We start from the raw sequence: 127,398 nt of genomic DNA, 5'->3' as shown, positions 1-127,398 counted from the left end.
CTCTCCCATTTAAGCGCCGGAGAGGTGCTGTGTCGGAGCAGCGGGACATCAGGGTTTGCACACAGTGTCAATAGTCTTTCCCACTGTCTCAGTAATTGATGGATGACTGTGAGTCAGATATAAACTAAGTAGATTACACTCACTAGATCTGAGGGCTGATGCTAATGTGCATGACGGAGGGGTTTGGAGCTGAAGAGTGACTGTCCAGTTTTGGAAGTCAATGCGTCAGCTGGACCCAGAGGCTGAGAGACGGTGGCTGTGATTTTTTGGGAAGAACATGCATGCACACATATGCAGTGTGCCTGTTTAACCCATACTTTTTCTTGTTTCTCAGACAAACTGGATGCATCTGGTGTGAAGGGTCAATACCTGACAGCTGGGTGCTTTGTTACATGCAGCATCCCTCCAGAGCAGATATTGAGCTCCTGTCGTCAGCTCAGGCTCAGCAGTGTAAAAATACTTTTGATGTTTAACTGCAGCCCAGCGTGTTTGGTTTCATTTGCTGCAGTTTGCTTCCATTCATGTCGTTGTCCAAGTTTGTCCAGTTGGTTTGTTATTCAGTGTCAGGTTTTGTCATTTGTTGTTTATTTTTGTTTAAATAGTTAAAAAGGGGCCAAAATTGGCAAATGGGTCCAAAAAAAATGAGTTATATTTTGTTAGTCACTTCTTGTTTAAATCCTGGCTAATAGTTAGCTATTTAACTAGCTGATGAATCATAGACTACATTGATGTGGTTTATTAATATTGATGCCTCAATGGAAAATAAGTTGACAGCTATAATAGCCAGAGGCCGGGAAACTGATAAATTAGCCTTGATGCTGATGGAATAACCCACCTAAATGTCCCTTTATGAAGCCTCCAGCTGTTTTCACCATCTTGCTGCTTTGAAATAGGACTAATGATCAAAGGGTGGATCTGATAGTGAAACTGCACGGTCATTTCTGGTGAGCATACCTTCTAACTCTTAAATTGCCACAGTTTAGCTGAAAATGAACAACCAAAACAGTTTATGCAGAGAAAGAGCCTGGTGGTTGTGAAAAAGAAGGTATGTTTAGCTTCTGTGTTAGCTTCTGGGTGCTAACATTTGCTAATAAAAGCTTAAAAGTACAACTGAGAGCAATGGGGATAGCTTTGGAGATATATATGTGTGTATATGAAAATAATTCATTTTTTCTGGCCAAAAAAGAAACTCCTTTCAAATGAAGCACACTCAAATGCAATCGTTGGCCACTTTGTTAGGTACACCTTGCTAGTAAGAGGCTGGATCGCCTTTTGACTTTTTGACAAAAGTGCTAGAAACATTGCTCAGAGATTTTGGTCCACAGATAACATCACACAGTTGCTTCACATCCATGACAACCACTTCCAAGATTTGCTCTATTAGATTGGATTCTGATGACTGCCGATGTTATTTGAGTACAGTGAACTCATTTTCATGTTCAAGAAACCAGTTTAAGATGATATGAGCCGACATGACGCTGTGGTCATAAAAGGATGGACATGGTCATTAACAACACTCAGGTGGGTTATGGTGTCTAAACTACTGTTCTTATATGACAGGAGTGCCAACTGGTGTGGTCTTCTGCTTCCGCAGCCCATCCGCATCTATATTAAGTATGTTGTGCTTTCAGAGACGGTCTTCTGTATACCTCGGTTGTAATGAGTAATTATTTTGAGTTACTGTTGTCTTACTATCAGTTCAAACAGTGTGGCCATTCTCCTCTGACCTCTGAGAAGGGATTTTTTAAACCTAAAGACTTCTGCTCACTGGATATTTTCTTTCTTTCTTTTTTTTAAAGACCTTTTAAACTGTATAGATTGTTGTTTTGGGGAAAATCCCAGTAACTAATCAGTTTCTGAAATACTCAGGCTATGCCACATTCAAAGTCGTGTAAATGACCTTTCTTCTCCATCCTGATACTCAGTTTGAGCTTCAGCAGCTTGTCCTGACCATGTCTACAAAGCTAAATACATTGAGTTGCTTCCATGTGACTGACTGGTCAGATATTTGTGTTAGCAAGCAGTTGCACAGGTGTACTCAATAGACTGACCGGTGACTGTTTTAAATGGGTTGTATACTTGTGTAGTTTGTACAAATACTGGATAGAATAAGATTTTCAATTAGTTAAAAAAGTTAACGGTAAGTTTTTACAATTTACAGAGGAAAGGTCGGCTGCTTACATATTCTTTTACCTTAGAAATATGTAATACTTGCAGCCTGAATGAGAACTTACTTTAAACCTGTTTGATTGTAATTTTTCAGCCAACTGACTGAAGTTAATGAGTGCCACATCTTATCTGTCTAACTTAAAAACATCAACTGCAAAGTGAACAAACAGCACCTTTTCATACAGTGGCACAAAGTCATAAGGAAATTATCTGAACATTTCTCTTTCAAGTGGTTCAATTGACGCCGCTATGACTTGGCTCAGGCAAACCCTACTATTGTTGTTGAGTGTCTCGAGAATGCTCTGCTGTTGCCAAGGAAAATATTAACTGCTGATAAAATAATTAATCTGTTGTTTAATTTCAACCTGAACTTTTCATTCTTCTGCATTTATTATATGGGGAAAAAAATCTTGACCCTTTTTGAGCCAAACTAAACAGATAAAAATCGTTTTAATGTCAACTCTAAGTTTCCTAAATGGTTTATAGAAGATAATTTCTCAGCGTAAAAATGTTTTATCTCTTACATCAGCTTTAAGGAGATGTGACTCGTGATACTTGTCTGGGTTTTTGTGTTTTATGGTTGTGATAAAATTGTCTACGTTGGAAATCACACTCTTTATCCTTCACAGGTTTTCTTATGTACTTTCCCCTTTGTGTTTGCATGCGCTTGCATTGATATGTTTGTTTACACATATCTGTATGAGGCTGCTTTAATGCAGAGTGTGCTAGTGCTGGCTGGGTGTTTCATGTGGTGCATAATGAGATAAAGTCCCACTCCGTGCAGTCTGCTGTCTGGCCTTTTATCTGAGCTACAGATTAGCGCAGGTGATTTCATTCCTGTGGAAGTTTAGCAGGGGGTTGGCTCAGAGCACTAACACGACATCATGACGATCAGAGAAGACGAGATGGGCCAAGGGTTTGTGTTGTTTCTTCCTTTCAAACCTAAAGGTCAGATCAGCTGGTCTGGAAAAGTAAAATGCATGTTCAACACCTGTGTTGTGCATCGGTGGAAAACATTAAACTGCTGCATTGTTGCCACAGGAAACTTATTGTGTCCTATGTTAATTCAGATAGAACTGGAACCATGTGGTCACACGGTATAATACGCTACAATGTTAAAATGACATGTTTTGATTTGAACACCGATTACACTCTATCCTGACTGTGAGTAAACCTGTCTCTCGCAGCATAACCAAACACACTACATGGCAGATGTCTGCGTGTACACGTGTGCTCGTGTGTCTTCACATAGAGGGATTTTTGTTGACCCCTTCATGTGTGTTTTTGTCGTTAAAGTGGATTAGGATGTAGTTACCACGCGTTGCCTAAGACCCATCTAACCCTTGAGCTACTTAGAGTAGCTTCACTCTCTCAGGACGAATGGCAGGATTCATTAGAGGACTGACTGTTTTATTACTTTGATTATTGTATTGTGCAGAAACTTACAATATAAAGCAAAGTTGTGTTGGATTTCTGACATAGCATCATGCTACATCATGTACTTGTGGTGGGTAGTTTACACTCATCATGGGCATGAATGTCATGGTACTTTTTGGAATGATGGATGATGATTTATAAAAAGTATACAAACATATCTACTTAAATTTCCCTTAACAAATTACGGCTTGATCAGGTGCTTTTTGTAGCCACTACCCAACATTTGGCATAATTCTGGCTGGATATTTGATCAGTCGTCTTGGCAGGATTGGTAGAGTTCATTTAAATTGATTGGTTTTCTGGCACAAACCCAGCTTTCAAGCATAGTCCACAAATTTCTAACATGCCTTTCCAGAAGCTTAATGTTAGCCTGCTTTATCCATTGCAAAACAAGTTTTGATGTGTGTTTGGGGTCATTGTCCTGTTGGACTAAACTGTGTCCAGGTTTCTAGCTGTTGAATTGAGCTGAACTTTTGAATTTGCAGATAGTCGTCTTTCATTATTAAATCCATTTTGTGCAGTGTATCAGTACCACTGGCACCGAAACAACTGGCACCAGGGCGTGATACTACCACCAGCATGCTTGACAGCTGGTACAGTGTTCTTATGTTTGAAAGCCTCACCTCGCCTCACCAAGCATACCTCTTGTCATTGTAGTCAAATAGCTCAATCTTTTTCTTGTCTAACCATAAAACTTTTCTCCAGAAGCCATTTGGCTATGTGGGTACCTGCAAAGTTTCAGTTGAGCTTTAAGGTGTCAATTTTGGAGCGGTGGCTTCTTTCTCGGTCGGCATCCTCTCAGTCAATGGTAATGGCACTTCACTGTATACGGTGACACTGGGGTTCAAGGAGTTTCCAGTTCATGGGAGGCTTAAGCTTTGTTGGGTTGTTTCTGAACATCCTATCCAATTTCCTCTCATCTGAGGGTGACAGTTTGGGTCCTCTGACCTTGACAAAGTGTTGCCAAATAATTTGTACTTGCATAAAATTGTTTGCACTGATGATCTTGGAATTTGCAGTTAAGAAATCTTCCCACCTTGTGTAAATCTTCAAGTACTCAGTCTTAGATTTTCCCCGAGTTCCTTGGACTTTCCCATCGTTCTGGGTATAGGTCAATCCAATGAGTGCTGTCAAACAAATCCTCTTCGGCTGTAGTCAATCATGATCGCTAACAAGATGTTAACAAGGCCTTGTCAAGTTAAAAGAGATGTATACTTTTGACCCTCTGTGTATTATAGAAAATAAGTTAAAACTTGTTCACTAAATCCACCTGTTCCACCTGGGACAAAGAACAGTAAATTACCACGACATTCATGCCGATGATGAGTGTATGTACATTTCTGACCACAGCTTTACATGATCAGAGCACTGACATTAACATCGAGATACTTTGTTTTTTTGTTAAATCTCTTCTTGTATTTACTGTGCTGTGTTGCTTCTTTTGACCATATAATCCTTTAACTTTGCCATTTGCTGTGCTGGACAACTACTGTGTTTCCTTATCTTGTATGCACACGTGCTTAGCGAGCGAAAGCCATCACGTTAGGCTTCCAGGTATAGCTCATTAGAACAGCAGTAAGTCAGTTAAGGCCAAGGTAGAAATCGTGCAAATGTCTTTGTGTGAGTAGACATTTATATATTTGTTTATTGCGCCGCCTGTTTCGATTGATGGAGGGGAATGAAGACATTTTTCAGCTCAGCATTTATAAATTATTTTACATGGCTGGTACCACCTACTGTGTTATAGATTTTTTTTAAAGATAGAGTAATGCAGCATCTAAAAATCATTTTCAGTGTTGGTTTACTTCTTATTTCCTGAACCTAGAAATATTCAATATGTATATAAGGTTTTTGCTTAAAATATAAACCAACTAGTGATCATATTTCTTTGATTCTAACTTCAAACCAAATTAGACTAAATATCTCTGATAAGCTGCAGAAACTGGACACACACTATTGAATTGCAATTTAAATGTCCTGTAGTTGTCTGTAGTTGTTGTTGTTATGGTGCTTTGAGAGAAACATATAAAGATTATCCCATAAGATGTACACTAATATGCATATTAAGAGATTTGTGATATATTTAGTGTCTTTTTAATATAAAGTAGCAATACTACAGTAAATAATACCTGTTACATATTTGGATTTTTCTCATAACTAAAACATGTTAAAGTCATCCTCTCCATATATCCACCTGCCCCAGTAGCCATGTCTCTCATTGGCTAAGAGGGCAGCCAATCAGTTGCAAGCTCAACCTTCTGGGGGATGGCCATTCAAATTGTGTGGCTGGGTGTTCTTGAGGGCCGGCTTTTACTTGGAGACCCTTGTCACACACAGCTTCCAGTCACAACAGTCAGGACTTCAAAGGCAGCCAGAGGCTGTTGGTGAGAAGAGTGAGTGACAGGAATACAGACGCAGGGACAATGAGTGGAGCTGATAGAGTGATACAATAGAGGGAAGGGCAGTAGATGGAGACAAACTTTTGAGGCCGAATATAGAGAAAGTGAGAAACGGTGCAGTGATAGATAATAGCGCATAAAAGCTGTCGAGCAGAAGGACAGGACAGATCCAGGGAAGGAGGAGGAGGCAGGCAGAAGCAGACGTCCCTGGACAGAACATTTCCTCCTCTTCAGAGCATGGTGACAGAGTTCACATGGATTTAGTCGACCTCTACCTCCCGGAGTGTTTCACCTACCACTCTAACACAGAGTAAGTACTGTCTTATAGCAGAATGACTCCACAGAACCTGAAGGGTGTCCTCTCAAACAGTACAAAATGCAGATGAAGCCAAGAATGTGTTCACGCCATGCTTCATCACATCGACTGACTCACTGTTTCTCTGTATTTGCGATAGAACTCAAATCATTATTGCAAAACAGACGTGGCCTGTGACAATCTTTATTGCCGAGGGTGACAGGGGGAGGGGGTTAAAAAAGTGTTTTCTGTGGTGCAGCATCAACACTGTTTACTCCACCTTTAAAGAAAAAGAAGTTGCTCATCTTGTCTTGATCATTTACCTTGTTCTCATTGTTCTGTTCAGAAGAATACACATCAGCGCACACACACACAGTCTTATCTGTGTCATCTTGTCTTCTTTTGACATTATGTTGTGTAAATATTTGAGTTCACATTCATTTTAATTTAGGCCTGCAGTCCTTTCCAGCTTTTGCTCTTTGAACACTTTCATTAACGTTCTATGTGCCTTGGGTACGTTCAGATCAAACTTTTATGAGTGTGAAGGTTTGTTTGGATTGATCACAGTAGCCATTGCTCATTGTTTGTTTGTTGATAGTGAGGGTAAGCAGGCAAGGCCAGGTTAGAGGTAACTAGTGGTTGCTTGTGTCATCCAAGGCTGGTGAAAATCCTCCACAAGAACAATGCAAATGGGAAAAGAAAAATCAAGCAGCTGTTTGATTGTGAGTTTGCTGGGGTTTTTTTGTTGATTGCTTGTTTTGTCTGTAATCACAAACAGAAACACAAAAAATTGGTTCATTATCATCACGGCGGCGTAATCAATGTGATCGAATGTTTGGGGATTTAGAGTAAGATTCCTCGGGAGAGCGCGGGAACGAAGACAGAAATCTAGCAGACATGTGAGCGCGCTGTTTCCCTGATTGTTTGTGACACAAGCAACCGGATAAGGAACGTTAGAAAAGGTGATGGCGGCCACAGATGATCCCTGTGAATGGCACGCTATCCATGTTTCCCGCAGACCCAAGCCGGGTGCCGCATCTCTGTGCTTCATCCAAAGCCTGACTAAGGCTCTTACGGCCGCTCGGGGTGCCTCTGATCCCTGCTCATCTCTGGCTCATTAGTAATAAAAACACTGCTGAGACCCCGCTGACCTCAATCGCTCTTCCTAAGGTTTGGAGCTAAAAAGGTTAGTCAACAGGCCCTTGAAGTTTTTGGGGAGGTTTTATAGTATTAAACAAAGACTTCTCTTCCTTCGAGGCTTTTAAATAAATCTATTTTGCTCTATTTTCTTAGCGTATTGTGATCAGTTTTTGAGATTTTCTTCCCTCCCTATTTTCCCCTCAATCTCATTCCCTGCCTCCATGCAGCCGGGTCATTGTTGTCTGCATTATGACTTTGCTCCTTTTCAAAGAAAGTATCCCCCCTCCCTTACCCCTTCCTTTCCTTTCCTTTTGACACCCCCCAGGTTAATGAGCCTCAGGACTGCCCCTTTTCTCTCCGTCCCTCTCTGGTTTTTTCACGCTCCCTCTATCTGTCTGCCTCCCGTGTAATTTCCTCCCGCCTCTTGTCGGTCTCTCCGTCTTTTTGTCTTCTTGTTGCTGTTGCCAAGATGCAGTTAGAGTTGTTTTGGATACTGGTATGATAACTTTGAATACCCCACCCCAACCAAACACACACACACAATGATTTATCCCTGCTGCACTGAGCTGTACAAGCTGCACCAACCGTTTTTTGATGGGCTTTTATGTGGAGTTGTAGATTAGTAATCTGACAGAGTGAATACCACATCACATCTGATCACCCCACTCTAATGCAATTTCATTATGAAAGCAAAATGCCTACGACCCCCCCCCCCCCCCCCCCCCCCCCCCCCCGTGATGCATTATAATGGGAGAGCGCAAAGTATATCTCACTCTGTACCTGTCAGGGACTCGACACAGCAATATGGACACCTGTGATGGATAGCCATTGAGGCTACCAGTGAGTCATTTTAAAAGGAAACTGAAATCTATTCACTGTGCTGTTATTATAGTCTTTGAATTGGATTGGAGAGGGTGGAGATGCAGTGGCGGGGAGTGCGGGAGCAAAATGGCATCATAGGGATAAAATGAAACATTTAAGGCACCATAAGCAACAGTATTTTATTGTAAAAATAGCACTTTTTTTCTGAAAAGTAGTGCGGTGAAAATTCTTCCACTCTGCGGCACCGTGTGGGGTCATTTCCAGCTGCAGGTGGCTGTGGGAGAGCAAAGCAGCTTGGGCTCAGAGGAGAGTGTATCTAAGACTTTTTATCTGCTGGAAGACAACAGTAACAGGATCGCAAATGAACGGCGATGCTACTCTGATATGTAAATGGGCAAAGGTTGTAATTTGATTTAGAGAAGGCAACTTACTTAAAAGCTCAGCCACAGTTTTTGGTGCTCGAACGTTTTTGATTCTGCTGCTTTGGATTTATTCTACTGTACCAAAGCAGTTGAGCTTTGATTTCCAAGCTCTTTGAAGGCAGCAGTCGCTGTGATAACACTGGTACAGTTGTTTGGTTTTCCTATCAAGACCTTAGTTGTCTTGCTCAGTGCCTTACTGTGCGTGTCCGTGTATGTTTTTGTGGGCTTGTAGAGGGGTCAGTAGCGCGTGGCCATGGTTTACTCAGTGGGTGGTTAAAAGCAGCCAGTCTTTTTGCCTACCAAATAAGTTGTGATTGGAAGCTGCTGATTTACATGGCAGGAAACCGACTGAATTGGACCTCAACCTCAACAAGCCAAGAATAGAGTGGGAGAGATGTACGGATAGTGTGTGGGGTGTGTGTACAGCAGTTTTCTTTTTTGGGGTTTTTGTTTTGGAAGTTAGGCCTGGCGCCAAGGAGCTGCATGCAATGTAAGTGTTAGGGTGTTTATGAAGACACATGCTTTGACAATGTGTCCGTAAGAATGTGCGTGCCAGGAGGTGTAGTGTGTTCCCGATCGTAGGAATCTCAAGTGTATGCGGCGAAGACTACGTTCTTTATTTTTACATCCGCGCACAAAAGTCTGACGCCACAATGCGAGCGAGCGTGTGCGCAGGTGTGTGTGTGTGTGAGCGCAGATCACATGCCTGCAAGCCTACTGTACGCTTCAGCTGGTTTCAAATGCTTTTTCTCCTCGGCATGGTGACAGAGAGTCTGTTGTGGTCACATCCTAATCCAATAATAGAGCCATGATACACACTTTAACATGCAGGCCTAGGAGAAGATTTATTTCCAGCTTTTATTACATAACTAATAATGGAAAGATTTTTTTTAAATTCTTTCATTTACTTAAGGATTGACTTCTAACAAAAGCTGTACTTTCCACTTTATATTTCTTACAAAAAACACCTGCTCAGTTGTTGTATCTGGTTTAGGCTTCAGGCAGTTTATCAGGTCAAATATGGTAAATGAGAGAAACAAAGAGAAAATAGATTGAAGATAACAGGCAATAAAAGTGGAAGGAATGTGAGAATATTTGGATTGAACATGACGGTGTGGATGATTGCTGGTTTAGCTATTTTCCTAGGTTTGCTTAAGCAATCGCTTCTCTGAAAACAAAGCAGTGTAATGAACAGCAGCTTTGCATATGGGGGAAATCACAAACGGCTGGTTTCTGTAACACTCGGACGGATGTGGAGACTGGTATGTGGTGTTGTTGAAGCGTTGTGGATTTGTGAAATTAAAAAACTGATGTATTCAACAGAAATTACGGCCTTTTTCATTCTTTTTTTTAACCGTTTAGCCAACAAATACACACCTGTGTTTGTGAAGAGATGTGAATCCATTTATTAATTTCAAGTATATTCATTACACGATTGCTATCTGTGTAGATGATGCCAGAACTAATAAAACTAATATTAAACTAATCAAAGCCCACCGACCTGAAGGTCAGCTGCAAATATTAATAGCAATATCAGAGTGACTCATTGAATAAAGATGACTTAAAATTCTCCAACATAGATATATATTAAAATAAGATGCATACACACATCATGTGTATTAAATTCTTTTTTCTTTTTTCTTTTGTCTCCAGGCATCTGGACAGGATGTCAGTGAGGGGCTTGGACCCCACCTGTCCCTCTTCTATAAAGCGTGAGCCTTCCAGCCCCAGCCCCAGCTCTCAGGGTGATGTCAGCCCGGCCCAGCCCAGTCCTGGAAGCTCTTCCTCGGACACAAACTCCAGCTACGGTCCTCTTACCAAAGGCCACAATCACAATAATGGGCAGGACTCGCCAGGCCTCTTTAGTCACACAACGGGGTTGGCCAGTAATGGAGGAGCAAATAGGTTGGTGTATGTGTCATATTCTCCTTTATTTCATCTGTTTTACTCAATTTTGTATGTGAAATGATATTATTGCTATATCTATGTATTACCCTTATTTTTACTTTTCCTTTCTCTCTCCAGGAGGTTTGGTGAGGAAGAAGGCCAAGTCAAGTGCGAATTCATGCTGGGCTCTGTAGCCAAGCGCCTATGTCTAGTGTGTGGTGACGTGGCGTCTGGCTACCACTATGGTGTGGCCTCTTGTGAAGCTTGCAAGGCCTTCTTTAAGAGGACCATCCAGGGTGAGACTGGCACTGTATATAAAACACACATTCACAAACATGCTCAGTTTCAGTAACCGCATTTATTGTGATTAGCATGGCTGATAATGCCTTCCTGCATCATATAAACCTGTTTTAGGAGCAACAAGGTGTAGATGTTCCCTGATCATTTGTTTTGGGAAAAACAAGCCCTGATCAGTTAGCTCACAGCTTCCGCCTTCAAAACTGCAGAAAGGCTTTAAATAAAGATCTGCTCACAAGCAGCTGATATGCGGTTATACATAGACCACTGTGTGTATAGTCAACATCGCTGAGTTTAGGTTTAAAGCTTGACATGTGTGCGCAATCGCTTCAGCCCTGAAGGAAGTCAGCAAGGAGAGCCGGCAGCATGCAGTTTGTGTGTTTTAAATTGTTGGGATTGTCCCCTCTTGGCCCAGCTCAGGAGCCTGACAGGAAGCGTTTAGTTTAGGCCTCTAGAAGTTGGCTACTCTAGATGAGTTCACAGAGCAAGCTTCACTGGCTGTCGCGTCAGACAAAGCAGATCTGGCTCATCAGATACTTCCTATCGCTGATCAAGGGTGGCAGCTAAAAGCATCCCCAACTGGCAGAAAGCCATCAGACTTAACAAACACCTTGGGTTGCCAGTTAGTGTGGAGAACATGTATGTTTTTTTTTCTTTAAATGTGGACATTTACCACAACCTTATAGTGAAATTTACTTAATAGGGTAATCAGGATCGCTTATCAGGGTTATCAGGGTCGGTTACAAGTCGAGACCACAAATACATTAACCCTCTGGTATAATTTACCACAACTTTATAGTGAAATTAACTTGTTAGGGTAATCAGTCAGTTATGGGGTAAAACCACAAATACACAGCAGAAAACCTGAGATCCAACATGGTGCAAATAAGGAACAGTCTAAAGAACTACAACCTTAAAGTCAGCGTATCTACCCAATCTACCCAATTTCGCTGTGCAAGAAACTGCACAATGACAATAAAAAGCTCTAAGTCTAAGTCTAAGTATCTCAGCCTTGGTTTAAATGATAACATTTCCTTTTGAAAAAAAATGCTGTTTCTCAAAAGTACCTCAGTTTAGATCCTTTACAGATGCCAGTGAGGTTTGCTGTGTAATCTCAACATTTTCTCAGACATAACATTGAGATAGCAGTGACAATGAGTAACACTGAATTGCTGCTTCATTGTTTGCAAAGCAACTACTAAGTCGTGTGTCCCCCCCCCCCCCCCCCCCCCCCCCCCCCCCCTCTCACTTGTTATCCTCCAGGTAACATCGAATACAGCTGCCCAGCATCCAATGAATGTGAAATCACCAAGAGAAGACGGAAATCTTGCCAGGCTTGTCGATTTGTGAAATGTCTGGCAGTGGGCATGTTGAGAGAAGGTCAGCTATATCCTAAAAAAAAATCCTTTTCCCATCCTTGTCAAAACCTTACTCGAGCTGCCTTTTTTTTCTGAGATCGATCAGTCGGTGGCAGAATTTCAAATCTCCTCTTTCAGACAGTTGAGAAAGAGAGTGAAGCCTAATACAAGTCTGACTGCAATTACTTTGTAGTGCATTCCTCTAAACAATAACCCAGTAAACCATTGACAGTAGTTGTGTAAACTCAAATGAAACCTAAAACCTCTGACAGTTAAACTTCAAGCCCTCTGTTCCGGCTACGAGGTGCGTGTGTGTAGGTAATTTGTATGTGTGGTAAACACAAGTTTGAACAATGCAGAGCTGTGTCTTAGAGAGGGAGGAGAAAGCTAATAACTGCTCATCTGTGTCAGTCTTTGCTTCATGAGTCTTCCTCTGAAATAGCCTATGGACATGTGCCAACTTGTGTAGGTGTGTGAGCAGTGCTGCAGCAGCTATTAAGATAACAGAGCCCGCTGTGAGCTGCATCAAATGTAAAACAGAAGAGAGTTAAAGGGCAGATTAAACTAGAATGGGATAAGTTACCTATTAAAGCCTACTGAGCCTGCTGTTTTGCAGTAATCAATAACATTCTGCCACTTCTTACATCAGAATTATAGGATCTGTGCTAACAGATCCCAGTCACCTTACAGAGTATTTATACTTATTAAATACTACTACAATGCAATACATCAAATAATTTTAGCAATGAGCTTTCATGTTCCTGCGTTTTTTCTATAGCTAAGGTCCACCCTGCAAAATTTCATCATACATGCTTAAAAACATGAGATGACAGTGGTAAATATGTTCCACTGGTACTCTGTGAGTGTGGTCAGGTGCTCCTTTAGTGTCACTATGTGCCTGCGGTGTGACATATTATCCAGATTTAGAAGTGACTCAAAAAGGAAAACATTAGCGACCTCCTACAGTACCGGCCACTTGTTGCCTTCTGCGTATGTCCACGAGAAGATAAGGAAGAGAGAGGGGAGCTGATGAAACGCATGAGTGGGTGGGTGGGGGGTTGAAATCCAAGGCATAAGAGAGAGTAAATAGAATTATTAAGCATTGTTGTCAGCATCACACACCATGTAATTCACAAGAGCCATATTGAAATCAAAAACCTTTATTCAGTGTTTTCAAACTATGGATTAATTCAGCTGGGTACACAGTTGTGATAGCTTCATCCATTTTAATCTCCACCTATGAAAGCTAAAAAGATGGTGTTCTAATCTTCAAAGGCATGTGGGGCAAGTGGAAGACGCGAGGGAAGAGTCAGCTACCTTTCTGAACCTGTGCTTTTTCTCTTTATTTTCTCATTTATTATGTTTTGGTCGCAGGCAGAATACAAGAGGGATGTAGCTACCCATTGCATTATCTTCAATGATCCCCAGAAAACTTGTTCTATGGATCGGACCAATCCTGAGCATCAGAGGCACGTCAACCTCTGTGCATCATCCAGGGTCTAACAAAAAACTCACCATGCTGCTTTATTGCTATTAGCGTTTGTTTTTTCCTTAGTAAAGGTTCTGTTTCTTCTGGGTCAGCACTGTTCTGGTTTGATTTCATCTCTATATTGATTTTACCATTTGTTTTTTAATTAAAGACCTTTTTCTTCCTTAAGAGTTATGTCTTAAAAACATAGGCTCATAACACAACTATGGCTGCTGCAACAGATATACCGTTACCTCTTTGCATTTGCAGTCCTCCTCTGAGTGTTAAACGCAGTTTGCAGGTTGATGGGCTTCACAGAAATTTCTCATTAGATTCCATAAAAGTGGATCTAACTTTCTCTGTCTGCAAAATAAATGATTAGATCCCAAATTCAGTGAATATGAGCAGTCAGAGACGCTGTCGGTGGAATTTGATAGCTCATTGTGTTGTTCACTGACAAGTGAAATGTCCCAAGTTTGAGGCCTTGACGAAACACAAATGCCTTGGAGGGTTGGATCAGGAAGGGCATCCTGCGTAAAAATCTGTGCCAAATCAAATATGTGGATCCATCTGCTGGGAATAAGGGAGTAGTCCGACAAGTTTCTACTCTCCCGTGACGTACGCTGTCTCACAAATTTCAAGACTTAATGTCCATCATATAAAACCTAGAGAGCATATATTATGGCCTGTCTGCTGACAGCTTATCATAATTTCAGGCAGCCTCTCTTTGGTTTGGTTTGGTTTGTCAACTTCTCAGATGACTCCAGCTACTTTTTTTGGTCTAATGCTAAACCAATAGAAACAATGGGTAACAATTGCTAAAATGCGACCCAGGTTGCAATAAAGTGCAATGATAATTTAATACCACCTCCTTATTGCTAAGCATACAACAGCATCTGGTCATTGCAGCTGTGTATAAATGTGCCTGTAAGTTATTGATATACAGAATAATAGCATCTTTACATGTGTTTGTGTTTAAACATGTCAGTCAGCAGCCATATTTATGCTCATGCCACTGTGTTCTTGTGAGCAGGACTGTCTCTGCCCTTCTTCTAAATTAGCTGCTTTTAATGGGGTGGGTGCGTGGCGGGGGAGGGGTGGGGGCATCAGCAGCATCCCAGTCTACCTCTCAGCCCTCTCTTCTCTTTGCTTTCCCTCCTCCCTCATAAATTCCTCCAGATGCCTTGTGGGACTCCTGGACCTCCGTGAAATGCAAACTGCCCCTCGTAACTCTGGTTATAAGCGCCCTCGTAATGCGCTTCATCGTGTATCGTAATGCCGCTCTTCCCTGGGGAGGCCGTAGTAAAGCCAGAGACAGAGGAGCTGTGAGGTTTAATGGGGAGAGTCAGAGCCATATTAAAAACACAGCTAAAAGACACATAGGCCTCAGGCAGGATTTGATTAAGCTTTGTTTAGTCCCCATTTCTACAGTTGCTGGTGCTACTCAGAACAGTAAAAATTACTATTTTAAGAAATGTGAAAATTATTTTGAAAATAGACGTTATAAAGCAGAAACTATGTGATTCTGTGTTTTTATGGTTTAATGGTTTATGTTTCTAAGAAATATGGCCAATGGTGCAACAATTCCCTGACTAGCCCCCACCTTTCTGTTTTGTCTTACTGTCTAATCTCTACTTCCTCCCGGCTGGAGTTACCTTTTCTTAGGGGTGTTAATCATTCAGCATTAATCAGCATTCTGAGAAAAGCATCAGGACAGAGGAAAGATGACGCCACAGTGCTGTTAGTAGCACCATGTGTATATTTGTCGCAATATCCGAGGAGTGTGGGATTGTTTATACTAAACACTAAACCACGCTAACAACGATCAGTCTGGATCAGTGGCTGGATTTCTCTGTTTCTCAACCACCTGTATGTATGCAGGGTGCATTTTAGGAACCTGTAAAAGCGTCTCATGTGGAAGTCCATATCCCTTCAAAGGAAGATGGTCTGATGTAAGAGGCAAAAAATAAATAAGACTACTCCCTGTTTATCAAACTGAGATGGGCTGTTCAGAGGAACAGGAAGGAGGTGTGCGTGAATATCTGTTTTGTTATCCACGAAAGCTATTCTTGGCCCTCTGGTTGTCAGCACATTCCACTGTGAAAACTTACACTCAGCTCTGATGTGTGTTGTAACTCTCACATGTGAGTGGAAACAAATATACCTGCATGAAAGCTAATTTTTTTCTACTAATCAAACCACAAAAAAGTGTTTGACTTGTGTTTGCCAACAGTGTTAAATCTAATAACAACACATAGGAGGCACCCACATCCTCTTCCAGCTAATCCATACTTGCCCCTTATGACATTACCAGCAGGTCAGGGGGCATTAACTTTCTACAGCCAATCTCTCCTTTATTACCTTGCTCATCTTCTTCAGCTTTAACTTCTCAGTCTTCACAAATCTTAAAACTTAGTGAACACGTGATCTAAACTTATTTGTATGTCATTGTTGTTCTGCATCCATATTGATATTAAGTTTTCTTTCTTGCTCTTGTGAAGCACAGTATATTAAAAGTATGACCATAGACTGTATATAAAAGATGAAAATGAAGACGAACACGACCCCTGGTTATAAAGGGAAGTCAGAATATATAGAAGTGTATAGGAAAATAACTCTACTTTTCACTTGATTTATGACCTAAACTCATTAGGTTCATGCCCCAATCATAGGTTTCAGGGCTTACCTAATACAACATGATTTAAATTTTGTAAGAATTTGCAAAATTTTGTAAAATACATTCCCATTTTGAGTACAATAGATAATAAGGCATACAGTTTAGGACAAGCATTAACAATTTTTTTCTCCAAGGTGCCACATGAGAAATTGGGGCTGTTTTGGAGGGCTACACACCAATATTGTTGTGCCACAACAGTCCCAGTTTCACCAATATTAGTGTGTGACCCTCCACAACAGTCCCAGTTTCACCAATATTAGTGTGTGGCCCTCCACAACAGTCACAGTTTCACCAATATTAGTATGTGGCCCTCCGCAACAGTCACAATTTCACCAATATTGGCATATAGCTCTCCACAACAGTCCCAGTTTCACCAATATTAGTGTGTGGCCTTCCACAGCAGTCCCAGTTTCTCATGTGGCCCATTGAGAAATGAATTGTCCATCCCTGTTTTAGGAAGCAGCTACCTATTATTCCCTTGCATATCACATTTGTCTTCACACATTCCTGTTTCAAATCTCCATATTTTGTCTCCCTTTCTGTCTTCATTTATTTATTTGTACTATTTGTATTTATATGTTCTATTTCTATTGTATATATTAATCGGAATCTGTGGGTGGACAGCAAAGAAAGAATTTCATTGCACAGAGAAATGCCTTTGTCTCTTGTGACACATGACAATAAACACTTCGAATCCTGAACAGTAAGATGTTGATGACTCAGCTCAAGGGTTCAAGCAGGCTACATTACAGTGGCTGTGTCCATATTTTATGTGCGGTCTAAAAGTATGATTACCCCGGGATTCTGTACTTTAGGTTAATGGTTGGATGCTATTTTTGTTGCACATGTAAGTTATATTACAGAGATGCAAATCATTTATGTATTACAGCTTCTTTTGAGTAGTTGATATTGAAAACTGCTTTGTAGCACCTAAAGAACTGTTCATTTAGCTTAAAAATGACTAAGAAATCCCTTTTGAATTATACAGCTGGATATTACCAAATATGTAAACAAATTTAAAAAAAGACTGTTCTTTGGCTATCATCTTAACATTAATAATTGGTAAGTTTTGTTTGTTTGTTTTTAAATTAACCACTTAAACGGGACTGCGTGGGTGTAGCTGGACTTGCTGCTTATATATATCTGGGAACCCTACACTGGTTTTGGATTTTAATGCAAATATTGTTGAACTCTGGTGCCAAACCAGTGAGCAGATCACACAGCAAAACTCTGACGCACAACTGCCTTCTGTGAAGTATTCATTACTGATATATTTGCTGAGAGTATTATGTACAAATAGACACTTGTCAATTTGTACATAATACTCTGACTGTAATGAGGCTGACTGAATAATGGGCGCTGTGTAATATGATATAATTTGCGGAAATAAGTACACATTGATTTGGTGTTTGTGTGTCAGACATGTCCACTTTTTTAAAAGTGTAAACACATGCAGTTTGATAGTTGTTAATATCCTGTTGGCTTACAGTAAAGGTTACCAGGCAGATTGCTATGCACAAACCTCTCCTCTAGCTCACCTTTGTCTCTCTTCATGGTACATTAACTCATAAAGTAGAAATTCTATAAATTCTATGGAATTATATGTTATAGTAAATCACACCTGTAAAATAGCTTTACAAACCACTGGTATGGAAGTGATAAAACCGCAAAACACATCTTGCATGTTCGACTAAGAGAACCTTATTTGATGTTCTTAATGTTGATGTAAGCGGTACATAAATATCTGCAGAAGTAAGACTGAGTACAGAAGGCTGCAGGCTCAAAGGTGTGGGGTGTGAGGTGTCAAGTGAGCAAATACCCTTGGTGTGTCTCTTACTGATGCCAGTGCCATTATGTATCTATTCAGGGGCACTACGGCTATTTACACTGTGTAGATTGGGCAATCCAACACCACTACTGAAGGGTTCCTGAGTCACGTTCACCTCACTGGATGCATGCCTCGTCTTTGTAGAGACACATGGCGATTCCATGAGTATAAATCCCATCAGCTTCCCCTCGTTGAACTGCCTCATTTGGGGACACACACACACACACACACACACACACACACACACACACACACACACACACACACTTAAATCCCTATCGTCATGGTGACTAGGTTATTGCCACAGTGCTTGTTAAGATGAGCAGTTGTCACCAGCTGCTCTAAAGTTGTTGAGTGTCATGTTACAGGATGCATGCTGCGGTGCCAGCATTAGACTTGTCCTGTCTATTCTCCTTGAGATGTCAGTATATTTTGCTTGGTGACTGACCAACTTCCTGTGGGTTTATTGGGTTTGACAAAAAAGCATTTTCCTGACACCCAAACTTTATTTATTTAGTCATCATGAGAAACTTTAATTTGCTATTTGAGCAAAAACTGTATAAAAAAAGATGGACATAGCCACCATGACATCAACCGCTGGTTTCTAAGCTACTATTTTAAAGTCTGAAATTTCAGCTCTGATGCTGATAGAGTCTGTCTTGTTTTATTTTTGCGTGAGAGGTTCCAGTGCTAGGCTATCAGCTAATGCTAGTATTTTTGGTACACTAGGTGGGCACACAACTGCATTGCAGGATGATTAGTTCAAACAACTGTATGTATGTACAAGGCCCATGGGAAAACCAGTCATCCTCAGATGAGATGATGTTCAGGAATAACACAGGAACCATCAAGTCTCCAGCCTTAGATTGAAAACTGCTGGAACACCAGTGTTCCCAAGCCACTGGAAAGCAAGATTTACATCTCCATGGACGGAGACGGTGCCAACCAAAAAAAAAAGCCAGTCCTCTAAAATTGACATCTTCGAGCTCCACTGAAATTTGCAGCTCCCCACACTGACAAATGCCTTCTAGAAAAAAGTTTTATGGTCATAAAAGACAAAGATTGAGCTATTTGACAATAACAGGCAGTAGTATGTTTACTACTGCCAAGCATGGTAGTGGCAGCACAATTCTCTGGGGGTGTTTTGCTGCCAGTGGGACTCGTACAGTCCACAAGTGTATGGAAGACTACCTCCAAATATATAACCTAAATGTAAGAGCTAGACAGTTAAAACTTGAACACAACTGGATTCCAACCAATTGTGCCAAGAAGAGTGATCAAATATTCAGTCAGAATTCTGTTACAAGCTACCAAAAGCATCTGGTCGAGGTGAAACAATGCTAAGAAACTAAATATAACACTTAGCAGCTACCTGTGCCATTTATATACCTTCAAAACATTAGTTTAAACAAGGATTTGTTTCAAACACACTTAATGTCACTCAAAATGAAATGGCAGTAATTTATTTTGTGTAAATGAGTGGACGTTAGCATGAAAAAAAGGACAAACAGGCATCTATATTTATAACATGACTGTCATTCTTTATGATCCACATGTTTGAATTGGCCAAGATTTTACGCCGGATGCCCTTCGTGACAAAATCCTCCTCATTTATCCGGGCTTGGGAAAGTTTCCAAGATTACTGGTTTGTGGCTATGCTAAACATCATTGTCCTCTGTTTGTGTTTATGTAGGTGTGCGTCTGGACCGGGTCCGAGGTGGCAGACAAAAGTACAAGAGGAGAATAGATGCCGAGAACAGCCCATATCTACACCCTCAGAATGCCTTGCCACAGAAAAAAACATGTGAGTGTAAAAATAAAATGTTCTAATAAGTGTTAATGGAGTCATTTCTTAGCCAAAACAATCCACTAATGCTTTCTGTCATTTTGTCTGTCAAAGCACAAGCAAACAAACTTTTATTGCTTTATAATACAATTAATTTTCAATGTTTTATTCTAAGTGCTTATTTAAAGCTACCTCCTTTTCAAACATCAGGTCAGCAGTGCATTCTGAAGTCAGATGTTGGAGCTGGGAGTGACGCCACTCCTGACATGAGCGTGCTCCAGTAGTAAAGCCAGAAAAGCAAGGATAAAGCAAAGGTTTTTAGGTTATTCTAGCCAACTAAAACTCAGCTAAAATCTAAAATCATATATAAAAACATTTTAGTTAACAGCAACATAGATAAAAAAAAAAGAAAATACAAAACTATAATGACCGTTCAGGTATCACTAGCTTGTTTTTTGCACTTTTTCCCCACCTTTTTTTAACTTTTGCATGAGTGTGTGTGTCTTTTGTGTCTTCTCTTCAAAGGAAATCCTAATATCAATGAGATCAATTGATCAAAAGTTATGATATTAATAAACTCTAACTCATTTTAGTCTCTGTAGGTGGTGTGGTGGAGAACAAGGTGGTATCTCTGCTGCTGGTCGCTGAGCCAGAGGGCATCTTCGCCATGCCGGATCCCACAGTACCCGAGAGTGACATCAAGGCTCTGACCACTTTGTGCGACCTGGCTGACAGAGAATTGGTGGTCAACATCGGCTGGGCCAAGCACATCCCAGGTATGATTCCGGCTGGTCTCCCCTGCCTCACTCACTCTCCTCGCACAAGCACACCGCACACATTAGCTCCATTAAGTCTCTAATCAGATCAGTGGAAGGATTGTTCTGACTTGTAGCAGCCAAGACACTCACGGGAAGCCCAGAGGAGGGAGGTAATGTTGGCTTGGCTGCGTGTTATCTGTCCGTCAAGCTCCTGTGTGTGCGTGTATGTGTGTGTATGCGCCGTGCCCTTGCTGACCAAAGTGTGCTCCTAATATATCAGCCAGATGAGCCGCGGCCACCTGGAAGTTTTAATTCATTTCCTGGGCCGCAGGCGTCTCCCTGTGCAGTCTGAATTATGGAAATCCTCCTGGCACTTGGAGCACACTTAGCTTCTCCTCTGACACAGGAACAGTGGAAGGATGTCCGGAGATATTTTTTTTCCTTCTTTGAATGTATGTGTAGAAAGCAGAGGGGAAGTGCATTCTAAAAGCTTAGTGGGATTAATACAGCTTTGTTGATGGTTGTAATCATGTGCCACAGAGGTATGCAGTCTGGATCTGCTTTTGATATTGCAGGTTTAGACCCAGGAATGATAAAAGGACCGCAATTCAGAAGCAGTTTACACACTTTGAGTGGTTGTTTCGGACCACCTTTAGATATAAGATGCTCCAAACTGGTGAAATGAGTTCTCCTAATCCTGCAGCGCCTTCAAGAGTGGGATACTTTAGTTATCAGAGTGTACGGAGACTGCTTTAGATTGGTGCTGAAGTGAAAATGTAATAACTGTGGAAAACAGGGATGGCATTTTAGGCTTTATTTTCATTATTGATTGTATTTAATTTAGTCATTCAATTCATTTGTCAGAAAATAGTATTTAAAAAAAGACCATTAAAGCTAATGTCTTCAAAATTCAATCATCAGTACAAAAAAAAAAAGATGTTCCATTTGCGATCAAACAGAGAAAGTGGTAGTGACTCAAAGAAAAGTCTGTTCAATTTCATATTGACTGGCTAACAATCATTTAACAAAAAGGATAAGGCCTGCTAGTTGGACATTCATCCAAAAAAACCCATGCTTTGCACTGAAAACATATTTTGTTTTCCTTTATTTTAAGTTTGAGTCATGGTTCCTGACATGTGCAAATACAGCATAGTGACTTTGTGAAGGTGGAAAATTAACATTCAGTGGAAAAACGCAGTCACAGAAAACGTTTGGTGAAAAGTTCTTGAAAACTGCAGGTTAACTTAATCATTATTTACACCAGCTCATCAGACAGAGTTTTATCATTGGTCTTGATTCTGCTCTTACATATATGTATATATACACATATACACACATATATATATGTCCACACCCAAAACACGACAGGGGAAACACCTGGAATTTTTTTCGTTGATGCCTCATCTCTAAAATGCTTACAATACAAACAAAAACCCCTCTCTCACCTACATTCGCCTCCATGCTCGCCCCTACGAAGCGAACATGAAGCAATCATTTGAGTGTGTGTTGGTGTTTGGTGTCCGTCATCAGCGTTTCCATTGTTCTCTTATAATACCCACTCCCCCCACCCACTTCTCACCTCCCGGGGCCCCTGCTGTCTGCGTTTCTCCCGTTGTTTGGCTCTTTACTGTCAAGACAGATGGGAGTCCGAGTGATGGGTGTATTTGTGGCCCTTTTGCCAGTGGAAGGTTTACTGGGAGAACGGAGCAGCGGTGCACATGTACCTTGGGGTGGGGTGGGGGTGGGGGGCTTTGATTTTTAAAATTCAATCAAAATGTCAAGCACATCTTAATCAAACTTCTGAAATGTCACAAAAAAGCTGTGAAAATATTTGAACTACTTTAGTGTCATATAACCTTTAATATGTATATATATATATATATATATATATATATATATATTTTATCTTAAATCAAATAATACATGGGCTCCATTATTATTGTTATATTATATTTTTTAAATGGCATTTCACTGAATTCAGACTCTTGAGGCCCAACCTGCTGCTATGTATTCAGCACACGTTTCACTCGCTATAACATATCGTTAGATAAATTGATCCGTGCTACTTCCACTTAAAGCTGGAGCCAGTTGGCCAAGCTCAGTGATAAAGAGTGGAAACAGGTGAGACCTGTTCAAATAATCTGATATTTTTAAGTGTGAATAAAATAAGTTACTGCTCAAGTCCCAACCTGGACACCACTCTGTTATCTAAAAACATTGCCCCTTTAGTGCTCAGCCTTCTAGACCATGTCAGAGGCATCAAAAATCACAGCGGTGATAAAGAAAAAAGCAGATTACAGATGAGATTGGCCAAAGAGGATATGACAAGCATCTCGAAGTAAAAGACACAAAAAAAAGGAAGAACAGACATGACAATAGGATCTTTTATGGAACAGGTTGAGGGTGTAAAAGATATAAAGAAAGCTCAGCTGACAGGAAACAAAGAGAAAATGTAGATTGAAGAGACACATACACTCAGAATACGAGTATTTAAAAAAAGACTGGCCTTTCCTAGCAGCGTAATGGCCATGTCACATCAGCTCTGGGTGAGTGGCAGGACACACGGCCCCCACTGTTGAGAGAATCGGGGTCCTGGGCAAAGTGGCCCGGGCCATCTGAGTTCTTTGCCCAGGGGGAGGTGAGTGTGATGCGGCTACTGTCCTGGCTGTTCCCCCTCCTCCTTGTCTGCTCTTATCAGGCAGATTGACAGTGATGTGGTCTGAAGTCTGAGGGCCGGACTGGCAGATGAGCTGGCTAAAGACCAACTGCCCTCTTTGTTTTTGGCCTTTTTGAGTCCGTGATGCAAGTTGGCTGTCAAATGAATATGCTTAAAGGGTGACTGTAGTGTGACTGTCCATGCGCTGTTGTTGATATGATCCAAACACGTGCAAGATTTTTCTCCTCCTTGTTGCCCTCGGTAAATGTTTGCCTGGTCCATTTAATGCACGATCTTTTCTTTTTATTGATGGTTTAACTTTACCTCAAAATCTATCAATATATTGCTTGCGATTTCATCATGCAGGCTCAAACACGTACTCGTGCTGGTCTTTCTCTCTGATCGATGATCCTGCGCCGGAATACTGATCCCTATTGGCCAATAAAATTGTGCACAGACAGCTTTTCCAATCAATCAGGCAGTGATAGTGGGGGGAAATGGGTGCCACTGACGTCCCTGTACTGATTGTAAAGAGAAGTGGATCCTGATAACAATCACCAGTGGTGTCAAAAATACAAACACCTCCCACTCCGCTCCCTCGCTCTGTAAAATCATTCATTTAATTACAGTAAACGTGTGCAAGTATGTGTGTAAATGTAGGTTTATGCGGGGGCTGTGGGTGGGTTTAATCATACTCCTGTGGGGTGTAATTGTCAATCAAAGCAGGCACGTCCTACAGAGAGTAATTAGATTCACCACCTATTCACTCCCTGTGTCCTTTGTAATGCCCTTTGCCGTGTGGCCTTCCCTTGTGTAAAATCATTTTGTTTTATGCAAATTCTCTATCATTGCTTATATTAATAAGCATGGATAACCAGGTTTATGCTAAGCTGAGCTTCACAGAAAGTAAGACCAGAATGTATACAAGCAAAGGGCTTTATAACTAAGAGACAACGCTAAATGTTAGCTTTGTCTAATAACAACATAACAATGTGTCATCACCGTACAGTTATGTATAATAGGCATGGAGCAATAAAGACGTGAGAAAGAGCATTCGGTGTTTATCATTGCAGGTGGTTTATTATGTATTAATTGAATTAGTTTAATGAAATAGGAACCCACTTGAAAACACTGCAAGAACTCCCATAAGTAGCCTAATCCCACTGTAGCCTATTAAAGCCCTTTTGTGCGTCACGGCTCAGGACAGGAAACAGGAAAGAATTGTCTTTGACAGTAAGAACCACACAGTGAACTTTATGTTAAATAGATGTAGTGTTTTGAGCTCGACAATACAAGCCACATTTACCCCTTTATGCACACATTCATACAGCGATTTTATCTATACAGGCTTAATTTATCATATGGACACACACTCACACTGTTGATGCATCAGCAATTTGGTGTTTAGTATTATTCCCAAGCACTCTTCAACACAAAGACTGGTGGAGCTGGACTTTCAACCAGTGACCCGCTTTACCCTCTAAGCCAAAGCGATGCAAGTCAGTGTTATCAGATTCAAGTCACGTTTTCATAAAACGTGACTTAGAAATTTTGTGCATCTGTGCATTCAGGATAGACAATGATCTGCAATTTCTGTATTTAGCGCTGGGATTTAAGATCTGTTTGAGTTAAGAGATCTGTCACATGTTGCACAATGCGGAAAGTCAAAATTTAAATAGTGGTTTAAGGTTGAGTCAGCAACCAAAGGAAATTGTGAACTACTCCAGTAACCGCCCTTCCAGAAAACCTGAGGACTAGGTCAAAGGAAGGATGGATCAGGCTAAACTTTCAAAATTCTGGATCCTGTACTTCAATTCAATTTTCAGTTTTATTTATATAGTGCCAAATCACAACAACAGTCACTTCGAGTCGCTTTATAGTGTGAGGTAAAGACCCAAGAATAATAAAGAGAAAACCTCAACAATCAAACGACGCCCTAGGGTGAAGCACTTACATTAGGAGGGAAAAATCCCTTTTTTAGGAAGAAACTTCCAGCAGAACCAGGCTTGGGGAGGGGCAGCCATCTGCTATGACCAGTTGGGGTTGAGGGTAGAGAGACAGGACTGAACTTCCCATTGCACAGCCTAATAGCATCTTCCATTAGACCCTCTCTGTCTGTTAAATACCTTCCTCATTCAAGCTCAACACTCAGTTTATGAAGGAGGTTCATTTTTGAGTTTTTTCTGTCACAAGTCTCTATTTCCATCCAAAGGAGTTATTTTCACAGACTTAGGAAAGTTCCTTGTCTTGTACAGGCCTTGTAAGATTAACCATGACATGTGAGCTGACATGTGGGAAATCTTTCTTTATTCTCTCTCCTTTCAGGCTTCCCCTCGCTCTCTCTGGCGGACCAGATGAGTCTGCTGCAGAGTGGCTGGATGGAGATTTTGATTCTTCGAGTGGTGTTTCGCTCGCTGGCATTGGAGGACAAGCTTGTGTATGCTGAGGATTACATCATGGATGAGGAGCAGTCAAAGCTAGCTGGCCTGCTTGACCTCAACAATGCTATCTTGCAGCTGGTGAAGAAATACAAAGCCATGGGGCTAGAGAAGGAGGAGTTTGTGGTACTCAAAGCTATTGCACTTGCTAACTCAGGTATGAAGCTTCTTATTATGAAGATTGGCCTCTGAATTTCTTTTTACAGTAAAACCTTTTAATTTCTTGACATAGCTTAAGATCTTACTTTCATCTCTCCTAATAGACTCGATGCATATTGAGGACTCGGAGGCGGTGCAGAGGCTCCAGGATGTCCTTCACGGAGCCCTGCAGGACTACGAGACCATCCACCACCCGGAGGATCCTCGGCGAGCGGGCAAAATGATCATGACCCTTCCACTTCTCCGTCAGACAGCTGCTCGTGCCATCCAGCACTTCTGCAGCATCAAGCAGGACGGTCGTGTGCCTATGCACAAACTCTTCCTCGAACTTCTAGAGGCTAAAGCCTGACCTGAACGCAGACAGCCATTCGCTTCGTCCTGCAGGGGTTAGCATGTGAGGAAGTGAAGGATAACGGGTAATCGTGGGGTTTCACGCCATGTTTTTTTGTCCACATCAGTTCGCATTTGACAGTAAAGTCTCAAATTTGCAAGTGGCAGGAACGTTTTTTTTTTGAAGCCACACCCTTCCTTCCACCAATGAAATATTAAATCAAAGCGGAAAAGAAAGCCGTAAAACCGGCAAGCTGCGTCTCAGTGACGAGGCCGTTGTCGTCTTTGCCGTTTGTGACACCGAACTAAGAGTGCTGACCCGCTTCAAAGGATGAAGACAAATGGACAGGTGGCGTTAAAAGCAGAAGAGTCGCCTTCTAGAGATATCTACGGTTACATGCCAAACTTAGAGCTTCTTTTCTCAAATGACCACATGATACTTGAAAATCCTTGTGGATTACTTTATTCATCTCGAAGCCTGTAAAATATGCATTCTAGTGCATTTAGAAAACCTACTATGACTTGGGTTTTGTTTGTCCTTTTTGTATAGAAAAGGTATACATGTCCTAGGAGGTACTAGAGTAAGTCTTGCCAAAGAGTAGAGACTCATATTATTGAATAATACCAGCAAATATCCACAGTAATATGATGTGGCCTGTAAGGCATTCACATAAACCTTCATCCCTGCTCTGTGGTTTATTGCAAAAATATCTTATAGTATATATATATATACATATCTACTACTTTCATACATCAGTGACTAAAGTGAAGCAATTAAATGATCAGCACCTAATACAACAACAACTGATATCTGGAGTTTAGAGAAAATTTCAGGGAAAGAGTATATCATGATGCAACTGAAGTGATATTTATTTAGAAAGTGGCTCTGCTCTTTTGTTATTTTTCTTTTACTAAATGTGGCATTAATGAGCAATTGCAGTGGATAATGATTTTTTTTTTTTTTAAGATTTTTAAATGATATCATTGTAAGATAATTTTTTACCAGCTTCTCTGCTACAGCACTGATACCAACGTCATATCATTAAAAATGAAAGACAGCGTGATTAAACGTGGAGTCTGTACTTGAAGATCATAATGTCGTAGAGCTGTGTAGACCCATAGATATAACTTCAACTATGTAAAAAATACAAAAATAAAAATAAATAATGGCTGCCATACTGTATAATCTGGATTAGGGAGGCGCTCGATGTCTTTTCTATGATAGAAGTCTGTGTAGGAACAAATTTGTGCACTACTTTTCCTTTTAGCCATAAAGTCTGGGGACATTGGTGATGGCGCTCTGTTAATCTGTTAGCGTGTTTTGTGTGAAGAGTCGTTTTTCTGTCTTTGTTTTCCGCACCTGTTAAATGAAGGGATTTAAAGGAACCTCAGTACACGGAATTAAAATGTCCAAGTCTTGCTCTTTATTTAACTCAAGGTACTGTGACACTATAATGTGCTTTTTTTGTGATGAGAAAAACAGATGTAGCAGCAGAATGGCGGTTTAAATGTATGTCGTATATGACTTGCTGTATATACATCACGTCTTATGCCAACAGATAATGTCTAAAGATGCAATTAAGCTTTGTCTGGATGAGCTGTGCTGTGCTATTTCATTCTCAGGTGGATTTTTTTGGGCAATAAAGATGATCCCCTTAATGCAAAAGCTCATATTATCCGTGTGTCCCCTTCTTCCTCGATAAAGCGAAGAGGGGTTTGAAACAAATTCATTAAGAGCTGGTAAGTGGGTGCGGTCTATTCCGTGCAGTCTGACAATGGACTGTCATTTTCAAGCTGGGCCCATTATGGCACATTTAGGCCATCTGAGCCCAGTTGGAAGGAGATTTATAATTAACGGCCATAATGTAATGAAGTCTAACAGTGGCCCCAGAGAGTGCTGGTCATCAGCTGCCTGTTGAGACTCATAGAAGTAGAGGCATTTGACTCACTTCATCATACTGTGATCCTTACAAAACAAACTCATTATTATTATTTTTTTGTAACACTGTTTCACTTTCCATTATTTAGCATTTAATACAGCAGGGAAAATAAGGTTAGGCTAGATTTACAGTATAGTCTATTATATTCACAATTCATATACACTCACTGGCCACTTATTTAGACGCAGATGTTCTACAGCCTGTTAACACAAATATCTAGTCAAGTCAATGCATTTAGGCATGCAGACTTGGGCAAGGCAATCTGCTGAAGTTCAAACCAGCACCCGGAAGTGGAAGAAAGGTGATTTAAGTGAATTTGGGTTGAGAAAAGGTCCAGTGAGTGGCAGTTCTCTGTGAGAAAATGTCTTATTGAGGTGAGAGGAGAATATCCAGACCCCTTTGAGTTGATAGGAGGGCAGCAGTAACTAAAATAACCAGCTGTTACAACCAAAGTAGGCAGAAGAGCATCTCTCAATTCATGAAGTAAATGGGCTACAGTGGCAGAAGCCTACAACGGGTGCTCCAAGTCACACTGGCTCACAGAATAGCAGAAAATGTTTGCCTGATCTGATGAAGTTTCTGTTGTGACATTTGGATCGTTGAATGAGAATTTGGCGTTAACAACAGGACACCACGGATCTATCCTACTGTTTATCACAATTTCAGGTGGTGTAATGGAGTGGGGAATATTTTCTTGGAACACTTCGGGGCCCTTTGAGAATCATTTAAATGCCACATCTAACCTGAGTATTGTTCTTGATCATGTCCAATTCTTTATGACCACAGTGTGCACAGATGAATGTTTTGCATGTCTTTGTCTCTGTCTGTCTCCCCTCACCCCAACCAGTCTCAACAGATGGCTGCCCGCTCGTCCCTGGGCTTGGCTCTGCCTGAGGTTTCTTCCTTTTAAAAGGAAGTTTTTCCTTCTCACTGTCACCCATAGAAGGTCATCTGATTGTTTGGGTTTTCTCTGTACTATTGTGGGGGTTTTACTTTACAATATAAAGCACCTTGATGCAACTGTTCTTTAGTGTTGTTGTTTGGTGCTGTTTCGTTGAACTGAATTGCTTCCAGGAGGATAAGTCATGTCACAAAGATTAGTCACCCAATCTCAATCCAGTAGAGCAACTTTGGGATGTGGTATAGAGGTAAATTCACATCATGGAGCAGCTGACAAATCTGCAGCAGCTGTGCGTTGCTATCATGTCAATAATGACCAAAATCTCTGACAGGTTTCCAGTAACTTGATGAATCTGTGCCTCCAGGAACTGAAAGTGAGAAAGTCCAACCAGATACCAAGAAGCTGTACCTAACAAAGTGTCCAGTGAGTGCAAATTCAATTCAATTCAATTCAATTTTATTTATATAGCGCCAAATCACAACAAATGTCGCCTCAAGGCGCTTCATAGATACAGAGAAAAGCCCAACAATCATATGACCCCCTATGAGCAAGCACTTTGGCGACAGTGGGAAGGAAAAACTCCCTTTTAACAGGAAGAAACCTCTGGCAGAACCAGGCTCAGGGAGGGGCGGCCATCTGCTGCGACCGGTTGGGGTGAGAGAAGGAAGACAGGATAAAAGACATGCTGTGGAAGAGAGACAGAGGTTAATAACAGATATGATTCAATGCAGAGAGGTCTGTTAATACATAGTGAGTGAGAAAGGTGACTGGAAAGGAAAAACTCAATGCATCATGGGAATCCCCCGGCAGCCTACATCTATTGCAGCATAACTAAGGGAGGATTCAGGGTCACCTGGTCCAGCCCTAACTATATGCTTTAGCAAAAAGGAAAGTTTTAAGCCTAATCTTAAAAGTAGAGATAGTGTCTGTCTCCCGAATCCAAACTGGAAGCTGGTTCCACAGAAGAGGGGCCTGAAAACTGAAGGCTCTCCCTCCCATTCTACTTTTAAATACTCTAGGAACAACAAGTAGGCCTGCAGAGCGGGAGCGAAGTGCTCTAATAGGGTGATATGGTACTACAAGGTCATTAAGATAAGATGGGGCCTGATTATTTAAGACCTTGTATGTGAGGAGCAGGATTTTGAATTCAATTCTGGATTTAACAGGAAGCCAATGAAGGGAAGCCAAAACAGGAGAAATATGCTCTCTCTTTCTAGTCCCTGTCAGGACTCTTGCTGCAGCATTTTGGATTAACTGAAGGCTTTTCAGTGAGTTTTTTGGACATCCTGATAATAATGAATTGCAGTAGTCCAGCCTGGAAGTAATAAATATTACATCAGAATTCCAGTAACATGATAAGAAGGAGAGGCGACGCTAAAACTGAGGAATAAAGAGGGATGAATTGTGAGAAAGACAAATCAGAATCCAAGTGAAGCCATTTGTCCTTTACCCCTCCCTGTCTGTCAGCAGAAGCCAAATAATCTCCTCATTTATCTGGGGTTAAAACTCACAGCGCGCACAGAGGGATTTGCAACAAGCTGGAGATTTTTCACACCATCAGCCGTCAGTAAGTGAGTTAGTGATCTTGAGTGATATATCCCTGTATGTCCCTCTTCTTAAATGAGTTAGTATGTGTCTAGTGGCCGTGTCGCCAAGACGTGCTGGTGATGGATGAGGCTCTAAGGAGATGGGCTGTAAAAAAAGGCTGATTCTGGCACTCAAGGGTGAGATCACTTCCTCAATAAAAAAGCATTGTCCCGAATCATCACAGCAAGGTATGAATGCTGATTAGGGTATTAGGCGAAAGAGAGCTTCGCTGTAAAAATAAATCAAATGAGCTGCGAGTTAATGCAGAGGGTCCCTCTGATACAGAGCTACGGTGTCTACGACCGGGGCCCAATGGCTTCGGATACAAAGACAGCAGTAAATAATGAGTAATTATTCCAAGTCCCTCATTGCTGGATTACAGGCAATGTCTTACACTCAACTAACCCTGCAAGGGCTTCTCTTAATAGTTGCTCTGTAATGGCCGCGGGGAGACATCGTTTTTAAGGCGTTATTGTCCTTAAGAAAGAAAAATATTCATGGAGAGTAATTATCACACTTTCTTAACAACGAGCTAAAGACAAAATGAGCTTCTGTGTCCTCGTAACAAAATGACAGAATTATCCAAAGGTCATTGAAAGAGCTGTATTTTTTAATGGATGTTGGAACTTTTTCCTAGATAAATGGTAAAACTGACGTAAAACAAAGATTTCATGATACACCTGATACACACTGGGAAAAGTGGTGGTAAGTTTTTCTTCAAATGCTCTTAGTGTAAGAAAAAGATTATTAACGCACTGATTTTATCTAACTGATTGGTCACTGGACCGTGACGACTTCCTTCCTGCGCTGTCACATAATCATCATCTATCCAGACATGTTAAAGGTGAGCAGGTGAGAAATTTCCCTTCTTTAGTAGATGAAGTGAAAGCAGATAGTAGTTGTGGCAGACTGTGTACAGATCATTCTGAGGACTTTGACAAGTAGGTAGGAAGACAGATGACACTGATACCTGCATCAATGCATACATCCAGGATACAACAGGGGACCATTTTCCATGTAGAATTTAAGAGGAGGAAGAAGAAAATCGTTCAAATCATTCCGGTCTTCCACCAAAGCGGCTCAAGCTTAAAGATTTCATGCAATCCTCTGGAAAACTGTTAGTAAAGTTATTCCTGTAGCTCTTTACTGTCAATCACCCCATCACCTCCACCAAAGCAGGCTGAACACCTAAAAAGTTGAAGGTCACTTTAAGACTTTGTGCACCAGTTTCTCCAGCACAGAAATTGAAGGGTTTAGTTGATCTTTAATATCATTATTATTATTATTTTAAATAATGAGCATACATGTGACAGGATATGCTGCTGTTCCAAATCTCACTGCAGTGTAATAAAAAACTATGACTGGGTGTGAGGTAGGTTCACTCAGGAAAGGGCAAAGCCAGCAGTAGCTGCCTAGTGCCATCGTGTGGTCATACAGGATATTGCACAGGTCAGTAATTTCACGTTATTCTCAGAAATATTTGGAGCTCACATTACAAAGTTTTTTTTTTAGCTTTCCCCCAAAAATGGTTATAAGTATATCCATTCACCCATACTCTTCCACATATCCGGTCCAGGGATGCAGTTGGGCTGGACAGGTCGCGAATCTGTTGCAGGACTAACACATTCATGCCTACAGCCCATTTAAAATCAAACCTTACATACATGTCTTTTAACTGCGCCAGCAATAACATGATGATGCATAAAATTCAGTTTAACAGTGTAACTGAAACTCATGCTGGCCAAAGGCCCCTTATGAGCCAGACAGTGTGTTATCCTTTAAATCAGTCACCGACAAAAGCTGCTTCCTTTTGAGTAATCAAAGTAGAATTAGTGGAGTAAAGGGCATACAATAAAAACAGAAGATACCACATTACAGCTTTATCTTTAGATGGGTTTCTTTTTAGTCACTATTATTTAGCAATAAAGAAAAAGTGAGTTTTCCACCCAAATTTTAAAGAGAAACTCCAAATGTAAGATGACCGATTTCACTTGAAAATAAACTGAGCAAATATTATGTACAGTTTCCTCTTGATGCACACAAATAACCAAGTTAAACTCATACTGGTTCCTTTTTTGAAGCACAGATAAAATAAAAAGGTATTATTAAGAGCACAACTCCCCCCACAGGGCAGGGCCTACAGTAAAACTTTGATATTTTTATTACAATATCATGATGTCACCCTGTTTTTTATTGTCATTGTGATGTCTTAGTGCATCATATTGAGAAAATTAAAAGTGTTGTACAGCTCTCTCCGTGGCCTTTCATATGATATACAGGACGCTAAGGTCACGCTTAAATGCTTAGCCAACCTAGGCACCCATGTCCCCCATGACCTAGTATGTTGTTTTGAAATTTAAAGAAAATCCATAAAAAAAATTGTAGGCAATATAAAAGTTTTACTGATTTTCACACTAATTTGGATGTGATGTTGATCTTTCACCTAAAGTAATTTGGTTGGAGCTGTTACTGGTATCTACCATGTCACATCGCTATTGAAAAAAGCTGCATTTTGATAGGTTGAAAACTGTGGATGCCAAACTGCTAACAAACAGGCAGAAAGACAAACAACTGGAGCAGATTACATATTTGGAATATAGACATTCTTGTGTCTTACACTATATTTATTGTGTTCATCCTCCATATTTGAATACTAGCTCTTCTGTTGGAGCTAGTCTTATTACAAAGATATATTTTCAAAGTGCAACAATTAGCTTTTAGTGTAGCTTAGCTTAGCTTGTATAACTATTCCATCTGCCATCAGTTGATATGAGTGTCCATACTTATAGACAGGCTGTATAAGAAATGACTCGCACTAGCAGTACACTGGAGGATCAGAGAGGTGATATGCTAACATGCCTCTTCAGGTGAGCTGAAACCAGACACCTGGCTGTTACCATGGCACCGCTGGGGGGTTGATCGGAGGTGGAGAAGGACTCAAATGCAGCTTTTTTCAAGGCTTCTTGAGCTATGATCCTAGGTGTTTTGTCTTCCTCCTGCTGTCTGGGATTAATTTGTAACAAGACATGGTTGGACTCAATTGAGTGTTGAGTCCTGAAGGGAGCCAGTCAGCAAATAAAAGTATCAGATGTAAAATAGCGATGGGTGGACAGTGGTGATCCTAAACGCCTGGCAGGTCTTTGCCCTTCTGATCGATGTGTCACACAGCGAGGGGCTGTCAGCACCCCCCGCCACAGGCCGAACAACGGACATCAGCACCGGTGAGTCCCACTTCTCCCACACAGCAACTTTTTCCACCGACCCCTTCATCATTTTTCACCTGCTGTCAGTTTGCAGTGTCTGCAACATCTTGGGCAGAAATAGGCTGGTACTGAATGTTGGAACATGATGGAAAACTGCATGAAATATTGCACATGTTATGCTCATTATACAGCATCTTTTTGCCTTCAGGGGCCTACCTGCAGTATATGCTCTTTAATCCACCAATATCCACTGCCAGTCATGGTCTCTGTTAAAGTATAAATGGAATGAAAGTGTGGTCTTTGCTGCTTTCTGCGAAGGTTAGAAACTAGGCCAAGCAAGCCAGAGTGTCTCCAGTTACAGTGTTATCTCTTCCTCGGCAAGCATCTGATCATCTTTCTTTCTCTAAGTGTTGATTTGTGACATGCAATCTAAACCCTACATGATAGACTTGTATGACCCTACAAGTCACAACTGTGCATACTACGCTTTTACTTTATCTGTGAATCTTTCATTTTATCATCATTCTTGCTTGTATATTCAGATGATATCTGCAAAATAAAAAAAGAGACTATAAAGACTAATGAAGACAGAATAGCTTTGTGCAAAATTACCGTAATACATAGTGCCTTTATGGTATTTACTGATTTATCATTCCAGATTCACCAAACCCCACTCCTCTTGTAGGAGGAGGAGGAGGAGGTGAGAGGGCAGAGGGAGGCCAAGAGGAGAGGCAAGTTGTCCGGGAACTGTGGTTCATTGTAGTGATGGCAGGCATTGCCCTACTGCTGCTCGCTATCGTGCTAGCTGTTGTGCTTCATAAGGTAAGATACAGCATCTGTGTTACTGTGTGTGAATGGTGGCAGACTGATTTTACTAATTGCTCTTTCCATTATTAATAACAATGTGCATAAACTGCACGATAGACAACTGGGACAATCATTGCAACCATTAGAAAGCAGCTTAAACCAAACTTTCCATTCCCGCTCTTCATCATGGCCTAGGCCCTGAACAAACCCCCATTCAGCAGAGAGAGACCTCCATTGGTGGCCCTGCCCATGCAGAAGAGGAGTCCCATGGCTATCTACCCACCCAGCAACTCTATGTTGGTGAGGGGAGATCTACTCTAGTTTCTTTTTGTCTTATCGCTTATTCAACATTTCACTTACAATTTGTAAATGAAACTGTACGTGTCTCAGTAACCACTGGTTACTGACTGCAGCTAGCTAGCTGTGTTTGACTTATTCACCAGGGGTCACCAAGGAACCTAATATTTATATTATGAATGACACTCATGACTTTTCCTGATTAGACTTTTTGCCAGTACAACTGTATATACTTGTCAAGTGTTCTCTGTCTGTGAGGTGCCCACACTTGAAAAAGACCAGACTTTGAATTTCACTCACATTTATTTTGATAGCTGATAGGTAGCTAGGTAGGTAGGTAGGTAGGTGAAAAACCTTTCAACACAAAACAAAGAACATTTCATTAATCATTCAGGTAAATTAAATGCATTATACAGAATACAAATGAAATAACAAAAATATATACACTTCAGTAAAGCCATTTAACATAGCTAATGCAAAATACTTTTGTCTAGACTATTATTTAACCCAGTTTAAGTTAGTTTTACATTCAGTGGTTTTTTAATTACAGAGCTGAGTAATTTCAAACAAGGAAGATGGAATAAACTGGTTCTTAACTACACAAAATGTTTCTACCATGCATTTACACTTTTTATTAAACAATTAAATTTTCAAAGTATACATTTTAGAGTTTGCAAATGTTTTAATAGAGACCTTAACCAAGGATTTTCTTTTACAAAGAATTATTTTCCTTAAATTAAACCAAACATATTTACACTAGTTTTAACCAAGGATTTGGGGTAACTATTTTTAGTATTAATTAACATAAATGTGTGGGAAACACTATCTACATAGACAATTTATTCAAACTTAAACATTCACTATAGTGTACTATACTACACTATAGTGTGATATACTATATATTTTATGCTATAGTATATGATATTGTTTAGTTTCTATACTATATTATACTATACTATACGTTTTGTACTATAGTATGCTATGTTATACTATAGTATATTACATTGTTTATTCTCTATACCAGCGGTGCCCAGCCTTTTTGAGCCATGAACCAGTTTATGTCTGACAATATTTTCACGGGCCGGCCTTTAAGGTGTCGCGGATAAATACAACAAAATAAAACCAGTACCAGTACCAAAAAAAAGGAAGATTTATTCATAACACATGGGAAAAGACCCAGGGAAACTGAGTTAACTATAAAAACGATAAAAAAAAATAAAAAAAAATCATGATAAAAATGATAAAAACCCTTAAAACCATACGTTTTTACACCCGAGCCTCAACTCGTGGCTCGGTATCCAAACAACTCACGGACCGGCCCCGGGATTGGGGACCGCTGCACTATGCTATACTATACCTTTGGTCCTGCACTGTACTATACAAGACTATACTAGGCTTTCTTATAGTATTCTAGTCTTGTTAATATAGTGAAACATAATACAGCACACTTTTAGTGACGCTACAGACTAAATTGTAATTTCTTACTAACACTGTGAAAAGTACATACGGTACAAGATCATTTTAAGTGTGATGAAAAGTGAATATTATATTTATATACAGATGTGGATTTATATACATTTCTTAGATAATAAAATGTGGGCTGTTGCCAGCATAAACTTTGAATAGAACTAATGGGCAATCAATACTACTATATTTTCCATATGCCATGCTGTCTGAGTTATTACCAGCATACACCACTCAAATTTAGTTGATGGGTAACATTTGAGTGTTTTCTTAGTATTTATTCTTAGTAGTTTCTCTGCTTAACTTTATTATTACCAATTTATTAAAGAAGTTACTGTGTTATAAGTTACAATGTATTAAGAAGGCGACTATTTAGCAAATAAGAAAGAATTACTAGTATTTGTAGCCCATAAAATACATTTATTACATTACTCTCAACTGAAAAATTCTCTCATTCATTTCCCCTAGTTTGATACTGTGCCTGACACAACAGGCTTCTCCAACAGTGTAACGCTCAAGGCCTTCACCATGAAGATGGAGGTAAAAGCAAATGTCTAATCTACATATATGAATACATTTTTATTCTATATGCAAGTGATACTTAGCACTTTTTCTGTCTTACCAGGAAGTGCTGGAAGCTAAATGTGAGCCTGGAGATGAGGATCCTCCACAGGGTGAGTTGGGCATCCTCAGTGTGAACTCCCTGAGGCGCAGCGTCAGCCAGGTGATGGATGGGAAGTCACTCACTGGAGACGATGACGTGTGGGATCCCAACATTTCAGGCCATGACAGTGGGATGGTGAGAGATCCCAAAAACATATGCTGTGCCTGTTTAAACTGGAAGCACTAAAGGCCTTTTGCTACAGTCACAGCAGAGGAATGTAGTACGCTATATGCTGCTAACCTATGACCTTCTCACTCTGCACATTTTTTACATTTGTCCACAGAACTGTAGGTATTTAAACACTCACAAGAGAGACAGACTTGCTTAATAAGAAAAAACATATCACTGGAAATATGACTATTTCCTTCAATAATCTCCATTCTTCTTCTACAGTTTATGGATGATGAAGAATTTGTTGATACAATCAAAGGTTTCAGCACTGTGAGGAAGGAGCACACCATGTTCACCGACACTAACCTGTGACCTGGCGGCAGGGACGGCAACATACTGAACAAGACTCTTAAAATGCTTAAATCCACCCTTTTTCATGTTCAGCTAAAGCGTCATAGCAGCTGGCTAACAGTTCTCTCAAGATGAGCCACAGCTGCAGTAAAGAGGGGAAAAAAAAGTAAGAGGTGCCCAATGGGATTCGTGACAAGAACAGTGAAATGACTCTGTGAAGGAAGGAGAAGGGAAATGTTCTGTTATTCAAACATTACAGAGTGGAAGGTGGAAGCAGCTGCTTGTGTGGAAGGAAAACTAGGACGTGTCTGACATCACCACTGGACACACAGAATTAAAGAAAAAAAAATCAAAGATACAGACACGTACGTTTGTTATTTATATCAAAGCTTTCCTGCCATTTTCCGCTGTAAACCCTTTGAAGTCATGCTGTATTTGGATGCTCTGTTAAAAAAACCTCTTATTTAAACCTTGGCATGTTCATTCAGTTTTTTATGTCAGTTTTCCCCATATTTATATATCATAAACATATCTCAATTTTTTTTTAAATTAACTTTAACACTTCCAAAGATGAAGTAAAGGAAAAAATATCTGGAATCATTAAGAGAAGCATTACACTATAAGAAGGTTTTTCCTTCCTAGGTTCATTAGTTACTATTAATTCTTAGTTATTATTAATCTCTGGCTCTCTCCCAGGGCGAGTCTTTTGTTGTGCCTCCCTCCCCTGACCCCCAAGCTGGTCATGGCTGATGGCTGCCCCTGGCTGGTTCTGCGGGAGATTTCTTTCTGTTAAAAGGGAGGTTTTTTTAATGTGACCCTGAGAGGCCAAATGGACTGCAACTTAAGAAAACACCAGCAATAAGAAAAACGCTGCAAAAGCACACAAAGCACAATGGGAATAGGAAACACGACAACGGAAATAGGAAAAAACAGATTTCCAAAAGCACAAGGGAAGTGTTTCTGGGGAGACTATAAAACGACGGACCAGTTGCAGGAACCCAAAACATTGTAGGTGTGTTTTATCATGATTCATATAATACTGATGACGGATTTTTAGGCTAATAGTTAGGCTAACACACTGAGCTCTCATCTTTCCTTCTTAACAAAACCGATAGATCCTCCACTTCTTTTAAGTGTCTCCCAGCGCAATTCTTATTGCATATTTTGGTTCCTGCAACTGGTCCGTCGGGTTATTGTCTCCCCAGAAACACTTCCATTGTGCTTTTAGAAATCTGTTTTTTTCCTATTTGTTTTCTTTTCTCTTTTTTTTTTTCCTATTTCCGTTGTGTTTTGTGTGCTTTTGCAGCGTTTTTCTTATTGCTGGTGTTTTGTTAAGTTGCAGTCCGTTTGGCCTCTCATGGCCGCCGTAGTTTTTCCTTCCCACTGTCGCCAAGTGCTTGCTCATTGGGTGTCATTTGATTGTAGCGTCTTTACATTCCAATAAAAGCGTCTTGAGGCGACCGTTATGTTTTAGTGCTAGACTATTTCTTGCAATTCTTTCACAAGCATAAACTCCTGTTTTCTATATTTCATCCTTATACTTTGACATCTTATGTAGACCCATGGTTTTCTTTTATAAATCTTCCCACTAAGTTTTTACTTCCTCCAGATTTGGGAACAACCGAGGTCTTTTGCCAAAATCTATGTTGGATTTCCTTCTTGAATGAACTGTATAACTCTAACGGCTCTCTCGTTGAGGACGTCTTTCCTTTGAGTCAGCAAAGTGCAACAGCTTGGTGAAGTCTGCAGGAAGTCTGTTTTGCATCTTGCATATTTAGGTCTGTAAAGGTATTTGTTTTGGAAATTTAAATGACAAGTTTGTTTTCTTGGAAAAAAAAAAAAAGTAAACGTACAGAAATGTGTTTGGAGGTGTTTCATGAATCCACAATGTTCAGCTATTAAACTGAAACAGGTCTGTAAAATATAATTGACTTGTTTGTTAAAAAGGTTTAAAAAAAAAAAAAAAAAAAAAAGGCTGAATGAACAGCCTCTATTCAATCATTTTTCACCATTTGGGAGAAAGCTCCGGTCGCCCTGGAAAGAGCTGCTTGCACGTTTACATGCATTAGAGGGTCGTGATGGAGGAAAACGCTAGACTGTCTTAGTTTTATGACTTTCCCATCTATGTTTTCACAGTGATAACATTAAACTGGTAAATATGAGTCATTCATTTCAGGTGAATTTCATATTTTCCATGAAATCCAAAGCATGATTCCCAGATCAGGCTTCCTTAGCCACACTTCCCGAGTTGCTCAACATCAAGCAAACAGTCACGTGAATAATTTCTACATCATATTGGAAAGTTTTTCAAACTTGACGAAAATGGTCTTCCTTGATATTCAAATCCACAGTTTTGACACAGCAGTGACTTAATATGCACTAAAATAATTAGGATGGGACTTTTTACTCTGTTAGACATTTGTGCAAAGATTAGGAAATTACACTTCATATCTGAAAGGTCAAGGTTGGACATGCACAGACCTAACCTGCAAATTGACAGGGAAAACAAGCATGAGGAGGTAACTCTAGTTTTTATTTTGAAATGGGTTGCAATGCAATGAGGGCACAAAACACTTGTACCATTACAGTCAATAATATGGTTACAAAACAAACATTTACATAATAAATTAATATATTGCAGTACCACATGAGACAGTAAACATTAAACCCCAAACTGGGGAATTATATTGCATTAAAAAAAATGAGTTATTTGTTAACTGTACAAAGATTTTCAGGCATTTACAAAGGCAGCCTCTTATTTCATTGCTTGTTGTACATATATAAATATAAATCTTTCAATTTGTAGTTGAACTGATATGTCTGCTGAGCAGGCCGGATGAGAGGCTCTGGCCTGAGATGAGATCTTTCAGTGACCTCTGTGCTGACTGCCATGTCAATATAAATCAGTGTTTTATTTACACAGATGGCATTAAAAGCTAGTTTAATTTAAGCACTTTCCTAACCAGATTATGACAAATCAATAGACACCTTTCAAGATATGATTTAAGTATTTCGCTGCCTCTGATTTTAGGACTTCTGATTACTTTCCACGAGTTAAAACTATAACAGGTTTCTCTGCTTGTCCCTTTAATCTAATATCCATATGCTCCTAAACAGACAAATCATTAACCATAAGAAATGTGTTTGCAACACTAAAGTGCATGCAGCACATGCTTGGTTGCGAATGTTTTCTTAGCTGGCAAAAGTAGAAACAGGTTACATATAAATAGTCTTAACACAGCACTACAAGCTTTTGACTTCCTTAACAAAATAAATGACCCCCTATTCATTTAAGCAACCGTTTGTGCAATCTTCCCCGACATTCATCATCTTCATCACTCCCCTTTCCGAGAGCGAGGCGTTCGATTATTACCCAGTAAAAGACAGACGCGTTAACCACAGCTATGCTATTATAAGAAGACCCCTACAACAAGCAGATGCTACTGCAGCCTCTACAGATGTTACCTGCGCTACAGCTGCTGCTATGACTGCAGAGCGTACTACACGATTCTGAGCGGGTTCAGCCGAGTGGCTGCTACGCATGAGAACATTTCTAAGATAGAAGTGCAGCAAGCTCCAAGTCTAGCTGCTAAAAGACGACTCAGGAATGTCAGAAACTTTCTGAGGATGATTTAAACTACTAACACTGATGATCGTACCTGAGAGCTAGGCTAGACCTGATCTGACAGTGTGTGGTGCACCTGTAGCGGCTGGTGTTTCGAACGTTAGCGTGCCAACTTGCTGAAGACGCGGTTGGTTTTAGAGGGGCAACTCCTGCCAGTACGTATTGCACTTCCAGAAAGACTTGGAAGAAAGCCCAGACTTTTAGTCCTTGTGCAGATCCTGAAGGTTTTCTCAAGCCTGGGATGAAATAACCTTGGTGACATCATGTTAAAAGGTTCTCCAGAGCCGCCAAAGACATTACACGGCAGTTTTGCTTCACCACACACTAATCTACTGAGACGTACTCTGTGCTACAACAGCACACGATCAGATCACTGACGGAGTAAAGTGCTACCACTAAAATTTAACCGCTAAAGATGTAAGAGACTGGTTTAAAAATGCCACAACTAATAACAGATGCTTAACTATTTACCAAATCTGACTTCATTTGAGCTACAACACCAAGCTAACATACAATCAGACAGACTGGTTGCCACTAATGCTGAACTTTAGCACATGAGGTATCTGCAGACTCGTGAAATGACACCTCGTGGGGAAGTGATGACATTGGTGGGGATGGGGAGGTTACTACTTGAGGGCTCAGAGGTCAACAAACTAGATTTACAAAATGTTTACAAAGTCCCTTATCTCACTAAAAACATCCCCTTATCCAAAAATATGCTTTACATATTTGTTCATCCAGCTACGACTTTAAGTCTTTCCACTTTTTTTTCCCTATTTAAAAAAAAAAGTTCCCCAAACTGTGCAATTTCTTTCATCATATACAAAATATTTCATCTTAACATTCAGCTAACAGCTACTATTGAGTGCAAACCCTAAAGCAACATGCAACAACATCACTACCTACAGTTTTGCATTTTTAAATTAAAGGGTTTGTTCCTTGATCCTCACCAAGCAGTTTTCAACCTTAAGACGCTGTCATGATGTGCAACCATCAACAAATGCCATTAATGCAATGGATTCCTAACAAGGAAATAACAAAACAAGACTTCATAACACGACTTGCCCGGCACTTTGAGATTCACAGATTCTGCCCGGATTCGTTTTTCCTGTCAGGCATGAACTACACGGATGCAAATTTCACCTCACACAAGCTTGATGACGTTGCACGCGGGTTAAACTTTTGTGATTTTCCTGACTGTTCACAACTCAAAAAAAAAAAAAAAAAAAAGCCCCGCACAAACCAGGAAGTGAAGTGTTCAGACTAATACTGATTACTGGCATCTATAGACAAGTTATCATGCAGTCAGAACATACATAAAGATGTAGTACTCAAGCATTAAAAAGTTAAAAGTTACATTGGAATATATGAGTCAAGGAGAGTTAAAATCCTAGGATCAACAGAGTTTTAAAAAAAAAGTACCACAAGGAAAGAAAGTCTATGATGTGGAAACTGGGGGCCACTTTGTGGGGTTTTCCTGGATTACCAGAACCCTCTTCTGATGGTCCAGTGGATGGTTCTGGAAACAGGAGTGTCGCCTTTGACTTTACGTGGGACAGAGGACTGTGGAGAGAACAAGAGCAGAAACGCCCTTTACTTTATTTGCACAAAGGAAAGCTGCACATTAGGCAAAAGCAACTACAGCACGGACCCAGTGAGTGAAGAGGAAATGGTAAATACAGGTGAGAAGCACACATAAACAGGTAGCCACCACTACAAGCTCGCAGTAAAGGCAAAATATGGGTGCGCTTTTGTGTTTTAGGACAGCGGTCTCCAACCTTTTTTGCGCCACGGACCGGTTTATGCTCGACAATATTTTCGCGGACTGGACCACCTTTAAGGTGTCGCTGATAAATACAACAAAATAAAACTAGTACCGGTACCGAAAAAAAAGAAGATTTATTCATAACACACGTGAAAACACCCAGGAAAACCGAGTTAACGATAACAAAATGACGCTGAAAACCGATAAAAACCCTGAAAACCATACATTTCACACCTCAACTCTCGCAGCCCGGTACCAAATGACTCACGGACCGGTATCGGTCCGAGGCCCGGGGGTTGGGGACCGCTGTTTTAGGAGGAAGTGTAGCGCAGCAAACAAGCACCACAGTAGCGAGGGAGGAGTGAGGGGACGGCTGCTGCTTCTGGGCATAGCTAAGGTCACCAATGCGCACAGAGAGAGAATTGGATCTGTGGTCACCTCTCAAACCTCAGTTTCCACTGCTCTCATACCAGAGCTACCCCCAAAGGACAACGCGGCACAGGTGAAAGACAAAGGAAGTACAGGTCAACACTGAAGGGTGGCAAGGAAAGGATTTCTCTTCTCCTTTAATTAACCTTTGTACAGTGGCCTACGTTTCTGCACTCTCAGCTTCCCTAAAAACAAAGAAGGGAACTGTGCGTTTCCCCCTTTTAATACAAAACAGAGCGTGGGTGTCTGAATAAAGTCACCTGATTGTGAGAGATATAAAATTTGGACTGTTTTGTTCTCCGTTTTAGTCAAATTATAGACTTGATATTAATAAATTCTTAGTGCTTACCTTTGAGAATATAGTCTGTTAGGAGGGCAGGTACCTTCTCACTGTCATCCCTCATGGCATGGAGGACTAGAATGAAGACAGCAGCTTTTTACATTTAGAAAACAACCACACAAACTGACAGGTTAGCCCCAATCAAACAGCAACACCGGGTTTGCCTGGTAACACAATATTATTTTACTGAATGTCATTTTATCTGGGTTGGTGCAGATGAAAAGAAGTTTGTCCAACTGATAAAATTCACACAGGCACAGGTTTGAATTGTAATCATCGAATGTATATTGTTGTTTACTTCATATATGAATGCAAACACCCTCCAAATGATGATGTAACACATTTGCGTTTCTCTGATATGACTTTCGACTCACTCTTTGTGAGGATCTGGAGATCTTCTACAGAGGGGGGGCCTGCTTTCTTCTCATAAGGGATCACTGTGGTCAGGTACTGCAAAGAAAATGAATTATGTCAAATACAATGACACAGCTACAAAAAGTCACGCTTCACGCCAAAATAAAAAAAATAAAATACGACATCTGTGAGCGCCATGCAGGTCACATGAACATGTGGTAAATATTTGGCTGCTGGCTGCAACCTTTCAGCAGCCGCTCAGAGAAAATGTTTACTGAAGCGAGGGTAAAAAAATTAAATAAAAATATCAGATGAATGAGACGTACATGCTGGAAAAAAGAAAAACATTTGACAAAAGACAAAGACAAGAATGACTAAAGTGAAGGAAAAAAAGAATAATTAAAAAATAAAATAAATAAGAAGAAGACAGATTAAAACGATGGCAAGCATGTGTTTGCAGCTGCACAAAAGGAAGCAAATATGGCGGCAGGACAAAAAACAAACAAACAGAAGAAGCAGAGAATTTTATCTGCAGTGGAAGTGGAAAGAGGAAAGAGCAGGGGCACCTGTTTGTCCCCTCCTGTGTTGCCAAAAGTTTGACGGAGGCCATTTTGAATGATATTGGAGAGTCCCTCCACAGTGAGGAGCTACAAGAAGCGAGAGGAAGATAGAAGAAGCGAGAGATGAGAAGGATTTGGTTTCAGTGCGAAGAGAAGGAGAGCGCCTGGCAGAACCTTTGGTGCTGTGATGAAAGATTCTCACACATGCAGACTGTTTATCAGGTTATGCATCTCTCCACATAATTTAAACACTTTCATCAAAGTCATGCATGTCTTTTTCCACAAGCGTGACCACGTGACTCACCGTGCCGGGTATGTGCGTGCTGGCCGTCCTCTGGCCGTTGGGCCCCGTCGTAGTCGTGTGCCGGATTTTCTTCTTCTTCCGCAGCAGCTCGCGGTGCTCCTTCTGTCTGTTCTGCACTTCAATGAGCAGTGAGATGAAGCTGTTCTTCACCTGGATACATGCAAAAAAACCAAAACTTAAAAAAACTGTTTAAATGTGACCACACTACCCTTTGCTATTCTCATTAAAATAATTATTAATATGCCAGAAATCTATTTTTGGATGCTTCAAGGAGAAAACAAAACAGAACGGTGTGACAGAATCGTGACAAGTCAGGCTAAAAATAAAGCTGCCAGCGGTTCATAGGCTTGTAGAAAACCGTGAGAGCTGCTGCTATAAAACAAATAGGTTATCGATTAACTGTCCTTTCACATTAGGCTTATTTACCTCAAAGTACTACAGAGCTTTTCAGACGGGCTATTATTCTTTTTGCCGCCATTTGTCATTGTTGAGCCTGAACGTCATTGCCTTGCTGTGGATTTAAAAAATAATTAACTAAATCAAAGTACCTCCTTTTCATAGTCCAATTCATCTCGCAGAGCCAGAGCCTGGATCAGCTCCTCACTGTAGCGACGAATGGCCGCCTCCACTTCCTCCAGAGTCTCAGTCAGCTCCGACACGGACATCTGACGCAGCCCTGAGGACCGTGTGAACATACGAGGAAGGAGGAGAGTGAAGATGGTGTACGTGGGTTGACGGGTGTTCACGGGTGTTCACAATGAACAGCAGTTTACAAAATCCTTACATTGTGTCAGTTACTTCAGTGCTATTACAAGATTCACATGTGTAATAACCAGGTTACAAGCATCTGCTGTACCAGTTTAAAAGGAGACAAAGAGGCATTATCCATTAAAGGTGCGTTATGCAGCAGTGTTTGAGCAAGCTAGAGCACGAATGCTGAGAGAAAGAGAGACAGCGCAGCTTTAGCAAGAACAAACATGTCAATCAGAGAAGATGTTGTTATTTTTCTATTGTTTCGATAAAGGTTAGGTTTCAACGCACAAAAACAAAACAAAACACGGCCACGCCTCCATACAAATATGGAGGTGTGGCCTCTTTAAACAAGGTTTCTTCCTTGTTTAATGGGAGTTTTTCCTTCCCACTGTTACCAATTGATTGCTCATAGGGGGGTCATCTGATTGTTGGAGGTCTCTCTATTATTGTGGGTTGTTAATGTTACAATTTAAAGGCGCCTTGAGGCAACCATTGTTGTGATTTGGTGCTATATGAATAAAACTTAACTGAATTGAATTTGAGGGTAGCGTTGCTAACTTAAGCTTCCTTGTGTCTTTTTTTTTCCTCTTATGACATGGAAATGACTCCCAGTCTTTCATTGAAAAAAATACATCTTACAACCCACTAAGATCCAGACTTAAGAAGATGAGAAGCGAGGATGCTTCTGGGTGTGCCGATGGTCTGACGTACAAATACAGCACTTCTAAAAGTAGCACAGAATGACGCCAGTTATCACAGATGTTGTGGAATCGATTACTCCTCATTAAGAAGCTTTGCATCCCCCGTTTTCGTGTCTCTTTCTTGAATGTCTTTCTAGGTCTCGCTGGGAAAAGTTGAGATCCAAGAAGGAGATCCAATATGGGGGAAGTCAGCACAAATGTAAGCACCGATAGAGGCAGCTTTTTATACTTCCACGACACAGACAGAGAGCAGAGGATGAGACAGTGATGTAACCTGGTCGCAACATTTCTTTTTTTAATAGACTCCTGCCTACGCAGCCCTCATGCTGATACTGGCTGGGGGCTACACGCCCACTGCCCGAAGGTTTCAGCAAAAAAGATCCTGAAGGCCATGAAATAATACACCTCCACATAGTTCCAGAGGGTAACAAGTAATTATAGATAATGGATTTCCATGTTTTGAGTCCATTCAGTGTTTGTTGGGAAAAAACACATATAATTTACACTTGAATGTTTTTAAGTCAGAAATATTTACAACCTACACAAAACCTTTTACATCTTACACAAATTTAATGCGAGAAATGAAGAAAGAAAATAAGGTATTTTGGCAACATCTTGTGTAGCTTTATATATTTTACTCTATTTATAGAATAAATGTTTAAATACTGCAGACAAACATTGTGACACTCACAGTCCTAGTTTCCAGTGTTTGAAAAAACCCAAACCCACTAGAATCTGCAGTTAACAGATGCAAATACCTGAAACAAAATGGCCTTAAGGCTTTCTGTGTACAAATGCACATTCCACCCCAGTCCAGCATTAGGCAGATATACGCTTGTAATTATATAACATTTTGGGGCAACACACTTGCTGTTTGTCCGCATTTGTTACGCGTTATGTAAGAATGTTATCAGACGAGTGCATGTGCCTCACCATTTCTTCACGCACTGGACAGCGCAGACATGAGGAACGAGCACGCCACCATCAAAGCGTTTTGCTTTTTAAAGCTTTATGTTGCTGCAATTTAGTGGTTCACAGTGATACTCACGGTCCTCGTAGCTGGTGTTGGACCCGGAGCGTTTCAGAGCATTGAGGTCTTGAGAGAGCATGGACAAGTCGGACTGTGAAGGACTCTCATCGTCCTCTGGGTCTGGAGACTCCTGCATCATCTCCTCTATCTCCTCAATCACCTGTACAAAAAACAACAGAGGTGGGCGGATCAATCCAAATATCAATAGTATCGATACCAATGCTGGTATCGGTATGGGGGTAGAAACAAAATGTCTAAATTAAGCATGTAGTCCACTAAATTGTGTTAAAAAAATAATTCATTTTGAAAATGAAAAAACATTTATCCTCACCTCCCACTACAACTAGCACCGTGCTAAAGGCTTCATACATTTCCTCACAGAAAACATTATTGCTAGTTCACGTAAACATAGGCTGAAATCAGAGTCCTACGGTCCCCAATTATGGGGATAAGGTGAGCGATTTCACGAAAAAGCAGCAGAACCCAGTGTGTGTTTACATGACCAAAACGATTGGAACAACTGTTCTGATCTATATTGACATGATGATTTTTATTGTAGTTACGAAAACGTTTTTCCTACTCTGTCACGTAAAAATAACGCTGCTTTGACATCCATGTTATGGTGCCAATATCCAAATCTCTGCAGCGAAATAAAAGTGCTTCTCCTTATTCATATGAATTTGGTGCATCTCTAAGAAAAACAAACAAAATCAAAATCATAGGGCAATGCTTTCATTTTGAAATGGTGTTTTATTTCTGTGAGTTAAGACATCTTAGTACACAAATAAGTTGTTTATTCACCTTTTTGAGAGCAAAATATAAAGTCTATCACTCCATTGTACCTGCATGATGGATGCGGAAAAAAACCTGAGCTACAGGATAGCATGTCCTTTGAACATTATTGTCCCAAAGCCATGATTGCTAAGTGAATCTATTGGACACACATCTTTAGCCAAATGTGACTGTGTTGAGGATTTCAGTGCATCTTTGTAAGATGGATAGATAGACTGTGTTTTCTGCTCTTCATAAGATGCAAAATATGTCAATTCTACTGAGGCACAATTATCCACATCAAAGTTTCTTTAACATCTGCCAAAACACAACACTGCTGTGCTCAGGTGTGAATGTTTTACCTGCTCGGCTGTGAAAAGCGGCTCGTCGTTGATGCACGAGACGATGATTGAGTGCATGTCCATCTGCTCCCTCAGCTCCTCATCGTCAGACAGATCTAAAGATTGGTTATCCAACTTCTGTCCCGGGGAAAGAAGCGAGGGCAGAGATTGAGAGACAGATAGGAAACTTGGATGAGACGACAAACAGGTGGTTAAGTAGATTGAAGGCAGAGGGTTCAAACTGATTACCGATCTGTGCACTTCACTTTTAGAAATGTATATCTACTGTGTGTTTTAAACATCGGACATGACATTGGACCGTGTTTGCCTCTGCGGTACCTCGTGTTCGGTGAGGTTGAGGGAAGGCAGGTGTAAGGAGCGAGTGTGAGATGTCTTCCAGTCCACCGGCATCACATTGCCGTAGTTATCCGTCAGAGCGTTCCACACCCTGGAGCAAAGACAAGCATCCGTGACGCAGTTAGGATTGGGTATTATGAGAAATAAAGACAAGTAGTGAGCAAAACAGAGAAGGACGGGTGAAAAGTAGTTTTATCTGTACACGGGACAGATAGCGTCCTTCTCTTTTTGGTATGACACAGCATTACTTGGCACTTTTTGCATCCTGTTCTCTGACCACCCCCTCACCACTTCAATGCGTTCCTGCTGCTGAATCACACCGAAGCCGCTGATAAATGCGACAGCTCTAACAAACACATCACTTGCCCAGGGTCTGCTGAAATGTGATGAACCATTGGTTAAACTATTGGTTCTCCAATTATTTTCAGAATTTTTACTATTAGAGCTCTTTCTGAGTGTGTGACTAACACTGGGTGATTTGGGGGGGCATTACAGTGACACCAACAGACTGTTGAATGTTTACAATACTGTGCAGCATTCGAGTTTGGCAGACAACTTAGCAGAGACGAACAGATGGTGGCACGGAGTCTGTTCAACACAACAAGTTACTGTTAAACACAAATCCAGCATCATGCGTAAAAACATATTTGTTAACAGACTGTCAGCAGGCTCGGAGGATTCTTGTGAAATGGATAAAGGTTAGGTTCAATTATATAATTACTGCGGGAAACTACTTTCATCTAGTCCCCCATGGGGTACTTTTGCGTGTTTTTTTTTTTAAACTCTAGGACAGAAAATCAAATCAGTTCAGGGTTTAAACTCAAGTGTGCATGCAAGAGGTCCATTTTTTCCCCTCCTCTTTTGGCTCTGCATGTGCGAGCACAGAGAGGATGGATGCTGTGAACCCATGTGTCACAATGGCTCTGCATTGTCATAGCCTCTTGCTCATCCTCGGAAACGCAAACACACAGACACACACAGGCAAATGTTTATATAACATGCACATTTCTCCCTGAAGTGCTCATGCACAGCTTGGGAAGCGTGGAGCTGTTGGGTTGTTCTAAATAGGGCAAAGGCTGGCAAGGAACTATTTTTTGTGCCTTGAGCACTGACGCTGTCTCTGCCACGTGAGCGTGTGCCAAAACGCACCATTAGTGCATTTGCATTTTAAAACAAGCCTGGTTGTTGTTTCAATTGAAATTTTCGATCAGTTTATTTTTACCTCAGTGCTGAGGAAATTTGTCCGGATTACTTTAAGAATACATATATGCTTGCAGGGGTACAAATATATATAATTTTTTTACCCACTTTGTTTCAAGCACACACACATTTGTCATCCCGCAGTTCGTCTCAGGCATGGTTTTGCCAGAGAACTCGTTAAGCGTCTAGGCACGTCCTGCAAAAGTGCAGCCATCCAGAAAAGACTCTCACCGAGTCTGGCACTGCTCTTTAGGCTTCACTGGGCTGCTGTCCAATTATTACATCCCCCGCTTCCTGTTTCTTTACCTACAACAACCATAAATGTTTTCTTTCTGCTGTCATGCCAGCTTCCCCACAGGATTCCACTGATCATTAAGTGAGACAGACTGCTACTTCTTTTTGCTGTGACAAGCTCTCTGATGTGCATAACTGTCTGTGTGTTGCACTGAAGTGGAAAAAAGAAAGAAAGGGATAAAAATCAAAACCGGGTGCTCAAGCAGAGTTTTGTATAATTCTACGCACAATCCTCTCGACCCTCTGTCTGTGTCAAAAACTGTTAGAAAAGGTTTATGGAGGCTTTTGAATCTTAGGAAAGTTGTTCTGAATGGGTCACACATCCACCACCGTTTCCTGAGAAAAGGCAGACTCTGATGCCTCTAATTATAAGGAGGGGGACCTGTACAACCTGCAAATCCAATTTTGAAACTTCTTAGTGGGTACGTCTCACTCCAAGTAACTTTTGGACAAGTTGCTCACAAGGGTACGGCAACCTTTACAGCCTTAACTGTGTGCTACTATTTTGTGTGCCTAAAAAAGACATGATAAGTACACTTATGTTTGCGTGTTATCAATTTATCCTGTGTTCCGCTATAATTCATCTATAAAAGCAGAAACGCATGGCTAACCTCTGTTCTGTTCATGTCAGCAGTAGGAAAGCTTCCCCACATCGTGTGCTTGCATCTTACAGTGCCACAGTGTTGAAATATTAGTTACAAAAGAGAGGAGGAGAGTGACTCATGCAGTCAAGACAGCTTAGTAGTTAAAGTGACAACTACACTGGCTGCAGGGCCGATGTGACTTGCCGCTTTGAATCAATAGCAGGTTTTCATGTAAATGTGTGTGTGCCTGTGAGATACAACATAAACTAAGTACCTCCAAGTGGAATTAATAATAAATAAATAGAAAACATTTTAGTGATAAACCGAGTGACCTTGACATCACCCACTTGGGGTCCTGGACACTCATTTTGAATCCTCCTTTAAAGTTTAGAATTTTGGAACCATCCGTCACAATCTAGGGACATTAAGCACACCCAAACAGCAATCGTCAAACACAAGACAGATGCTCCAGAATCATGTGGCTTACGCGTAAGCTATTTCAGCCTAAACAGAACCATAACTTATACAAGACAATACAAGAAGATATCTATCCAGCAAATGAGGGAAATATTTACTCAGGTACAAAAAGCACTGCAGTTAGAAGTGGGATGGTTTTTCCTGTCTTTCTGTCTGCTCCCATTAGAAAGAATGCAGGCTCAAGGCAATAAACTGGACGTTTCACACCTGGCTATGTAGAGTCCACGGTGAGACCAGATGTTGAAGTCAATAGAAGGGTTTGATAAATTCTTATTTCCTACCCAGTTATTTCATTTACCATGACATTTTGTGGATTTCCTTCTTGTTACCCATCCCACTGTTTTTAAACATTAATCTAGTGCAAGGTGCATGTGGCACAGCAGATAAATAAGGAGCACGTACATCAGTAAATACTGATAAGCCACCATAAGTGAAGGAGGCTGACATCGGGGTAGCAATAAAATCTATGAATACATGTCTCTGTATCCAGAAAGAGGAAACATCATGAAAGCCAAAAGCAGAAACTCTTTTGTGTCGTGTGAGAAAGGCGATTTGAAAACAGGAGGAGACAGAGCATTTGCACAGGGGTCAACAACTATTCAGTTATTCCCAAATGTACAATTTAAGGATCACTAGTTTTATGGCCAACATCAAGCAGTCCAGCATGAAAACCAGCACTGTTAACGTGGCATCAACACGTCCTCCACACATAAATAGCTGTTGATTCCTTCTTTAGATAGCAAAAATTCTGTTTATTTTTTGTATTTGTTGCTTGTAAAATGCTATTCCTTCTTAAAGACCAACTTAACGAGTCAAGCTGTGACAGATAATGGGTTTAACACGTTCAGTTATGTGTTATCGTAAGTGTATTCTGGCTAAATATTGCATAGCACTGATTGAAGCTAGCTAAGATTCCCATAGTGCCAATGTAAGGTTAGCCTGGAGAGGCTAAAGTGGTTAGCTAGCCGGGAGATTAAAAGTTAGCGCTAAGAAAACTGGCAATAAAAAAAAATCATACTCACTCGTCGTCTTTCAAGTAATTATCCTCAGTGATAGGTTTAATGGGAGCTATGTTTTCCGTCGTAGTGTTGTAGTTTCGGAAACACACTGTGAGCTTCTCGTCGAAGTCGTGGACAAGGTCCTCCATCGACTTGAAGCTGCAGATCTCCCCAGAGAAACTGTTGTCCAGATCCGAGAAATCGTCTAGGCCCGACGAATCGCCCACGTTTGAGTTCAGCTTGTCTAGTGGGTCGACCGCGTCCGAGGACGGCTTGAATTCGTTAAAGTCCTGCCAGTCCTCATCAAAGTGGGCTAACGGCGCCGCCATGACTGCCGTGGATTCTCGGTTCAGTTAGAACCGTCGATGTTCTCTCTGCTTTCGGCTTTGACTCTCGACCAGACTGCGAGAAGGAGACACAGAGGAGAAGCGGGGTGGGCGGACCGAGCCGCGTGATGTCAGCGGCGACGTCCCTCCCCTTTTCCATGGAGCAAAACAAACACGGCAGGTGTCGTGCCAAAAAGTGATCCATGTGTCGAAAAATTAGGTTTACAGTGTTTCTATGTTGTTTTCTTGAGTTATATCTTGTTTGTATGTACTGTTACCCTGTTGTTTTAAATACCATCTGCTTTTAGGCTGAGAACTACCACATAAGTTCGTTCTGTGACTGCATGGCAATAAAGAATCTTTGTATCTACAAAAACTGATTGCAGCTTTTACCTTGTGACAGGAATGATCTCATGAGAGTATGTTTGACAGATTACTGGACAAGAAGTCATTTATAACAGATCACTTTTTGGCAGGTGATCACTGGAGTCTTTACTATGGCCAGTACTCCGACGACATAATCATCAAATCATTTTAGCAACCCCGATAATCTTTCATCCATCTGCACAAAACATATCATATATATCATCATATATATATATATCTTGTTAAAACCCAATGTATTTATGTATTTTTTTTAAAAAATCTGAGTAAATGACATGTAAACAAGTAAATGTCATGTCAATGACTACTTTCTCGCCTGTTATTGTGGGACAAATGCCATTTGTAGTCCGAAATTAACCAGCAGGGGGCAAAAAGGTCCAAAGGATCCAGTTTTTTTAAGCTCCTAACTGTAAATATTCAGGTATTATATATAGAAGCCTTTTTCCGCCTCTGAAAAAAAGAAAAGAATAAAACAAATGCAGTTTGAAAGTCAATATTTTGGGTTTGCTTTTGTATCTCGAAATTTGGACATTCTGACATATGTAACTCAAAATTGAGAGACAATAATGTGGCATTTCAACTTAGCTCTGCATGGCAATTGTATTTATGTATCTATTTTTATTTATTTATTTGTTTTTTTACTTTTTGCTAAGGTGAAAACAAGCTTCCGTAATTATGAAAGTATTGCATGGCTCAATATAGACCCGATATTTCAAATTCCAATTCAAAGGTGCTTTATTAGCATGAAAGTCTCTAACACAATATTGCCAAAAAAATCAAAGTACAATTTAACAAAATTATCACAATTTATTTAATGAAAAATGTATTTAAGGAGATGTCCCTCTTTTCATAACCGGTGTTTATTGTCAGTCATTGTGACCTGTTTCTTTTTTTTTCTTTTTTGAATTTCAGCAGCTATGCCAATAGTTTTCATATTGCTTTTAGTTTAAAATAATAATTTCACTTGGACTTGCACTTAAATGTTGAGCACTGTGGGCTCACATAAAATATTGTAGTTTGAGCCCACTCCACGTGTACTTATTACTACTCAAAATAGCCATCTTTGTATTGAAATGGCCAACAACACCTAACTTAAATTATTCTAATTATTCTACTGTCTCCTCATGTTGATATCAAAGGTAGCCTCCTCCCAGAAGGTCTGACTCCAAACATTCTTTCATGACCTTTCAGATATCACTAAAGACAAATAAAATACAACCCTGTTTCCAAAAAGTTAGAATGCTTTGTAAACTATAGCCATAGAAAAAGTAACGGTTGAGTTGATTGGTACAGAATTGAAATTATTGACCTGATAGTACAAAGAAAATGAAGAAACACAAGTATTGCCTTTTTTAATGCATGCTCACTTTGAATTTGATAACAGTGAAATAAATCCGCTTACGACTCGTCACACTAGAGGTCAGTAATGTCATGGAGTCTCGGTATGAGGGTGTAAAAAGAGGAGAGGCTGCTTCAATGCACATAGGATGGGACCTTGGCGAAGGCACCACAAATACTTAATGATATGCACAGGTATTGGGAGCAACGCACCATGATTATTTCAGCAGGACTATGTTAAACCACACATTGACACAGAACTATTTAGCAATTGAAATGAAGCAAGTATGGAGAAGCTCTGTTTTCATTATACACAACAAATTTTAAAAGAGTGAAGGCATCCCTGTCTCAGCATGATTCAAATTCAGAATGAGTACATGTATAATTTTGAAGTCACATTTCTATTATTCATTTATTTTGAAATTTAAATTATTTTCATTCCTTGTGTTCCATTTATTCTAGTATTTTATTTACAGTGTGCCAACTCTCTTGGAAACAGAAACCTTCACGAATGCTTTGCCACATTGGTGACTTCGGGGTCGAGTTGTGCCGAGCTGTTTAAGGATGGGAGAGTAGCAGAGTGGATTTCTAAGCATCTCACAGGTTCCTAAGTTTCCTGCCCCACCAAACGGCGATGGACCATTCTTATTGTTGTTGTTTTTTTTTTCAAAACCCTGAATGCTTTATTGAAAATATGCATACATAACACTTTCCCTACACAACAATACAAAACAGTACAATCACTTTTGTAAATAACACATTGAACGTAAATCCACACATTTCCCCTTCCCGCCCAAACCCAAGGAACTTAGAGATGCTACTGTAAGCCCTTAGTATCCCCCACCCACCACCTCTACCTCTGAGAAATAAGACAGTTAAATCAGAAACAAGTCCCTTGGTAAACCCAAGACAAAAGAACAGAGCAGACACCAGGTTGCATACAGACATAGCATTTGCCACCAGCAGGTGAACGATGGGTTTTACTGGAACTCTTATTCGGGGTCTTGGTGTGTACCGTTTGTCTCAAGTCTTCTGAAATGATGCAGGGCGTGGAAGGAGTCCATTCTATGGTCTAGGAGTCAAGATAGAGGTTTTCAATGTGTGAATATCAGATCAACACATACACAAGTGCCTCAAGTAAATTTGGCTTTGATGTGGGGTCAGAGAAGTAGCCACTGCCAATCTACAACGGCACGCCGAGAGGGATGATCGGTCGTGTACACAGACATGCGATAAAACAAGATTTTCACACGAAGGAAACTCTTTAAAGGCGAGGGGTGGATAGATCAAACCTGATTTGATTGTAGGTAACACACTTCCTACGACTCTTCTCACTCCTAGGTGCATGAGTGTTACTGTGCATATTATTTTATTTTTTGTGATAGTGGTAGAAAATATGCAACTGAATACAGATGAACAAAATATATTTAAAACATAAAAGAGTTAAAAAGGGTTATAAAGATTACAACAAAAACAAAAAGGACTCCAAATGTCTGGTTATACTTTAATATGATCATACAGAGAAAGAGATCAACCAAAAAATGATATATGAACAACAACAAAAAAAAAAGGAAAAAAAAAAAAAGTAACAAAAAAGTCCAATAAAAACAGACAGAAAAGCACTGTTTTGAAACATTTCACTGTATATCAGTCTGTAGCAAATAGTCATTACATACCCTCGAAAAGGGAGGAAGAAAGCTTTGAATGGTGCACTGACCACTGAATAACTTGGCTGGAGAGTGAAGTGGGGGGGGGGGTGTGTGTGTGTGTGTGTGTGTGTTAATGCTGAATTCTCTCTAAGCTCGACAGCGGTACCCTCGAGAAGAGGCTGCTACGCCTTTTGAGAGTGAGCTTTCAAAAAGTCAAAGACAAGCCACTGCTTTTTAGATGCATAGAGGCATAGTAAGGGCTTGCTTCCTTTAAGCAATCTCCTATGTAGGTTACGTCTTCACCAATGTAACATTTTACGTTTTAGGCTGGGAACTTCATGGATTTATGCCATTGCTGTATGTGCAAGAGAGCAGAAAAGACTACTCAAAGTGCAGTTTGGGGGGGGGGGGGGGGGGGGGGGGGGGTGCTGCCGTACATAGTGAAGGTTTGTGTGCAACTGTATAAACAGGAAGGCAGTTTGTGTGCGTTCCCAGGATTGCAACAACACTCCCTAACTGTGCGCTCGAAGCGTGGATCTGGGTACTGGTGCCTCTCCTCTCTGGGGCTGTCCAACTACACGTCCATTAATTACAATCATTAACTTCTCATAAGAAATTACTCTTTGCTAATAACAACACTTTACAGCTTTTTAGAAACAGGTCTCGCTCGAATTGCTCTTTTGAAATTTCCTTTTCCTCCCCAAACCCACAAAAAGCAGATGTCACTGGTTCAGTGTCGCTTAAATGCCACGTGGTAGGGAGAGAAAAAAAAAAAGAGAAAAAAATCTGAATGTAAAAATTAAAGCCCCAGATTAAAAAAAACAAAACAAACAAAATGACTTTCTTTTACAAAATGGCTCTCAAGTATTCTTTGTTCCACAGATAGAGGTCCCTATGGGGCTTTGGATAACTCAGAACTGGTTTTAAAATCCTCTTTACAATTTTAACATGGGATTAGGAGAATTGGAGAGAGGGTGGGGGTGGGGGATTATCTGCTGGTGCGAATTGAACACACATGCATGCACGCACGCACACATACACACACACACACAAAGCACACGCCAATTAAATCTGCACTCAGTAACGTCAGCTCTCATACTAATGTGTGCATGCATAATCGCTCATTCACTCTCACTCACACACTCACACAGAGGAGGAACAGCAGTCACTGATGTGCATTAAAAGTTGCACTTTTCACATCTGAAAGCATGTCTCTTGAGAAAGGTCAAAGTGTATGTCTTGATAGTGGAAACGCCACCTTATCGACAACGAAAGACCCACCCCTCCCTCCTCCCAGATGATATGTGAACTGTGAGTTCCTCTGTCCTCCTCTTAGGCAGATGTAATGAAGTTGTGCGGTAGCTAGCTCGACAGACTGTGTGGGGGGGGGTGTACTGTCAGTTGGAAACAGAACAGCAACTGTCCTTTAGCAGTTAAATTAAGGAATAAAAAGATTTTATTTTTCCTAATGTTGAGAAACAAAAAGTGGAATCTTCACACTAAAGCTTTCCAAGGGCACTACTTGCTAAGATTCACCTCTTAAATGAGAATAAACCCTATGACTATCATAAAAAAATCCAACATTTAGCATAGCCTTTTTTTTTTGTCTGTGTTTCAGCTGGTCGGTCAATGTTTCCACTGTGGACTTTCAGCCTTTGTCCAAAAGATTGAATGTTAATATAGCAAGAAAGAGGGGGAGAGGAAAACATACATACAGAATAGTTGCTATATCCCCCCTCTATGCACCATCCTCCCCCAGCAAGACCCCACCCCAAGTCCATGGAGACATTATACAGGTAACGTGAGAGACAGACAGGCACACAGATGTAGTCCAGTGAGCAGACGGCTGATCTGCGGTGTCTGTCTGGAGACATCACAGGGACTTGATGTGCTCCAAGCTCCAGGTGGAGGTGGGTTTCCTGGGAAACTTGTGAGGACCTGGCATGGCTGGTGACCACGCAGGGACATGGAGGAGGAAGGGTTTGCTTGGAAGAGGAGAACAGCCATTACAGCTCTCCAGGGAGTATCCCGCTGGGCGCCGACTCATTTATCAGGCCTTTAGGTCAGAATCGGATTTCGGATGAAGACGAGTTTTCGGTCCGTCTTCACACTCGCTATTTTTTTCTAGGCCAGTCAGGAGACAATTTTCTTCCGTATGTTTTCTCTTTTTTGTTGGTTATTCTTCTCTTGCAATATGTGGATGCTGAGTTTTCTTCGCCCATGAATATTGTGTTTTACTGTGGGATGTTGTTTGTTGTTAGAGACACGGTTTCTGCTCTATTAGTGACCATCAACTGTCCATGTGACTGCAGTTTTCTGAGAAGGAAATAAACATTTAGTCGATCAAAATGGTGATTTGAGGAGAATTTTAGCATAAATCAACATAAACAAAAACAAAATAAAATCATGTTATAACCAACAGTTATAACTACCGTTGAGCCCATCTGCCTCCTGTGATTCGAGGAAGGGTGCAGGGCCCCAGATGCGTACTGTGCCGTCATCGGAGGCAGAAGCCATGAGGCTTGGGATGGCCGGGTTCCAGCTCACACAGTTAACGGTGCGCGTGTGGCCTGTGAGCTCAGCGATAGGAAGTTCACCACGCCGATGCCAGATGTATACTTTGTGGTCTGTGGCAATAGATAAAGAAAGCAATAAAACAGGTGGAAGAAAACAGGGTTCGAATTGTAGGGGAATTAATGTATAAGACAACACTGATCGGAATTTAGAAAGTTTAGAGAAACTGAATGAAAGGAAGAAACATTTCACCATATTTCACAAGGAAATATGGGGAAAGGGTGCAGAGGAATGAAATACAGCAAAGGATCTGGGCTGGCTGGGAATTGGCTGCTAAGGGCTTTAACCATCCTAATTAAGGTATTTAAGTTACTTTTTCCAAATTAGTCACTACTATAATGGTGATCAGAAGTCATGCAGAGCTACACGCAGAAAGGACACTGGACCAGAACTCATCACACTGAAAGAAGACTCATACATGTTCTACTAAACATAGTCAAAACATGGCCATTTATTCCCACAGCACTCTGACTGTACCTTCGCTGCCACTGGCAATGAAGTCTTCGTTGTGTCCTCCAAAGCAGGAGTGGATTGTGTAGAAGCCCTGGGTAACACCTTGGTACTTCCTTACCAGCACCCGGTCCTGAAGGTCCCACAGGTGCACTCCCTACAAAAAGGTATAGACCAACAGACTGTAACTACTGAAGGATACTTCAGATACTACTAAGCAGCCATGCATTTTAGCAGGACTGATGCTGTAAAGAGCCTGAATTGATCAGTAACTTACCTGAGTTGCTACATTTAACAAAGCTAATCTTCCGTTCTTTGAAACAGTAAAAGACATGATAGGGTGGTCCTCCTGAACTCTGTAAAGGACATGTAAACAAGACAGCATGTCAGGCATTGTGATGTGTGATGTAACTGATAATTATAACGTGATATTTTAGAGCAAATACTACAGACAGCTGTAGAGTTCCTAAAATTCAGGAAGAGTTTGTTGTGGTATTCATCCGTTTTAAAGTGAAACCATAGCTATAAAAGGAGCACTGTTCGGCATCAGAAGAGATCAACTCCAGCAACTACCATGATTAGCGATTCATTACACCTGGATTAGCGCCTTGAGAAAAATGGCACATGTCAACAATATTTCATGTAGGTATACAACAGTGCAGGGGTGAGGTGCGCTGACACATACATGTTTCTGTCCGTAAGGTCCTCAAAGTTGTATCCCCGGATACGCTGGTGGGTGTCTGAGGCCAGCACTATCCTGCCATCGTTCAGGCACCACAGGCACTGCACTCTCACACCCTCCCAGGAGTCTAACAAGTTGCCATCCAGGTCCTGAAATACACACATCAGAGAAGAGAAACACTGAAACAGCATAGTATGGCAATCATACTAAACTCTTACTCCCATTGGACGCTTACGAGGGGAAGCACTCTGTTTCACAAAATGACCGATTGTGAAACAGAAGTTAGTGGGGATGATCAGCTTACGAGGGGAAACCTTTCGGAAAAATCCCAAACTTATTTTAATGGTCAAACCACATCTTTATTCATATATATCAAGGTGTCAAAACTCTTCATTAAAAGGTACAGGGAACCACCCTGGGAGGGGAAAGAGCTGACAGAATTTTCTGTTTTCTTTCAACCATTTATCATCCACACAAAAGACCTGCTTAGTCACAAAGCACACACAAATAGCTGTAGATCAACTGTGAAAAACATATTTTTATGGGCTCTTTCAGTAAGTTGGATAGAAAATCACAATACTGAAAGAGCCTATGATTGTTTGAAAACCTGATTAAGGTCATCCCAGCATTTCAATAGACGTTTAACAGCTGCTAACACAATAAAATCTCTTTTCCTTTTCTCTCTTCCCCAGCACGCCATTATGAAAACATGCCAGGAATTCAGCACTGATTAACAGAAGCAATGATAACAAGATAAGATATGCTTTATTTAGCACCAAACATGGCAAAATTGTTACAGCAGTTAAAACTCAAGTTAAATTCAACAAAAATATAACAAAATAGTTGGGATGACTAATTAATTCTTTTCAAGAAAAAAAAAAGGTGAAAAATTTGACGAAAGCACACAAACTAAAAACAACTGTGCATTAAACATAGAGAGAGAATAAAAAAAAATAACTAATTAACTTACACACTGATAAAACTGTCCCCTTTGTCCTCCAGTGACAAAGCGCTTGCCATCAGGGTTCCAGGCCACGCTGGTCAGACTATCTTCATGGGACTGGGACATTTTGGTCCGCAGCTCCCCCGTCTGGTGAAGAGGGGGGATTGACAGACCGAGTGCAAATCAAGAGGAGAGAAAATGGGGGAAGGGAGACAGCGAGAAGAAATATTAAGCAAGAGTGGGGGAGGGTTGAGTAACAGGAAAGGAAACAGAAGGGGATCCGTGAAGCGGAGAGGTCACTGAGTATACACAGCACACTACAGAGTATCTAAGGCAGGTTATCCAGCACACGTTTCCTCATTTTGAAAAAGAAAGATTTTGAGATTCACCCATGTATGCTTTTCTACACAACTGTACTATTATGTTCTCTGCTGTTTGAAGAGGTAATATAGCATTAAAGTTAACAAGTGAAGCCACCGTGCATCAACCTTACCTGAACATTCCAGAGCCAGAGCTCGGAGCAGTCATCCGGTCCGCAGGCGATCAGGTAGGTGTCATCGGGACTCCAGGCTAAGTAGGAGACGCCGTATGCATGACCCTCCAGGGTTCGCAGCAGCTTCAGCTGGTGGCTCTCCTACACAGATAGTAAGAGGACAAAGAAAAACCCTGACACACAATATGGACTGGGCCCTTATTTGTGGAAATTAAAAAAAAACAACAACCAAATTGTCAAGAGATTTTAAAGTCTGAAATTAAAATACTAATAAAAAACCCCACAACTTACTGGGTCCACTTGCCAAATTATGACAGTAGTGTCTTTGGAGCCAGTGGCTAGCTTGGTGCCATCATTTGAGAATTTGCAGAACCACACCTCATTACAATGCTCAGTCAGAATCTGTTGAGTGTAACATGGGAACTGCTTCCTGTAACACACACACCCACACCCACACACAAGATGAAAAAGTTAAAATCTTAATTCAGTCATCCATTTAACCCAGGTCCAGGTGGCCGGGGCAGCCATCTAAGCCTTAATCACCTCGGTTGTCTCCTTTCACTGCACAGAGGCAGCAGCTCTACTTTGAGCCCCTCATGCAAAGCAGAGCTCCCACCAGCTCTACAGCCCACCTAAAAGAAAAACACTTGGCTTGTTGCCCATCACTTTGTAGCTAACAGTTGGTATCGCTAATCCTTACACTTGTAAGGACACCTTTTGAAAGAATCTTGGTTCTGTTCCTTGTATTCTTAATCCTTTAGTTGCTACCCACAGCTGGTGCCCACTGGTGAGGGTAGGATCTACCAGAAAGTCATCAGCTTTGGACTAAGCCCTCTTGAACTCCTCTACTGAATGGAGCGAGTCCCCTAAAGGATTTGGTCATATGCATTTTCCCAGGTCCATAATATGCATGTAGATTTATGGGGAAAACTCCAACACACCCTGTACTGGCCCAGTTGGCCCAGTTTCCATATTCCTCTTTCTGAACCGGAGTTTGAACTAATGCTTAGACTCTCCTCGCCAGCACCACTGCACTGAACTGTGATCCTCTGAAGATGTAACACACCCACTGGTCGCCCTTTACAAAGAGGTCAGTCCTCCGTCTGCCAATCCAAAGGCACTGTTCGTGACTTTTGTGCATTGTTCCAAGGGTGTGTGAACAAAGACAGAGCAACCAGAGCCTTAAAGAACTTGAATTTCATCTTCCCTTCATTGTGTCAGTTAAAACAATCGATTATAGATGAGCCACAGCAGTAAAACCACTGACCGGTTGTGAACAACAGTGATTATCTGCTGGAAAATCCTGGATTTATCCTGGATATTGCTTTGACATGTACCATCTACTTAAACATTGGTGCACACCAAACACCCCACTCCCTCAACCTATCAACTTCACCCTATCTCACGCTACAAAAGACTTAAAGGATCCTTTGACAGTGTCAACGTTCCAGACACCAGACGACACCCCCAGAGGCTGCATGTCCATTCCCTGATGAGCTTCAGGTGTTTGGGACATTACAATACACAGCAAATAAGTAGGAGAGAGTAAATGCGACAGGTTAAAATATACGAAGCATCAAGGTACAAAAGAAAAGAAGTAGTGGAGACATAGTAGTGGAGTATGTCATTAAAGAGAAAAATCAGCTGACTTCCACTCCAAAAACAACATTTAGAATCACAAGGAGCTCCAACATTTTGGTTTTATAACAACAAGAGTAAAATATTACAGTTTTGTAATTTAGCAAAGTCTGGCGTCTCGGAGAGAGTGCGACATGCTAGCTTTGCAGTACCAACCTGCTGCAGACGTGATCAAGGAGGAGAGAGACCGAGTCCAGGTTATTGTCCAGCTTGGTGTTATGATAAAGGCAGCGGTCCCTCTGCAGCTCCACTGCTTGCCGGAGCAGGGTGTGCAGTCGACGAGGGGGCAGCATCACAGAAGGAGGCAGGTATGCTACAAATAGAGAGGAAGAAACGGATCATAGAGATTCACAGCTGCACATGGAATATGCACACACACACACACACAAAAATAAGACAACATCTGTTAGCTGTACAGGGTCAGTTATGGAAATGCCTCCTCACTTTGTAGTTTATCCAGCAGCCTGCAGCGTGAAGCCGTGCCCTTGCCCTCCCACTCTGCCTTGGCCCTAAGATCCTCAGCATGGCTACACATTAGGTACCTGAAACAACATACAAGAACGCAGTTTAAGCAAAAAACACACTGAGAGGACATCATAACATCCATGAAGGATTATTACAATTTTAAAAAGACATCTTATCACCAGGAAGTAAACAGGAGCTTAAAATAGTGATAAGAATGGCTGTAAACTACAACCACTGACAACTAAATACAGATTTTAACTGAGACTAAATTTAGCAAACTTTCAGATGTGGTAAATAAAGCATCCTGAAGGGTCTAAGATGAACTTGTTACATTCAGGTATTTGATATTTTAAAAAAAGAGCTGACTAACATTTGCAGATCAAGCAAAAAGATCCATGATTGTTTTATTACTGGAGATAAAACAGTAAGTGTGACAAGAACTGCACTGTGAAAATTACTACTAAAATCATTTACCATGTAGAAGTTTTACAGTGAATTCAACAGCTTAAGCTTCATCAATTATCATAATGTAAGACAATTTAATATTCCCTTAATTATCAGCAAACAGTATTTATACAGGTGTGGATTTTGGTACAAGTAAATCACCAAACAGGCGTACCATTAGCGTCTACAGGACTCTCCAATAGCTATATGGGTGGTTAGTAGGTGTGTATTTGTGCAGACAGGGTGAACATCCTGATGATGGCTATAAGCCAGAGGTAACATTAAACAGTACCCGCTGAGTACGTGGATGCGATCTGTGTTGTACTTGAGCGGCGTCAGCTCTCCCCGGAGGACCTGCAAAGCCTCCAAGACTTTTCCGTCCTCCAGGTACTCAAGGTACTTCTGCTGCAGCAGCAGGAACTTCATACGCTGAGTAGAAAGAAGAGAAGCACAGGTATAGAGAAGGTAATCTATAAACACCAAAAACATACAGGAAGAAGAAATAAATAGTAAAGAACAGCAGCAACAGTTCCAAACGTTCAATGCACCAAGTCTCCCATAGCTGCAAATATCAAAACAAACAAGGCTGGCGCCAGCTAACAAAGCCTTCATTCTAATTTTGGGAAAAGGTTCAAACATCAAACATTAAAGAGAATATATAATTGCATGATAGGATGCATCAATAAATGCATTACCCAGCAAGCAAAGATTTCTCAGGAAGAAAACATGACTGCCAGAGCCAGAAACCCCATCCAGTTTTTATAACTGAAAATAAGTTAGATTAAAAATATGAAACTATCTATAATAATAAATGAATAAAGACTCGCACAGAGGTGCGACTACAATAATATGTGTTCTGTGTTGCAAAGTACTTTTTAGGAATCTCATGTAGCTAAAGCCACATTATCACCCAAGAACAGATGTCCCCATCCCATAGTAACATTCTTATCATAATATACAGATAAAAAAAAAAAAAAAAAAAAAAAAAAAAAAAAAAAAAAAAAAAAAAAAAAAAATACTCATTTAGATATTAACATATACTGAAAATATCAGAAAAATACACCAACAAAAATAAGACGTTTCCTGAACTTGTCCAACAATAGCATAAATTCTTATTAGCTCTTTATAACATTTTACAATCAAAGTCAAAAATAAGTGGCACCAATATATGCATCTGCACAGTGAAAATATGGAATACTAATAAATTAAATTAAATAAACGGCTCAACAGCAGATCTCTGTTCAAACCTTTTGGGCTCAGATTGTAACATATAACACAAATATGCTTCCCTCCATAACAGAAATGCATCTGCGTGACTACACCTTCAAAGAGAAAGCCATAATCATACACCTTGAAATACTTGGCAACATACATCATACTGGATTTCTAGCTGAGGAATAAGAAAGGCCTTTTGTGTGCTTCACCCTATCAAGCAATTATGCATTCTTTTTACTGAGTGACGTTTAAAGCTCACCTGGTTATCATTTACTGTTGTTTTGAATTACGTGGATAATGCCTTCAAGCTGAAACATGTTTCTTTTTTGTACCACAACAATGAAAACCATTTATCAGAGTGTACTGACATTCTGTTTGTAAGGAGAAAATAAAAGAATGACAAATAAGCTTAAACTACTGCTTTGACACTGACAGGAAGTGATTTTAACCATATATATCATGACAGCTAGTTTGCATAACTTTATCATAAAAAAGGATAAAGTACCACATTTTAAGGAAGCAAAAAAACAACATTCCCATTTAGGATATATGACACTGATACAATAAAACTCAAATTAGTGGTAGAATATAATTTAAAAAAATCAATTTGTCATTATTAGAATATATTTACAAATATGCAGAGCACATATGGTAATATTAACATCACCATTTCTTTTATAGTATTTACACATTGCTGCAGTTTAGCAATGTCATTTAAGCGCAGTGTTAAGCGCCTCCATCCTATCTCAGGTATGCAAGTACAGCAAGCACGCTCATATCGACTACACAAAATCCACCCACATAACTCTGTAAATAAAGAGGGCAGAAACACACATCTCAGAGTTCTCCCCCTTAGGCCCGTGACACGAGCAAACTGCGCTCCAGAACTGTTGTGAATATCATGTTGACTATGACAATGGTAATCTCAACTCAAGAACTAAAATGGCGTTATGAAAGAAAAAAAAAGAAGAAAAAAAACATTAAAAAGCTACATCCATTTTCACGATAACTCAGCAGGGAATGGCTGTTAGAAACCTTATGACAGAGAGCAGCAGGCACTTGACTCTGGAGTATTTTTGGAGCTCATCTTGTTGCTAATTAGCATGCTAGCTAGGGATAATTAGTCTGAGCTGAGTCTCATTACCAAACTGATACTGTAAAGTATTTACTCTCATAATCTTCACAGGAATAAATGTTTGTGGATCAGTGGTATTCAATATTAAAGGCCCTGATAGATGTACTGTGTACTGCAGAAATACACAACTGCGGTCTTTTCTGTTAAATATTGTAGCTGACATGGATATGTGCTCAATGTGCTGTTAAATGTATACATATTTAATTCTTTTAAACCATGTTCTGTAATGGAAATTCTTGATCTCTTATATCTGCTCCCAGTATTGACTGACCTGGCAAAAACAAAGCTGTAGTAGCAAGAATCAAACCAAAACATAGCTTTTAAATCTATTAGTTATAATCCATGTAAAGACACTATGTAAAAAAAAAAAAAAAAAAAAACCCAACAGCATTGCAATGTGGAGTCACACTCTGCTTAAAAACAGTATCCAGTACACTACTCTAAATCTAAATGTGGATTCGCTCCTTCTTGTGGCGCTGTCCACAACAGGAATCTGCTCTATAACTGTATCATTCTGGAAAGTCCAGCTGTGCCTGCTAACTGACTGACTGTCATTCAGTCCAGTTCAGGTTTGGGCAGCTTACCACAATAGCATTGGGAGAATGCATCAATGCTCTCAGTTCGTTGAGATCATTCTCAGCCTGCACCGAAACAAAAGGAGGGTGACAGAGGGGAGAGAAAGAGGGAGAAATCATTAGCTCAGCACTTTCCATGCATGCACAAGAAAAAAAAACAACCCAAAACTAATTATATAAACAGTGATACAGATTTTATGGTCACCTAATCTATAAGGCTTTGACAATGCAACTGTGCAGTGATCAAAATGTAAAGGACGAATCTCAAAGTACCAGCTACTTTTACCGTTTTGTAGATAACTTTATGGAATCAAAACAAATTGCTTGTGTATTAGTCTAATTTTGACCACAGGTGTTCTAAACCGATGTAGGTTCGTTACACCAGGAGATTCATTTGTACCAGCATTAACACTTTTATAGGTCTGCTGTAAAGTGCTGGATCAAGTGCTAATAAAATAAACTGGCAATTTAAAAGCCAATTACATAAAGACGCCTTAATAAGCATTTTACTTCACCTTTAAATTTCTGTTCATTCTACTCAGCCACAGAGGGTTGTCCTGCAGGCTTCAACATTAAAAATTAAACAAGTTCATGCTGCTGGGTTTGCATAACTGTGCCCCGTACAGATTGCTGTTTGAACTCACCTATGTTACCACCTGCTGCTTTCATAAACTTAGCTTTGGTTGATAATTAATATGAGGCGAGACTGATCTGAAAAGATATACTGTATGTATTCTAGCTCTGCGTTTTGAAGTGAAATTTCACTGTCACAAATTCCATGTTGCCCAGAATATTTCCTATTATGTAGTCACTGTAAACAAATACTAACCTTGTCCCACTCCCCTTCCATGACATGGTTGCGGAACTTGGTAGCTGAGGGGTGTTCCAGTCTGCAGCCTGATTCCTGCATCAGCAGGTCCACCGTCTGACTGCAGAGACACAGGAGGAGAGTGGAGGAAGTTATCCAGATATATAATGATGAGACATGTGAAAGGGAAAAAAAAATAAAAATAATCAAGGCCAAATGTGGTTTTCCAGCTATTAACAGTCACTCAATACCTGAAAATGTGAGCTCAGTCAGCTGACAAGTTAGCCCATCATTATGTTAAGTGACATTTTTTAGGTAGGTTATAGACCTTTTTCCTCACTAGTCATTTATGTCATTATGCCAATACTTTATGATGATGGCAAATAGTGTACTGGGTGACAAGACGATATTAATGTTTGTGGCCGACAGTAGGGAGAAGATAATTTAATGGCTAACAATAACTGGGAGAAGCCGGTTGTGGGGCAGTTGTGTCACCCAAGCATTATTTGTGGACACCAACATGAATCAAGCTTCCACTGCGGTTGACATCACCCCCTTTGGCTCTGTCAACAGTGAACCATAACCATCTGTGCAAACACCATCCCTCTGCTAAACACACTCTGCTCCCATAAAAGCTCCTGCAGAGATGTGTGTGCAAGATAATGCAAGTGAAATGGGTATGGGGGGGTGGCTGACACCTTCAGCATGATGACATCATTCTCAGGTATCAATGGAGTGGCGCAGCAGCTCTGTGTTGAGCCCGATTTTGCTTGTATTTCCCTGGCTGAAATGTAGGGGCTCTGTTTCATACCAGGCAATTTCACCCCCCCCCCCCCCCCCCCAAAAAAAAAAAAAAAAGAAAAGAAAAAAACCCTCATAGTAAACACAGCAATGTCTTTCATAATGCCTATAATGCTATACTTTCTCAGCTGAACACTAGAAATCAAAGGACCCAACAGTGCAGACCACTGGCAGTTTGAAGATCACCATACACACGTTTCTTGAAAACAAAAAACAACAAACCCTCATTTCTATAATTAGATTCAAACCAACGTTTCCATGTGAAACAGTTGGCAGAAAGCGCATTCCTCAGCCGCCATGAAGCCATCCGATTCTGCTCAGTTCGGGAACAAATGTCGCCCACAGTATTGACTGCTGACTTTAAATAAATACACGCTCCAATACATGCACGTCACTGTTTGTGACTGGCTGATGACACATTGCTCGGACACAGCAACAAAGACGGAAAAAATGAAGGCAGGAGAGAAGTTCTAACATTCGTGAGATAGCTGTGTAAAATGGTGCCTGATTTGATGAAATAAATAGTTCCAAGGACCCATCAAGAAATGCAAAGAGTGCACTAAGAATACTAAAATAACCAGGTCATATTTCATAGCCCATACCCGTTATTACAGTGTCTTTCAGCATTACAAGACTTCTCCATGTACCTCTCTAAAAAGAAACCCCAAATGAAAAAAATGTGCTGCATTTGCAGACGAGCTACAAAAGAAGAAAGCCACCTATCACCAGAGTAAAAAGCCGACGTTGAAAAACCCGTGCACTAACCTAACATTTTTCTCCGCAATTGCTTTTTGCGCAATAACCTCTTAAACGTAAAACTCACGCCGTAAACTCGATCATTCTCCTTAAGTACCTAATTAGGAAAACTGAACCGTCTCCATTTTATATAGCTGAAAAACCACAACAAATCAGCGATCCTTGTTTTGTGTGAACAAACGTTACTAATGTTAGATGATGTAATGCCTTTTATTCACTGCGAAATCTATAACATTTATTAATAGATCGTGACGTAACTGGCATTAAAAGGCTCCTACGAGTTATGGTGAACTCGTGAAACAGCTCTATGTTGAACTATGTTTTATCTTTCCGTAAACGTTAAATATCAGGACACAACACCTTAGCGCAGGCTACCGATGCTAGCTGTTATTGTGCAAGATGGACCCCTTCTTTCTACCAACTGCCGAGCTCACAGGCTAACTACCAACCCCATCCCCCCATGTTTGTGTCTGTCAAGCGCACTAATAACGTCTTTACCAACTGCTATTTCGCAGTTTCACATAAAATCCAAGTTATACAGATTGCACTTCTTATGTTCGATGCTAACGTTAACTGCCTTCGTGAGTTTTTCCTCGACTGACACACTGAATAAACTTACTTCAGTCCTAGTCCGTGGAGATGTTGCCCTATTAATCGTATGACATCTTCCTCCGCCTGCGTTAGTCGTTTCTTCTTTTTCAACGAGCCGACCTCCGAACTCGAGGCCGTAGAAGCAGCCGAAGTCCCCGTGCAAGGCCCTACTGAAGATCCATTACTGGTACCGACGTTATTACCGTTATCTGTGCTGGAGAGAAGCCCATTTGAGTGAGTTCCTCCGACCGAGGAGGACTCCCCGTTTTGTGCGCTGTTTAAGCAAGAGAGCTCCGAGGATTCTTGTCCTTGTCCAGCCCCGTTTGCCTGCATACTGCTGCTGAGGTTGTTAACAACACTTCGGTTAAAGTGGATGGCAGAGGTGGCTTGAGAGTATGCACCGCGTCCTAGGACAACTCCGGAAAGGCCTGTCAAAACTGCTGAAGCCCCGGGCTCTCCTGCTCCCTCCACCGCCGAGGCTCGGTGCTTCTTCCGCGGGGGCGGCGACGCTCCGCCGGTGTCCGAGTCGGAGGAGGAGGAAGCGGAGGCCAGAGTTTCCTCACCGAGAGCGGCCGTGGTTAGAAGCCGGCGAAGCTCCGGGTGGGAAATGAAGGTTAAGCTTCCAGATCTGAGGCCTCGTTGTCAGGCTTAGAGCGTACTGTCACTGTGGAAGCTCTATCAGTTAGCCCGTTTTGTTGTTGTTTCTCTCAAAACAGCTGCAGCTCTAATGGAGTCCTGACGCCCTGACGTAACCGGAAATTCCTACACTACCAGGTTTCCGGGTAGAATTATAATCCATGGGTGGTGCATGAGAACCTAGTTAGCATAATAATGATAAAAACCAATAACATTTCATATTAAAGTTCATTTTAGTGCTCCAGAGATTTGAAGTGTATTATATCCGTAATTTTGAATTAGCGTAATGAGTAAATCTAGTGTAGCTAGTCTACTGATCACTAGCTAACACAGTGACAAAATAAGTAAATGAAAATGTGTCCTCGATATCTTCGTATCCAAGGCCTAAAGAATGGTATAAAAGTTAACTTCATCACTAAAATACTATACACGTAATCGCGTTAAGAATAAAAATAAATTAACATAAGTGTTCCCATTAAGGTCCATCTATGAGATTTAACTTAAGCTAAGACTATGGGAGACAAAAAAGGTGAATCAACCGCCATTTGTTATTTGTACTGTACTAATACGCTCTTTATTAGTTTGAATAACAACATAAGCCAACTATTTTCATTTAAACCTTACAGGAAAATTAGTTGACTTCGGCTGAACAAGGGTTTATTTTCTGGTATCTTCATAAGTGATTGAATTAATGAATCACTCAGTCAAAAGACTAGTAACCAGGCCCAAATAAACATGAACTTCCAAAGTGGATCAGTGTAAACTTGTTCTTTTGACTGCTCCCTTTAGGGTTGCCACAGCAGATCATCTGCCTTCATCTCACCCTATTTCTCCTCTGTCAAATCATCCCTCGACATGTCTTCCTTGGTTACATCCATGAATCTTCTCTGTGGGCTTCCTCTTTTGCTCGAGGTCTGGAAGCTCAATAGTTAACACCCTTTGTACAGTATATCCACCAGCCCTCCTCTGCACACGTCCAAACCTTCTTGCCTCTTTAACTTTGTCGCCATACTATTCAACCTGAACTGTCTGATGTACCCATTTCAAATCTAGTCCTTTATGGTCAGTCCCAATGAAAATCTTAACATTAGATCAGACCAAATTAAAGAATGAAAATCAATTATATTAACCATGAGAATGTATTAACATGAGTGTATTATCAGACTAAATTAAACATGGCAGTACACTTATTTGGTACTTAATTTAAGCACTGTCTTGGACAAATGGTTTTGGCAAGCAGACCAGTTGATGTTGGATCCTGAAGTCAATCCCACAAGGCGGAATAATCAAGAAGTTTAATCCAAAAATGTTTTATTAACGCAGTATAATTGCAATGTGATTACCTTACATCATTTAAAAAAGAAACGCCAGTGCAAGATACATAAAAAAGAAAGGAAAAAGGAAAGTCATGTATTATTTATCTACTGAAAACTTGCAATTTACATATGTTTTGGCTAGGCAAACACCCGACCCTTTTTGAAACAGTGCATACCAATAAAGATGTTGTATGCCTCTGACCTCTTCCATTCCTTTATTCAACATTAATATGAACTAGCTGATACCAGAAGCTACTTCATGATCTTGTAGATGAGCAGCTTTGACCACTCTTACATGCTCAGTTCCTTCAGTACCTTTCTTGGTACCTTTTCTGTTATGTACTGCTTATTTCAAACCTCCACACGAAAATACAGTGGGATTTGCTTCTAGGTTCTGACTAACCCTACATTTATTCTTTGTGTGCTCTTTTCTTGTTTAGGATCATTATCCTGTAAAGAAAAAAGTCCACATCTGCTTCAACACAAGCTTTCAGACACATGGCCTCACATTACCTTCATGCGCCCTTTGATGTGAATTCATATTTGGATTGTTTATTATAAGCTGTGTGCGCCCAGAGACGGTGAAATAAACCTAAGCCAGAACATTCTCGCCACAAATTGTATGAGGTTACATTGCCCCCCAAAATTGTCTTTGGTCTGGAAAAAAACCCAATCAAACCATGTTTACCGTTAGTGTAAGCAATGAGCTCTATTTGTGCAGAAAAATTTATTCTAAAAGCCCTTGCCTTTGCATCTGTGTTCACCGACAAAATGTAGTTTTACTCTAAAATCCTCTTAGCCAAATTCAACCTTCCATGCATCTTGATTTTATTCACTCGCTCCCTGATTGCAGAAAGATGCATTTTGACCCTTACAGTTACCTGTAGATGCTGATATAAAAGTTCTGGCTTTTTAGAGACTCTTTCGAACATGAAACAGCAAACACTTTGGTGTAATTCGATGGAGCGGCCAATCCTGGACAAACTGATAGTTCTTTACATGTATAATACTACTTATAGTGGTATTATTTATTTCAGATAATTTGGAGATCTTGTTTAAATCACCTACCAGACATAAAAGCATACATAATAATTTTTCTAAAGGCTACAGAAATCTCTTTAGGTCTATGTACGACGACCACACAAAATACATAAACACCTCACCTTGTCACAGGCAGTGTTGGGACTAACGCGTTATTAAGTAACGCGTTACAGTAACTACGTTACTATTGTGGTAACGAGCACGGTAACTAGTTATTATGCCAAAACCAGGAACGCGTTAGTCGTTACTAGGATTTAGATAGGGTCGTTACTCGTTACTTCGTGTGGTGGCTATCGCGGAGCTTCCACAGATTCTGTAACATTAGCAAGTGGTGGAGGCCAGCAGGTGGATGAGGGAAAGGGGAGGCAGAAGGAAAAGAGACCCGAGGCGGCCGCCGGTCCAAGTGTGAACTGAACTTCAGGTAAGAAGTTATGACCTGCAGTCTATCTGGATCAGATATAAACCAAGTTTAGGTGGAGTTTATTTTCGTTGTGCTAACTTTTTCCGTACTGCGTACTAGCTAGCATGACGGAGTTTCTATACAGCTGGGTGGGTGCTATGAAGTTAATGTTGAACTTTATTTTGTTCATAAGTTATTAGAGTTGCCAATCGTCCCGTCTGGTATTCAGAGAAAATATTACGCGTTTTGTATTGAGGTGAAAAGGAACAGTTTGTCCCGGACTTCAGCTACAATGAAAACGGCACAAAGCTGGAGTTATTCTGTGTTTGCTGCACAGCTGCCTCTTCTTCTTTCATTCTCTCCCCCTCCCTCTCCCGTTTCTACTTCAATCATGAAAACTGATCAATGATCGGCTGATCGGCTCTCTTGTTTGTTTATCGCCCACTTTGCGCCAGAAAGAGGAAACCAGCGGATGTCACGCTAAACAACAGCAGCACGTTTAAGCTTGATCAGCTGTTGTTAGAATTTATTTAATATTAATTTCTAGTATCAGCTGATGTTTGCTGGAGCCACAGCTGTAAAAAAGCTGCTGGTCATGATATCGGTTTGGTTATCTGGTGAGAGGGAAACATGAAGATGAAACCAGGAGATGTCCTTACTGAATCATCAGAGCTGAACAGGTGATGGAGAAACAGGTTTACCTTTTAGGTGACATGAATGAGTTGAAGGGAAGTTATGAACTGTTTCTGAGAGACAGATAACCCCAGGATCCTTTTTTAGGTAGCTGACAGCTGGTAATTGTGCAGGTGCGGATCTAGCAAAGTTTTGCCAGGGGGGCCAGGTAGGGCATTAACAGGGAGAGGGGGGCACAAAGAAATACTTTTCTTTCTTATTCTAATTTAAAATGTCTAGCTTTTAAAAAAAATAATTATCTGAATCTTGCGAACAAACGATTCATAGATTGATGCAAATATACCATCAAAACAGTGAACATCACTGTCACAACAGTGTTTGTTTTCATTCAAAGGCTTTATGATTTTTCCTATAATGGCGGGCCGGTCTCTAGTCAAAATGCCCGAGCCGATTTTTTGTCCCAGTCCAGCCCTGTATGCAGCTCATCTGCAGTCTGGTGTTACCTACATCTTCCTATTCAGAAGGCAGAATTTCCGAGTTCTGAGTACAATCAAAGCACCACGACTGCAGTTTTTGTGTTGGATGTAAAAGGCGCACATGATGCTGTGACGTAGGCTAGAATCATGGCAGCAGTCAATGATGGTCCAGGCGTGGGATTTCTCTCGTGGAAATATGCACATCATCTTTTCCTTTCTATTGGTAGGTGGCACAGTGCACTTGTGGCAAGTAAGCAAGCTAGAAGACTGGCAAAGTTATGGAAGCAACACATTAACAAGAGAATTCTGAGTAAAACCAAAGTTACTTTCCCTAGTAACTAGTTACTTTGAAAGTAACGAGTAACTTGAAGTAACTGAGTTACTTTTGATAGAAGTAACTAGTAATGTAACTAAGTTACTATTTTAAAGTAACTTACCCAACACTGGTCACAGGTCACAGTCTGTAGGGATGCGTTTAATTTTTATACCGTTTTTCAAGATTTAGACAATATCCTTTTTATATGTGAGCTTATAAAATTTATTCACAGGGACTGTATCAAAGAGGATGAAGTGTTTGCTTTTTTCAAATAATGAAATGAAAAATGTTGAAAAAAATCAGACGTAGATTTTTGTTATTCTCGTGTCTGTAGCAATCTGTGAATCAAGTGCAGCAATCTTTAGCTCAGGAGCTCTCTGAGACATTCTTAAATTTGTTTACAACTTTACAAAACATGTTTCTTTAAACATTTGTCTATAAAAGTCCTGATAATTGTGCATTAGCGTTTTTGTTGTGTCAGCCTACCGTCATATTCTTCACATGGGCTATGAAGTGCACAAAAAACAAGATCCTGTAAAATTCATGGCTGACAAAACTGACATCTTGCTCAGGCCTGTTATTGGGCTTATGCCATTTGAAGAGATTAAAAAAAAAAAGTCAGTGAAGGTCTCCAACTTGGTGTGGAAGGGTAGTCGTTACTGCACCATCTTTGGTATTGGGTTTGTCTTTGCCTTTCATGAAAAAGGTAAGCAGCTCGCCTTTCCCTTTGACATATATGGGCCCTCTTCGGATAAAACGAAAGCCGTAATCCTTCAGGATGTCATAGCAGTCCTCTACAACCTGAGGTCCAAGTAGAACATAACATTTAGAAGAGATGGACACAATAAAAAGGATGCTTAAATTTGCTGCATCTTTGGTTTTGGGAGCGTTTGGTTGTGCTACCTGAATGTTTCCCATCACTCCAGTTGACTCCATTCTGCTCGCCACGTTGACCGTGTTGCCCCAGATGTCATAGTGAGGTTTACGAGCTCCGATCACTCCGGCCAGAACTGCTCCTTTATTTAGACCTTAAGGGATCAAAAAGGAGACATGAACACATGTGCACATTTGCAGTTGGACACTCAGACTCACTCTCAGGTACAAACACTGACCGATTCGTAGCATAAAGTTGTTGAAGGACTGCTTGTTGAGGTTGTTGAGGGTGACTTTCATGGCCAAGGCAAAGTCTGCCAGGTCGGCGAGGTGCTGCCAGCGCTCAATCAGCAACTGGTCCTCTGGCTGTAGACAACCAGTTAATAGCTCTTATAATTATTAGAATAATCAGTTTAGATAAAAGGCTTCAACAGATTGATATTGACATCTAATGCTGATAGATTATCACACCTTGCGGTTGCCATATCCATTTGTGTTGCTTTCCGGTGTGAGGCCTGACGCGGCCATGTAGGTGCTTCCAATCGTCTTGATCTTAGTAATGCACCTGAACTCGTCCCGGTCTAATAACTGGTGGGGAAAGTGGACGCTGATTAGTTTTACTTCCTGGTGTTACATTCATGCTTTGAGGTCACGTTAAGTTTAGTGTACGTTTAGTGTGCAACACTGGCAGAACTCACGCTGTCAAAGTCGGAGATGATCTCATTGAGAATCCTCAGACACTCAATGCCCCCGTTATTGATGCTCTCCTCAGTGTAGAAATCAGAAAAATTGGGGATGGATGCAAACATTACCCCTATTTCATCATACCCCTGGCTGTACAGCTCCTACACAAAACAAATGACTTGTTGGGTCATAAAAAACAGTTTTTAAGCTTATTGCCACTAATATGTAATTATAAGATAGGCCACAAGATGGCACAGAACAGCATCACCTGCGGTACCTTCATTACTTTAAGCTGCTTTTGAACAACTCTTTCTGCTGCTCACATAGAAGGTGTAAGCTCAAATGGTTTTAAATCGCAAAATGCTGTTTAATATGGCTTCTCCTCCATTCTCACTCATGTTGTTTTCTCTCACTGACTCCTATGGTAACAAACTCAACATATATACCTCGTCTCTTTTTTTAGTGCCCAGAAAGTGTTTTGCCACATGCTCTGGCAGCATGTTGGTGACCAACGCTTCATTCCAGCGTCTCATTTCAAAGACTCTCTCTTTCTGATCGTGCACGCCAATCTTCCACAGAAATAGTTTCCTGGACTGTTGCTCCAGCTGCACACAGAGACGCAACACAGACAGAATTAATGAAATATTTTGAGAGAAACCTATTATGGAAAAATTAGAATTTTGTTGAACAACATTTTCTTGTTCTAACCCTCCGGGTGTTACATAGATGTGACACTCACGTGGCGTGCAAAGAAGTAAAAGCCAATCATCATAACAATAATCATCACTGTCATGAGGTACTTGGATGGCACTATCAATGTTCTGAAAATACAAAAGTGGGATACCATTAGCGACAATACTGTCATTAACAGTGCTGAAAAAAAGTAATTGGCCCCTTAACCCTTAACTGGTTGTGCCACCCTTGGCAACAAGAACCTCAATCAAGCATTTGCAATAATTGGCAAAGAATCTTTCACATCCATGTAGTGAAATTTTGATCCAGTCTTCTTTGCACACTTGTTTTAATTCAGCTACACTGGAGGGTTTTCAAGCATGAACGGCCTGTGTAAGGTCACGCCAAAGCATCTTAAGACGATTTATGTCTGGACTTTGTCTAGGCCACTCCAAAACCTTCATCTTTCTTTCTTTGAGCCATTCAAAGGTGGATCTGCTGGTGTTTCAGATCATTGTTCTGCTGCATAACCCAAGTGTGCTTGAGCTTCATGGCAGGAATTCATGGTCAGACTTCAGGATTTTCTGGTAAAGAGCAGAATTCATGGTTCCATCAGTTACAGCAAGCGGTCCAGGTCCTGAAGCAGCAAAGCAGCCCTGGACCATCACGCTACCACCACCATGTTTGGTGGTGGTATGATGTTCTTTTTACGAAAAGTTGTGTTAGTTTATACCAGATGGAACAGAACTCAAACGTTCCAAAAAATGAAACTTTTGTCTCGTCAGTCCACAGAATATTTTCCCAAAAGTCTTGGAGATCATCAAGATGTTTTTTGGAAACTATGAGATGTTCTTTATGTTCTTTTTGGGTTATTATTACTCAAGTTAGCATTGTCTAATAACTATTCAAATTTGTTTGATCATATGAACTATGTAAGTATGACAAATCTGGAACAACCTAAAAAAAACAATAAGGAGTCAACTACTTTTTCACAGCACTGTAGACACAGCAGCAAATCCAACCTAAAGCAAAACACCCAGAATAACCTAAAAGAGACATCTATCGATGATTAGTCATTTCTCACCTGTAGGAGGCAAACTGCATGTAATCATACAGATCATATAGGTCCCGCCAGCTGTAGATATTAACGGCTCCAGTTGCTGTGACAACCAGCACCATGAGGCCTAGTTTAATCAGGTGGCTCACTTGCACCAACATGGTTGTTGCAATGAGTGACATCACAGCCATGAAGCTGTAGTGCTTCGGATTATCTGCGCAGCCTCCGTCACCGAGCGACTCCAACATCGGACCAGACGTGCTGTTGAAGATCCGAAGGGATGGAGGTGCACAACTTAACTGCAACACAACGAAAAGAAAAAAAATCCACTCACTCTAACTGGCAGAAAAATTAGCAACTTCATGTTTTCAGCTAAAACTTGTGCCTATGTTGAGAATAACCCGAATACGACAACAGCAGTAGTAAAACATGCTCCGTTATTTTATCTTTTTTCTTCATTTTCTTCAAAGGGCGACTGTCACTTCTACATGACAGCGTAACAGAGAAATGAACGCTCTCTTTAGCATCCGCTATTCTCTTCAGCCCACAAAGGCAGCAGCGTGTGTAGCAAGTTGCTCCTATGGGGCTGTGACAAATGAGCCAGCAGGCAGCAAGACAGACAACTAATAGACCCCACTGGGATCACACTGTCAGACACATAAAAGGCAGCGATAGTCTGATGAAGACAAAGTGGGAACACACTTATGGAAAGTCGAATGCACACACACTCAGATTGGGAGCTATGATGTTGTACATTAATCCCAACTGGAATTTCCTGGAAACTGATTGTATGTATTTTCCCGTTATGACATTAAGTTATATAACGAAAATACAAAAAAGTTTATCCACGATTACGGACATGCACACATGCAGTTTTACCAAGTTTCTTGAAGTCGTACCATGTCAGCGATCACAGCCATGGTTAGAACAAATATGCTTGCCATGGCCCACGTGTTTCTCGCCCATCGGGTGCGATCAATCCACATTGAGAAAGATACCAACCTCTTGGAGAACATCTGTGATAAGAAAATGTTAAAAAGGTAGCCATCTTTTATATAGTGTAGTGTAAACTGTAGAACTTTCATTCTGTCCTGTGCGACAATAAAATCAGTACTGCTTTGAGAAAAATTCCTTATCAATTGTAAAAACCAATCAAAATGCTAAATATCACTTAGCTAAAGCCCTGCGAGAATAAGTTTTTTACAGGACTGAATTCAGTGCTCTGAAAAGCTAAGTACACCCTTACTGCTTCCATAGGAATTAAGACCTTAAGAAGCAGCAAAGTGCTGCTGATCAAATGCATGCACATGATTAGCAAGTGTGGGCACCTATATAAAAGCAGAGGTTTCGTCAGCTTGCTGATTTGGAGCATTCAGGTGTGTGTTAACACAATGGCACAATCTTTCCAGTAGTGGACATCCCAGCAAATTCACCCCAAGGTTAGACTGTGCAATTCTCAGAAAACTGCAAAAAACATCAACAACGAACCAGGAGCTACATCTCAGACTCTACAGATCTCAGTTAGCATGTTAAATGTTAAAGTTCATGAGAGAACATTTAGAAATAGACTGAACAAGTAGATCTTATTTGGAAGGGTTGCCAGCAAAAAGCCTCTTTTCTAGTTGCAACTTAAAAAAACACAAAACTTCTGGAACAACATCCTTTGGACTTTTGGACATCGATATGGAGATGTACAGCTGTAATGCACAAGACTGTATTTGGCAAAAACCAAGCACAATATATCAGCATAAACACCCCAACTGTCAACCACAGTGGTGGAGGGGTGATGGGCTTGTTTTGCAACCACGGGACCTGAACACCTTGCAGTCACTGAGTCGACCACAAACTCCACCGTATAGCAAAGTATTCTAGAGTCCGACTGGGTTGTTCAACAGGATGCGCCAGGCACAGCAGCAACAGAAAAGCGGAAAAAGAAAAGAATCAAGGTGCTGCAATGACCTTGTCAAAATCCAGACTTCAACCTGACTGAAATGCTGTGGCGGGACTTTAAGAGAGCTGTGCATGAACACTGCCCAAGAACCTCAATGAACTGAAGTAACATTGTATAGTAGAGTGGGCCAAAGTTCCCACCCAATGATGTGAGAGACTGATAACATCATACTGTTACTTCAAGGTATTGTTGTTAAGGTTGCTCTAAAACCTATTGAATCATGGGGTGTACTTAGTTTTTCACATCACCATAGTTTTTAGGCTCTACGTTATTGTTAGAGAGGTTTGAACATACTAATCAAAGGCATTTAGCAATTAATTGGTTACCATTGTCGACAATTTACAAAAAAATTACGTTTCCTTTTTTAAAAAAAATTCTCACCCTGGGGAAGATGGCTGCCAGGGAGCATACTGTGAGTATTAGCAGCAATACCTGTCCTACTACGAGAGTCACATAGTTCACAAACAACCTAGAAGGAGAACACACATCATCAGACAACGTCCTACAATTTCTAATAAATTATCATGTGCTATCACTACAACAATACATTGGCCAAGGAGTCAGTCCCAGCTGTTACAGGGTGAGAGTCGGGGTATACCCAGTACAAGTGTATAGCAGGGCTAACACAGGGAGACAGACAACCACACATGCTCACACTCATTTAGTATCACCAATTCACCTAACATGGAAGTGTTTGGACTGCTGGAGGAAACCGGCACAGTTACACGGAGAACATGCAAACTCCACATACAAAGGTCTGCTGGGAGGTGATGGTGCTGCACCGCTGTGCCACCCATGCTATAAAGTGGCACCTACATGATACATAAACTCACAATGGGTCTATGAAGACCTCCATTGCTGTGATGAAAAGGAGTACAATCATGCAGCAGGAGAAGGCCGCTCCGCTCCTCCTCTCCTTCTCTGAGGAGTAGTGGTCCTCCAACTTTCCATCCACAAAACGGAGAGAAACAGGGTTGATCTCATGATCCTTCATTCTGTTAAAAATGCAGTGAGATTTAGCAGGAAGAAAAGAACATTTTGAAGGACATGGATACTAAAAAGGGGGGATGGGACACCAATTGAGGAGATGCATGTGGGTTACTTCACTGAGTTTGTTTCTTTTCAATTCCTGGAACACCGAATCCGATTTCTATGATTTAGTCTTTAAAATGAATCCTTTTATTGCACTTTTTAAAATTTTGTGGTTTATTTTTTTCTTACATTTTTTGAGTCTCTCTCTCCAGCAGCTCCTGCTGGAGTCGTCTGTTGATGGTTTGATCCTCGGCTGTGTTACTCATCTAAGGTTGCCAGTAATGCAAAGAGAAACGCATCAGAAACAGACAACATTACCAAGTGAACCTTTCTCTTTTATAATTGAAAAAATAATCCACATAATTTATCTTTTATAAACATATAGATAGGCCTTACTCATGTATACACAAGTAACAACACACTTTAATCTTTGGTTACTGAAATGATGACTGGCAGCTGTAATTCACCTCCTTTTTAGACTCAGTAGGTGTGGACTGTTGTGAGACTGCATTCCCATTGGATGCTGTGGTGTTGATCAACTGTTTGGAATTTCTATTGGTCAATGTACCAGGTGTCTGAGGAGGAGAAGCAGATACGACATCTGTTAATATTACATCACTAACAAAAACAAAAAATGTTCATTTAATTGATTTGATTTATTTTGTATGGGATAAAGGAACAAGCCACTCACATTTCCATTGAGTCCATTGGCTTTCTGCTTCGGAACTAGAACTAAGTAAGTGTCAATGCCTTTCTCCAGCAGGTACTCGCACCTCTCTCCACCATTCCCCGGCTCCAGTTCAAATTCCCCATGCAGACTGTCTTTTGTGGTCTGGGAAATATGCACTCTCCTAGATAGCATACAAAACTGTGAATTTTAGAAAAAAAAATGAACTGCTCTCAGACATACACTACACAGACACCAAGGAAGCGCACAATTTTCCTACCCAGGAATCCCTCCAGATTCCATTTTATTGGCCACAGTGACATCTGTGGACCAAACATCAAACTGCCAGCGTTTCTGCCCGAGTACTCCTCCCAGCACGGTGCCGGTGTGGACACCCACGCGCATGTCAACCTCTGTTTGTGTCTTTTCTCGAACGTACCTAGACCATGAGAGAAATCAGGGGGTCACTGGAAAATTAACTGTTGCTCATATTGTTAAGCAGCTTTAAAATTTTAATTGAGCCTTTCCTCTCTAGTTTTTTTCTCTCTATGTGGTGATTTCCTTTCTCCATTATTTTGTCTAAGCTTTTTTTTTTTTTAATTTACAGTTTTAATTCTAATGTGTTAATAATAATGTTTTCATTGTGTTTTCCTCCCCTATTCCTAATTAGTAAAGTCACTACTTACGAGATGGCTTTTACCATAGTCAGGCCCATCTTTATAGAACATACGGCATGGTCCTCCCTGAAGTCAGGAACACCACAGATGCAATAGTAACAGTCTCCAAGAATCTTAATCCTCAGCTGATGATGTTCCTGTAATGTGAGATCAGACACGGATGTTTACCTCAATAACAGAAAGGTACTGGTACTATAACTCAAACAATCCAAGAATGTCATTTTATAGTCTCATAAACACTTCTCAGAACATAATTCAGAAAAAAGATGTTTGTAGAAATCAAGAAATTGTGTCATCTCATCCCTTTGTCTGGCAGAGTGGCTTGAGTTCTAATTCACAATATGCAGTGGTCTGTTAGTTTATAACTTTGAGAACCGCTAAGACTTTAAGTAAGGGGTGAGTCTGCTTCAATTGACAGGTGTGCACACACAGAGCTGTAGCTGATGACTATCTGCTATTAACTGGACCTCTACACACTGTGTATAGCATTTTCGAGGAATTATCTGACAAATAATATTACTTCTTGTGTTGTACAAATCACCCAAAAGGTTTGTGCTTCAGTTTTGGTGAGCATATTTTTCATATTTTATAAGCCTGTTACTTAGTTAGCAGTAATTAGCATATATCTGTATCTGCTGTATAGTTTATGGATGTAGCCTGCTAACCAAACTTGTTAGCCCTCGCTGATGACTCAGCATATACCCATTTCCAAACCAACATGGTGGCAGTCAAAACATTAATGTTAAGGTTTTAAAATGTCTAAAACTAATGGGTGGCGTCATGGTGGCTACTAGCTTTACAGAGTCTGTCTGTTCATATGTAGCAGAGTAGCATTCCAGCTAAGCAGAAACTGGGTGCTAACTACAATGGAGGCTAGAGAATAAGTTATTAAGGAGGTTGTTACACCAAGTCAAGCTAGCATAGAATTTTGTTACATTTCTACCAACAATAATTCAGAAATATCCTGTAGTAATATAGTAATATATCTTAACACTGACAACTTTATTAGCCACAGCTGTTCAACTGCTTGCTAATACATAAGTTCCAATGGAGCATCAGCATGGAGAAAAAGTTTGATTTAAGTGACTCTGAAGGTGGCATGGTTGCTGGTGTCAGACAGGCTGGTCTGAGTATTTCAGAAACCGCTTATCTACTGGGATTTTCCCACCATCTTTAGAGTTTACAGAGGAAAAAAAGAAAAATATCCACTGAGCAGCAGTTCTCTGGACAAAAATGCCTTGTTAGTTTTAGATATCAGATGACAAACGATACATTGTTTCAAGCTAATAGAAAGGCAATAGTAACGCAGATAACCAAATCTTTACAAACAAGGTATGCAGAAGAGCATCTATGGAGGCACAACAGATCTAACCTCGAAGAAAACTGGACAGCAGCAGAACACCGCACCGGGTGCCACTGCTGTCAGCTAAGCAGAGGAAGCTGAGGGTACAATTAGCATAGGCTCAACAAAAAGACTGAGAAGTTGTTGCCTAATGTAATGAGTCTTAATTTCTGCTGTAACATAGGGCTGGTAGGGTCAGGATTTGGTTTAAATAACATGAACGTATGCATCCAATGTATGCATCCTTGTATTGTTAGTGTAATGGTATGGAGGACATTTTCTTGCCAATCTTTGTGCCCTTACTACTAATTTAGCATTCTTTAAACTCCACAGCCCACTAGAGTATTGTTACTGACCATGTCCATCCCTCTATAACCACAGTGTACCCATCTTCTAATGGTGCTTCTAGGAATGTCACAATGCTCAAACCATCTCAAACTGGCTTTTTGAACATGCCAATGAGTTCACTGTACTCAACTGGTCTCCACGGTCACGAGCACCTTTTGGATGAGGCAGAACTGAAGATTTGCAGCTGACAAATGTGGATCAACTGTGTGATGTTATCATGTCAGTATGACAAAAAGTCTCTGAGGAATGTTCCAGCACCGTGTTGAATCTATGTGTACCTAATAAAGTGTCTTATGAGTACATATATCTCACAGGAAAAAACAGTTGAAACTACTCTGATACTCACTGCTGCCAGTTTATCAAAGCGAGCAAACAGTTCATTGAGCAGCTTTACAAGCTCCTGGGCGCTGCAGGCTGAGGACAACTGGGTGAAGCCCACAATGTCTGCAAACAGGATGCTGCAATAAAAGTGGATGATTAAAAATAATGTAACACTTTCCTATTGCAAAAAATATTGTGAAACAGATGTTTGATAAAATTCAAAAGACATTTTTTTTTAGTGATCCAGACCTAACGTTTTCATGGCGGTACATGTACATGGTGTTGAACTGCTGCTGCTGCCGGACTTCGTTCTGATTTGCCTGGTTCTTCATGCCCTGCAGCATCTCATCAGCAATGTGTTTGGGCAGGATGGACAGTAATAGTTCCTCCTACATAGAGCAAGATTTGAAAGAAGGTGCAAGATGTGAGAAATAGGAAAAGAAAAGTCATCCCTATTTCTGTACGCGTACAGAAAGTGTACAAATTTACATTTTATTTTTCTCTTAGCTCTCAAGAATCCCGTCAAGTGGTCAGATATATCCTAACTGGCTGGTTGTTTTCCATCTTTGACCCAGTCTCCCACTGAAAAGGCACGGTGGGAATACTATCTTTCCTCTGTCTCTTCCTTTGTCTTTTTGCCTCCCCATCTGTATCCGCACGTCCCTCGCTTTTCACCATCTTTTCCACCCCTTTTTCAAACAACTCTCAAGAGTCTGCTGTCTTTGTTTTGCAAATAGTCACAGGCAGTCGTGACAGTGTCTTAAAGGGAAGAATTAAATGCTTGGTGACAATAACTGCACATTTGTATCATCTTTCAATCTGTGATGATGGTGAGCAATTGCCAGTTTTTTCGCAATTTGCGATTGCTGTTAGATACGTTACCGCCGTTTCTTTAATTTAACACCTCTTCTAGCTGAGATAAGCCTTCATAACAGATTAATATTGATGCCACAGAAGGTAAAGCGTGGCATAGTGGCTGTAAGGAACACAAAAAACAGCAAGCTTAAAGGATTTACAGCAAAATGGTGACCTGAATGCAGCTTGAGGTTTGGTTAAAAATGAAGAAGTAATACACTGGCTAACATATAATAAAAAGTGAAAAAACACAATTCCTTTTTAAAATGCTTTATTGGGAAACATGTCCTCGTTCTCTCTATTGCCTCTGTTGGCTGGCAAAGTGCTAAAGGGACCTTATTGTGTCAGGTCCCTGACGGTGGCTGCGCTGGTGAAAACAACCGCCTCTCTAACAACCTATTAGTCCTGAGCTGAGCAAAACATCCTGTAATTAATCAGCGTGTCGCATCTCACCCTTCTATTTGTGTACTTGTGCATTTGTGGATTTGTTTGGCCAAAAATAAGAAAATGTGTTCACTCACCAAAGAAAATGTGCATATGGGTATGGGTAATATACCTGCTGAGTGCTTTGCTCCTCCAGTGTTAGTTTCACCTCCAGTGACTGACGAGCTTCCAAAAATGCTGTCCTGTACTTCCTGTCTGCCATGTAGTACGACATCACACCCACTATGATGGCACACAGGTACAGCATCACGTTGGCTAGCAACTGAAAAAGAGGAGAAAAGTGCCATAAAAGTGTTTGTGTGGACAATAATAATATGCATTATAATAAACAGTATATTTATAAATATTATTATAATCTCATCATCATCTCAACTGCTGAAATGAATTTACCAAATATGGGTAAACAAAGCATTTATCTTAGCTTATATAAGATATTATATATAATATATAAGATAAACCTAACGTGTGAATATGATGTGTGTTTATATTGTATGTATATATGTTTATATTATTTCTACACTGAAGTGGATGCCAAATTTCAATTTTATTTGAGTAATGTACTTTTCAGTGATAAATTGAATCTAATCTAAAGATCAGTGTGTGGAAACTGACTTTTAACTTTTAGATGCAATTTTGTTTCCAAATTGCTCAAAACAACATTATTTGGGATGTAGTGCAATCACACATGGTGTATTCATATGCACTCTCATTATAAATTGAGACTGCGTTTAAAATAATATTATATCTGACTTATATATATTTACCTTTGGGGCCCTAAAACCAAGTGTGGCAAAAAGACAATAAATGTGAATGGAAGGAAATTAGTTTGCATTAAGAAAACACTGCACAAAATCGAAAAAACAAAGGGGTTTTATTTAACGCAGTGAATTATGAATTTATTTACTATGCATAATCCAAACCCACTTTCCTGTCACACCTCTCCACTTGGGTATTAGGCCCTGAAACAGTGTGAGGCCCCTTAAATTTTGCACTGTTTTCATAATGGTCTTACTGTGGGTACCAGTGCTCTAGCCTGGTGAAGGGCTGGTGCAGCCTAGTAAAAAGAAAAACTTACAAAATGCATAAATTTGGGTCCTGGATGGGAACCACTGCCCTAGAATCAAATGTACACACATCTAATATCACACTTTCTGCTTTTCTTTGTTGTTGTTTGTTTTGCATTTACAAACGTTTTAAAGTTCTAGCTGCTTTATTCCTTGTAAGTTTACCAGACATTTACCTGTCTGACCAGCATCGCCCCCTGCGCGCCATCCTTAAACTTCTGAGCCACCGTGATCCCCAAAACCAGAGTGTGAATCCCGCACGAGAGGACAGCGAGGAGAAGCAGGGCCACCAGGTTCAGTGGCAAAGTTAGAAAGCAGGAGAAAATGAAGAAAGTCTGCCAGCCCACCGAGTCACTAGCATGTGGGAAGCGCTCGTAGTTTAGTCCCATGTAACACAAAACATGCACGGTGACCATCAGCCACAGTATGTAGGCCACTGCTCCGCGCCACACAGGTGATGCGGGGAGTTTCTGCAACCAGCACAACACGTAGAGCGCAACGTCCGCAGCCAGCCCCACAGCTGCCACCACCACCATCGCCAGTTTGTCCTCAGTGTACACCACCGCACACATGATGATGACGAAGCTGTTGAAGAGAGCGGCGAACATCACCAGCACTAGCAGGTTCTCCTGTCTCTGTCGACGGAAGTAGTTCTGATAGAGCCTTTCCAACGACTCGGGGGTAAAGGTGAGGCGCACTGCGCGGGGCAGGCAGCGGCAGCAGCTGGACTGCACTACGGTCACTTCACGCCTCCGACCCACGTCACGGCCCGGATCACTGGAAACCTGGGCCGAGTACTCCACCGAGTACTCTGCAGACTGCTCCGTGTCCATTGTGCGGACCCGGTTCAGAGACATGCTTCTTTATTAAAGGTTAATCCTCTTGGTTAGTGGAATACTGTTACAACACTAATGTGAAAATCCACGGAAAAGTTGTGACGTGCCCCATTACTGTTTGATTCTTTTTGCAGCTGACCGCATGATCAAAGTTTTCATGATTTTTAAAGGCTCTTCCAAACGACACAAAAACATTTAAATCAGAAAATAACTCCATTCCATTCTTCAGTTCAGTCCCACCATGAAAAGTGGCTTACCTTTTAATTTCGAGTTAGTGCCTTCAAATACAAAAACACATTTAAGATAGAGGAGATTCTCAGAGCCTCTAGTTCCCAGGCAGGTGAAGTCTGGTTTGTCATCATTGTAGATCTACTAAATCAATATCAATGCAAAATATCATATTTTCAGAGAGACTACTGTAAGCTTTACTCTGGTTACTTTTATCTGCCTAAACACATCAGTTCTAAGATGCTCTTCCGTCTTCTGATCATTTTCTGTCTTTCTCCTGCCCCCCCTTCTCTGAGTGCCTCTGTTACTGTTGCTAAGACGAAACCAAAGAAACTGCCAGCGCGCAGTCATGTCTTGGGAAATGTGGCAGCGATGCTGTGAAGAGCTTAGAAAAAAAGAAGAAGAAAGAGGACGATTAAGGTCACTGAAATAAAAAAAAAGAAAGCTTTCTGATGTTTTTATTTAACACTGGTATCCACAACAGCACATTAAAACACGAGTATTTTATCTGTATAACAGACACCATGCCTTATGACACTGCATTTAATGTTTTTGCCTCAAGTTTTTTACTTGCAAAAATGCAACACAAGAACATTTACAGACAGATGTAAACTTAGGCGTCAATCAGTCTCTGTGAGTGTTTGTGGTTGGTGGTGATTTTCCTATCATGCCGCTTAGAGCGCTCCCCAAAGCCAACACTATGGCCGCTAGGACTCCCACAGTCCCCAGTTTCCCCAGAGCCGCAGTGCCCAGCGCTGCAGCCCCAAGTGCCCCGGCTCCAATAGGTGCTGCTGCTGCGGTGACCGTTTCCATGCCGATTTCTTTTATTAGCACAGGCCCCGTGAGGAGGCCCTTTTGCAGATTCACCTCAGTGTGGAACGGGCTCTTTGGTGCACCCAGAACAAATGCCCCTACCGCAACAAGGGTGATTGTTACAAGTTCTGATGCGGTGAACGGACTTGCTTTAAGTAACTGGCATTCTGCTGCCACAACTGCACCGACGATGACCGAACCTAAAACTGCTAAAGTTGAATTCCTTGACTGAAATGCCCGTCTTGCTGCAACACTCGCGGCTCCAAGTGAGACCCCTGCAGCTGTGGCCGCCCCTAGCGTCCCTGCTGTGCTGCCTCGGGCCCCTAGAGAGGAGCTCCACTGCAGAATGGCTCTCAAAGCCACTGATGTCATTATAGCAACTCCCAAAGCGACCTTTCCAGCCACCTCTGGACCCAGTCCGACCATGGCCACAGTTCCCAGGCCAGCTCCAAGCAGCGCCGCAGACAGATAGGCCACCCAGAGGACTGACTGCAGCATCACAACCACCTCTTCTTTTGACCCGTCTACTGCTTCACCTGCCCCTAAACCCACAAAAAATCCCAGAATCCCCACAAAAACAGAGTAGAAGAATATTCTCTCCAGCAGTTTGCACCCAGTTTTAGATTTGGGTCTTCGAGGGACACGGACTGTTAGTAGCCTTCGAAGGACAAAGAGGACAACGATAGTCAGAATCATGCTAATGAGTCCAAAAAAGGCTCCCAACTGTCCATACACTACACTGAGGTATAGAGTGGTGAAGATGATCAACAGAGCTGTGGTCATGTCGTTAATGTTGGAATACGAGTAGACGAAAAGGACCAGAGCACCTTGCACCACAATGTAGAGCCACGGTGGAAGGACGCCCGCTAACAATCCAGTAGTGACAGCACCCACCACAACAGAGGCTCCTGTTGTGGCCTCTGCTAACCAGGGCAGTCTCACTCCAACTTTACTCAACAGTGTCATCACCATGGCAGCGAGGAGGAAACCACTTCCAAGACATAAGAGTACCGAGGTGAACACGAGGCATGCCGTCACTACTGCAACACCAGTGGAACCGGCCCGTCCAGCAGCCAGAGTTGCAGCGTTAAGCAGGAGGCCATCTTCAATCAGAGTGGGTTCAACTGCAAATAATGCAGCTTCTCCGAACACAAAACCTGCCGCTCCACTTCCAACGAGGGCTGACACCACACCAAAAACACCTGAAATAAAAAAGGAGTTAAGTCAAGTACTGTCTACTGTTTTACACTTGAAAGCAAATGTAAGCACTTCTAAGTATATGCATTCAGTTTGTATTACTCTAGTAGTCATCTGGAATAAGGTTTCCTTTCTAGAAAAGTGTTTTCATCCCACAAAATTTTACCTGACTTCATAAAACATAAACAACCACTAGAAACTAAAAAGGGATTTGTTCCTCATTACATTACTTCTCTGTTATATTTAAGGGGGGGGAAATAGAGTTGTAGTCAGAAGTTGAGATCCACTTATCATGGGAAAGCATGTCCTAATCATTTTGGGTTTGTAATGATTTCTTAGCACTTAGCAATTTCTTTTTCCAGGGTGTAATTATTGAGCAGCATACATTATTAATGACTGCAAATACAAGAATTGGGTGCACAAGTTTGAATTGAAGTTTGAATCTCGAGTCCACACAAGGCAAATATATACATACGCAATCATCGTTTAATAAGTGGTGCTGAACGTCTTAACTTGAGAAGGTAAAGGCCTATCAACTTCTCGTTGGTGATCATGATTGACTATAACAAGCAATTTCTGTTTTCTAGCTTAAAAATGATTTCTCTGACGGAATTCACTGGATTGACAAGTTGAGGTCTGTTAAAGCCATTTCTAAACAACCTCAGATTTCAAGTTAATCAGATCAAACAATGCTATCTAAGTATAGAGTAAAAAGTGTCACCACTTTGCCAAGGTGTGAAAGAAGACCCAAACTGTCACCCTCAGATGAAATAGGTTAGGATGTTCAGAAATAACCCAGGAACCACAAAGGCTCAAGCCTGCCATGAACAGGAAACTGTGTCACCAGTGTCACTATCCACAGTGAAGCCAGTTTTACATCACCATGGGTGAGAAAACCCTGCTTCAAAAACTAAAATTGGCATCTGCCAACATGGACAAGCCAAATGCCTTCTGGAGGCAGGTTTTATGGCAAAACGAGATAAAGATTGAGATATCTGGCCATAGGGCTGTTCGATATAACGATATATATCGGATGATGATATAAAAACATCTATCGTTTGATTTTACGCTATCGTTTGTTTCGTGGTGTTGCAAAATAAACTGTTTACGACAATATTTTTTCATCGTTCTGATGGTCACTGTAGTGGCTATATGAATTTCTTAAAGTTCTCTCTTTCTCTTATATGTAATATAACCACACTACTGACGGACAAGAGCCTGTTTTTATGCGTTGTCGTTAGCGACGGTAACACCTTCGCGTGTCCGCTTGTTTATGTTCCACATAAACCTTTCACAATAAAGCTCAAGATCCTGTTGAGACTTTTCAAAATAAACTGAATCACGTGAAGGGTGCTAAAAAATAAACCTTAGACTCAAACGTTAGAACAGGCAACCCGCAGCATGCGGTGTAATAAATACAAAGAAAACAGCGGCCGTTACAACTTATGTCTAAAAATGTATAGTTCCATGCATCGGTTAAAACACTCGACTCCGGGTAAAGGACGCGCAGCTGGAAACACTTCACGCAAGTCGAGCTGCCCGAGATTCACAGAATTTACAGAAAATGTTAAATTTTTGTGATTTATATGTACAGATACCGAGGTGCATCATGGGTAACGTAGTCTAAAAGAGTTACAGTGAACAAGCGGACTTTTAACAATATCGTTATCGGGATGATAGAATTCTTATATCGGGATATGAGATTTTGGTCATATCGCACAGCCCTATCTGGCCACAGTTACAAGACACATAATTGGAGGAGTAAAGGTGAGGCTTTCACGAATGCTGTACCAACTGTCAAGCATGGTGGTGGTAGCATCATGCTCTACTGCCAGTGGTACTGACAAGTTGCACAAATCGGGTGTTCCAACTGGACAACAATCCGCAAAACACGTCAAAACTGGTTTCGGAATGAATAAAGCAGGCTAACATTAATAATCTGGAATGGTCTTCTAAAAGTGCCTACCTCAACCATGTCGAAAATGTGTGGACTATGCTTGAATTCCAGTTCTGTGTCAGTAAACCAACCACCTGAAATGAACTCTAATTTCTTCATAAAGATTCAAATATCCAGCCAGAATTGTGTCAGAAGCTTGCTATCAAAAGCATGTGGTGGAAGTGTAATATTAGTGGAGATGTATGTATATATATATTTGAGTGTGTATGTACTTTTGACTGTGTGTGGATCTGAGAAAATTTAAAAGAAATGTAAACATTTTGTACTCAATTCTTGTTTTTAAAAGTTGTTAAAGATGTATGCTGTACAATCATTCCACAGTAGAAAAAATAGTTCAAAGGGAATCTTCAAAAGCCCCAAATTACCATGTAACTCATACCCATGATGACAGTGATCACAACTGCAGGTTTGACTTCACTTGTTTATCTGACAGCTACAATTTCAGGAAGTTGAAACTAGGAAGTCTGTTTATTTCAATTGGCCCATTATTTGCAAGATGTCACCACGGGTGGATTAAATGCTGTTATTTATGTGTAATGTGCCACATTTACACTGTGATACTGCAAGTTTGCTAACTTGTATGCGGAGATTGTTCTGCACATGCGCGAACATGCTCTTGTCACTTTAAAGGGAAAATGAAAACGAGTGGACGACAGAAAGTTTAAACCAGGAAGTCTGTTTAAACGCAAAAAAGGACAAAAACCCCCCCCCGTTTCAACAGACCAGCTACCCACCCTGAAGTCTATGTCAATAGAGACCGTTCTCTCCAAATGAGAGATATTAAACCCTCGTCTGCAATTGTTTTCATTTAGTTAGCTCTGGAGCATGCCTGCAGTTTTTACATCCGTGTGATATAACCCTTGGGTTCATTACATAAAGGTAGCTGCTGTATGGATTTTTAATATCCTGTTTAAACCCCTGGTTTATTTAATTTTAAGTAGTTTTTGCAGCTTAGTATCTTACCCAGGCTTGCGTCTGCCATGTTTCCCTGTGTAGCAGCTCACAGGTTTCACCGTTTCCTGTTTGATGTCACGTTTGACACACCGTGGTCTGAGCCAATCAGAAAAACAAAAAAGCTGCGCGCGTCAGTGCGTCACCCTAATAGTTCAGTGTAAAAAAACAAAAAACAAACAGGAAACAACTGTTAAATATACAGTAATATACAAATGTTTTGGGCCATCTCTTATATTTTGTTTCGAAGCAGCCTGACTTTCGTCCTTTTTTCCCTAAAGCTTTCTAAACGTTTTTCAGAGTTTTTCTTTGTACATGAGCTACTTTATCACTTTCAGCCCAGTCACCCTACCTGACCATTATCTCAGGACTGTTTGTACTCTTTGTTCAGACAATTAACACCGACCTGTGAATCTTTCAAGTATAAAAAAGGCACCCAATTCAAGGGATGAACCCTTGAACCCTCTACACATAGCAAAGAACTGATTTAAAATGGCATCTTTTCGTTGTTACTAGCAGCCTGTCAAAATACAATACTTTGTCCCCGTGTCTTTAATTAAATCTATGAAAAACGGCAATAATAAAAGAACCTCCACTTTCTACCAAAGTGAGAGTCAGAAGACTATCTTATAGCATTTATCATCTATGAATTTTTAGCAACTTTCGAAGCAACTAAATCCAGGTTTTGTGGTTCCAAATTTTGTATTCCAAGTGCTCTTCCTGCCGGATGTGGATATGTTTACATATTTGCTGTAATAATTCTAATAATAGAACTTCCTCTCTGAGGAAGAAGCAGTAGTTATTTTGTTCATCACATATGGACATCACCAGGATTGTAACTCCAAATGAGAGGTGAAGGCTACTGCAATCTATAGCTACTACAATCTATACAATGAAACAACATTGTATGAACGATTTGATCACATTTAACATCACCTCATTAAACATAAACAGTTCGAAACTGGACTACGTGTTTTTTTTTTTTAAAGATGAAATTAGCTACAAAACTGAGGTAAATAAACCGTAATCAACGGTCTCCCCGGCGGTTTTTCTCTCTATTGCTTCCTGGTTTGTGGTCAGCTGATAGGGTTCCTTTGTCACGTGGCTCTCACTTCCTTGTCATGTGTACTTTTTTGTATATTCCCCTACAGTAGGACCGAGCAGGTTTTCTTTTATCACAGTATCTATTTAAAGAAGTGAGGGAGAGACCAGAGATAAGAGCACAGAATCGGACTACAGGAGGCTGAGCTCTTGGTCTTATTTGCTCTTTCTAGCTTTCAGTTTCCAAGAGCCGTGATCGGACTTCAGTGAGTTCAGCTTTTCATTTCATACATTTATTCAGCAAATCCCTTCGTTTAAATCATTTAAACGTGTATTAAATTCCCTGCGTTTTAAATTGCTAGAATAATTGTGTTCTATGCCAGATTAGTTATACGTAATAAGCTGCCGTGAAGTTAGTGTTTATAATACAAAATACTCGCTTGAGATCGAGTGTTGCGTATTTACAAGAACCAAATGACGATCGTGTTGCGAACAGCTTTTATATTCTAACTTTTATTTAGCAGAACATCGTTTATATAAGCATATGGTTTTTATTTGGTCATCTGACACAATCAGTTTATTTCACTGGTAAGTCACCGAGCAGGTTGTTTTGCGTTCACACCCATGTCAGGTGATTATTTGTCAGGTGCTGCAATCATTAACCTGCATTTGCCCTTTAGTCTTCTGGACGTACTCTTCTGGCTCATCTTTGACACACAGCACTGACATCTGATTCAGCTTGTAATTTTGTATTTGCAGAAATGCATGTTGCAGTGCTCTTTTTTGCCTTTGCGCTCACTGGGACCACTTTGGCCCTTGACAATGGACTGATGAGGACCCCTCCCATGGGGTGGTTGGCATGGGAACGATACCGATGTGATATTGACTGTGAAAACGACCCAAAGAACTGCATCAGGTAAGCCAAAATTTTGAATGTGAACCACCAGGCTTTATTGTATTGAAAACTTAAAAGGTATTTAGGTATTATAACTATAATGGTCTAGTCTCAGTTTTATATAGATATAATAACAGGATATAACAAAAGCCAGTAGAAGCAGTTGGTTTGAACAGAATATCTAATAGATATGGTAGTGCTCTTTACACTCTTATCTTCAAATATTCAGATGTCTATTCTTATTAATGTACTGAAGTCACCTGCATGCTGCTACTACTGCACATTCACCCAATGTATATACTATATATATATATATATATATATATATATATATAAAATGTTCTTCCTCTACCCCCCCCCCCCCCCCGCCCCCCCATTTTTGCACATGTCGAGGAGCGTGTCAGGTTACATTCCACTGTGTGTTATACTTGTATAACTATGCATGTGACAAAAAGAATCTTGAACCAGTATCAGTGTAAACAGGAATGCGATTGAGACAATTATGAAACATCTTTGTCCTTCTTCCAGTGAGAATCTGTTCACGGACATGGCAGACAGACTTGCAGAGGATGGCTGGAAGGAACTCGGCTACGTCTACGTGAACATAGATGACTGCTGGTCTTTGAAACAAAGAGACAATCAGGGACGGCTGCAGCCTGATCCTAAGAGGTGCAGTATTTGCTGCGTGAGCAAAAAGACCATTGTAAACATATATCTGTTATTAGCCTACAGCCAGTGAAGTAGTGTGACAGTCATACAGTCACGTGAAAAGCAAAACACAGTACTCAGGAGATTCATAGCAGGTATGTTTTAGTGTCAGCACAAATATGAATTTTCACTTCCCTGGAAAGTGCAAAAGGAAATTGGATTACAGGATTTAAAAAAAATCATGCTGTGGTTACAAAATGAAAACTGAAGGCTTTTTAAAATGTGTGTGTTTGATATTACTCTTTCAGGTTTCCAGGAGGAATCAAAAAGCTGGCACACTACTTGCATAACAGAGGCCTAAAGCTGGGCATCTATGGGGACATGGGCAAACTCACATGTATGGGCTACCCTGGCACCCCGCTGGATAAGATCGAATTAGACGCTCAGACATTTGCAGAGTGGGAGGTGGATATGTTTAAATATGACGGCTGTTACTCTAATGCCACGGAGCAAGAGCTGGGTAAAAACACAAGACTGAACCTTTTCTGTGTGGATATTAAGATATTGCTGATTGGACCTCATTTGAGATCTCCTGTTCACTGTTTTGAACAGGTTACCCTCTCATGTCAAAGGCTTTAAATGCTACAGGGCGTCCCATTGGCTATTCCTGCAGCTGGCCTGTCTACCAGGGTGGGCTGCCACCTAAGGTACAATTAAAATCCAAAATACTTTTTGATGTTTTGTGTGAATCCTGTTCTAATACTTAGTATTTGCTTCTTCACTATATGAAACTGATGCGTGTTTTTAGGTAAATTACACTCAGCTGGGTGAGATCTGCAACCTGTGGCGTAACTATGGTGACATCCAGGACTCTTGGGACAGTGTACTGAACATTGTTGACTGGTTCTTTGAAAATCAGGACACCCTGACACCTGCAGCAGGACCCGGAAGGTGGAACGACCCTGATATGGTTTGTTTAATTGAAATTTGTAATATCTTCCCCCAAATATAAACATATTTATATGCATGTTAGGCTGAGGAAGGCCATTCCACAGTTTGGACACAATTACCTCACAAGCACGATCACCTCTGGTTTAAAAATCAGAGCGAGGGGCAGGTGGAGATGGTGTTTAGAGGACCAGAGAGGCTGGCTACAGTGATACATTCACAGAAACTCTGCTATATAAGCAGGAGCCTGTCTATGTAGAGCTTTCCACGTTAATAACAGGATTTTATATTTGTCTATATTTGCTGTCTCTGCTTACTCTACGACTTGTTTAAGCCTCTTCAGTGCTCTACATATATATTTGTTGTGCACAAATCATTCAGCTACTCCTCCATACTGAAAGATAGATTGCATGTACTACAGACTACAGCCTCCAATTTAATTCTTTGGTGTGAAAATTTTTCATCTTCACAGCTGATTATTGGCGACTTTGGCCTCAGCATGGAACAGTCTCGTTCTCAGATGGCTCTCTGGGCGATCATGGCAGCTCCTCTTTTCATGTCTAATGACCTCCGCACCATCTCCAGCGGTGCCCAGAGCATCCTGCGAAACAAAATGGCCATCAGCATCAACCAGGATGCCCTGGGTATCCAGGGAAGACGCATTGTGAAGGTGAAGCACAATTTAGTAGATACATTTCTTTTTTAAATGACTCTTTTTGTGGACTTTTGTGCAATGTTTTTTGTTTCATTGTTCACATTTTTTCTTTCTCCCAGGAGAAAAGTGGCATTGAAGTGTTCTGGCGCCCCCTGTCAAAAAATGCCAGCGCTTTATTGTTCTTCAGCCGTCGTACAGACATGCCCTATCGCTACAAGACTTCCCTCAGCAAACTCAAGTACACCTCAGGCAGCTACAAGGTATGCGTTTATAGACTTAGGAGGGATGTGTATCGTGTTTTGACCTGGTTCACTCGGGGTGAGAGGGGTAATTTTGGCAAGCAAGGTTGACTCAGACTTCCCTGTTTTTGAAGTTTGAGGTTAACATCGTAAAACAGCACTACAGAAAACAAACGGGGGGAAAAAATTCCAAGAAACAAACAAACAAAAGATTGAAATCTTTTCAAATATTATAGCATTATAGCACGGTACATGACTCAGTCTTTTACTAAATGGTAAATGGCCTGTATTTGTATAGCGAGCGGTTTACTTAGTCCATATGGATCCCATATTTGACCAAATATTAGTATCCGTATCAGAGAGTGAAAGAGAGAGAGAGAGATCCATAGCTTTGGCGCTAAGGTTTGGAAGGCATAATCCTCTATGTTTTTCAGACAGGTGTAGAATCCCCAGTAGACCACTATCAGCGTACCTAAGGATCCAGTTTGGAGAATTAGCGTGAAGTAGCTTGACAATATAAGTGGGGGCCTCTCCTCGTAAGGCCATGACAGTACGAGTCAAGATTTTAAACCAATATCTGAAACTAACTGGAAGCCAGTGCAGACTCTTTAGCAATGGGGTTATATGAGAAAATTTGCGAGTAAAGCTTTGCCGCAGCTTTTTGGACAGCTTGACGGCGATTTATAGAAGCCTTTGACAGACAAGGAAAAAGGGCATTACAATGGGCTAATTGGGACGAGACGAAGGTATCAAGCTTCTCCAATTCACCCTGAGAGACAACAATCCTGAGTTTAGTGATATTTCTTAAGTGAAGAAAGAACAGAGGGGGTCAAAAACTTGATGTGTGCATCAAAAGATTGGTAAAAAGTTAACCCAAGATTCAGAGGTTTTACAGTGGATGAGAAAGATCCCAAACATTGTCTAATTTGAGGCTTAATGCTCTCTGGAGCCAGAATTAAATAATCTATCTTGTCTGTATTAAGCTGCAGAAAATTGTTTGCCATCCAACCATTAATTTCCTTAAGACCAATGTTCCCTCTAAGCTGTGCGCGTGCGCAATTGTGCACTGCTGGCACGGTCTCTGCGCACAGAAAATCTTCATTGTGCACAAAAAAAAAAAAAAAAAAAAAAAAAAAAAATCTAACCTGAATTGAAATTAAAACTTTAACAATTCTGTTTTGCAGTGTTAGTAAGTGACTGGCTGCTCCCGCATGGGATTACAACGATGCCACCTTATCCCATAGTCCAGCCAATATATATATATATGCAGCTAATCAACGTCATTGACAGGCTAAGACAGCGTCCTTATGTGCCGACAGCGGTGTTTTAGCTAGCAAAGCGGTGTGGCTGATGTGGTGTGGAGCCACGCTAATGATAACGTGTACAACCATGGGAGATGTGAGCAGGACAGATGGAACAATTGACGGAAAAAGTGTGGACTTTATACAAGTTTTTAAATTGTGTTGATAGGCCACGTAAAACCAGAATTATGATAAAAATATCTGCAATCTTTCTTTGTTTTTTCCTGAATACTGTCGTTGTTTACATTTACTGCGGGAAGAAACAGTAAAAACTGCGTTTTATAAGGAAAACGCTCAAAAGCACCCTCCACCTGTGAGCAAAAACAAAACCAAAAAAACCCACCCTTTCCTATTGGTGGAAAAATGTACCATGTTACCAATCAAAAAATGATATGGCAACATGGCATTTAGTCATTTAGGAAAGGGGGAAGTTTTAGGAGTGACGGCGTGTTTTGAGATGTGAGAGATTTGCAACGTTTAGTGCAAATCTTGTGTAGTTAGTGTGTAGTGTAGTCAATAGTTTTGTTGTGTGTGTCAGAACAATGAGGCGACTGCTGAATGTTACAGGTGTTACAGGAGTGATACATCTCCTGTTGTCAGGCCTGCAGGTATCAGGCTGTTGTTCTCCTTTATCTCATAGTGGACAGAAATTATGTTTTGGAGTGGCACGAATAATTTGTGTGGCATCAAATTTGATGCAGAACAGCTGATTGTTCTGTAAATATTTTGAAATGTTTATTTAAAAAAACCGCCTTGGCTGCATTTTTAGGTTAACAGCTGCAAAAAACTTTGTTTGCAAAACTCAGTTACTTTTTTGAAGAAGTAACTATATAATTAATTGCCCAGCATTGGTCATTATATACTGTATTTTGCAGACAGAGATTTACAGGACTCTCTCCCAGACCACAGACTCATACTCATAATACAAGTCAGAGCTTTATAAAAGAAAATAAATAAAAAAATAAAAAAAAGAAAGTTTTGTTTTCAAAATTGGAGTTCTGCTCACAGTGGTCCAAGGGACCGCTCAGGGAGTTTGTGTGTTCGCTCAGACACATGAAAAATTAGAGGGAACATTGCTTAAGACAGTCCATTAGAATGGATAGTTTATCCAATTCATAAGGTTTAAAAGAAAGGTACAGCTGAATATCATCTGCATACAGATGATAGGAAATTGTTTAAAAAATTACTACTAATATGGCCTAGTGGTAGGATATACAATGAGAACAACAAGGGACTTAAAACAGATCTTTAAGTAACACATGATGAGAATCTAGCTACATCTGACCAAAGGTTTCCCACTGAGGCCAAAAGCGTTCTATCAGCAAGATGTCTGTCTTTATACTTGCTAGAGAAATTCACTTCTGTTTCCCGTCTTCTTTGTAGGTTTTCAACGTCTTCACAGATGAGACCGCATCGCTCAAAGACTCCACTGAATTTGTAGTGTCAGTGAACCCCACAGGGGTGGTGATGTGGTACGTCTCTGCACCTGCCAAATTCAACCTCCGCCAGTTCTATCAAGGGGGCACGCTCCATGGTCGTGTCTATGATGATCGTGAGGAAAATGCCATTCCACGGGTTTTCCTCTGACCACTCACAGACCCAACTTTGTAATCCTTAGGTTTTGTCTTTTACCTCAGTAGTAATGTCTTGATGATCGAATGATTTGTTTCTATCTAAGCACAGGTGCAGGCGCATAGCTCTGAACTGTGTTTTACAATTGCCTCTTCCAAGTAAGAACATGCTTGAAACTCAGGGTCATCCACTTTACATCTGTATATGGCACAAATGTGCTCTTGTTGATGCGATCTCCAGTTGGATCTTCACTTGAAAGTAACTGGGCCAAAAGAGTTTCTGTGCTCAACAGTAAAGAGAGATGATGATTTAAAAATTTTATCTGAGATGTGCTAAGGCACAGTCACTGATCCCAGATCGGCACTGTGACTGAGAGGTCTTCACTTGTCTATAGAGATCAGTCTTTGTCAGCTCAGAAAGACTAATGTGGAAAAAAGTTTTAGAAAAAACTCAATGATTTATATGTTTTTATGTGACCAAAGTAAACTATTTATCATCAAATTCTCTAAATAAATGAACACGCTGTATTTCAGTTCTTCAGGTTTCCTTTCAGTGATTAAGATGTTTTTCACTCTTAGCTTTCACTTGCCAGTTCTTTGTCCCAGAGTGACTTCTCTTAAGGTCAGTTTAGTTCCAGTTCTGTTTTCTATAAAATTTATTTATTTATATAATACAAACCCCCCCTGTCATCAAGACACTTGTAGTTCTTGGTATTGAATGCACTTTCACCAAAGTGAGAGTCACAAGACTTTATCTTATAGCATTTATCATCTATGAATTTTTAGCAACTTTTGAAGCAACTAAATCCAGGTTTTGTGGTTCCAAATTTTGTATTCCAAGTGCTCCTCCTGCTGGATGTGGATATGTTTACACTTTTGCTGTAAGGAAGAAGCAGTAGTTATTTTGTTCATCACATATGGACATCAACAGGATTGTAACGCCAAATGAGAGGTGAAGGCTACTACAATCTATAGCTTTTTATGAAACAACATTGTATGAATGATTTGATCACATTTAACATCACCTCATTAAACATAAACAGTTCGAAACTGGAATAGGTGGGTTTTTTTTGTTGTTGATCAAATTAGCTACAAAACTGAGGTAAATAAACCGTAATCCAGAGCTTCCCAAAGTGTGGGGCCCGCCCACTAGGGTGGGTGCAGAGCCATTGCAAGGGGGGCACGGTATGAAAAGGGGGGAAAAAAAACCCCCAAACACTTGGACACTGCTAGCACAGGGCGCCCACACAAACTCAAAGCAGGAGATGAAGCATTGCTGAATATGTTTCCAAACCAAGTTCATTCTAAGCCAAAGACTAGAAAATATGGTGAAGCATATCTTCCCTTTGGTTTCACCTGCACAAGTGCCAAGGTAGGTGTCCCCTGCATAATTGGTTTTCCCTGCTTTGGGAGCAGGCTGGGCTCTTCAAATCATGGACAAACAGTATCCCACATTCTTGATTTTTAGTTCACAAACACTTGTTGTAATGACTAACTACTCCTGACATTTTGGAGATGTTAGCTCTGTATACAGTAAAGTTATAGTGGGATACAAATAATATCAGGCTGATCCTGCTACGATTTGTTCCCTCGGTTCAAATCACGACAGTATCCAACAGTTGTTTATTTTTTTAAACCCATTTTGCACAGAGAGGCATTTTTTGAAAAATGTATTGACAGCAATGTTGAATATTATTACACAGGAAAAAAAACAACTACACGTAAAATAATCACACCGTGATGCCTCTGCCTTTCTAAAGGGAGGGACAGTAACTGCTTGTGTCTATGTAAGCTGTAAAAACTGAAGATAGTCAGATTAACAGTATTTTGTCTCTATCTGCCATTCTGCAATTCATCTCATGTAAACAATAACGTGGGCACAGTCTGACATGAAAAAAAGGCACATACCTTTGACGTTGGGTGACGAACTCTGTATTCCTCCTCCACACATAAAGGCAAAAAAGGACTTTTATAAATCTCCGTTTTCGGTGATTCGAAACATGTGTGGACGAAAGGTCCAAACCCATAGAAACAGCTGCGTTTCAAAAATACCCGTGTAGGTGTGGACGTAGCATAAAAGAGTTAGTAGTTTATTTTTTTACTACCTGTAATTTATTGGAGATTACTTGTATTTGCCTAATTGTTTACTAAATGTTTGAGGTGTGAAATAAACCGCAATGGAGCAAAATACAGGTGGTTGGAGGATGTGTTTGTGCGTGCGTGAGTCCGTGCGTAAGCGCGCGCGCGCGCGGGGGGGGGGGGGGGGCGAACATTTTCCTTGAAAAACAAAGGGGGGCCTAGCAAAAAAAGTTTGGGAACCACTGTAATCAGCGGTCTCCCCGGCGGTTTTTCTCTCGCTTCCTGGTTTGTGGTCAGCTGATAGGGTTCCTTTGTCACGTGGCTCCCACTTCCTTGTCATGTGTACTTTTTTGTATATTCCCCTACAGTAGGACCGAGCGGATTTTCTTTTATCACAGTATTTATTTAAAGACGTGAGGGAGAGACCAGAGACAAGAGCACAGAATCGGACTGCAGGAGGCTGAGCTCTTGGTCTTATTTGCTCTTTCTAGCTTTCAGTTTCCAAGAGCCGTGATCGGACTTCAGTGAGTTCAGCTTTTCATTTCATACATTTATTCAGCAAATCCCTTCGTTTAAATCATTTAAACGTGTATTAAATTCCCTGCGTTTTAAATTGCTAGAATAATTGTTGTCTATGCCAGATTAGTTATACGTAATAAGCTACCGTCAAGTAAGTGTTTATAATAAAAAATACTCGCTTGAGATCGAGTGTTGCGTATTTACAAGAACCAAATGACGATCGTGTTGCGAACAGCTTTTATATTCTAACTTTTATTTAGCAGAACATCGTTTATATAAGCATGTGGTTTTTATTTGGTCATCTGACACAATCAGTCTATTTCACTGGTAAGTCACTGAGCAGGTTGTTTTGCGTTCACACCCATGTCAGGTGATTATTCGTCACGTGCTGCAATCATGAACCTGTATTTTGCCGTTTAGTCTTCTGGACGTACTCTTCTGGCTCATCTTTGACACACTGCACTGACATCTGATTCAGCTTGTAATTTTGTATTTGCAGAAATGCATGTTGCAGTGCTCTTTTTTGCCTTTGCGCTCACTGGGACCACTTTGGCCCTTGACAATGGACTGATGAGGACCCCTCCCATGGGGTGGTTGGCATGGGAACGATACAGATGTGATATTGACTGTGAAAACGACCCAAAGAACTGCATCAGGTAAGCCAAAATTTTGAATGTGTACCACCAGGCTTGATTGTATTGAAAACTTAAAAGGTATTTAGGTATTATAACTATAATGGTATAGTCTCAGTTTTATATAGATATAATAACAGGATATAACAAAAGCCAGTAGAAGCAGTTGGTTTGAACAGAATATCTAATAGATATGGTAGTGCTCTTTACACTCTTATCTTCAAATGCAGTATCAGTGTAAACAGGAATGCGATTGAGACAATTATGAAACATCTTTGTCCTTCTTCCAGTGAGAATCTGTTCACGGACATGGCAGACAGACTTGCAGAGGATGGCTGGAAGGAACTCGGCTACGTCTACGTGAACATAGATGACTGCTGGTCTTCCAAACAAAGAGACAATCAGGGACGGCTGCAGCCTGATCCTAAGAGGTGCAGTATTTGCTGCGTGAGCACAAAGACCTTTGTAAACATATATTTGTTATTGGCCTACAGCCAGTGAAGTAGTGTGACAGTCATACAATCATGTGAAAAGCAAAACACAGTACTCAGGAGATTCATAGCAGGTATGTTTTAGTGTCAGCACAAATATGAATTTTCACTTCCCTGGAAAGTGCAAAAGGAAATTGGATTACAGGATTAAAAAAAATCATGCTGTGGTTACAAAATGAAAACTGAAGGCTTTTTAAAATGTGTGTGTTTGATATTACTCTTTCAGGTTTCCAGGAGGAATCAAAAAGCTGGCACACTACTTGCATAACAGAGGCCTAAAGCTGGGCATCTATGGGGACATGGGCAAACTCACATGTGGGGGCTACCCTGGTACCCCGCTGGATAAGATCGAATTAGACGCTCAAACATTTGCAGAGTGGGAGGTGGATATGTTTAAATATGACGGCTGTTACTCTAATGCCACGGAGCAAGAGCAGGGTAAAAACACAAGACTGAACCTTTTCTGTGTGGATATTAAGATATTGCTGATTGGACCTCATTTGAGATCTCCTGTTCACTGTTTTGAACAGGTTACCCTCTCATGTCAAAGGCTTTAAATGCTACAGGGCGTCCCATTGGCTATTCCTGCAGCTGGCCTGCCTACCAGGGTGGGCTGCCACCTAAGGTACAATTAAAATCCAAAATACTTTTTGATGTTTTGTTCAAATCCTGTTCTAATACTAAGTATTTGCTTCTTCACTATATGAAACTGATGCGTGTTTTTAGGTAAATTACACTCAGCTGGGTGAGATCTGCAACCTGTGGCGTAACTATGGTGACATCCAGGACTCTTGGGACAGTGTACTGAACATTGTTGACTGGTTCTCTGAAAATCAGGACGTCCTGACACCTGCAGCAGGTCCTGGAAGGTGGAACGACCCTGATATGGTTTGTTTAATTGAAATTTGTAATATCTTCCCCAAATGTGAAGTGCTTTAGGGAATAGCATAAGCAATAGAAAAGCCACAAATACATGTTTGAACTTACAGACACATGAACAAACACAAAATCTAACATATGATCAGAGATTCATTCCAAACCAAAAGCTCATCTACAAAAACGGGTTTTCAGAAGTTGTTTAAAACAAACCACAGAATCTGTCTCTGCTTACTCTACGATTTATTTAAGCCTCTTCAGTGCTCTACATATATATTTGTTGTGCACAAAATATTCAGCTACACCTTCATACTGAAAGATAGATTGCATGTACTACAGACTACAGCCTCCAATTTAATTCTTTGGTGTGAAACTTTTCATCTTCACAGCTGATTATTGGCGACTTTGGCCTCAGCATGGAACAGTCTCGTTCTCAGATGGCTCTCTGGGCGATCATGGCGGCTCCTCTTTTCATGTCTAATGACCTTCGCACCATCTCCAGCGCTGCCCAGAGTATCCTGCGGAACAAAATGGCCATCAGCATCAACCAGGATGCCCTGGGTATCCAGGGAAGACGCATTGTGAAGGTGAAGCACAATTTAGTAGATACATCTCTTTTTTAAATGACTCTTTTTGTGGACTTTTGTGCAATGTTTTTTGTTTCATTGTTCACATTTGTTCTTTTCCCAGGAGAAAAGTGGCATTGAAGTGTTCTGGCGCCCCCTGTCAAAAAATGCCAGCGCTTTATTGTTCTTCAGCCGTCGTACAGACATGCCCTATCGCTACACGACTTCCCTCAGCAAACTCAACTACACTGCAGGCAGCTACAAGGTATGCGTTTATAGACTTAGGAGGGATGTGTATCGTGTTTCGACCTGGTTCACTCGGGGTGAGAGGGGTAATTTTAGCAAGCAAGGTTGACTCAGACTTCCCTGTTTTTGAAGTTTGAGGTTAACAACGTAAAACAGCACTACAGAAAACAAACGGGGGGAAAAAATTCCAAGAAACAAACAAACAAAAGATTGAAATCTATTCAAATATTATAGCATTATAGCACGGTACATGACTCAGTCTTTTATTAGGATTACGTGAATAAAATTAAATCATGTGCTGCACTAACCTACCAAAATCATCCAAGTAGAGCAACTCCTAATTTGTGATCAGTTGGGGTGGTGTGAAATGTGGAAGCTAACACCTGACCCTGTCTCCAGGGTGTGGCGAGTGTCTCAAACGACAACCAAAAAAAAACAAGTTACACGACAACAAAGTATCAACTGCAAGTCCAGCTCATCATACACAAGGACAGATCACGGGGGCAGGCTGGTGACATTAAATCAAAGCTGCCCTGGGTGACAGTCAGGCTTCTTGTTTAAAGCAGGTGTAGTTATTATGGTTGGAGCACTGGAACTCAGGCACTGGTCCAATGAGTCATACTGGAAGAGAACACCAAAAGGGAGCTGTCAGGATGGCAAGCTGGATGTGATACAACTGCTGGCTCCAGTTCTTATTTTGCACTAAGCAAGCACAGAAAATTTGCATAGTCACTCATGCTAGTGCTGCAACTGCTGCAGCAGGTCAGGGCAGTTGTGCGAGCTTAACTGGTGTTGGTATTCAATTCAATTCAATTTTATTTATATAGCGCCAAATCACAACAAAAGTCACCTCAAGGCGCTTTATATTGTACAGTAGATCGCACAATAATAGATACAGAGAAAAACCCAACAATCATATGACCCCCTATGAGCAAGCACTTTGGCGACAGCGGGAAGGAAAAACTCCCTTTTAACAGGAAGAAACCTCCGGCAGAACCAGGCTCAGGGAGGGGCGGGGCCATCTGCTGCGAACGGTTGGGGTGAGAGAAGGAAAACAGGATAAAGACATGCTGTGGAAGAGAGACAGATTTATAGAAATATATGTGTTGTAGGTCTTTTAGGATAGAAAATTGTTTGCCATCCAACCATTAATTTCCTTAAGACAGTCCATTAGAATCGATAGTTTATCCAATTCATAAGGTTTAAAAGAAAGGTACAGCTGAATATCATCTGCATACAAACACTACTAATATGGCCTAGTGGTAGGATATACAATGAGAACAACAAGGGACTTAGAACAGATCTTTAAGTAACACATGATGAGAATCTAGCTACATCTGACCAAAGGTTTCCCACTGAGACCAAAAGTGTTCTATCAGCAAGATGTCTGTCTTTATACTTGCTAGAGAAATTCACTTCTGTTTCCCGTCTTCTTTGTAGGTTTTCAACGTCTTCACAGATGAGACCGCATCGCTCAAAGACTCCACTGAATTTGTAGTGTCAGTGAACCCCACAGGGGTGGTGATGTGGTACGTCTCTGCACCTGCCAAATTCAACCTTCGCCAGTTCTATCAAGGGGGCACGCTCCATGGTCGTGTCTATGATGATCGTGAGGAAAATGCCATTCCACGGGTTTTCCTCTGACCACTCACAGACCCCACTTTCTAATCCTTAAATTTTTGTCTTTTACCTCAGTAGTAATGTCTCGATGATCGAATGATTTGTTTCTATCTAAGCACAGGTGCAGGCGCATAGCTCTGAACTGTGTTTTACAATTGCCTCTTCCACGTAAGAACATGCTTGAAACTCAGGGTCATCCACTTTACATCTGTATATGGCACAAATGTGCTCTTGTTGATGCGATCTCCAGCTGGATCTTCACTTGAAAGTAACTGTGCCACAAGAGTTTCTGTGCTCAACAGTAAAGAGAGATGATGATTTGAAAGTTTTATCTGAGATGTGCCAAAGCACAGTCACTGATCCCAGATCGGCACTGTGACTGAGAGGTCTTCACTTGTCTTAGATTTTGTTTTTTAATAGAGATCAGTCTTTGTCAGCTCAGAAAGACTAAAGTGGAAACAAGTTTTAGAAAAAAGCTCATTAATGATTCATATGTTTTTATGTGACCTAAGTAAACAATTTACAATCAAATTCTCTAAATAAATGAAAACACTGTATTTCAATTCTTCGGGTTTCCTTTCAGTGATTACACGCTACATACTACAACTACAACTACATAGTACATACAAACATATGCAGCAGAGTGCTTTGATTTTTGCACTATACATCCATATGAGTAATATGGGTTCCAGCCAGCTCCTACAAGCTTTTTCAAAGGTACTAAGATGTTTTTCACTTTTAGCTTTCACTTCCCAGTTCTTTGTCGCAAAGTGACATCTCTTAAGGTCAGTTTAGTTCCAGTTCTGTTTTCTATAACATTTATTTATTTATTTATTTTTTATAATACAAAAAAAAACCCTGTCATCAAGTAGTTCTTGGTATTGAATGCACTTTCACTCTACTGTTATCTAAAGCAGGGCTGTTTACATCATTTTATATCCCCTTAAAACCTGAGCTATGAAGTGATTGCCAGAAAATTCAATTTTTTGGAAAATGGAGAGTTTATTGAACCAACTGACATATTTGTTTAAAAAAAAAATTCAGTTTTACTTTCCATATATGACTTTTTATTTTTTCCCTATTGCTAACTCTTGCGTTTAAAAAAAAAAAAAAAAAAAAAAAAAGCTTAACTTTATTGTGCAATTCATTAACATTTTGCAGTGGGGAAAAATATCCCAATGATGTTAAAATCTCAAAACCTCATAAAAAACTGTGTATTAAATATGATACACTGGGCATTAATGAGTTAAAATTGACCCATTTTCCCATTAACTTAGAAACAAGCAAAACAAAAAAAATATTTTAATTGTTTCTCTTTCTTTCAATATAAAGAAATTTAAACCCTGAAATGTCTCAAGTAAAAGAAATACAAGTCCATTGTTACGTCTTAGTATTTTTTACACTTTATAAATTAAACACAGTTGTAGTAAGTCAAATTAAGCTCCCAGCACGATGCTTTGGGCTTAAATTTTAGAAATACAAAAAAAGACAATGTCAAGTATTTGTGAAGTAATTACATCACTACATCTTTACTGTTAACTGACAAAGAGAAAATGTCCTTTTTACTGTGAACCAACTTTGAAAAGATACATTTCCATATTAACTAGTAACAAAACTGTCAAAACTAGTTAAATGTGTAAATTTGTGCCTTCCTCCTTTGCATTTCTCATGGTCTAATATAGCCTATCGTTAGCAACGTGAAGTCTTTTTAACTTTGAATTAATAAATGATCACTCAAGGACCCTCTTGTGGTTTGGTACCTATATACAGAAATGTAACATACAGATTTGGTTGGCAGACAAAGGCACCGAACATACAAAGAAAAACCCATAATTTAGCTAACATACACTCAGAGTCAACCCTATATGCAGCCAGCAGAGGTCAGCACTGCTCTTCAGTCTGTCTCGGCCTTCTCGCCACTGCCAAAAAGTGCACCTGCTTAACAGTGCAAGGACAATCAGCCCATTCTGCTTTGTCCTTTTTCTCTCGATTATGCTTTCCTCTCTGACGTCATCTTCTCTAATTTGGACACTTGTACTACAATGTATTAACTTATTTCATACTTTATTTTGTCCTTGAATTCTTCCAGTGAGCATCATCCGTTAATTCCTTCATTGTATTCATTCTGTCTCCTCATCTTTGCTCCTCCCTTCTCTCCTCCTCCTCCCACTCGGCTCTTTCAGCTCAATCTTGCGCGTATCACCTCTGACCTTGGCCTTAAAGCCAGTGTTTGCCCACCGATTCAAGATGCTGAAGTAGTCACGTGACTGTGGGCATTGGCATGCACGCTGCTGCGTGTGGATTGAAATGAATGACGGTGACACACACACACACACCTCCCCTTTAGGTCAATTCAGGCTAGATTGGCTTTGTGTACGTCTGTGCTGTTGCATCCGTGTGGGAAAGTGGATCATTGTCTTCTGTTCTTCCCCATTCAGTCATCTCAGATATCCTTTGCCTGGCAGAGCACGGCATCTCTCACTGTCCAGGTCCCTGCAGTTTTTCTGTGAAAGAAGGGGAGTTAGATGATAGAAAGAATGAGAGAACAGAGGAAGAAGGATTTGGGCATAGGCAGAAGGGGGGGCCTCTCAAAAGTCTATTTGAAAGTGCAAATGAGCAGAGGAGGGGGTGAATGGGAGAGATGAGAGAAAGAGAGAGAAAGAGAACGAGGGAATGAGTGAGGGAGGGGGCTGAGATGAGGAGAGCGTTCCTGCCGATGCTCACGTAGGCCACAGCTGCAGAGACGCAGTTACCACTCTCATCTTTGTGCCCCCGCAACACCAACAGCCCTGATTCAATTCTCTTGGTCCCCCCCCCCTCTCCCTCACCATCACGCTCATTTCCGTCCCGCTGCTAGTCACACTCTCTGCCTCGCGCCTCCAAAATCCAATACAGATGAAGGGGTATTTGACGACCGCGCCGGTACGAACGGCATGCAGATGGGAGTTTAGATATAGGTCAGAATACATATAAGGTCTCAAAGGGGGCCACATGCTCAAAACGTAATAGGTGCTGCTACAGAAAAAGAAAGTGATCACGCTGTGGCTCTTTTGTGTCTGCCCTGTTACCTAACACATTCCTGCCTGCGCGCTGACACAAAAACCTGCAGTTTTCTAGAGAAGCAGAGACAGCGAGTACGATTTGTGTGCACAGAGACAGAAACGCTGCCGTCGTGCATCTCAGATTAGCCTGATGACATCATCACCCCATCTCATGCTGCCAGTCTGCTTGGCTGGTGGCTGATTCCTGACATCACCGCGCTGTCGTCCGATCCAATTCAGAAAAGGAGCTACACATTGCTACGTGCTCCCTCTCCATTCCTCATGGTGTTATGCCTTTTTTTTTGGGCTCCTGTGGCCATTTTAAACAATATTAAACATGCCCCTGTTATTTTTTTCTTTTTAATCGTCAGACATGTAAAGAATAATGTCACAATAGAACAGCATTAATGTGATAGAGTTATGAAAAGAAGGTGAATAATTAGAAAAATGTGATGGACCTGAAACCTTAATTTCATGCATAAAGTCTGATTTTCATTGTGTGCATATGAAAACAGCTAACAACTATTCATCCTTGACTCACATTAGGGAAAAGGGGGGCAGAGGGAAAACATATCTTCTTGTCTTTAGCTTTCTTTCTCATTTGCTGTTGAGGTAGTCTCTTAAAGCTGACTGACTATAACAGCTGAATGTATTAAAAGATTATTAAGCTGTTGTTGTTGTTGCAGACACCAAAAAAAGTCTGCAAATTTGCTGCCATACCATCTTTTTCAAACCCAGAGAGAACTCTAGTCCACATCACCAGGCTGCCTTCTCAAGTTTTAATGTTTAGACGAGAGTTTTTGGTTAAAGTGACCATTCATTCGTCATTTCCTGTCGGTGGACATTTCCTGGACTGGACACCCGGGTTTTATTTTAAGCAATCATGGAAAGCTTGAAAGGTATTACTTAACAGACATGTGTTGCAATCCCACTCCTGACTCTGGTGCCGCTTTGACGTCCTTGTTCCTCCTACTTTTACTCGCTCATGCATTACTCAAAGACCAGATACCTCCAGCTCTGGTCACAATGGCTTACATTACATTGTTGTGTTGGTCTCTGTGTCCCTCATAAAGCATAGCACAGTGTTCAGGCCTCAGAAAAAAACACTTTGATCTGCCTCCACCTTTAGACCGAAAGTAGTCAACCATTAAATTAGTATGAGTTTGGATTCCCGGTGGAGATTGTTCTGCCCTGTTCTGCCTTTATGGCTTTTATAGCAAAGGATGCCCTGCTGACTGTATGGAGACTCTATATATGTGCCGTTGTATTCCAAGACATGTATAGCCAATATCTTCAGGAAGTGCATATGTGCATAATTGCTTCATGTGTTATGTTTGAAATGGATATAAAGCTGATAAACTGATTCATCTATGCCTCATCACAGTGTAGATTTCCATACTTCTAGATGTAATCACGAGACTATGTAGTCAGAATTTTTTATGAATGAATGTCTGGATTCGTCCACCAGTGGCTGCTGTTGACTCAGTAACAGACGCACCCAGTAACAGTTTCTGTGTACGAGGCAGGCTGCACGTTGCCGAAGCACTGCGCGCATGCCAACTGGACAGACTGTCAGCTGCTTTCTTACTGGCAGTCTGTGTAGGTCAAAGTCAGACTGTGGCCAATACTGCTCACTCTGCTTCTCTCTTACACACACACATACACAGAGTCGTGATCTCATTCTTTCCCTTTAACTTTATATCTCTCCTTCTTGACTTTGAACTCACATTCACACACTTAACCTCTAATTTTCTCCCACTTGATCCTTTTGCTGAACACACAAATCATCTACTGTATATCCTGGATCACATTTACATTTATAAAGGTGTGTGTGGTCATTGCAGTCCCTCGGTTTATACACTGTGTGAGGTTTCAGATCCCGATGCCTTTCTGAGCAGCAGAATAAAACTCAGTCTGGCTGGCTGGCTGGTGTGCTGGAGCTGAGCACAGTCTTCCAGCTGCTGGGTTTAGTCCAAACTGGCTTCAAGTAGAATGGCTGGAAGAGACTGGAAAGATCAAGTGGAATTCTTGTGAGTTTGCATGTGTGTATTTAGATAGGGTCACATTAAAAGAGGTCTGACTTTCCGATTTCCAGGTGATATCTGATAAGCATTCACACAGCAACAATTTGTTAGGTAACATGATGCTATTTGAGCTGCTGCTGATAATGGGGTTTGGAGTAAAGCCCTGTAATAAAACGCAGCATGATGCTGTAGAAACTTTGAACAGATTAGTTGGCAAAAAGAAGTCATGTGCGGGTGTGCATTTCTCGGGGGCGGTGGAATAAAAATAGAGACGTGATCGGTCAACAATGCTTCTCTTCTAACCTTCAGTCTGAACTGTGAATATCCATGTGCATGATTTTCTGTGCTATTTTTGTTTGTGTCTGTCAGCATTTAAACTTTCTCTTTTTTTTATACCGGTGGATTCTTCAGCTGATTGGCCTTCGTGATTGTCATCCCCTCTCCTTTAGCTTGTTGGGCTGCTTGTTACCAGGACCAATTGTTGCCTGCTGACCTGACAATCTGTCATTTGTTTACACAGTAGCACTGCTATAAACTGTCCCTTTTCCAAGTAAGGGTGTCCTGAAGAGGTCATAAGAAGGTTGTTGCTCATCACTCATAATTTGAGATATCCAATAAGCTTGATTGCTTCTGTAAGCAATATAAGATGCAACAACACAATGGCTATTCTTATCAATAACGGATTGGATTCTTTTTTAAATTACTAAAAAATATTCAGTTTCCGGAGAAAAAAAAAGTAGAATGATAATATATTACACACTGATCATCCCTTTAATAATTTATTTACTCTCTGTAGAAAGTCATTCATTGCTCTAACCATGACATTATTTTGCATTTCTCATGGTCTGAGATTCATTGCAGTACATGCTCGTATTGTTTGGTCTTTTCATACTGTTGGCTATGAAATGAAAATGATACGATGCTTTTATAAGGTGTTGTAGGTGCATAAATGCAAAAAATGGGTCATTTTAGCCCATTGCTAGGTGGTTGCTAGGCAACATGATGACATTATGTTATACTATGTATAATTCAGCTTTTGAAGGTATAAATGAGATGTTATTGTGAAATAAAATTGATAGTATGGTTTCACAAGTGGCTTTATGAGGGCAAAAAAGAACTAATTTTAGTCCATTTCTAGGTAGTTGCAAAGGAACATGATCATATCATAATATCTGATTTAGATATGAACCTCCCGATGCCCAGGAGGCTGAGACTTCTTCCTCCTGGGCATCGGGTCCCACCGGGCGCCCAAGGGTGAGCCTTTGCTCCAGGCCGACTGGCGTGGAGCTCGGGCCGGAGGATGTGCTCTCGCTGGCGGCACACCCACTTCAACAGTGGGCGCCGGTCTCTTGCCAGTCGGGATTGGGCTTTGGCTGACGTCTGGGGATGATGTCGCGCAGAACTTCCGTCTGCTTCTTCCTCAGATCGAATCTAGCCTGAATAGCTTCAAGTGAATGTCCGAATAACCCAGCCGCAGACACAGGTGCGTCCAGATATACAGCTCTGTCCCTATCCGGGACGTCAGAAAGGGTCAGCCACAGGTGCCTCTGTGCCACTACTGTCGAAGCCATCCCTCTGCCCAGGGAGAGCGCTGCACAGTGAGACGCACGGAGGATGTAATCTGTGGCGACTCTGACCTCGTTAAGAAGAGGTGCCAGTGGGCTGTCATCAGGAACCAGCGATCCGAGCTCCGCCAAGGCACATTGCCTGGTACGTCTGGAGCATGGTGACGGAGCTCATGGTGCGAGCAGTGCTGGCCTGAGCCTGATAAATCTTCTCCAGCTGCAAAGCAGAGAATCTGCAGTGCTTGGACGGCAGAGTTGCGGGGCACCATGGTTATAGGACGGGGCCAGATAAGCAGCCAGAGATGGCTCCATAGGGCGTGGGTTAGCTAAGCCAGCCCCGTCGGCGCCGTTCAATTCCATGTACTGTCCATAGTCGGGCACAGTGACGCGGGTAGACAAAGGTTTGTCCCACGATGCTGTTAGCTTGCAGAGAAAGTCTGGGAACATGGGAAGGCAGTTTTTGGCCGTTGCGGCCTCTGGTGGGAGGAAAAAACTCGCGAACCACGACGGCTTCTCAGCTGGCAGAGCAGAGGGCCAGTCCACCTGCAGCTTCTCAGCAGCACGGCGAAACAGGAAGAAAAGAGATGCGTCATCGTGGCCGACTGGCGCAGCAGTGGCGGCACATTGGCCCGACAACGAGCTCTCCTGCTCATCCTCCGACAAACCATGGATGTCCAGGCCGATGTCCAGCACATCATCGTCTTCCTGGGGAGCGGTGGCGGGCTGAAGCCCAGGCTGAAGCCCGTCAGCGCTCCTGCATGGTTCCGACTCATCATCGGCTAACCCGTCAAAATTCCATGTGGTCAGCCCAGCTAATTGCGGGGACATCGACAGGATAATCCTCGTCTTCGGACTCGGACGAAGCCGGGGCTCCAGACTCAGAAATGAGAAGGTCATGCCGCGCGACAGCTGAGCGTCCCAGCACTTTTTCCACAAACATCACCTGTCTTTCCAGGGTCGAGCGCCGGAGCTGGCAACAAAACGCACAGGCTTCGGGCTCCGTCAATGTTCTCCTAGCGTGGACGATCCCCAGGCAGACAGGGTAGGCATCGTTCTGGTCGCTGTCGTGCAAAGAGAAACCGCATCCCTGAGGACAGGGGTGAACAGAAGATTTCTGCTTTGCTCGCTTCGGTTTGGAGTCCATTCCAAAACGCAAAGCGAAATGCTGCACAGGAAAACTTGACATTAGCGCTCCGCGGGCAGCCTACACACCAACTGCGCGGTGGAGGCTACCACTAACAGCGGCAGTTAAGCTAAGTTCAAGTCGGCAGACAACGGCGCTAACTAGCAGCAGCTAGCTAGCCCAACTCAGCAGAGGTGTTCTCAGCGAGGTGAAGAGCGTAAGAACTGAGGGATGACTGTGATGACAGCGGCTATATGTGCAGGCGGGGCCGTGCGCGTGTCATCACACGTCATCTGCCTTAAAGGCGTGAATAAAGGTTTCTTCAGCCAGGACACGCGAGGGCGTGATATCCCATACTTATGTGTTGTACCGAGTGAATCGACTGAAAGGGAGCAGACAAACTGAACAGGTGCAGATTGGAGATCAATGAGAGATCACTTGGTTCACTTAATGTACAAATTTTAACCAGGTATTTTGCTAATATGCTACCTTCATTTTTCAATAATGTTTTTATCTGTCTTGTAATGTTGACAGTTAACCACATCACACATGACTCAAACCTTTTATTTAAGGTGTGATTAAAAGAAATGTATATACTCAAAAAAACATGGGTCTGTAATTTGAGCTTATTAAAATAAATTTGTACATTAAACAGAATATAACATATGCAGCAGTAAAATAACATCTGTGGCAATGATATTAATCCCTTGATGGGGAATATTTTTCTGATAAATAAAGTTCTTTCGTTGTTTATTATTTGATTGATAATTTGCTAATGAAACAGTAGTATTTGCAGTGAAGAGATTTGATACTCCGGTATTGCTACTTTTACTAAAACTAGCAATTTTGGAAGTGTAGGGAAATATGTATAAAAGTTATTTACAGCCACTATATATTCTGCAGAAAGAGTTAAAAAAAACTCCTATATTGCATATTTTGGATGTTTTGAATACACAATGACTCCTTTCATATGGTCAAAAATGTAACACTTTTAGAAGTTTGTAGAATTCCAAACAGCACTAACAATACAAAAAGGAAGGAAAAAACTGTTTCCAGCAGGCATTCATCCATGCAATATCCAAACATGTGATGTAATAATGTTGACTGTTTTTACATCATACATCAGCGACCTGTCCAGGGTGTACTCCGCCTCTTGCCTTATGACAGCTGGGATAGGCTCAGGCCCCATGAGAATGGATGGATGTGTCACTACCCGATCCGTACCGGAAACCCGATCGGTACCATGCATGTGCGAAAGGTGTCTACTTCTGGCCGAAGCATTTTACGATAGTTACGGGTCAGAGTTTCTGTTAAGATGTTAAGAATAATAGGTATCTCTTAAAATGTATGCAACAATGAAACATTTCAATATAATGTAGACAAAAAGGAAAAATAAAAAGATAGTTATGGATCAGGACTCCCCAATCCGTATCACGCATGTGCAGATGTTCTCTTCTTCTTCTGTTCATTTACTCCCCAGTGTACGAGGATACTGCCGCTTGCTGACTGAGCGAATGAGCCCTATTGTAAACTGAATTAGCATCATTACAAATCATGTTTCTGTATGCGTTAAATTTGATATAGTGATAGTTGAGTGTGTTTGTGCTTGTCTGTGTGGAGAGGATTGATTGGAATAGTGATGATGATGTCCGCTATGACTGTCAATTGTCAGTAAACACTTAATCTGGCTGATGAATCTTCACGTGTCATATTACTAAGTCAGTATTATTAAGTCTGTAATTAGGCGCAATTCTTCTTATTTTTGTTGTTCAATTGGGGGACGCTGTCTGTTGAGGAGAAAAGCATGAATTTGTTTGTAAACAGATTATTCATTATTTAAATGTCCCGGGCAGTCGAAAAGGAGGCAGAGCTGTTGAGAAATGCTATGAGCTAACTGGGCGCTAACCGTGTCACTCAACTGTCGCAATGTTGGCAACGAGAGGAAGTGACGCAAGATTTGAGCATGCATGGTACGGATCGGGTTTCCGGTACGGATCGGGTATGGATGGTGAAAACGATCTCTCTGCCGTAAAGCTTCTTTCACTTCCGGTTCATGCAATCCTTTCAATTACTGCAATCTTGTGGTCACCATTGGCTATTGTCTCTGGTAGCAGGTTTAACTTCAATTCCTCTGAGATCTGTAGCGCATGTAGGTTTAATGGGACTGTCTGTTCCACATTAACAAAAGCTGGGTAAGCAGCTTTTTAAGAGTTTTAAATTAAGTTAAATTCCTTTTTAATTTATTTGTGTGTGTGTGTGTAGATGATGTTTTTTTGTGACTGATGAGAGGCAGACAAGCTAGACAAGCTGGCACTGACTCTGCATTCACTGTTCTCAGATCAGTTATGGCCTGCATGTTTGTGCAGTTAAAACACATTGGCCAACATGTGTGATGTAGAGGAGTTATAGTGCTGTGTGAATTTGTTTTAGTAACACTTTTAGCACGTTTAGCTTTGATGAAGGAATAGGAAACGTCAACTCCTACTTTAAAGCTAAAGTATCCTACTTTAGCTTTTGATAATTTTTGTGAAGTTTGCCAGGAACACCATTTTATAAGTATTGGGGTGTTTTTGATTGTGTGTTATTGTTAGTGTTCCTAAAGGAATAGTTTTGTCAGGTAATCAAATCCCCCCTCCACACACAAGGTATGAAAAGCTGTTGGTCCACTTTCTCTTAGACTTAGACAATAACAACTTGTTTGCCAGTGACAATCGCTCTTAGATCCGTCCCTCCAAAACAGCAGCAACATAGAAGCAGTGAAAATGTTTAAATGTAATTAACACTAAAAAAATGCCTAAAATACTTTATATTAGACTATAAAGTCATCACTAAAAACACTCAATTGCTTTAGTGGATTTTGTTGCCCACTTTAAGATGAAAAAACATTCTTAAAACTGGATCAAATATAATTTTGAATCAGACTGAGCTGATACCTTGACTTTCCTACAGTTTTTGGAGCGTAGCTATTAATAAAAATATCTTTAATATATGCTAACCTACATTGACTATCATCATCTGTCTTCATAACATTTGGATTGCTGTTGCCCCAAAAAGATCACACAGCAGAGACTCTTCAAAGAGTCACCCGACCACCACCCACCCCACCCCCAGTCTTTAAATCCATGTCATTTGGCTCACTGTTGACTTAAAAAGATCACACATGTGAAGCTGACCTTCAGCCTAGCTCCCCCACTGCCTGCTGTGTATGTCTCTGCAGGCATAGTGCGTCTAAACATTAACTTTCAGGACTGGGCACAGTTTAGTCTAATGGAGCTGCTGCGAATGTTTGTGCAGTGTGTACTTATGTGTCTATATAAGTGGTTCTGCTTTTTTCCCCCAAGATCTTGTGAGAGGTCCAAAGTAGAAATGCCATTAAATATTTATATTCTCCAGGCAAGGAGAGTAAAAGTATCATCTGCATCTGTTATTAATTAACACTGTAAATGGCAGAGAAAGAAGGAAGATGCTTCACTTGAAATTTATAATCCGTCAGAGTCAAGGATCAGAGTGCAGAAAGCACCTGGTGTACTGGCACAGATCATTAGATTCCTTCTGGCACTGCAGGGGCTGATGTGCACCTGCAGTGCACCAACGAACCCACCTGTACTGTCTAGCCCACAAGCCCACAGGGGGGCCTCACTACCACCTGCACTACAGGGTCTTTTTCACCAGGCAGCATGGTTCCCAGTCTTGGAGCTGACATGTGAGCAGCTGTGCTTTCACTCCATTATGAGTACAATTGAGGCTTTGTGTGTGTTGAAGAAAAGAACTACTTGTCAAAACTGTGACGTAAAAGTCCCCTACTCTGTGTCACACTGAGATTTTGGGTCAAGTCATAGTTATGTGTGAACATTGTCACGTACAAGACTATAAATGACTCACATATAGTAGCACTAAGTCAAACAGGGACGCAATCCAATTTGCTTTATCTCAAGCTTCTTGTGTTCTTTGACTGCTGCTGACCTGAGGAAGCACACTAATAATTTGCAAGATTATAACACGTTATCATCTCTCACATTAGTTTACTGTGTTCTGGTATAATTATTTCCTCATCTTGTTTGCAACCTTGTTTCAAAGCAATGAGGAAAGGCAATCTTAAGAATACAAAGTTCAATTCACGTGTCAACTTCACACAATTCATTTACACTGAAACTTTTTTGGAAGTACCTATTTTATCCTATCATTTAACTGGGCCACTGCACTAATGTCCCCCCCAAGGTCATTTGTAATTGCCCCATGACCACTGGGGGGCGGTAGGGTATTAAGTGACCAGTGACGGGGGAAATAATTCAAAATAACTCAGGTGGTTCCTCCAGAACTCACAGAAGCACATGAATGACCGGTATTTGGAGTCACTTCAGTTTTAGCTGTGACCTTGTCTCCAATGCTCCGTAGCTGGGCTGAGGAATGACACTGCAAAAGCAAGCCTTTTGTGAGTGCTTTAAAACTGCAGTGCAATTTTTTAAGGTCATTTGTCCACTTTTTCCCTCTGCCAACAGTATGAAAGATACTGCATGGCAGCATGTGAAATTATTGTTTCGGGGAAGTTAGCACTCTCCTGTAATTTGGCATTTTGTTAGACACTCAAACGCAAAAGGGAAAACTTGGAAAGAAGAGAAATAAAAAGCATAGATTGACCACAGGATACCATATCCTGATCATAGTCTTCATTCCAAGGCCCCATAAATCACCTGTGGCTGACCTTCTGACTATGTTGCAACCAACCAAGATCTTTCATTGCACCCTAATTGTCACCTTGGTACTTTATGTTGTTTTCACCCCCCCTTTCTGAGGACTTTGAAGCCCTGAAAAGCAGCCACTGTTTATTGAGAGCAGAACCGAGAAAAAGAGTAGGAGGAGAAGATAGAAATCTGCAGATCTGCCACTCATGTGAATGATCTGGGAAAATCTGGGACATGGGAATTTGAGTTTGAGAATGCCACAACAAGGAATAATAGCTGTGAAATGTGTGATTTTGATGATGTGGATTTTGCAAGGGCATGAATGGAAATAGTGTTGTGGGAGGATTTATTGTGCTTGTGTGTGGGAATTGGAAAACAAGTAGAGAAAGAGATTTGAGAAAAGAATATATGGTTTCATTTTTATCGGTTTACTGCTGTTTCAGACCAGTATAGCACAGCATAGACGTTCATGTCTGTAGTTTAAGACCATTTAGTTGGAGAGAATAAAAGCCTTGTTTTCAACACCTATGGAAAATATGACTGCACAAAGTCACAAGACTGCCTTTGTAATTAGGCAGTGTCAAATATTTGACTTTGTCATTACAACCACCTGTCTCTCACTCCCTACCCCCGTCACACACATACAGATACACACACAGAAGCACGTGCACACACACACACATGCAGAACTTGTTTTTGTCACATAGGAGGACATTATGTAAATTGCATTAATTCCCAGGGCACATAGTTTACTTGTTTTTTGGGGGGTGGGGGGGTCATTGACAACAGCTGTATTTTGCTGAAATACAGCATATCAGAATTTGTCAAGGACAGAGCAATGAGGTGGCTTATTGGCTCATTTCTCTAACTGTTAATAATTTCCCAACCACCAGCTTTCAAGTAAGGTATTGCATTGTTGACATGTGAAATATTAGAAAGCAACAGCAAAAACCAGAACCATAAGAATAATTTATAAATCAGTTTCTAAATCAGCCTTTTATGCTCTGAAAAGTAAGTTATGCTTTTATAAGTTGATAATTTGCATTATTGCTATAAAGGAGTCCTTTTAGCTTATTGGCTGGTGTTTGCCAGGCAACGTGATGAGATCATAATATTGGATATAGATGAAAACCTCCAGGGGCCTAAGATGTACCCATGTGCCAATTTTGGTTGCTCAATTTATAATTGTGTAGGGGTTTGCAGACAAATAGAAGAGATCTGGTATTATAGTCTTATTTTCAATTATCTTATTGATCTGTATTTAACCTATCATCAGTTTAACATATGAGTTATAGATATTAATGGTGTATTGGGATTTAAAAAAAAAAATCAAATCCTATTTTTATGATTTTTTTTTCAAGGTTTTGATTCACAAATCCCATTCCATGTAGTTGTCAACTCCTGTTTTCTCAATGTTTTTAACACATATTCATGTTTTAAACATTTTAAAATTGTATTTAAGTATAATGCTAACACTTACAACTTCCTCACTGCTTTGTCGTACATTCTTGAAGGTGCTTGAAGAAAAAAAGGTCTGTTTGCTTACAAGGTAACACATTTTTTTATCCATCCATCCATCCATCCATCCATCCGCTTCCGCTTATCCTTTTCAGGGTCGCGGGGGACGCTGGAGCCTATCCCGGCTGTCATAGGGCGAGAGGCAGGGTACACCCTGGACAGGTCGCCAGTCTGTCGCAGGGCCAACACACAGGGACAGACAACCATTCGCACTCACATTCACTCACACATTCACACCTAGTGGCAATTTGGATTATCCAATTAACCTGTCCCACATTTTTTTATTACAGAAGAAAAAAACCTATGGCTGAATAAGATCTAAATGCTAATAAAGTAAAGAACAGAATAGGATACAAAGATATCCACATTATATAAAGAAAAGCAATATAGCAACTTCCGTAGCATTTGTCCCTACAGGCACTCCTCTTTCAGTAACTGAGTAGGCTAGCTAGTATAGCTAAGGATTTAAGATTGCTAAACTGACTCTGGCAGTGTGGCTGTGAACTTCACCTATCATTAAGAATGAATAGAAAAGTAGCTAATAGATAATAAGGTATATGTGAAAAAATAGAAAGGCAAAAAAGAATAAAAATTATGAAAACTAAAGTAACATTATGCACTTGCATGCTATAAGTCATGAGTAAAGCACAGTTTAAAAAACAGTAGTTGTAATTGTTGTAATACAATTAAATCTTGACACTTGACAATTAACATCCATCCATCTTTATGAGATTTTTCAAGGTGAGCTAAATTTGGAAGCCAATTGAACTAAACAACAATTTCACACCTGATAACCCCCCCCCCCCCAAATAAAACAAAAACAATACCCAATTTTCAAACAAAAGTTCATTCAGTGATATAGCAGATCTGTGTGCTTTGTGCTTCAAGTTTCTCGTCACTGGTCAGTACCATGAAGGGAGGAGGCACCTTTTTTTTCTTTTAACTTTCAAGCTAGTCCTGGGATTAACTTTGCCAATTACTTATCTTAAACTTAAGCTTAATCACTACATGCCAACCCCCCCAGCTCTTATCCTTTATATTAACGCAACACCAGGTTTCCAATCTCCAAATCTAATATGTTTTCCCTGTGGGAAACAGCCATCTGTCTGAATGAGGGAGGTGAGCCCAACATAATGCTTTCTTGACTTGTAACTTCACAAGTGTTTTGTGGATTGTTCTTATAAGAATTAGCACTTACCATACCAAACCTGTCATTACTGTAGACAAAGGCTTGAGGTAAATGTATAAAACACAAACAAATGTTATACAATCAAAAGCGTGATGGGCAGGACATAGTGTAATATTTACATCTAATATTCTCCTACTGACGCAGTAATGACTCAGAGAAGGTGCCAGCTAAAGGGGTAAGGATGACCAGTGAAACCTTACAGCCAGCTCCATTACCAAGAACCTGGTGGATATTTTAGACAGCAACTCTCACCACTGTAGAATGTAGATAAACACATACCATTTAAGTTCCCTGTCATAATCCTACAGTCAACAAACCTTCCCTGGCAACATTGCTCTGCCAGTTTACAATGCTAAGTCACAATTACAGTACCTCTAATTACTGGGTTAACTCTTTGTATGTATGAATGTCAGTGTATGTGTGAGTTTGAATATCTGTGTTTCTGCCCAGCCGCGCCAGTGTCTGCAGGGAAAAGAGGTTTTAGGGATGTGGTCGAAGGCAGATGGAATCCCTTAAACGCACTGCTGCATGGTTCTCCTGAATCTTTAAAATGTATTTTAACCAGTTTACCCCCAAAATAGTATATATACAAAAAAAGATGGAGTGCCATTTAAAAATAAAAAATCAACACAAGGCGCAGATATGCCAAAAAGAAACTAGGAAGGTTTATAGTTGCCACTGTAAAAGTCTTTTTAAGAAATACCTTTCTTGTGCTCACTCCATTTTCCCTGCCACAACTCCAGGCTATATTTGGCCTCTGCTGCTCTGCTCAGCCTTTCTTTGTAGCTGGCCTTTTGCTTCTCCCTCACTAAGGGATGGTGAGAGAAATAAGAGTATGAAAGCTATGCTGTGGGGCTGCATTTAAACACACTCGTGATTTAAGATAAACCAGTAATTGGAAAGGCTATTGACCGGATATAAGAGCATCCCCAACTTAGTTCAATGGCTCTGAGGTTTATTTAACAGTAAAAGCAGACAAAGTAATGATTTTGACCTGATGATGGCATCAGACGTTAATGATTTAGCAAAGTTTTCGCTCCTCTGCACACCTTGAGTGAGTGTACAAGATTTAATGCTAATCGGTAAAATAGCTGATGAGTCATTTCACTCAAAACCCCATGTGGAAACCTCATGACGCTTAAAGTCAGAGGATCACCACTGTCACTGGAATCCACAGTCTGTGAGCAATCTTCAAGAACGTTACCAAATGTTGTGCTGATTCACCAAGTGAATGTGAAAACTTCAGTGGTGCTAGATGAAAAGTCAAGGGAAGACACAAAAGCCCATTACGCATCATGACAGTCTGTATACAAACATTCAAAGTGCTGGACCACCCAACACTGTGCACAGACTGAGGTCATGATCTAAGGAGAAAGTCACTTAAGAGTAGCCTCAAGAGTATGACTTACACTGACGTCACATGATTTCATCATCGAAATGAGGTAAACAAAAACTGGGAAGGAGACAGAGTAGAGGTGAGTTAACACAAAGGGCAAGGGAAGGGTGTCGAAATTGAGCTATTGCTCAATGGGTAAAGTGGGTTGGAGGTAGTATGTGATAAATAACATGATTTTTTTTTTTTAAAAACAATCCAAAACAAAAGGAGACAGTCAATAAAACCCAAGTAGAGGAAGACTCACAAACAGGGAGTTTGTTAAAGGATTAAAAAACCGCCCCCAGAGTGCCAGTGAAAATAAAAAACAAGAGTACTGGACTTATCATTTTAACCACTAGACTACACATGGGATATGGAAAATGAAAAATACAGCTGGAATTACTTGAATCAAGTCAAATTTTAAAATCAGACAATTGCAGCAACCAACTATGTTTTCAGCCTTTACATGAATTCTCATAGACCATAGGTTTTTCCAACCTGCACTAAGATTAGCACAGAGAATCTCCAACTGCTCCTCTGTTGCAGCCAATAGTGATGTGCCGGTCGCGAACGAAAAGGCTCTTAGAGCCGACTCTTTGAAGTGAACGACATTGGGAGCCGTGTTTTTTTTTCTGTCTTTCACCCTCTCTTTTTTTCCGCTTCACTCCGCAAGCGAACCTTGTGCTTGCGCTGGGCAGAGGGGGGAGGGGCGGTAGTTACACTCGCAGTAGCACAGGAACAGAGCGGGAGGGAGAGAGAGAGAAAGACAGCCAGGGACAACAACATCACATTAGAAAGGTATAGTAATCATCCACAACTATTTTCAGTTGCGGATGATAAAGGATTCAGAAATTTTATTCATGCAGGCCCATATGACAGAGAATGTGCATCTTCTTTTTGTTTTCATATTTTAATTTATATTTAATTGTGTTGTGGTTTGCAGTGTTTTGTGTCACTTTAATTTTGTTTAAAAGGAAAAAGCTGAAAATTTTAAAAGTTGAAATGTAAATAGTTGGGTTTTTTTATTATATGATTTATTTATTACATTTTATGTGGAGTGAATAAATAAAAGTATATTTACGGTGGCCCCTAGAGACAAAGCACGTACAAACTTCAAAACACGTAAAAACTCCAAAACATGTACAAAAGACAACAGAAGTGCTCCAGGATGCTAGGCGCAGTGTTGAGCTTTTGTTACCTAGTGGCTACACAAGCCAGGAAGTACCAACAACTGGATTTGGTGTGTGGTAGTAACAGGTAAATGAACATTTTTTTGTAATTATTTGAATATATATGAGTGCTTGTGTATAAATACACAAACAATACACATATGCTTTCAATTGTGTAATTTAAGTGATCTAGGTAGCTCTGTTTTGGAAGTTCAGTTAACGCTAGAAATGTGTTTTGGAGTTTGTACGCGTTTTGGAATTTGCACGTGCTTTTTGGAGTTTGTATGTGTTTTGTCTCTAGGGGCCACCGTATATATTTATATATAAATATATATAAATAAAACCACGTTTTTTTTAACATTAGTAACTCCTTTTGTGCATAATTTTATATTGTTGTTAATAAAAAATTAATTACAGCAACAAAACAACCTGAAGAGCAGGTTGGGAGTCGAAAGAGCCGGCTCTTTTAGTGAGCTGAGCTGAAAGAGCCAGTTCTCTAAAAAGAGCCGGAAAGCCCATCACTAGCAGCCAAGAAAATGAAGTACCACAAACTGTGTAATTGAATTTCTTGGGTGACAATTCTTTTCTTGTTAAAACTCACTTGTTTGGCCTTTGTCAAGCCCTTTACACACTGCATGCGAAACTGTATCTGTAAAATGTTTGTGTGAATATTTCGCATTAAAATATTTTTCAGACTCTCGTATTCTAATGCATCCATTCATACTGGCCACGTAATTTGGCTGGGCAAATTTGCCACATCTTTTTTCTAACCAAGCTGGATTTTTTCCAATTTTTTTGGATCCAAATAAACAGATCTGACTGATCTTACCACTGCATTTAGCAATAAGCATACTCGTAGCTCAAAATTGGTTCTCTAAAATAATTTCTCTACCTCCTCAGATGTGGTCCAAACACAGCCAACAAGAGCTCACCCACTGACATCCTAAAACAGCGGGCCTCGGAGCGGTACCGGTCCGTGAGTTGTTTGGTACCGGGCCACGAGAGTTGAGGCTCAGGTGTGAAATGTATGGTTTTCAGGGTTTTTATCGGTTTTCAGCGTTATTTTGTTATCGTTTTTATAGTTAACTCGGTTTTTCTGGGTCTTTTCACGTGTGTTATGAATAAATCTTATTTTTTTCAGTGCCGGAACTAGTTTTATTTTGTTGTATTTATCCGCGACACCTTAAAGGCCGGTCTGTGAAAATAATGTCGGGCATAAACCGGTCCGTGGCGCAAAAAAGGTTGGGGACCGCTGTCCTAAAACGTATACAAAAGTGGCCGTGACAAAGCTTCAACTCCTGGATCAAACCAAGAATTTCTCCCTTCTGTTGCATTCTCTTGAGAATTGGCTAAACCCAAATCTCAGTTTAACCTTTGTTGTTTCGAACCATCAGGACCAGCTCATCATTGCTTGGTGCCAACTTCATTATTTTCACAGCGTGTTTCTTTGCGGACTTATATTCTGCAAAGAACGCAACTCTTTCAGTTAATCTCATATTTAAAAAATTCTGAATTTCGTGTTACTTATTCACAAGTTAGAGACACATCTGCTAACAGGTGTGCCGTAGCGTCTGTCTGCTAGGCCTCGCCTCCGCTAATTTGAGCAGCTAAACTGGAGCTCTTGACAGTGTTTGTGCCTTTTGGAGCATTTTTAATGGCACATAATATGACCTACTCTTTGAGATAGGCGGAGAAATTTGTGCTTCATTTTTGGTGAGTGAAATTTGTATACTTTATTAGTCTGTTATTTAGTACTAGTGTTGGCTAATAAGAGCAGTAGCACTCTCTGTTGCACTCTCGTGTAAACATGATGAATTCTGGCTCTGTCAGGCAAAATACTAATGTTGACGCTTCAAAATTGGAATTCCACAAAGCAGCTGGTGACGTCACCGTGGTTACATTCATATTTTACATAAGTCACCAGTACTGAATCTTTGCTCAGTGTATTGACTTGGCACGCTTTTGTGTGCTTCTCTGAAAAAACAAAAAACAAAAGCCCAAACAGTCATTTAGCACAGGGATCTTGCAGGAAGGAAAAACGATTTTTCTTATCAGTGCAGCCACACTTGTAACACGAGGCGATGTAGTTTACATAGGGACTGTGCCCTGCTAAACTGCATGGCCTCTCATATTTTTAAACGATCCTGTGCTTGTCTCTGTGTTCACCTTGAACTTTAATATCCCTTCTTGTTGCCACTCCCAGACATTCTGCTCTGCACACCAATAAAAAGCAAAGCTCCACCACCACCTTTTCTAATTGTATAAAATATAAGTAGGCATCTTCAAATGCTTCCAGACAGTCTTTTGTGCCTCCAATGCACCGCAAGTGTCTGTGCACATGCTCGTAAACCCGTGTAAACCCTGTATGTAGCATTAGCAGAGGCCTGTGGCGGCTGGAGCAGAGTCAAAGCAATCGTCGCTGCCAAGAAACTTCTGGCTCTCTGTGTGGCATATTCTCCTGAAACCCGAGGTGCAACATTGACATTATCTCAGTACACAAGCACTGGAAAGAAGTACTAGGGGTTTGTGGAAAAAGCAAAGCAGTTATGTAAAACTTTAAATGAACCACCATGCACCTGTTTGATAGGGCACCCTTGATACACTGATTCCTTCTCATGTTTTCATAAACTGCCTATTTGCGCACCTTGGATGGGACTGATAAACTGCAAGCTGTGACCTATAGCTTTACCCTCCAGAAAGTTCCCGGTTTGTTAGTTGTGAGGTCGATGTGGACTAAGCTGCCAAATAGGAACACATACCATTCCCGAGAACTCCGCAGGACTAGAGGATCTGGTGA

General features: G+C 40.8%; 8 protein-coding genes across 11 annotated transcripts; 4 read left to right on the top strand and 4 right to left on the bottom strand.

Annotated features, from left to right (window-relative positions):
* The first annotated feature begins 5,934 nt into the window (after positions 1 to 5,934).
* LOC102786194 (estrogen-related receptor gamma-like) lies at positions 5,935 to 27,995 on the top strand. Of its 2 annotated transcripts, none has more exons than XM_006797212.2 (8): positions 5,935 to 6,315; positions 10,338 to 10,589; positions 10,710 to 10,867; positions 12,132 to 12,248; positions 19,893 to 20,003; positions 20,579 to 20,761; positions 25,725 to 25,994; positions 26,101 to 27,995. In XM_006797212.2, the coding sequence occupies exons 1-8, from the start codon at positions 6,260 to 6,262 to the stop codon at positions 26,343 to 26,345; spliced, it is 1,392 nt and encodes a 463-aa protein (XP_006797275.1). In that variant the 5' UTR covers positions 5,935 to 6,259; the 3' UTR covers positions 26,346 to 27,995. The 2 variants fall into 2 exon arrangements, with proteins under 2 accessions (XP_006797275.1, XP_087708323.1); XM_087852197.1 differs by having other exon boundaries at positions 10,338 to 10,595.
* A 5,678-nt stretch (positions 27,996 to 33,673) lies between these two features.
* Positions 33,674 to 38,114, top strand: si:ch211-57i17.5 (usherin). Its single transcript, XM_087852307.1, has 6 exons — positions 33,674 to 33,975; positions 34,616 to 34,779; positions 34,960 to 35,064; positions 36,994 to 37,065; positions 37,151 to 37,324; positions 37,583 to 38,114. Exons 2-6 carry the CDS (start codon positions 34,723 to 34,725, stop codon positions 37,670 to 37,672), a joined length of 498 nt encoding a protein of 165 aa, XP_087708433.1. The 5' UTR covers positions 33,674 to 33,975; positions 34,616 to 34,722; the 3' UTR covers positions 37,673 to 38,114.
* A 2,055-nt stretch (positions 38,115 to 40,169) lies between these two features.
* Positions 40,170 to 52,951, bottom strand: fez2b (fasciculation and elongation protein zeta 2b). 2 transcript variants are annotated; one of them, XM_006797214.3, is made up of 10 exons: positions 52,559 to 52,951; positions 48,964 to 49,072; positions 48,646 to 48,762; positions 47,531 to 47,672; positions 45,577 to 45,704; positions 45,029 to 45,178; positions 44,731 to 44,811; positions 44,185 to 44,260; positions 43,820 to 43,885; positions 40,170 to 42,839 (listed from the first exon to the last, which is right to left on the bottom strand). In XM_006797214.3, the coding sequence occupies exons 1-10, from the start codon at positions 52,861 to 52,863 to the stop codon at positions 42,823 to 42,825; spliced, it is 1,191 nt and encodes a 396-aa protein (XP_006797277.1). In that variant the 5' UTR covers positions 52,864 to 52,951; the 3' UTR covers positions 40,170 to 42,822. The 2 variants fall into 2 exon arrangements, with proteins under 2 accessions (XP_006797277.1, XP_006797279.1); XM_006797216.3 differs by lacking the exon at positions 44,731 to 44,811.
* A 2,275-nt stretch (positions 52,952 to 55,226) lies between these two features.
* wdr26b (WD repeat domain 26b) lies at positions 55,227 to 70,815 on the bottom strand. Its single transcript, XM_006797217.3, has 14 exons — positions 69,830 to 70,815; positions 67,675 to 67,774; positions 66,855 to 66,911; positions 64,213 to 64,349; positions 63,456 to 63,553; positions 63,168 to 63,324; positions 61,665 to 61,803; positions 61,374 to 61,514; positions 60,908 to 61,027; positions 59,941 to 60,086; positions 59,533 to 59,611; positions 59,283 to 59,412; positions 58,664 to 58,858; positions 55,227 to 58,547 (listed from the first exon to the last, which is right to left on the bottom strand). The coding sequence occupies exons 1-14, from the start codon at positions 70,132 to 70,134 to the stop codon at positions 58,522 to 58,524; spliced, it is 1,830 nt and encodes a 609-aa protein (XP_006797280.1). The 5' UTR covers positions 70,135 to 70,815; the 3' UTR covers positions 55,227 to 58,521.
* A 3,949-nt stretch (positions 70,816 to 74,764) lies between these two features.
* adcy3b (adenylate cyclase 3b) lies at positions 74,765 to 87,463 on the bottom strand. The gene is made up of 20 exons (XM_087852804.1): positions 86,783 to 87,463; positions 85,655 to 85,804; positions 84,493 to 84,632; positions 84,269 to 84,380; positions 82,242 to 82,369; positions 81,836 to 81,994; positions 81,580 to 81,739; positions 81,356 to 81,463; positions 81,078 to 81,154; positions 80,690 to 80,851; positions 80,238 to 80,325; positions 78,805 to 78,921; positions 77,933 to 78,204; positions 76,916 to 76,997; positions 76,623 to 76,781; positions 76,191 to 76,337; positions 75,964 to 76,080; positions 75,732 to 75,858; positions 75,523 to 75,647; positions 74,765 to 75,420 (listed from the first exon to the last, which is right to left on the bottom strand). Exons 1-20 carry the CDS (start codon positions 87,461 to 87,463, stop codon positions 75,238 to 75,240), a joined length of 3,294 nt encoding a protein of 1,097 aa, XP_087708930.1. The 3' UTR covers positions 74,765 to 75,237.
* Positions 87,464 to 88,100: 637 nt separating this feature from the next.
* Positions 88,101 to 93,661, bottom strand: LOC102788069 (uncharacterized). Of its 2 annotated transcripts, XM_087852125.1 has the most exons (3): positions 93,525 to 93,661; positions 92,601 to 92,735; positions 88,101 to 89,685 (listed from the first exon to the last, which is right to left on the bottom strand). In XM_087852125.1, the coding sequence occupies exons 2-3, from the start codon at positions 92,617 to 92,619 to the stop codon at positions 88,295 to 88,297; spliced, it is 1,410 nt and encodes a 469-aa protein (XP_087708251.1). In that variant the 5' UTR covers positions 92,620 to 92,735; positions 93,525 to 93,661; the 3' UTR covers positions 88,101 to 88,294. The 2 variants fall into 2 exon arrangements, with proteins under 2 accessions (XP_087708251.1, XP_006797281.1); XM_006797218.3 differs by lacking the exon at positions 93,525 to 93,661 and having other exon boundaries at positions 92,601 to 92,745.
* Positions 93,662 to 93,705: 44 nt separating this feature from the next.
* LOC148098389 (alpha-N-acetylgalactosaminidase-like) lies at positions 93,706 to 100,936 on the top strand. Its single transcript, XM_087852552.1, has 9 exons — positions 93,706 to 93,895; positions 94,389 to 94,545; positions 95,053 to 95,193; positions 95,481 to 95,692; positions 95,785 to 95,879; positions 95,981 to 96,142; positions 96,593 to 96,790; positions 96,895 to 97,035; positions 99,699 to 100,936. Exons 2-9 carry the CDS (start codon positions 94,391 to 94,393, stop codon positions 99,900 to 99,902), a joined length of 1,308 nt encoding a protein of 435 aa, XP_087708678.1. The 5' UTR covers positions 93,706 to 93,895; positions 94,389 to 94,390; the 3' UTR covers positions 99,903 to 100,936.
* A 1,339-nt stretch (positions 100,937 to 102,275) lies between these two features.
* Positions 102,276 to 107,478, top strand: LOC102776695 (alpha-N-acetylgalactosaminidase-like). Its single transcript, XM_087852540.1, has 9 exons — positions 102,276 to 102,489; positions 102,984 to 103,140; positions 103,407 to 103,547; positions 103,834 to 104,045; positions 104,138 to 104,232; positions 104,334 to 104,495; positions 104,873 to 105,070; positions 105,174 to 105,314; positions 106,736 to 107,478. The coding sequence occupies exons 2-9, from the start codon at positions 102,986 to 102,988 to the stop codon at positions 106,937 to 106,939; spliced, it is 1,308 nt and encodes a 435-aa protein (XP_087708666.1). The 5' UTR covers positions 102,276 to 102,489; positions 102,984 to 102,985; the 3' UTR covers positions 106,940 to 107,478.
* Positions 107,479 to 127,398: the final 19,920 nt, after the last annotated feature.

This window comes from Neolamprologus brichardi, chromosome 15, assembly GCF_056152115.1.
Source record: "Neolamprologus brichardi isolate AB-2024 chromosome 15, ASM5615211v1, whole genome shotgun sequence".
Taxonomy (NCBI): Eukaryota; Metazoa; Chordata; class Actinopteri; order Cichliformes; family Cichlidae; genus Neolamprologus; species Neolamprologus brichardi.
This window is presented reverse-complemented; position numbering and strand designations above follow the sequence as displayed.

What these genes read in the sequence shown, in the direction of transcription:
- adcy3b (XM_087852804.1), bottom strand. Translation starts at nt 87,463, where the DNA reads ATGTCTCTGAACCGGGTCCGCACAATGGACACGGAGCAGTCTGCAGAG. An exon ending in CCAATGGACTCAATGGAAAT is followed by an intron (nt 81,464 to 81,579) that starts GTGAGTGGCTTG and finishes TCTCCTCCTCAG; the next exon opens with ACACCTGGTACATTGACCAA. An exon ending in GCACTAAAAAAAGAGACGAG is followed by an intron (nt 76,338 to 76,622) that starts GTATATATGTTG and finishes TGTTTTGTGTAG; the next exon opens with GAGCTGTACAGCCAGGGGTA.
- wdr26b (XM_006797217.3), bottom strand. Translation starts at nt 70,134, where the DNA reads ATGCAGGCAAACGGGGCTGGACAAGGACAAGAATCCTCGGAGCTCTCT. An exon ending in ATTCTCCCAATGCTATTGTG is followed by an intron (nt 64,350 to 66,854) that starts GTAAGCTGCCCA and finishes CTTTCTACTCAG; the next exon opens with CGTATGAAGTTCCTGCTGCT. An exon ending in TAATTTGGCAAGTGGACCCA is followed by an intron (nt 61,515 to 61,664) that starts GTAAGTTGTGGG and finishes CTATCTGTGTAG; the next exon opens with GAGAGCCACCAGCTGAAGCT.
- si:ch211-57i17.5 (XM_087852307.1), top strand. Translation starts at nt 34,723, where the DNA reads ATGGCAGGCATTGCCCTACTGCTGCTCGCTATCGTGCTAGCTGTTGTG. An exon ending in TAGCTGTTGTGCTTCATAAG is followed by an intron (nt 34,780 to 34,959) that starts GTAAGATACAGC and finishes ATCATGGCCTAG; the next exon opens with GCCCTGAACAAACCCCCATT. An exon ending in CACCCAGCAACTCTATGTTG is followed by an intron (nt 35,065 to 36,993) that starts GTGAGGGGAGAT and finishes CATTTCCCCTAG; the next exon opens with TTTGATACTGTGCCTGACAC.
- fez2b (XM_006797214.3), bottom strand. Translation starts at nt 52,863, where the DNA reads ATGGCGGCGCCGTTAGCCCACTTTGATGAGGACTGGCAGGACTTTAAC. An exon ending in AATTACTTGAAAGACGACGA is followed by an intron (nt 49,073 to 52,558) that starts GTGAGTATGATT and finishes TCTTTGCTCCAG; the next exon opens with GGTGTGGAACGCTCTGACGG. An exon ending in GCACGCACATACCCGGCACG is followed by an intron (nt 44,812 to 45,028) that starts GTGAGTCACGTG and finishes CGCTTCTTGTAG; the next exon opens with CTCCTCACTGTGGAGGGACT.
- LOC148098389 (XM_087852552.1), top strand. Translation starts at nt 94,391, where the DNA reads ATGCATGTTGCAGTGCTCTTTTTTGCCTTTGCGCTCACTGGGACCACT. An exon ending in AGGGTGGGCTGCCACCTAAG is followed by an intron (nt 95,880 to 95,980) that starts GTACAATTAAAA and finishes GCGTGTTTTTAG; the next exon opens with GTAAATTACACTCAGCTGGG. An exon ending in AGGGAAGACGCATTGTGAAG is followed by an intron (nt 96,791 to 96,894) that starts GTGAAGCACAAT and finishes TCTTTCTCCCAG; the next exon opens with GAGAAAAGTGGCATTGAAGT.
- LOC102776695 (XM_087852540.1), top strand. Translation starts at nt 102,986, where the DNA reads ATGCATGTTGCAGTGCTCTTTTTTGCCTTTGCGCTCACTGGGACCACT. An exon ending in TGCCACGGAGCAAGAGCAGG is followed by an intron (nt 104,046 to 104,137) that starts GTAAAAACACAA and finishes TGTTTTGAACAG; the next exon opens with GTTACCCTCTCATGTCAAAG. An exon ending in AGGGAAGACGCATTGTGAAG is followed by an intron (nt 105,071 to 105,173) that starts GTGAAGCACAAT and finishes TTCTTTTCCCAG; the next exon opens with GAGAAAAGTGGCATTGAAGT.
- LOC102786194 (XM_087852197.1), top strand. Translation starts at nt 6,260, where the DNA reads ATGGATTTAGTCGACCTCTACCTCCCGGAGTGTTTCACCTACCACTCT. An exon ending in CTTTAAGAGGACCATCCAGG is followed by an intron (nt 10,868 to 12,131) that starts GTGAGACTGGCA and finishes GTTATCCTCCAG; the next exon opens with GTAACATCGAATACAGCTGC. An exon ending in TATTGCACTTGCTAACTCAG is followed by an intron (nt 25,995 to 26,100) that starts GTATGAAGCTTC and finishes CTCTCCTAATAG; the next exon opens with ACTCGATGCATATTGAGGAC.